The 144,179-nt window shown below is 44.3% G+C and overlaps 2 protein-coding genes across 2 annotated transcripts; both read right to left on the reverse strand.

Annotated features, from left to right (window-relative positions):
- Positions 1–3,328: 3,328 nt before the first annotated feature.
- Positions 3,329–109,641, reverse strand: LOC311134707 (transmembrane protein 150A-like). The gene is made up of 8 exons (XM_084168476.1): positions 109,466–109,641; positions 108,878–109,146; positions 79,619–79,666; positions 72,208–72,294; positions 55,175–55,242; positions 28,724–28,851; positions 5,399–5,576; positions 3,329–4,612 (listed from the first exon to the last, which is right to left on the reverse strand). Exons 2-8 carry the CDS (start codon positions 109,039–109,041, stop codon positions 4,368–4,370), a joined length of 918 nt encoding a protein of 305 aa, XP_084024602.1. The 5' UTR covers positions 109,042–109,146; positions 109,466–109,641; the 3' UTR covers positions 3,329–4,367.
- A 28,750-nt stretch (positions 109,642–138,391) lies between these two features.
- ftr14l (finTRIM family, member 14-like) lies at positions 138,392–143,181 on the reverse strand. The gene is made up of 8 exons (XM_084158818.1): positions 142,675–143,181; positions 142,075–142,332; positions 141,785–141,880; positions 141,324–141,557; positions 140,854–141,013; positions 140,563–140,670; positions 139,779–139,915; positions 138,392–139,602 (listed from the first exon to the last, which is right to left on the reverse strand). Exons 1-8 carry the CDS (start codon positions 142,837–142,839, stop codon positions 139,216–139,218), a joined length of 1,545 nt encoding a protein of 514 aa, XP_084014944.1. The 5' UTR covers positions 142,840–143,181; the 3' UTR covers positions 138,392–139,215.
- Positions 143,182–144,179: the final 998 nt, after the last annotated feature.

The following is a 144,179-nucleotide window of genomic DNA, read 5'->3' on the forward strand; positions in this document are numbered from 1 at the left end:
AGTAAATAGAGACAGAACATTGACAAGGGTCATGTTCATTAAGGCATGCAACGGAAAACGTTTTAGGTTTCGCAATTAACAGCGAAAATTCACGTTTTTCATTAAACAGGTAGTCCAGTTCGTCCATCCCGGTTTCTGTCCTTATACTTCCGTTTGCTGCCTAATGAATATGACCCATTTACTCAGCGTAGACAACCACCTCTGGTCTCTTGGCCGTCCCACCCATACGGGAGGTCAGCTCCCGTTCAGCCCAGTCAAAGCTCTTCTCTGTCCTGGCGGAACCATCTTCCCCCTGTCCATCTTCCGAAAACATCTGAAACCGTACCTCTTCAAATAGTATCTTAAATAAGACATCTGGCTCCCCCCACCAAAAAGAAATAAACATATTGCAATTGACTTTTCCTACTGGCACTGACTTTGCTGATAACTTATTTATTGAGGAAAAATGTACTTACTACGACTGTGATACATGGTTGTCTCACCTAGCTATCTTAGATGAATGCACTAACTGTAAGTGAGTCGCTCTGGATAAGAGCGTCTGCGAAATGTCTAAAATGTAAATGTAACCATAGATACAGATCTGGGATCAGCTTACCCTCGCCAAATCCTAACCATAACCATTAGGGAAGAAATATGCAAACTGATCATGGATCAGTGTCTAGGTGAAAACTTTATCCTACTTCTTGAAGCTTTGATATGATTTGATGTTTGGTACAGTAAGTCAATACTGGGTCAATTATATTTCTTAAGACAGTTTCAACAAAAGCACATTTAAAGGCCGCTTAAAAACTGAGGCAGGTATATGTAGTGATATTAGTGCCAACAGGAATTGAATCATTTTTCTTGACACAAATATCATTCCATACAGACATATGATTAGCTTTATGTTGTGGATTGGTTGGCACAGCGTTCTGTCAGAATACATAGGCCTTATATACCTACTTATCCAACAGATTGGTAAAACAGATAATAAACCCTTTTCCAGTACACCACATACTGACATCACGCACAGATGCGCGCGACTCTTGGCGGCAGTAAGAAAGCCATCGCCATCTGCACCCATTCAACATAGCCTAAATTCACGTTTCTATTACATCCAAACAAAATAACTTTTTGGGGTTCTCATACGCTTACAATGTTTTGATTCTTGCTTGAACAGTCGCTAAGATTATATTTGGTTGTGCAAAAGCTAGCCAAAGAGCCATTTTACTGGTTGAAGTTGAAGTGTTTTTTAAGTATAATGTAGTTGATTTGTGATAATGACACAAACATTATTTTAAGCAGGCCATTCATACAAGCCTTACAATCCAATTATAATCCAATAGTGTGACATGCACTCATAAGCAACATGTAAATAGAGGCTTTTTTTGATGGCGTTCTATAAGAACTCCCCCGTGTTCTGCCACCAACTTGCACGCAATGCCCTCATGTGGCAATGTTTGCAAACACAGAAAGGGGTAGAACAGCATAGAGCTCTGTGCAATAATCTGTGTCTCCACTAGGAGGGACTAATGGACCACTTTTTCCCTCCACAAACACCATTGTCTACTATTGGGTTTCTATTAGATTAACTTCATCAGTCAGTCATCAATCCAATTTGCTCAGATTCACGTTCAAGCCGTTGTGATGGCTGAGGGTGAATGTGAAACGCTTGTGAATGGAACTACAGTCTCTACATGTCTTTCTGCAATCCACAGACACTGAAGCTAATAAGGCAGCATTGAAACAGTGGAGACAATTGCATTATATGATCTCTTAGCACAGATCTGAAAGGCAGGTGGATGGTTTGACACAGTGCAGTTAGGTGGGAGAGTGGATACAGATGGTTTATGTCTACATTATTTGGAAGAAGACCAGCAGCAAGCAGCAGTTCCATCCTGTTCCCTTTAGGCCCCAATGCCAGGATAAGCTAAAGGGACAGAAAGCCAAAAGACCAAGAAGATAACCTGGGTACTGGACTGTTGTGTAGCCTAGTTTCACTACATTGTCGCCTTGCAAAACAACAACTGTTGTAACTGAAACAGAAACCGATTGAACCCCAGGCTGACAAAAAGAAAAGTTTGGGAAATCGAAAGCAGAGAAGGCATGTCCACTCCTTGTTTCTGTGATTATAAATTCAGTGCCTTCGGAAAGTATTCAGACTCCTTGACTTTTTCCACATTTTGTTACATTACAGCCTTAATCTAAAATTGATTAAATTAAAATATTCAGCAATCTACACACAATACCCCATAAGACAAAGCAAAAAACGTTTTTTAGAAATGTTTGCAAAAACAGAAATACCTTATTTACATAAGTATTCAGACCCTTTGCTATGAGACTTGAAATTGAGCTCAGGTGCATCAAGATTCTCTGGTCTGATGAAACCAAGATTGAACTCTTTGGCCTGAATTGCCAAGCATCAAGTCTGGAGGAAACCTGGCACCATCCCTACGGTGAAGCACAGTGGTGACAGCATCATGCTGTAGGGATGTTTTTCAGCAGCAGGGACTGGGAGACTAGTCAGGATCGAGGCAAAGATGAACGGAGCAAAATACAGAGAGATCCTTGATGAAAACCTGCTCCAAGGCACTCAGTACCTCAGACTGGGGCGAAGGTTCACCTTCCAACAGGACAACGACCCTAAGCACACAGCCAAGACAACGCAGGAGTGGCTTCGGGACAAGTCTCTGAATGTCCTTGAACGAGCCCGGACTTGAACCCGATCGAACATCTCTGGACAGACCTCAAAATAGCTGTGCAGCAACACTCCCCATCCAACCTGATAGAGCTTGAAAGGATCTGCAGAGAAGAATGGGAGAAACTCCCCAAATACAGGTGTGCCAAGCTTGTAGCGTCAAACCCAAGAAGACTCGAGGCTGTAATTGCTGACAAAGGTGCTTCAACAAAGTACTGAGTACAGGGTCTGAATACTTAAATAAATTAGCAAACATTTTGAAATACCTGTTTTTGCTTTGTCATTATGGGGTAGTGTGTAGACTGATGAGGGGGAAAAAACAATTAAATCAATTTTAGAATAAGGCTGTAACCTAAAAAAAAGTCAAGGGGTCTGAACACTTTTCGAAGACACTGTAGATTCTCGATTCTGGTCCTCTGTTTTTCAGGCTCTGAAACTTTTCTGATTCCTGTGATTTATCTTGATCAGCCCAGACAGAGCTCTGGCTTGTATTAGCTGATTTACAGGTGGGTTCTTCCAGTCCTCTTCTCCACTCTCAACATCCATACATTTTGGCTGAACAGTACAGTCAACATGTAGAAAATACAAGTGTTTTGGATATTATGTATAACATACTATTGGAGGTTTGGCTTTTTATATACTCAAGTGTCTCTAATAATCATAAGGAAAAATACATATTTTTACAGTCTGCAAAAGTCTGCATTCCAATGTACAGCTTTATAAGGCACAATGTTTAAGTAGCTTCAGTAAAAAAATAAGGTAACTCTGGTATCGTTATTCCCCGGTTTAAAACCAAGGTTCAATTACCAGTATACTGTTCATCAGTGAAGCATCCATGTCATCAACACATTCATGGTAGTGAGTCCTCAGTCTTTCGCTACATGTGAGGGGAGTCATTTCAACCATTCAAAATATTCAAAATATTCCATGTGGCATATTGGGAGCTGTGCGATGAGGCCCAACTCTCATGGTATTGTTGTTGTGTGTTTTAAAGGACAAATGATGGCAGGTCGTTGTCTTGTTTGGACTCTAGGACTGAGGGAAACATCAACGTCTGCCCGCTAACAGTCTCTGAAAATAAATGTGTATTTGGCCAATTCAAGAGCGTTTGATTATTGGATTAGGCTCTACGTTGCACAGGCCTAGCTCTCCAATGCAGGCAGTCTCTCTCTATTCTCTAATGCGTTCCTCTATTTTTCTCTCAACCTCTCGCTTTCTTTAATTTTTATATAGCCATCTGGTTGCATGCCCTCCTCCCTTAACCTGCGTCGAGATGACAGTGATGTCATCAGACAGCAGCAGGCTCAGACTCAGCGGCCCCAGGATCACTTCCTGTAATGAGTGATGGGGCTCCTTTGGCCGGAAAACAGGGGATGAAGGAAAAGGAAAATAAGATTTAGTTCATTAGTTATGTGCAAACACAAGCAGGGCCTTTGGAGGCTGGGACAGGGCTGGGGACATGGGAACAGTACGAACCCACATCTCCCCCATGGTGTCCACACCCCCGGGCCTGGTGGAAATGGTAGAGTCCACTCCACCAACGCTGAGCTTATATGTGGCAATGGCATAGTCCACTTCCCACCCTGGAATGGGGGTGTTTTGGTGTCTTAGCGATGGATACTCAAAAGTCCCTCCACCTCCCCCAGATTGATAATGGCACAGGCCAGCTTTCTGGCCTCTCTCCCAGGGACTACAGCATTGACATGCTCTCAGGGGGGTGTGGAATGGGACCTCCTAGGGACTCTACTTTGTGGTCTCTCCCGTTCGGCCCCAGGGCTCCCCCTCTGGCGAGCACCATCACAGTATCTCCTGTGACACCGGCGAACTCGAAGGCAAAGGTTCCGTAGAAGAGCATGATGATGACGCAGAACACCCACTCAAAGATGGCCGATGCGTGCTGCAGGACGAAGCTCTCCTGGACAAAGAACACGCCACCTAGAGGCAGAAAGGTCAAGGAGCACAACTACACAGACTGACCAACTAACAGACTGATTGATTGACATACATACAGACTGACTGGCATGAGAAGAGGATGGCCAAGTCCCAAATCAACCCCTAGCCCCTATGCACTAGTGGAGATATCCTATATTTGACTACAGCAGCAACATTCCTATCCTTTCCATCTTCAACTCCTTATGTCCTCCTCTCTCTCCATCTCTATTCCCCATTTCCCTGCTCTCCATCCCTCCTTTCCTTCCCTTCTCTCCCCCATTCCTCCTCGATTTCAACAACACCTCTCTTCCTCCATCTTCCCTTACTCCTCCCTCTCTCCTCTCTGATTGTGAAGATAGGTACAGATGTAGGATCTTAATTTGAGCCATTTTGCTACAGCAGGAAAATAATCCTGTCGCAACAGGAAATGTGAATTATTACATGGATTATAATTAATGGACATTTTTGTAGGGGTTGATACATTTTTCGTATGTGAAAAATCTGTCTGAATCAATTGTGAATCAAGTGGACATTTTGAACTTCAGAACAATTTAAACCTCAAATACACTATAAGTTAGACATTTTCTGCATTGCAGGAAAGGTCTCCTGCAACAGGGTGATTAAATTAAGATCCTACATCTGTAGTAGCCTTTGCTTGTGCGAGACCCAGAGCGGGTCATAAGAGTGGGGTCTATCTCCTGTTTCTGTAGTGTGAGACAGCTTGATGTACAAGTACACCCCCTTAACACAGATGTTATTGAGTATGGTTCAATATCTTTTGCAGGATACTAAGCACCAGCGTGATGAAGGCCAGTAGTGTCATGCCCAGTCGTAGGTGAGCCAGGCTGTATTCTCCCTGAGTCTTGGCCAGCCTGTAGGTTAGAGCCGACTGCAGACACACAAACAGCATACTTGTGGGGAATGCTACCCCTGCCCCCACATAGTGGAGGATCTTAGCATTGTCCACCTGGGGGAGGACAGACAGACAGACAGACAGACAGACAGACAGACAGACAGACAGACAGACAGACAGACAGACAGACAGACAGACAGACAGACAGACAGACAGACAGACAGACAGACAGACAGACAGAGAGAGAGAGAGATCGATACATTTATTAGTATAGTATGGATTTTCATTTGTCTCAATGGGCATTGAACAAGTCACATACTGAATACACTGAACAAGTCACATATTCATACATGATGCTAGACATCACTTGAAAAGCCCTCTCTCTGTTCTGGCCTCTAGTGTTGTTGTGTCTCAGTTTGGCCAGAAGGGCGCAGCAGTCAGTCATTGAAATAGTACTGAGTCAGGTAACCCATTGAGAGAGAGAGAGAGAGAGAGAGAGAGAGAGAGAGAGAGAGAGAGAGAGAGAGAGAGAGAGAGAGAGAGAGAGAGAGAGAGAGAGAAAACAGGGCAACCAGTGGAGCACAAACAACATTGTAAATACAACCAATATTTATCTGTTTACTTATCTTCCCCTACTATTCGTACTACAACTATCTGCACCTTCTTAAAAACACTATACATAGCTGAAATGTCTATCCATTTTAAACCTTTATGAGTGCAATGTTTACATGTTTTATTCGTTTTTTGTATCTTCTCAATTTTGGTTATTGTTTATTTTGCTTGCTTTGGCAATGCAAACATAATGTTTCCCATGCCAATAAAGCCCCTTTGAATTGAATTGAATTGAAAGAGGGAGAGTAGAGATAGTAGATAGAGAGAGAGGTGAGAAAGAGAGAGAGATGTGAAGAACATGGCCAGCGGTACAGTACAGTATAACGCCTCCTTCTCCCTCCTTATAACACACATCCAGCCGCAAACACACAATACACAAAGGAGCATGTGACCACACACACACACACACACACACACACACACACACACACACACACACACACACACACACACACACACACACACACACACACACACACACGCCTCAGTGGCACCAGACGGCCTGATGGGACCTGATGGGACCCGTTGCCTTACAACGTTGTCCTCTGTAGCTCAGCTGGTAGAGCACGGCGCTTGTAACGCCAAGGTAGTGGGTTCGATCCCCGGGACCACCCATACACAAAAAAATGTATGCACGCATGACTGTAAGTCGCTTTGGATAAAAGCGTCTGCTAAATGGCATATTATTATTATATTATACCTGATAACAGAAAAGCACATACACTCAAAGGAGCAATGCAGGGGAATGACCAGACCAAGGGGACCGACACACAATTAATGAATGAATTACATGTATTTACAGTGGCTTGCGAAAGTATTCACCCCCCTTGGCATTTTTCCTATTTTGTTGCCTTACAACGTTTAATTAAAATGGGTTTTTGGGGGTTTGTATCATTTGATTTACACAACATGCCTACGACTTTGAAGATGCAAAATATATTTTTATCGTGAAACAAACAAGAAATAAGACAAAAAAACTGAAAACTTGAGCGTGCATAATTTTTCATCCCTGTATTTAGCGCCATCCATCATTCCTTCATTCCTTCAACCAGTTTCCCAGTCCCTGCCGATGAAAAACATCCCCACAGCATGATGCTGCCACCACCATGCTTCACTGTGGGGATGGTGTTCTCGGGGTGATGAGAGGTGTTGGGTTTGCGCCAGACGTAGCGTTTTCAAAGGTTGGCCAAAAAGCTCAATTTTAGTCTCATCTGACCAGAGTACCTTCATCCATTTGTTTGGGGAGTCTCCCACATGCCTTTTGGCGAACACCAAACGTGTTTGTTTATTTTTTTCTTTAAGCAATGTCTTTTTTCTGGCCACTCTTCCGTAAAGCCCAGCTCTGTGGAGTATACGGCTTAAAGTGGTCCTATGGACAGATACTCTAATCTCCGCTTTGCAGCTCCTTCAGGGTTATCTTTGGTCTCTTTGTTGCCTCTCTGATTAATGCCCTCCTTGCCTGGTCCGTGAGTTTTGGTGGGCGGCCCTCTCTTGGCAGGTTTGTTGTGGTGCCATATTCTTTCCATTTTTTTATAATGCATTTAATGGTGCTCCGTGGGATGTTAAAAGTTTCCGATCTTTTTTTATAACCCAACCCTGATCTGTACTTCTCCACAACTTTGTCCCTGACCTGTTTGGAGAGCTCCTTGGTCTTCATGCTGCCGCTTGCTTGGTGGTGCCCCTTGCTTAGTGGTGTTGCAGACTCTGGGGCCTTTCAGAACAGGTGTATATATACTGAGATCATGTGACACTTAGATTGCACACAGGTGGACTTTATTTAACTAATTATGTGACTTCTGAAGGTAATTGGTTGCACCATATCTTATTTAAGGGCTTCATAGCAAAGGGGGTGAATACATATGCACGCACCACTTTTCCGTTATTTATTTTTTAGATTTTTTTTAAACAAGTTATTTTTGTCATTTCACTTCACCAATTTTCACTATTTTGTGTATGTTCATTACATGAAATCCAAATAAAAATCCATATAAATTACAGGTTGTAATGCAACAAAATATGAAAAACACCAAGGGGGACGAATACTTTTGCAAGGCACTGTATGTGTCAAGTCGCCTTTAGCAACTGATAGTTCTCCCAGAACTAATACATTCCATATGAAAATTACTATAATATCTATTTCTAAGTTAGCCTAGCTATTATTAACTAACACAGAGGACCAATTGATCAGACCAAGGGCTTGGGCTACAACAACACCTTTTCTTCGCCCTCATTAACGCAGTATGAAATGATTGTAGGTTTTCTAGGCTCTCCCTCAGATATTTGATTAATCTCTATGTCTCTTCCTATAACCAAGGTTCATACACATTTTGACAGATGGAATTTCATGACTTTTCACCAAATTTCCATGAACAACAATTGCCGGCATCTCTATGTACATATAAAAAAGTAAGCGTAGTGTGGTATCGACACTGGGAGGCTGCTCTCTGATCCCATGTAACATCTCCTGTCGTTGTGCAAGGCACTTAACCCCCACAAAGTAGAATACCTGTTAGACAACTGTATAAAACACATGTGGTCAACCCTCAGCCTGGAGAGCTACTGGGTGTGCAGGCTTTTGTTCAAGCCCTGCTGAAACACATCAGAGCCAGTTTATCAAGGTCCGATTGAGCAGCTCATTTCTAAAATGTGGTTTGTTAGAGGGGGACTGGAATAAAAGCCTGCACACCTAGTTAAATAAAGGTTCAATAAAAATAAAATAAATAAAAACATCCATTAGCGCTCCACCCATAGCAGTGTTAGAGATAAAGACAGCATGCAGTGCACTAACACCCCTCCCTTCCCTCCTCTCATCCCTCTCCTCTCCTCTCCCCAACAGCAGTGTCCATTAGGTCAATCCTATTGCTTCTGGCCCAACACCTTCACATTTAGCTGTCACACTCCACTAGAGCTGAAGAAAGGAAAGTACATGAAAGCACACACCAGTAGAGCTGAGGAAAGTACAGCCTTTCTGCCAGTCTTTCCAATGTAAACACCATTAGCTAGCCATATGTTCTAATGCGGCCTGCCCTGCCACACACACACACCCGGTACTCACTGTTCTCTCATGTCTCCCTCTCGTTCCCTGCCTGGGAACTATAATTAGCAAAATGTGTGTACTTATGTGTATCAGTGGCGATCGGTGACGTTTAAGATGAGGGAGGACGATAATTGTTTTTATGAGCCTTATTTCTATTACAGCATATTGGATGACTGTCATTAATATTCCATTCACCCAGCTCAATGTTACATGGATAGGTTTAGGCTACTACACGATACTCAAATTTTCCCTATACCCATCATGAGGTTGCTATAACCTAGCCTATGAATGAAAGTTTACAACGTAGGTGCACAGGTCGAGACAAATTTGAGTAATCAAGTTGACAGACATTGACACATTCAATAACGCCTTGCACACTCTTGCCTGCATCTAGCTCAGCCAACCCCAATAAGCGGCCCGCGGGCCAGATCCGGCCCGCAAGAGCCAAATGTCTGGCCCACACTGACAGCATTGGCATTCACTTGTTATAATAAACATGAATTTAATATCCGCGGCTCTGCTTTATTTTGAAATTATCCCACACCTTGACCTGTGGCCTTTACCGCGTGCATACGTAAGACGTGCTTTGCGCGCTTTGCGTACTAATCTCCACTCGACTAGCTACCTAGTGTAGTGTCACACACACACACAGTAGCCGCAGCCGCTCGCCAGTTAACCCTCTTTCATCAAAAGGACTGACCACTTCCTCACAAAAAATTATTAAATCCAGTCAAACCAACATGGCATTTGCCAAGATACGCAAGGTAGACCAGGAGAACCGTCAGTTCAAAACTGACTGGACTGAGAGGTATTGCTTTTTTTTACCGGACCACAACAGTGCTAAGCCCACATGCTTAATATGCATGCAGACTGTAGCTGTAATCAAAGCGGACAATCTGAAGCGGCATTTTAACTCTATTCATGCTGCCAGTTTTAATGCAAACTACCCAGAAAAATCTGACCAGTGCAAACAAAAAATTGCAAGCATGTTAACGTCATAGAACCACTCGGTTTTAACTATGTGTAAAACAACATCGGCACAAGAGAGCGCAACAGCTGCCTCATTACACGTTTCTTGGAAGCTTGCAAGAGCTAAGAAGCCATTCGCCGATGCAGAGTTAATTAAACAATGTGCAATCGACATGGCTGCCGAAGTTTTAAACCAAGAGGAACCAATAAAAAAAGAAGTTGTTGAGCTGTTGAAGCAAGTGCCGCCGTCGGCTAACACGGCAACCAGAAGAGTCGAAGTTTTGGCGGAGGAGTGTTTTTCCAGTCTACTCACAGATTTGAGGAAAACCGAAGCATTCTCACTGGCAATAGACTCGTCTTGTGACCGAACCGACATGGAACAGCTGTCTGTGTTCGCAAGATTTTTTGATGGGAAGACATTCCGGGAGGAGCTGCTGTGTTTGATTTCTCTACCCGGGCGTACAACCGGGGAAATAATATTCAACGAGCTGACAGAGTTCTTCGAAAGGAATGGCTTAGATGTGAGTAAAATTGTCTCTGTTGTTACCAACGGGGCTCCGTCAATGGTGGGACACCCCCAGGGCTTGGTAAGCAGGCTTTCTGCCGTTAACCCAGCACTCCTGGCATTTCACTGCATTATTCACAAGTCAGTTTTGTGCGCAAAACTGTGTGGAAAAATGAAAGAGACCATGGATACTGTGACTCGACTAGTTAACTTTGTCCGTGAGAGCTCTAGTCTGCAGCATTGCCTTTTTAGAGCATTAGTCGAGGAAATGTCAGCTGAACACAGGGATCTTTTGCTCCACAATGACGTTCACTGGCTGAGCAAAGGCCGTGTGTTGGAGAGGGTGTGTGACCTGCGTGATGAACTTGTGTCATTTTTATCCAGCCTGCAGAGCCTAAAAGATAGCGACTTTTTGAGCTTTTTAACTGACAACAAGGTGATATCAGATGTTACTTTTTTGTGTGACATCATGTCTCATCTAAATCACCTTAACCTGCGACTACAAGGCAAGAACCACACTGTTGCTGACATGTATGAGGCGATTGAAGCTTTCCGGTCAAAGCTGCACCTCCTGGAGAGAGACATTCATGGGAGAAAGTTGCACTTTCCACGTCTGCGTGATCATTGTGAGAAGAATAAAATGCAGGAAGATCCAGCAATGAAGGATTTTGTGTCCAGGCTGGCAGAAAACTTAATGGAAAGATTTGAAAGCTCCCCTAAACTCTCAGCGGACATCCTTCTCTTCGTAAGACAGCCGTTTTCTGTGTCAGCTGACGGCCAGTGGACTGCAGAGGCCAAAAAGCTGGTGCCTTCCATAGATGAGGCTGCTCTTCAGATGGAAATCTTGGAGATGGGAACATCTGATTTGCTCAAAGCTCAACACAAGGATGCACTGGTGAGTGACTTTTGGATCAACGTGGTTCCCCAAGCTCGTTTTAAAAACACCAGAGATATTGCAATGCTCCTACTCACGATGTTCCCCTCAACATACATCTGTGAATCAGCATTTTCTTCAATGAATGCTATCAAGAGCCAGGACAGAAACAGACTCTCAGATTCACATCTTGGACAGTGCCTCAGGATTGCCACAACAGAATACAAGCCTGACATCAGAAAGGTTGCCTCATCCCGTCGCTCTCACTTCTCTCACTGATTGGTGAGTGAACCAGATCCAATTATTTTTTTGCTATTTTTCAATCTTCTTGTGGTATAATAATTATTACAATGAAATAACCATTTCATATTTAATAGCATGTTTTCTACTAAATACAGTGGGGAAAAAAAGTATTTAGTCAGCCACCAATTGTGCATGTTCTCCCACTTAAAAAGATGAGAGAGGCCTGTAATTTTCATCATAGGTACATGTCAACTATGACAGACAAATTGAGGGAAAAAAATCCAGAAAATCACATTGTAGGATTTTTTATGAATTTATTTGCAAATGATGGTGGAAAATAAGTATTTGGTCACCTACAAACAAGCAAGATTTCTGGCTCTCACAGACCTGTAACTTCTTTTTTAAGAGGCTCCTCTGTCCTCCAATCGTTACCTGTATTAATGGCACCTGTTTGAACTTGTTATCAGTATAAAATACACCTGTCCACAACCTCAAACAGTCACACTCCAAACTCCACTATGGCCAAGACGAAAGAGCTGTCAAAGGACACCAGAAACTAAATTGTAGACCTGCACCAGGCTGGGAAGACTGAATCTGCAATAGGTAAGCAGCTTGGTTTGAAGAAATCAACTGTGGGAGCAATTATTAGGAAATGGAAGACATACAAGACCACTGATAATCTCCCTCGATCTGGGGCTCCACGCAAGATCTCACCCCGTGGGGTCAAAATGATCACAAGAACGGTGAGCAAAAATCCCAGAACCACACGGGGGGACCTAGTGAATGACCTGCAGAGAGCTGGGACCAAAGTAACAAAGCCTACCATCAGTAACACACTACGCCGCCAGGGACTCAAATCATGCAGTGCCAGACGTGTTCCCCTGCTTAAGCCAGTACATGTCCAGGCCCGTCTGAAGTTTGCTAGAGTGCATTTGGATGATCCAAAAGAGGATTGGGAGAATGTCATATGGTCAGATGAAACCAAAATATAACTTTTTGGTAAAAACTCAACTCGTCGTGTTTGGAGGACAAAGAATGCTGAGTTGCATCCAAAGAACACCATACCTACTGTGAAGCATGGGGGTGGAAACATCATGCTTTGGGACTGTTTTTCTGCAAAGGGACCAGGACGACTGATCCGTGTAAAGGAAAGAATGAATGGGGCCATGTATCGTGAGATTTTGAGTGAAAACCTCCTTCCATCAGCAAGGGCATTGAAGATGAAATGTGGCTGGGTCTTTCAGCATGACAATGATCCCAAACACACCGCCCGGGCAACGAAGGAGTGGCTTCGTAAGAAGCATTTCAAGGTCCTGGAGTGGCCTAGCCAGTCTCCAGATCTCAACCCATAGAAAATCATTGGAGGGACTTGAAAGTCCGTGTTGCCCAGCGACAGCCCCAAAACATCACTGCTCTAGAGGAGATCTGCATGGAGGAATGGGCCATAATACCAGCAACAGTGTGTGAAAACCTTGTGAAGACTTACAGAAAACGTTTGACCTGTGTCATTGCCAACAAAGGGTATATAACAAAGTATTGAGAAACTTTCGTTATTGACCAAATACTTATTTTCCACGATAATTTGCAAATAAATTCATAAAAAATCCTACAATGTGATTTTCTGGATTTTTTTTCCTCATTTTGTCTGTCATAGTTGACGTGTACCTATGATGAAAATTACAGGCCTCTCTCATCTTTTTAAGTGGGAGAACATGCAGAATTGGTGGCTGACTAAATACTTTTTTTCCCCACTGTATGCTACACAGCTTAAATAAAAGTAAATGGCATCCAACTAGTTAGTAAAATGTAAAACTTAATACACAGCAATAAAAAAATTATACACAAATAAAAGCTAATTAATTATATTGTCACATTAATATCAAACACTTTTGGTTGTTAACAGCTTGATATTATTTGGTTCACATATTTTAAAAGTTTAAAAACTAATGTGGCATATTCTGATAACACATTTGAAAAGTACCTAACTAAAATCTCTGTCTGTCTGTGTTTGTCCTTCTGTCTCTTCTCTTCTCTTAGAAAGACCACCTGAACGCAGATATCCAAAGCATGGATGTTCCAGACAGAAGTGGGCGCTGTGTGTGTGTGTGTGTGTGTGTGTGTGTGTGTGTGTGTGTGTGTGTGAATGTGTTTGCTGGACTTTTTGTTTGCTGACTGTTTGCACAGAATATGCTCCAGGGGCATTTCATAATTAAATAGTTGGTTTTGGACTCATTTAGTATTTTTCATTTTTCTCTTATGTGACTCCTAACACCACTACTAATAATTATAAAATCACAATAGAAGTGAAAACTGATCAAACATAAAACTGTGTCCAAAAAAACAAACATGTTGGCCCTCGGCTTGGCATGCCTGACCAAATTTGGCCCTTTTGGAAATCTAATTGGGGAACCCTGATCTAGCTGATCTAGGGTGTAATCATTAGTCCAACAGTTGCAAACGAGAGTTTCTATTGGACAAATTCAGGTATGTTTATCCCCGTTTCGTTCCGTTTGCTTCCGCTTAAGAAACTTATTTCAACAGAATCGGCGGAATGAATACACCCCTGATCACACACAAACACAGTTCACTTTCATAGCAGCCACATACAAACAGCATAATCCCTTTGTTGTATAATTACTTCTTACATCTACACGCTCTCCACCTCACACCTTTTCCCTTCGTTTGTTGACTTCATTGCACAACACATCAGCTGTCTGTGACCAGGTGAAAAAAACTTTCCAAGCCAAACCTTCATATCATAACCGCTAACTGCTACACACAGACTACATCGTTGTCACCATATTAGCTAACGTTATAGTCAACATAGCTACTAGAACTAACGCTTTAGTAAACCCGCTACAATCATGTAGTACAGTGTACAGTCAGCAGCAAGCAGATTAGCAGTTACACCAGCAGGCCCCGGTGGCAATAAATTAATAAAACCAAAAGCTTACCTCGACTTGGAAGAATTCCAGTGTTGGATAGCCATAGCCAGCTAACTAACATAGCATCTCTCTCTGTTTGAGAAGGCTAAACTAGCTAGCTGTGTTCGCTAGCTAAGTGAAAAAAAATATACAACTAAATATAGCTCTCTCTCTCATTCTCTTTCTCTTGTTTCTCCTTCATTTCAAAAATACATGTATTTGTTTAAAACTGTTCAACTATTGCCTTTCTCTCTTTGAGTCAACTACACACCACATTGTATGTACTGCAGTTCTAGCTAGCTGTAGCTTATGCTTTCAGTACTAGATTAATTCTCTGATCCTTTGATTGGGTGGACAACATATCAGTTCATGCTGCAAGAAGACGTCCTCTGGAAGTTGTCATAATTACTGTGTAAGTCTATGGAAGGGGGTGAGAACAATGAGCCTCCTAGGTTTTGTACTGATGTCAATGTACCCAGAGGATGGAAACTAGCTGTCCTCAGGCTAACACCATGGTGCTACCCTACAGAGTGCTGTTGAGGCTACTGTAGACCTTCAATGCAAAACAATTATTTGGTGACGTGAATATATTCAGTATAGTTTTATCTAAAAAGGATAACTTTAATGTTTTACTATTTATATTAAATTCACTGAGGAGGATGGTCCTTCCCTTACTCCTCTGAGGAGCATCCTATGTACATGTGTATGCCTGTGTGTGTGTGTGTGTGTGTGTGTGTGTGTGTGTGTGTGTGTGTGTGTGTGTGTATGTGTGTGTGTGTGTGTGTGGGTGTGTGTGTGACAGAGCGAGGAAGTTTGTTGATATAGAGACGCTCTAAATCAACAAAGAAGAGAAGGCCCATCTACTCTCAGCAATGAGTCGCTGTGTGTTCCCTCAAAAAGTTAAGAGATGGGGGAAAAGGCGAGGAGAGGGGGGAGATGTGGAGGAGAAGGGTAAGGGAGTAAGGAGAGATTAAGGGAGAGAAGTGGGTGTTGACAAAGGGATGGAAGAGGAATGGAGAGAATAGAGAGAGCAGTGGGTGAGAGATGGAGACGGGAGGACAGGGGTCTGGAGTGTTTACAGAGAAGCTAAAGGCGTCCGCATGCATCCGCAACAGTTCAGAAGAGTTTGTGCATATATTCTGACGACATTTTGTGACGTTTTTGTTTTCAGGCACACTAAACATTTTCTTGAGGCAAGCCGAAGTTGGTAGCCGAAGTCTACGCCCCTTCATCGGTGATTGGTCAACAGTAGGGCTTCTTCAATAAAGTTTTTCATTGTGAAAAACTGCACACAACATCATAGTTAAATGTAGAATTGCGCGGCTAAGATCTCCTCGGCAAAAACGTCAAAATTAATGACAGATTTCTTGAGTTATCTTATATTAATTCTGACTATTTTGAGGAAGTGTATACTGGCTACGGCGTCTCACAATAGATAAACAGTACTATTGGCGCTTTTTTCTCGTTTTTCAAGCAAAGGTCTCTGAAGGGAGTATGCGAGCACAGTCGTTCACCTAGGCGACAGCCGAACTGAAGCATACTGATGCCTTAAGGAGTAGGATCCACCTAGACCCCCCCCCCCCCCCCCCTCTCCTCTCACCCCCTCTCCTCCCTCCCCCTCTCCTCTCGCCCCCCTCTCCTCTCCTCCCCTCCCCTCTCACTCTCCTCTCCTCCCCCTCTCCTATCCTTTCATCCCCAGCTCTCCTTCCCTTCTTTCCTGTATTTTATACTCTCCACTCCTCTCTCCTTCCCTCTCCCAATCCTCTCTCACTCTCTCTCCCGCTAGAGGACTCTGGAGTTGACTTTGGTAGGCGGATAAAGCCAGGATGTCATCAATCTACCTGTCGGAGGCAGGGTGAAGAGTCTGACTAGCACACTGATACACACAAACATAACAACAACTCTTTGAAGTGTTTACTGGTGATATCCTGTATTTATTATGTTGCTAATGTGGCCTTTTTGAATGAAACAGCTGCAGACTGTAGATAGATGGAGGAGAGATTAGGTGAGAGGGACAGGCAGTTCAGACTGAATAGTGGACAAAGAAGAGGATGCAGAGCGTAGAGAAAAGAGGGTTAATTGTGAAAGAGTGAATAATAAGTTACAGGGGGGAAAAAAGTATTTAGTCAGCCACCAATTGTGCAAGTTCTCCCACTTAAAAAGATGAGAGAGGCCTGTAATTTTCATCATAGGTACACGTCAACTATGACAGACAAATTGAGAGAAAAAAATCCAGAAAATCACATTGTAGGATTTTTAATGAATTTATTTGCAAATTATGGTGGAAAATAAGTATTTGGTCACCTACAAACAAGCAAGATTTCTGGCTCTCACAGACCTGTAACTTCTTCTTTAAGAGGCTCCTCTGTGCTCCACTCGTTACCTGTATTAATGGCACCTGTTTGAACTTGTTATCAGTATAAAATACACCTGTCCACAACCTCAAACAGTCACACTCCAAACTCCACTATGGCCAAGACCAAAGAGCTGTCAAAGGACACCAGAAACAAAATTGTAGACCTGCACCAGGCTGGGAAGACTGAATCTGCAATAGGTAAGCAGCTTGGTTTGAAGAAATCAACTGTGGGAGCAATTATTAGGAAATGGAAGACATACAAGACCACTGATAATCTCCCTCGATCTGGGACTCCACGCAAGATCTCACCCCGTGGGGTCAAAATGATCACAAGAACGGTGAGCAAAAATCCCAGAACCACGCGGGGGGACCTAGTGAATGACCTGCAGAGAGCTGGAACCAAAGTAACAAAGCCTACCATCAGTAACACACTACGCCGCCAGGGACTCAAATCCTGCAGTGCCAGACGTGTCCCCCTGCTTAAGCCAGTACATGTCCAGGCCCGTCTGAAGTTTGCTAGAGTGCATTTGGATGATCCAGAAGAGGATTGGGAGAATGTCATATGGTCAGATGAAACCAAAATAGAACTTTTTGGTAAAAACTCAACTCGTCGTGTTTGGAGGACAAAGAATGCTGAGTTGCATCCAAAGAACACCATACCTACTGTGAAGCATGGGGGTGGAAACATCATGCTTTGGGGCTGTTTTTCTGCAAAGGGACCAGGACGACTGATCCGTGTAAAGGAAAGAATGAATGGGGCCACCTCCTTCCATCAGCAAGGGCATTGAAGATGAAACCTGGCTGGGTCTTTCACCATCACAATGATCCCAAACACACCACCCGGGCAACGAAGGAGTGGCTTCGTAAGAAGCATTTCAAGGTCCTGGAGTGGCCTAGCCAGTCTCCAGATCTCAACCCCATAGAAAATCTTTGGAGGGAGTTGAAAGTCTGTGTTGCCCAGCGACAGCCCCAAAACATCACTGCTCTAGAGGAGATCTGCATGGAGGAATGGGCCAAAATACCAGCAACAGTGTGTGAAAACCTTGTGAAGACTTACTTTGACCTGTGTCATTGCCAACAAAGGGTATATAACAAAGTATTCAGAAACTTTTGTTATTGACCAAATACTTATTTTCCACCATAATTTGCAAATAAATGCATTAAAAATCCTACAATATGATTTTCTGGATTTTTTTTTCTCAATTTGTCTGTCATAGTTGACGTGTACCTATGATGAAAATTACAGGCCTCCCTCATCTTTTTAAGTGGGAGAACTTGCACAATTGTTGGCTGACTAAATACTTTTTTTCCCCCACTGTATGAAAGAGGTAGGAAAGTAATTCAGAATTGGGAGAATTGGAATGGTGGAATACGTGTAAAGAGAGGGGGTGTAGAGAAACTAGGGATGGGGTTAGAAAACGGGAGGCCTATACTAGAGTCCTGTGTGTATGTGGCTGTGTGTGAGCGACGACTGTGTGTGTCTGGCGTGGCTGTGTGGGAACGTGTGTAGACAGGTCCAGAGAACCTTCAGTTGTCTCTAGGGGAGAGAAGGAGAGAGACAATCAAACTGACTACCAGTCATGCCTTTCACACCTCCGCCTGCTTGTCTGTGCACATCCCCTCGTCATTCCTCTTCTTTCCCTTTCCTTTGCTCTCAGAGAAGAAATGTGCAGGTCTCTTTTCTCCTTTCCCCTCTTTCTTTCCCCCTCTTTCTTTCCCTCTCCTGCTTTCCTGTGGCCAGCGTCCACAGAGGGCACACTCAGAGTAGTATACTATTCACATCCTCCCCTCGTGTGTGTGTGTGTGTTTTGGTTTTACTATACTTGTGGGGACCAGAAGTGAAACAAGCCAAATTCGGACAAGTGGGGACATTTCACCGGTCCCCACAAGAAAAAAAGGCTATTTTAGGGTTAGGAGTTAGTGTTAGTTTATGGTTAGGGGTTTGGGGTTAAGGTTAGGTTTAGGGTTAGGGGTTAAAGGAAATTAGGATTATGAATGGGAATTCATTGTTTGGTCCCCACAAGGATAGTAAAACAAACATTGTGTGTGTGTGTGTGTGTGTGTCTGGGGCCATCTATTCAGGTCCTCTCCTGTCAGTCTAAAAGTGTCTGATTCATAGACCCCTACCCTGTCATGTCTTACATAACACAACATAATATCCTAATGGTGTCATTATAGCCTAGTACTGATAGTGATTGTGTTGCTTTAGTGGTAATTGTGTTGTGAGCAGTGGTGTAAAGTACTTAAGTAAAAATACTTTAAAGTACTACTTAAGTAGTATCTGTACTTTGGTTTAATATTTATATTTTTGACAAATTTTACTCCACTACATTCCTAAAGAAAATAATGTTATTTTTACTCCATACATTCCTGACACCCAAAAGTACTCATTACATTTTGAACGCTTAGCAGAACAGGAAAATTGTCAAATTCACGCACTTATCAAGAGAACATCCCTGGTCATCCCTACTGCCTCTGATCTGGCAGACTCACTAAACACAAATGCTTAGTTTGTAAATTATTTCTTAGTAAGATTGTGCCGTCTGGTTTGCTTAACAAGGAATTTGAAATTATTCATACTTTTACTTTTGATACTTAAGTATATTTAAACCAAATAGTTTTAGACTTTTATTCAAGTAGTATTTTACTGGGTGACTTTCACTTGTACTTGAGTCATTTTCTATTAAGGTATCTTTACGTATGACAATTGGGTACTTTTTCCACCACTGTCTGTCAGAACTGCCTATTATATTTTCACTGCTTTAAAATTGTCTACTAATGTGTAGCCTATATGAATGTTAAATATTGTATGTCTATGAATCTAGATATGTATTTATGTCCATCCCATTTGTTGGATGAAGAAAGTTTTATAGAATTGAATTGAGTACAGAAAGTTCCAGACGGGCTCTGATTGGGTACAGATGGGGTCTGTGACACGTGTGCACACGGTCTGCTCCTGGCTGTTAGACACACACACACACACACACACACACACACACACACGCACACACACACACACACACACACACACACACACACACACACACACACACACAGGGGATGAGCCGTGATGACTCACTTCCCATAAAATTCCCCCTAGTTTTTCCACTTAACGCTCCGAGGGCAGAGAGGCCCCAGAGGGAAGCAGAAATGGAAGGATGGAGGGATGGATAGAGGGAGAAAGGTAAGGGAGGGAGTCACAGATGCAACTCCCTGTTCTTACTTTTGTTTTGGCACGCACACGCACACACATATACACACACACACAGACACACACCACAAAGAGACTAAGGAGAATCAGGGGAGTAGTGAAGGTGGCAGCTTTGCTCCTATCCTCTCCAGTTTTTTTATAAAGAATCCCTGTCTGGCATTCAGGGTAGAAACATCCTGTACACACACACACCACTTCCTTCCACAAACATACCACAGCACGGGGAGCCCAGAACGCCAAGAGCCCAGAACACCAGGAGCTAGAGAACGACCAATATGGATTTTTTAGGGCCGATGCCGACACTGATTTCTGGGGGTCAAGGAGGCCGATGGCCGATATTTTAGGCCGATATTCAATATCATTAAATTAGCCATGTATACATTATAATGCATACATTATAAAATCAAACAATTAATGTAACTGTTTTTAACAATCTAACTACATAACAACATAATGGTAATCATTTCATTTGAATGGTAAATGTCTTGATAAACTGGGTAAATTAAGATGGCATAGGCCTACTCACAATACAGGTGAATGCATATTCAATTGGAGTGTGTGCATGCATTGAGTTATTGAGCTTGTTTTGGCTGATCAGTGGAGTCTATGGTGCTACAGATGACAAACAATCTGTGTAGTGGCGATTCCCTATGAAAAGCCACTGGCACAGGAGAAAGCTGTCCATAACACGTCCACAAAAATCAGCTTTCCAAACGTTACTCTTTTTGGGTGAAGTTCCCATTTATTTGCACATATAAAATATAAATAGCTCCAAAACACATATTCCTATAGAAAAGGTGCAGAGAGATGCATTCTATAATCTGTATCTGGGATACGGTAAGAACTGTATGCGCTCTCCTGTTACCTGTGCTAACCCTACCTGGTCACCTGTGCTACCTACAGTGCATTCGGAAAGTATTCAGACCCCTTGACTATATCCACATTTTGTTACATTACAGCCTTATTCTAAAATGGAGTAAATTGTTTTTTCCCCTCATCAATCTACCTACACACAACACCTCATAATGACAAAGCAAAAACAGGTTTGTAGAAATCTTAACAAATGTATTAAAAATAAATAAATAAAATATAAAATGTACATATGTATTCAGACCCTTTACTCGGTACTTTGTTGAAGCACCTTTGGCAGCGATTACAGCCTCAAGTCTTTTTGGGTATGATGCTACAAGCTTGGCACACTTGTATTTGGGGAGTTTCTCCCATTCTTCTCTGCAGATCCTCTCAAGCTCTGTCAGGTTGGATAGGGAGCGTCGCTGCACAGCTATTTTCAGGTCTCTCCAGAGATGTTCGATCGGGTTCAACTCCGGGCTCTGGCTGGGCCACTCAAGGACATTCAGAGACTTGTCCTGAAGCCACTACAGCGTTGACTTGGCTGTGAGCTTAGGTGTCGTTGTCCTGTTGGAAGTGAACATTCGCCCCAGTCTGAGGTCCTGAGCGCTCTGGAGCAGGTTTTCATCAAGGATTTCTCTGTACTTTGCTCTGTTCATCTTTCCCTCGATCCTGACTGGTCTCCCAGTCCCTGCCGCTGAAAAACATCCCCACAGCATGATGCTGCCACCACCATGCTTCACCGTAGGGATGGTGCCAGGTTTCCTCCAGACGTGACGCTTGGCATTCAGGCCAAAGAGTTCAATTTTGGTTTCATCAGACCAGAGAATCGTGTTTCTCATGGTCTGAGAGTCCTTTAGGTGCCTTTAGGCAAACTCCAAGCGGGCTGTCATGTGCATTTTACTGAGGAGTGGCTTCCGTCTGGCCACTCTACCATAAAGGCCTGATTGGTAGAGTGCTGCAGAGAAGGTTGTCCTTCTGGAAGGTTCTCCCATCTCCACAGAGGAACTCTGGAGCACAGTCAGAGTGACCATCGGGTTCTTGGTCACCTCCCTGACTAAGGCCCTTCTCCCCCGATTGCTCAGTTTGGCCGGGCGGCCAGCTCTAGGAAGAGACTTGGTGGATCCAAACTTATTTCATTTAAGAATGATGGAGGCCACTGTGTTCTTGGGGACCTTCAATGCTTCAGAAAGTTTGGGGTACCCTTCCCCAGATCTGTGCCTCGACACAATCCTGTCTTGGAGCTCTACGGACAATTCCTTCGACCTCATGGCTTGGTTTTTGCTCTGACACGCACTGTCAACTGTGGGACCTTATATAGACAGATGTGTGCCTTTCCAAACCATGTCAAATCAATGTAATCTACCACAGGTGGACTCCAATCAAGTTGTAGAAACATCTCAAGGATGATCAATGGAAACAGGTTGCACCTGAGCTCAATTTCGAGTCTCATAGCAAAGGGTATGAATACTTAAGTAAATAAGGTATTTCTGCTATTTATTTGGCAAAAATTTGTAAAAACCTGTTTTCGCTTTGTCTTTATGGGGTATTGTGTGTAGATTGGTGAGAATAAATAAAATATCAATTTTAGAATATGGCTGTAACGTAACAAAACGTGGATAAAGTCAAGCGGTCTGAATACTTTCCGAATGCACTGTACATACACACGTGACTAGTGACCCATGACCCCAACAAGTGCCCTCTAGAGTACAAAACAAGTTAAAATAACCCTTGACAGACAACATATACACAACACATAAACAAGCTAAAATGGCTCCTACAATCTGTAGCCGTCCATTTGGGACATATTAGCCCATCAACTGATCAATAAAATGTGCATATACAGTAAGCATCACTCCATCTATTCATCTATTCAATGCAAATGGGTCCAACATAACGTCATGATTTGTGATCATGGATGCTTATGAAACTAGTATTATTAGTCATTTTCCGTGATCAGGAAAAGTTGCTTTTTCATATTTAAAATGGATTAAATTGAGATTTTGTCTCACTGGCCTACACACAATACCCCACAATGTCAAAGTGGAATTATGTTTTTAGAAATGTTTACAAATTAATACAAAAATGAAAAGCTGAAATGTCTTGAGTCAATAAGTATTCAACCCATTTGTTATGGCAAGCCTAAATAATGTGCTTATCAAGTCACATAATAACTTGCATGGACTCACTCTGTGTGCAATAATAGTGTTTAACATGATTTTTTAATGACTACCTCATCTCTGTACCCCACATATACAATTATCTGTAAGGTCTCTCAGTCGAACAGTACATTTCAAACACAGATTCAACCACAAAGACCAAGGAGGTTTTCCAATGCCTCACAAAGAACGGCACCTATTCGTAGATCTATTCTTTATTTTTAAAAGCAGACATTGAATTTCTCTTTGAGCATGGTGAATTTATTAATTACACTTTGGATGGTGTATCAATACACCCAGTCACGACAAAGATACAGGCATCCTTCCTAACTCAGTTGCCGGAGAGGAAGGAAACGGAACAGGCATTTCACCATGAGGCCAATGGTGACTATAAAACAGTTACAGAGTTTATTGGGCCCTAACCTATGGATTTCACATGACTGGGAATACAGATATACTGTATCGGGCCGATATCGGCCAATATTGGCCTTTGCCGAAAGTCCCTCTACATAGCAAAACTGTTGCTATGACTGCCGCCAAGGCCTAATGTACTGAACAACGTTTTTTTAAGACCCACACCCTAATCTCGCCGGCAACCCTCCTATAGTACCAAAAATGTATGTCCCAGCCTTGGCCCCAGTACCATGCATGCACGGAGACATGCACGCACTCACACACACAGTTTAAAGTCCAGGCACTGAGCCAAGGTTCTAAATATCTAAAATTGCAGAAACTCAGTCCTGAACAACCAAAGTGTGTGTGTTCCGGTATGTGAGTGGTCCATAACTACAACATGAAGCAGATCTGGAATGTAACAGTCAGAGGTGAGGTAGAGAGGAGAGGACAGGAGAAGAGAAAAGAGAAGGGTTGGGGCAACGGAGGAGAGGTGGAGAGGGGAGGACAGATGAGTGAAGGGTTGGGAGGAGCGGACGAGTGGAAGAATAGGGGGGGTGGGGGGATATTAGGTAAATTTTAGGTCTTTTAGGCACATTTTAGGTATTGTGAGCGGAAACTTGAACGTTGTGAGAATTTTGTGCAACTTCCGCGTTTACAGTGCACAATGAAGCTGTACCATTACAGTTTTAGACAGTAGCCAATAGGCAATTGTGGCTATTTGAGCATAATGTAGGCATACCAACAAAACCAACGGAGCAAATCCCATAACATTTTCACGTGGAAATAGCTTTTGATTTCTATGCTATATCCTACAGTAGCCTATATGTGGTGTTCAATGCAGGCCTACATTGCATGAGACTTTTACAAACGTTTTAATATTATGAATGACATAAATGTATGATTTTTTACTTGGTTTGTTACACCATGGGCCAAATAGGTTACTGTAAATTACATTGTATTGTTTTGTATGATGCAAGAAACGACTTTACAAAATACAATCGAAAAATCGTCTGTCCTCGGTTGCAACAGTCACTACTGAGTTCCAAACTGCCTCTGGAAGTAACGTCAGCACAAGAACTGCTTGTCGGGAGCTTAATGAAATGGGTTTCCATGGCTGAGCAGCCGCACACAAGCCTAAGATCACCATGCGCAATGCCAAATGTCGGCTGGAGTAGTGTAAAGCTTGCCGCCACTGTACTCTGGAGCAGTGGAAACGCGTTCTCTGGAGTGATGAATCATGCTTCACCATCTGGCATTCTGAAGGACGAATCTGGGTTTGGTGGAGAGAAAGCTACCTGCCCCAATGAATAGAGCCAACTGTAAAGTTTGGTGGAGGAGGAATAATGGAAATATTAACGCTTCAGAATAAAATGCCATTTTAGACAATTCTGTGCTTCCAACTTTGTGACAACAGTTTGGAGAAGGCTCTTTCCTGTTTCAGCATGACAAGGCCCCCCATGCACAAAGCTAGCTCCATACAGAAATGGTTTGTCGAGATTGGTGTGGAAGAACTTGACTGGCCTGCACAGATCCCTGATCTCAACCCCATCGAACACCTTAGGGATGAATTGGAACGCCGACTGTTAGCCAGGCCTAATCGATCAACATCAGTGCCCGACCTCACTAATGCTCTTGTGGATGAATGGAAGCAAGTCCCCGCAGCAATGTTCCGACATCTAGTGGAAAGCCTTCCCAGAAGAGTGGAGGCTGTTATAGCAGCAAAGGGGGGACTAACTCAATTTTAATGCCCATGATTTTGGAATGAAATGTTCGACGAGCAGATGTCTACATACTTTTACATACTCATGTAGTGTATATAGTGCAAACTAATGGGGTGAACTCAGTGAAGTTCAATCTCTTGCGTCTCTGCGTGGCCTAGCATTTCTTCTGTGCGGCAGCTTAGAGGGAACATTGGTGCCAAGCCAGGTTGTATCCATCACAGATTTCTCCTGATTGAGACCTACACAACAGATGTTGTGAAAAACTGGACTAAACTCAACTTGAGACCACCTTTGAGGAGTGAATCGGCTGTCAAACTATTGCGGATGAACTAGCATAGATCCTCTCATGATGTGGTGCTGTGACACCATTGTGCTATGTGAAACCGTTGTAAAACCTTTGTGAAATACAATACATTCGGAAAGTATTCAGACCCCTTCACATTTTGTTATGTTACAGCCTTATTCTAAAATGGATTGAGTAAAAAAAAAAAACATCTAATCAATCTACACACAACAACCCATAATGATGAAGCGAAAACTGGTTATTAGAAATGTTTGTCCGTAGAGCTCTGAGACAGGATTGGGTCAAGGCACAGATCTGGGGAAGGGTACCATTGAAGGTCCCCAAGAACACAGTGGCCTCCATCATTCTTAAATGGAAGAAGTTTGGAACCACCAAGACTCTTCCTAGAGCTGGCCGCACGGCCAAACTGAGCAATCGGGGGAGAAGGGCCTTAGTCAGAGAGGTGACCAAGAACCCGATGGTCACTGACAGAGCTCCAGAGTTCCTCTGAGGAGATGGGAGAACCCTCCAGAAGGACAACCATCTCTGCAGCACTCCACATATCAGGCCTTTATGGTACAGTGGCCAGACGGAAGCAACTCCTCAGTAAAAGGCACATGACAGCCTGCTTGGAGTTTGCCAAAAGGCACCTAAAGGACTCTCAGATCATGAGAAACAAGATTCTCTGGTCTGATGAAACCAAGATTGAAATATTTGGCCTGAATGCCAAACGTCACGTCTGAAGGAAACCTGGCACCATCTCTACGGTGAAGCATGGTGGTGGCAACATAATGCTGTGGGGATGTTTTTCAGCGGCAGGGACTGGGAGACCAGGGAAAGTTGAACGGAGCAAAGTACAGAGAGATCCTTGATGAAAACCTGCTCCAGAGCGCTCAGGACCTCAGAGTGGGGCAAAGGTTCACCTTCCAACAGGACAACGATCCTAAGCACACAGCCAAGACAATGCAGGCGTGGCTTCGGGACAAGTCTCTGAATGTCCTTGAGTGGCCCAGCCAGAGCCCAGACTTCTCTGGAGAGACCTGAAAATAGCTGTGCAGTGACGCTCCCCATCCAACTGACAGAGCTTGAGAGGATCTGCAGAGAAGAATGGGAGAAACTCCCCAAATACAGGTGTGCCAAGCTTGTAGTGTCATACCCAAGAAGACTCTAGGCTGTAATCGCTGCCAAAGGTGCTTCAACAAAGTACTGAGTAAAGGGTTTGAATACTTAAGTAAATGTGATATTACATTATTTTATTTTTTTATAAATTTGCAAAAATTTCTAAAAACCTGTTTTTGCTTTGTCATTATGGGGTATTGTGTGTAGATTGATGAGGGAAAAAAACGACTTAATCCATTTTAGAATAAGGCTGTAACCTAACAAAATGTGGAAAAAGTCAAGGGGTCTGAATACTTTCCGAATGCACTGTAGTTGTGGAACAGTGTTGCATTGCTGAACTACCTTGTGCTATGTCAAACAGCCATGTAGAGTTGTGAAACAGTTGTGGAACAATGTTGCGTTGCTGAACGTATGTACCTGGTGCTATGCAAAACAGTTGTAAAACGTGTGTGAATTAGTTGTCGAACAGTGTTGCGTTGCCGTCAGAAAGTATTCATACCCCTTGACTTCTTCCACATTTTGTTGTGTTACAGCCTGAATTTAAAATGGATTAAATTGATTATTCTCACCCATCTACACACAATACCTCATAATGACAAAAGTGAAAACATGTTGTTAGACATTTTTGCACATTTATTGTAAATGATATACAGAAATAACTCATTTACATAAGTATTCACACCCCTGAGTCAATACATGTTAGAGTCACTTTTGGCAGTGATTGCAGCTGCAAGTCTTTCTGGGTAAGTCTCTAAGAGATTTGCACACCTGGATTGTACAATATTTGCACATTATTATTTTTAAATTCTTCAAACTCTGTCAAGTTGGTTGTTGATCATTGCTAGACAGCCATTTTCAAGTCTTGCCATAGATTTTCAAGCCGATGTAAGTCAAAACTGTAACTAGGCCACTCAGGAACATTCAATGTAATATTGGTAAGCAACACCAGTGTATATTTGGCCTTGTGTTTTAGGTTATTGTCCTGCTGAAAGGTGAATTTGTCTCCCTGTGTCTGTTGGAAAGCAGGTTTTCCTCCAGGATTTTGCCTGTCCTTAGCTCTATTACGTTTCTTTTTATCCTAAAAAAACTCCCTAGTCCTTGCCGATGACAAGCATACCGATAACATGATGCAGCCACCACCATGCTTGAAAATATGAAGAGTGGTACTCAGTGATGTGTTGTGTTTGCCCCAAGCATAACGCTTTGTATCCAGGACATAAAGTTCATTTCTTTGCCACATTTGTAGCAGTTTTACTTTAGTGCCTTATTGCAAACAGGATGCATGTTTTGGAATATTTGTATTGTATTGTACAAGGCTTCCTTCTTTCACTCTGTCATTTAGGTTAGTATTGTGGAGTAAATACAATGTTGTTGATCCATCCTCAGTTTTCTCAGCCAATAAACTCTAACTGTAAAGTCACCATTGGCCTCATGGTGAAATCCCTGAGCGTTTTCCTTCCTCTCCGGCAACTGCATTAGGAAAGACGCCTGTATCTTTGTAGTGACTGGGTGTATTGATACACCATCCAAAGTGTAATTAATAACTTCGACATGCTCAAAGGGATATTCAATGTCTGCTTCTTTTATTTTTACCTACTTACCAATAGGTGCCCTTCTTTGTGAGGCATTGGAAAACCTCCCTGGTCTTTGAGGTTGAATCTGTGTTTGAAATTCACTGCTCAACTGAGGGACCTTACAGGTAATCGAATGTGTGGGGTACAGAGATGAGGTAGTGTTTCAAAAACATGTTAAACACTATTATTACACACAGAGTGAGTCCATGCAACTTATTATGTGACTTGTTAAGCACATTTTTACTCCTGAACTTATTTAGGCTTGCCATAACAAATGGGTTGAATACTTATTGACTCAAGACATATCAGCCTTTCATTTTATATTAATTTGAAAAAATATATATAAAAACATAATTCCACTTTGACATTATGAGGTAAATGTGGAAAAGGTTAAGGGGTATGAATACTTTCTGAAGGAACTGTACGTACCTGGAAGTTGCCGACCATGATGAGTCCTGCAGCACAGATCCAGCCAGTGGACAGGCCCGCTGTGTTCAACACACAGTTCTGATGCTTCTCTATCACATGGGCATAACGCAGGAGGACTATCACCATCACTATGGAAAGAGAGAAAGAGCGAGAGAGAGAGAGTGAGAGACAGAGGGAGGGGGAGAGAGAGAGAAATATTGTATTAATTGTGCAGCCCTACATTGTCTTGACCCTAAGCTGAGACGCTTGGGTCATGGTTATTAGAAAATGCCAAGGTAAACCCACCCCCCCAAACAAAAAAATGGCAGCGGAAAACAAACATTTTCACTCCGACAATTCCAGGTAGTGCCTCCCTGTTTCAAACCTTTTTTTTATGCCCAATGTCATGACTTGCCCTCATGGGCTGAGGATCAAAGATGCCGGCTAGGCAAAGATTTGAACACCCCTCTCCTGGGGGCCAGTTTGTTGACCGGTCGTAAATGCAGTATTGGGAGAGGGAATTTCCCTGTGAGACAAAGGAAGTCTTCCCGCCAAGACTCCAACATCCAAAAGTGGATAATGAAACAGTATTCCTACTTAAAATAATGTGGGAAATGGTCGGTGGCGACTTAAAGAACAATCATGTCAAATTCGTTACTATGTTGTGATGTCATTAAAGACGGTGGAACAACATAACTGTATCTCCGGGGGTGTACACTCCCCAGTTATGAGGTTTGCATCTAATTGTTGTATTAAACAAATGATTAAGTATAATAATACTTTTGTGAAGATAACAATGTGATTTTAGCATTCTAGATGAGATTATTGTTTCCATATTTTTTTGTTCTCAGTCAGTGGCCACTACCAGATGAGCACAAACATGATGGAACGCCCCTTTTACCCCTAGTGCATAAAAAGCCTTGAAAAACAAATTAACATTAGACCAGCAGACGTGAAGCGTGAGCTAAACGTTGCAAATGGTTGAATTTCTACAAGACCAGCAGACGTGAAGCCTGAGCTAAATGTTACAAAATGGTTTAAAACTACAATTACCAAAGGAAGACCAAGCATACTACAGTATAAGCCGGATGTTGCAAATTGTTGAATTTCTACAAGACCAAGAAGTGTGAAGCTGAAGCTACACGTTACAAAATGGTTAGACCAGAAAGACCAGAAAACGTGAGATGTTAGTCCAAACGTTTGAAATGGAGAAACTCTGAAACTGTCAACCTCTACACGAGGTGAAGAAGAAGACAATGCACTAGACCTTATCATTTCAGTCTGCAGCTGGCATGTGTAGTCGTCTAGAGAACTTTCACTAAAGACACGAGTTGGGAAGGACAATCCCTCTCAGACAACCGCTGGTACATCTGAAGTATCCATCTAACCCCCACTACGACCAGAAACTCTACCAAGGACAATGGGATCTCTGATTCCTCACCGTTCTCATTATCATTGCAACTCCACGAGGTGAGATCGTGCATGGAGCCCCAGGCCCGAGGGAGATTGACAGTTATTTTGTGTTTCTTCCATTTGCGAATAATCACACCAACTGTTGTCACCTTCTCACCAAGCTGCTTGGCGATGGTCTTGTAGCCCATTCCAGCCTTGTGTAGGTCTACAATCTTGTCCCTGACATCCTTGGAGAGCTCTTTGTTCTTGGCCATGGTGGAGAGTTTGGAATCTGATTGATTGATTGCTTCTGTGGACAGGTGTCTTTTATACAGGTAACAAACTGAGATTAGGAGCACTCCATTTAAGAGTGCGCTCCTAATCTCAGCTCGTTACCTGTATAAAAGACACCTGGGAGCCAGAAATCTTTCTGATTGAGAGGGGGTCAAATACTTATTTCCCTCATTAAAATGCAAATAAATGTTTAACATTTTTGACATGCGTTTTTCTGGATTTTTTTGTTGTTATTCTGTCTCTCACTGTTCAAATAAACCTACCATTAAAATTATAGACTGATCATTTCTTTGTCAGTGGGCAAACGTACAAAATCAGCAGGGGATCAAATACTTTTTTTCCCTCACTGTATATTTCATTTGTATAGAGCTTTCCATTACAGCAAGAATCTCAAAGACGCTCTTAAAACAACAAAACATTTCAGTTAGCCTATTGACGGCTCTGGATGGAATATCTTCCACGGTCATCCACAGAGGCAGGTGCAAGTCTAACAGGTCACATCCTGTGTCCGATCCTTTGTCCGATCCACTCTCATGCGCACCTTCCTAGGGCTGTTGCGGTGACCGTATTACCGCCACACCGGCAGTCAGGGGTCATGACCGCAGTAAAATTCCACGTAACCGTTGAGTCACGGTAATCTCCTCTTATGCACTCTGGACATGCTTTGGTATTACCCAATTTGCTAACGACCATCAGGACATAGAGGGCTCTATTGTCCCTCTAACCAATCTGACATCATGCAAATGCCTCAAAAATCACATCAAACACTTATCATCAAAACAGTATGCGCTTTTAAAACTCACATCTTGACTGTAAGTCGCTTTGGATAAAAGCGTCTGCTAAATGGCATATTATTATTATTATATTATTATCACTGTGATGATCAATTTGAAGAAAGTTCAACAGCAGGTTGAAACTGAGTGTAAAACATGGTAATTGTGGATGTTGTTTCAAAGACTAACACAACAAAATGGACAGCGCTTTCTAAGGTGATGATTAATTCAAAATCACCATACGCATATTAGAGCTTATGCATACGAATAGGCTTATGAGCCAAAGTCCGGAAAAAAAACTGAATTAAAATAATGATTGTGCCGTTATACAATACATAGCCTACCGCATATTACACATGGCAGAAAAACATAAAACATTAATTGGTCTAGCCTATACTCCAAAATTAAACAAATTTGAGTAATTAACTGTATTAATATGCATACTGTATGGACTGGTTACCTTAGGCTACGCGCCACCATTTCTATCCAGGAGTCTGGGAGAAAATGTACAGTATATGCAGGGTGGCTTGCAGGTAGCTTACAATTTTAGTGAATTTATATTTGATTTTGAATAGCCTAGTAATAGGGAATTTTTTATATTTTTATAATTAATTGGGTGACACATTACCTTTAACTATACAGAATATCTCACCACCATGCTTTACCATCTCCTCCTCTCTCTCCTTTATTCCTTTCTCGAGCGTGCAGAGGGGCTGTCAACAGTTTAGTAAAATATGTGTTGTTGCGAAAACATGTTACTGTTGTTGTTCCTGAACAGAGTTCACTTGGTTTGCCAACTTAAGCACTTGGTAGTTGCAGGAACAGGGTTGGAGAGCTCATGGCATACAGAGTTTGGGCGGAATATTACCTCAAATCAAATCAAATGTTATTTGTCACATGCGCCGAATACAACAGGTGTAGACCTTACAGTGAAATGCTTACTTACAAGCCCTTAACCAACAATGCAGTTTTAAGAAAGAATACACAAAAAAAAATCACTAAAATATACAATATAAAATAATACGAAATAAAAGTAACAAATCATTAAAGAGCAGCAGTAAAATGGAAATAGTCTGGGTAGCCATTTGATTAGATGTTCAGGAGTCTTATGGCTTGGGGGTAGAAGCTGTTTAGAAGCCTCTTGGACCTAGACTTGGCGCTCCGGTACCGCTTGCCGTGCAGTAGCGGAGAGAACAGTCTATGACTAGGGTGGCTGACAATTTTTAGGGCCTTCCTCTGACACCGCCTGGTATAGAGGTCCTGGATGGCAGGAAGCTTGGCCCCAGTGATGTACTGGGCCGTACGCACTACCCTCTGTAGTGCCTTGCGGTCTGAGGCCGAGCAGTTGCCATACCAGGCAGTGATGCAACCAGTCAGGATGCTCTCGATGGTGCAGCTGTAGAACCTTTTGAGGATCTGAGGACCCATGCCAACTCTTTTCAGTCTCCTTAGGGGGAATAGGTTTTGTCGTGCCCTCTTCACGACTGTCTTGGTGTGCTTGGACCATGTTAGTTTGTTGGTGATGTGGACACCAAGTTGCGTAACGAGAGCATGCTCCTCAGGGGTTGATGGGTGGAGTGAAATAAGTGTTCTTAAATTTATTTTTCTCAGCTGCTCATATTAAGAACATCCCCACTATAAAACCGAAGTAGCCTAACCAGGCATCATTTAAAAAATGGACCGGTGAGAAAGTGCACAGCCTTCATTCGCTATTCGAGTGCATATAGATTACATGTATTTTTCCCCTGCCCCTGTTCCTGCCAATTTGATAATGGGCCATTCTAAATCGAAACAAATTGTACATATTAGTAAAGACAAGATTAAAATGAGAATAGTCTGATGGGTGAAAATATGATCACTTGATGAGAGAACAGCTCTGCAGCCTGAGGCAAGGAACAGAGCGCAAGCTTTTTTTGCAACTTTCTCAAATCATCAACAGCCTATAGTCACATCATGCAACTTCTAAGACAATCTAAGGTGTGTATCATTCACAACTAAAGTTGCCAAATAACTCTAAATCTACCGTATAGGACCTGTTTCAAATTATCACTTTTACACGCAACATAGCCACTTCATATGCGCACTTGCTCCGGAATGGGAAAAATATCCTTTCTATTTTATTCAGCTAAGTTCAATTATATTCTTCTCACTATAAAATCCAATAAAAATAAATAATGGCATGAGAATTATAAGCATATCTCGTCAGCTAAATGAAAAAGCCTACAGCCTATGACGTGGAGCATAGCCAGTTAACATACAGCGCATTCGGAAAGTATTCAGACTCATTCCTTTTTCCACATGTTGTTACATTACAGCCTTAATCTAAAATAGATCAAATAAAAAAATGTCCTCATCAATCTACACACAATACCCCATAATGACAAAGCAAAAACCAGTTTTTAGAAATGTATGCAAATGTATTTTTAAAAACGGAAATAACTTTTTTACATAACTATTCAGAGACTTTGCGATGAGACTCGAAATTGAGCTCAGGTGCATCCTGTTTCCATTGACCATCTTTGAGATGTATCTACAACTTGATTGGAGTCCACCTGTGGTAAATTCAACTGATTGGACATGATTTGGAAAGGCACACACCTGTCTATATAAGGTCCCACAGTTGACAGTGCATGTCAGAGCAGAAACCAAGCCATGAGGTCGAAGGAATTGTATGTAGAGCTCCGAGACAGGATTGTTTTGAGGCACAGATCTGGGGAAGGGTACCAACAAATGTCTGAAGTATTGAAGGTCCCCAAGAAGACAGTGGCCTCCATCATTCTTAAATGGAAGCAGTTTGGAACCACCAAGACTCTTCCTAGAGCTGGCCGCCCGGCCAAACTGAGCAATCGGGGGGAGAAGGGCCTTGGTCAGGGAGGTGAACCAAGAACCCGATGGTCACTGACAGAGCTACCGAGTTCGTCTGTTGGGATGGGAGAACCTTCCAGAAGGACAACCATCTCTGCAGCACTCCACCAATCAGGCCTTTAAGGGAGTGGCGAGACGGAAGCCACTACTCAGTAAAAGGCACCTAAAGGACTCTCAGACCATGAGAAACAAGATTCTCTGGTCTGATGAAACCAAGATTGAACTCTTTGGCCTGAATGCTAAGCGTCACGTCTGGAGGAAACCTGACACCATCTCTACGGTGAAGCATGGTGGTGGCAGCATCATGCTGTGGGGATGTTTTTCAGCGGCAGGGACTGGGAGACCAGTCAGGATCGAGGGAAAGATGAACAGAGCAAAGTACAGAGAAATCCTTGATGAAAACCTGCTCCAGAGCGCTCAGGACCTCAGACTGGGGCGAATGTTCACTTCCAACAGGACAACGACACCCAAGCACACAGCCAAGTCAACGCTGGAGTGGCTTCAGGACAAGTCTCTGAATGTCCTTGAGTGGCCCAGCCAGAGCCCGGACTTCAACCCGATCTAAAATCTCTGGAGAGACCTGAAAATAGCTGTGCAGCGACTCTCCCCATCCAACCTGACAGAGCTTGAGAGGATCTGCAGAGAAGAATGGGAGAAACTCCCGAAATACAGGTGTTCCGTCAGATGTCGGATGTGGCAGGGCTTGCAAACTATTACGGACTACAAAGGGAAACCCAGCCGCGAGCTGCCCAGTGGTGCGAGCCGACCAGACGAGCTAAATGCCTTTTATGCTCGCTTCAAGGCAAGCAACACTGAAGCATGCATGAGAGCACCAGCTTTTCCGGACGACTGTGTGATCACGCTTTCCGTAGCCGATGTGAGCAAGACCTTTAAACAGGTCAACATTCACAAGGCCACGGGGCCAGACGGATTACCCCTACCTATATGTACAAATTACCTCGACTAACCTGTACCCCCGCACATTGATTCGGTACCGGTACCCCCTCGTAATTGTTATGTAATCTTATTGTGTTACTTTTAATTTAATTTTTTACTTTATTTTATTTAGCAAATACTTTCTTTACTCTATTTATTTAACTGCATTGTTGGTTAAGGGCTTGTAAGTAAGCATTTCACGGTAAGGTCTACACCCGTTGTATTCGGCGTATGTGACAAATACAATTTTATTTTATTTTCCAAGCTTGTAGCGTCATACCCAAGAAGACTCGAGGCTGTAATCGCTGCCAAAGGTATTCCAACAAAGTACTGAGTAAAAGGGTCTGAATACTTATGTAAATTTGATATTTCCTGGTATTTTTTTATAAATTCGCAAAAAAATCTAGAAACTTGTTTTTGCTTTGTCATTATGGGGTATGTTGTGTAGATTGATGAGGAAAATCCATTAATCCATTTCAGAATAATGCTGTAACTTAACAAAATGTGGAAAAAGTAAAGGAGTCTGAATACTTTCTGAATGCACTGTACAGTAGGCCAACTGTTCTTCTGAAAAATATTTTCTTCATATCATAATGTTTCTTTAGACCGGACTAAAATAAATCATGGATTTATTGTGATGGTATATTGATTTACTATACTTTTTTTAAATATACACTACCGTTCAAAAGTTTGGGGTCACTTAGAAATGTCCTTGTTTTCGAAAGAAAAGCAATTTTTTTGTCCTATAAAATAACATCAAATTGATCCGAAATACAGTGTAGACATGGTTAATGTTGTAAATGGCTATTGTAGCTGGAAACTGCTGATTTTTAATGGAATATCTACATAAGCGTACAGAGGCCAATTATCAGCAACCATCAGTCCTGTGTTCCAATGGCACGTTGTGTTTGCTAATCCAAGTTTATTATTTTAAAAGGCTAATTGATCATTAGAAAACCCTTTTGCAATTATGTTAGCACAGCTGAAAACTGTTGTGCTGATTAAAGAAGCAATTAAACTGGCATTCTTGAGACTAGTTGAGTATCTGGAGCATCAGCAATTGTGGGTTCGATTACAGGCTCAAAATGGCCAGAAACAAATAACTTTCTTCTGAAACCATTGGAACACAGGACTGATGGTTGCTGTTAATGGGCCTCTGTATACCTAATCAAATCAAATCAAATTTTATTGGTCACATGCGCCGAATACAACAGGTGCAGACTTACAGTGAAATGCTTACTTACAGCCCTTAACCAACAGTGCATTTATTTTCAACAAAAAAAGTAAGAATAAAACAACAAAAAAGTGTTGAGAAAAAAAGAGCAGAAGTAAAATAAAGTGACAGTAGGGAGGCTATATATACAGTAAAATAAAGTGACAGTAGGGAGGCTATATATACAGGGGGGTACCGTTGCATAGTCAATGTGCGGGGGCACCGGCTAGTTGAGGTAGTTGAGGTAATATGTACATGTGGGTAGAGTTAAAGTGACTATGCATAAATACTTAACAGAGTAGCAGCAGCGTAAAAAGGATGGGGTGGGGGGGCAGTGCAAATAGTCCGGGTAGCCATGATTAGCTGTTCAGGAGTCTTATGGCTTGGGGGTAGAAGCTGTTGAGAAGTCTTTTGGACCTAGACTTGGCACTCCGGTACCGCTTGCCGTGCGGTAGCAGAGAGAACAGTCTATGACTAGGGTGGCTGGAGTCTTTGACAATTTTGAGGGCCTTCCTCTGACACCGCCTGGTATAGAGGTCCTGGATGGCAGGGAGCTTTGCCCCAGTGATGTACTGGGCCGTACGCACTACCCTCTGTAGTGCCTTGCGGTCAGAGGCCAAGCAGTTGCCATACCAGGCGGTGATGCAACCAGTCAGGATGCTCTCGATGGTGCAGCTGTAGAATTTTTTGAGGATCTGAGGACCCATGCCAAATCTTTTTAGTCTCCTGAGGGGGAATAGGCTTTGTCGTGCCCTCTTCACGACTGTCTTGGTGTGTTTGGACCATGATAGTTCGTTGGTGATGTGGACACCAAGGAACTTGAAGCTCTCAACCTGTTCCACTACAGCCCCGTCGATGAGAATGGGGGCGTGCTCAGTCCTCTTTTTTTTCCTGTAGTCCACAATCATCTCCTTTGTCTTGGTCACGTTGAGGGAGAGGTTGTTGTCCTGGCACCACACGGCCAGATCTCTGACCTCCTCCCTATAGGCTGTCTCATCGTTGTCGGTGATCAGGCCTACCACTGTTGTGTCATCGGCAAACTTAATGATGGTGTTGGAGTCGTGCCTGGCCATGCAGTCATGGGTGAACAGAGAGTACAGGAGGGGACTGAGCACGCACCCCTGAGGGGCCCCCGTGTTGAGGATCAGTGTGGCAGATGTGTTGTTACCTACCCTTACCACCTGGGGGCGGCCCGTCAGGAAGTCCAGGATCCAGTTGCAGAGGGAGGTGTTTAGTCCCAGGATCCTTAGCTTAGTGATGAGCTTAGAGGGCACTATGGTGTTGAATGCTGAGCTGTAGTCAATGAATAGCATTCTCACGTAGGTGTTCCTCTTGTCCAGGTGGGAAAGGGCAGTGTGGAGTGCGATAGAGATTGCATCATCTGTGGATCTGTTGGGGCGGTATGCAAATTGGAGTGGGTCTAGGGTTTCTGGGATTATGCTGTTGATGTGAGCCATGACCAGTCTTTCAAAGCACTTCATGGCTACAGACGTCAGTGCTACGGGTGAAGACTTACCTATGTAGATATTCCATTAAAAATCAGCCGTTTCCAGCTACAATAGCCATTTAAAACATTAACAATGTCTACACTGTATTTCTGATAAATTTGATGTTATTTTAATGGACAAAAAAATTGCTTTTCTTTCGAAAACAAGGACATTTCTAAGTGACCCCAAACTTTTGAACGGTAGTGTACAGTGGGGAAAAAAAGTATTTAGTCAGCCACCAATTGTGCAAGTTCTCCCACTTAAAAAGATGAGAGAGGCCTGTAATTTTCATCATAGGTACACGTCAACTATGACAGACAAAATAAGGGAATAAAATCCAGAAAATCACATTGTAGGATTTTTAATGAATTTATTTTCAAATTATGGTGGAAAATAAGTATTTGGTCAATAACAAAAGTTTCTCAATACTTTGTTATATACCCTTTGTTGGTAATGACACAGGTCAAATGTTTTCTGTAAGTCTTCACAAGGTTTTCACACACTGTTGCTGGTATTTTGGCCCATTCCTCCATGCAGATCTCCTCTAGAGCAGTGATGTTTTGGGGCTGTCGCTGGGCAACACAGACTTTCAACTCCCTCCAAAGATTTTCTATGGGGTTGAGATCTGGAGACTGGCTAGGCCACTCCAGGACCTTGAAATGCTTCTTACGAAGCCACTCCTTCATTGCCCGGGCGGTGTGTTTGGGATCATTGTCATGCTGAAAGACCCAGCCACGTTTCATCTTCAATGCCCTTGCTGATGGAAGGAGGTTTTCACTCAAAATCTCACGATACATGGCCCCATTCATTCTTTCCTTTACACGGATCAGTCGTCCTGGTCCCTTTGCAGAAAAACAGCCCCAAAGCATGATGTTTCCACCCCCATGCTTCACAGTAGGTATGGTGTTCTTTGGATGCAACTCAGCATTCTTTGTCCTCCAAACCCGACGAGTTGAGTTTTTACCAAAAAGTTATATTTTGGTTTCATCTGACCATATGACATTCTCCCAATCCTCTTCTGGATAATCCAAATGCACTCTAGCAAACTTCAGACGGGCCTGGACATGTACTGGCTTGAGCAGGGGGACACGTCTTGCACTGCAGGATTTGAGTCCCTGGCGGCGTAGTGTGTTACTGATGGTAGGCTTTGTTACTTCGGTCCCAGCTCTCTGGGTCCCCCCGCGTGGTTCTGGGATTTTTGCTCACCGTTCTTGTGATCATTTTGACCCCACGGGGTGAGATCTTGCGTGGAGCCCCAGATCGAGGGCGATTATCAGTGGTCTTGTATGTCTTCCATTTCCTAATAATTGCTCCCACAGTTGATTTCTTCAAACCAAGCTGCTAACCTATTGCAGATTCAGTCTTCCCAGCCTGGTGCAGGTCTACAATTGTGTTTCTGGTGTCCTTTGACAGCTCTTTGGTCTTGGCCATAGTGGAGTTTGGAGTGTGACTGTTTGAGGTTGTGGACAGGTGTCTTTTATACTGATAACAAGTTCAAACAGGTGCCATTAATACAGGTAACGAGTGGAGGACAGAGGAGCCTCTTAAAGAAGAAGTTACAGGTCTGTGAGAGCCAGAAATCTTGCTTGTTTGTAGGTGACCAAATACTTATTTTCCACCATAATTTGCAAATAAATTCATTAAAAATCCTACAATGTGATTTTCTGGGAAAAAAAATCTCAATTTGTCTGTCATAGTTGACGTGTACATATGATGAAAATTACAGGCCTCTCTTATCTTTTTAAGTGGTAGAACTTGCACAATTGGTGGCTGACTAAATACTTTTTTTCCCCACTCTAGATGTTCCAAAGGCACGCATCAGCGGCTTGTATGCAGCTTGTATGAGCGGAGGCCTGGAGATGCTAAACGTATTTATGTTAATTAACGGTCAATTACCATGAGACCGGCAGTCTTTTCTATGACAACAACCGGCTGACAAAATGTCATGCCCGCCACCTTCCTCGTTATGATGATCAGATCCAGAGGGGAAACAAGTCAGAAGTCAGGTCACCTTTTACATCCCCAGTCGTAGACTCCTTGGTAAACTTCTACAAGAAACATGTAGTGCCTACCTGGGTGAAGCCATGCAGCCGCTAAGCTTAGGCCGCATGAAGCTGCAGTCAACAGGGATAGTCCACCTTGAAATAAACTTTTGTGATCCTCTGCCATCTTCAACAGTCTCCAAGCCACTGCCTAACTGTTTTTCAAATAAAAACAGTTAGCTAGCTAGCTATAATGTTAGTGCTTGACCCTACTGTAGGCTTTTAACGATGAAACATGTTGATGTTTGATAACAAAATACATTTCCCTCTAAAATGGCTGAACATCTCTGATAGTACATTTAGTGTTGTTTTCCAATAGCAACAGCATCCTTCTGAGAATACCTGTCATTCCTGTCATCCCATAATAGATTCAAATGCAGATTCAGGATGTGTACTAACTAAAGCAATTGATGAGTAAGCACCTGCAGTGACCTCCGTGTTACCATGGAAGGACACAGAATCTCTGAGCAAGGTTCACTAGCTGGAAGAAAAATTGACTGAAACAGGGAGGGTGTTATGTTTGCAATCAATACGACCCTGGCCTTGCAATGGGACATGGCCGTGGACATTTCCAACCGCTAATACCAAGTAAACGTGCCACTACCACAGAACATCATGTACCTGTTCCTCACACTGGTTCTCTCTGAACTCAGGAAGGAGAGGGGGAAACTGAGCCATGGCTTTGAGCCAGACCCAGATATTTTTGGCTCTGACACAGCATTATTTTCCACTGTAAGTCACACCACACCTCACACTTCAAATAAACACATATAGATTTGACACACAAACACACACACGTAAACACACACCAGAGCTGCACAATTAATTAAATCCCGATCTAAATTGCGATAATGACATCTGCAATACCCATATCGCAAGAGACTGATTTTCTCCTTTCTTTGACGGGAGAGGCTATACAGACAAGCCTGGTGCCCAAATTGATGACGTATGTCACACAGCTGCGAGTTGAGTGGAGACGGAAGGATTCAGTTCAGTCTGTCATCCTTCCCAGCTAGCTAGTTTATGCTTATTGCTGGAAACTTTAGTGAGAATTTGAAACTTGTCTGCCGTAATTTTACAAAAATGTAGACATGAATGCCGTAGGCCTAGTTGTATATTTTCGGTGAAAATCACTAGCTACAATACATTTGCTTTAGCTGTCACCCTTGCCTGATATTGGCTACAAGAGCTTTGCCTGGCTACCCAAACTCCTTGCTCTGGCAAAATGCTACACCACGCCCATGGACGTTAGCTTGTTCTCCGCAATGGGTCTCGATCTGAGTACCTCACAGACGATTTCTAGAATGGAAATCCATTCTAGACCGTCTGATTGGAGCTAGAAACCGATGGTTTGGACCAGAGCAAGAACACACGTGGGTAAAGCAGCGTTTTTACAATTCATTATTGGCTTTGATACTCTGTTTGGTTAGAGATGATCCAATCACTGATGACTTTGTTTTGGACACCTAATTTTGACGTCATCACAAACTTAAATGATGGCAGTCTCAGACTAAAATACATAGCGAACAACTATGAAATAACACATATGGATTCATATAGTAACCCAAAAAGTGTTAAACAAAACAAAATATATTTGAGATTTGAGATTCTTCAAATAGCTACCCTTTGCCTTGATGACAGCTTTGCACACTCTTGGCATTCTATCAACCAGCTTAACCTGGAATGCTTTTCCAACAGTCTTGAAGGACTTCCCACATATGCTGAGCACTTGTTGGCTGCTTTTCCTTCACTCTGCGGTCCGACTTATCCCAAACCATTTCAAATGGGTTGAGGTCGGGGGATTGTGGAGGCCAGGTCATCTGATACAGCACTCCATCACTCTCCTTCTTGGTCAAATAGCCCTTACACAGCCTGGAGGTGTGTTGGGTCATTGTCCTGTTGAAAAACAAATGATAGTCCCACTAAGCGCAAACCAGATGGGATGGCGTATCGCTGCAAAATGCTGTGGTAGCCATGCTGGTTAAGTGTGCCTTGAATTCTAAATAAATCACAGACAGTGTCATCATTAAAGCACACCCACACCATAACACCTCCTCCTTCTTCTATGCTATACGGTGGGAAATACACATGCAGAGACCATCCGTTCACCCACACCGCATCTCACAAAGACACAGTAGTTGGAACCAAAAATCTCAAATTTGGACTCCAGACCAAAGGACATATTTCCACCGGTCTAATGTCCATTGCTCGTGTTTCTTGGCCCAAGCAAGTCTCTTCTTATTATTGGTGTCCTTTAGTAGTGGTTTCTTTGCAGCAATTCGACAATGAAGGCCTGATTCACACAGTCTCCTCTGAACAGTTGATGTTGAGATGTGTCTGTTACTTGAACTCCGTGAAGCATTTATTTGGGCTGCAATTTCTGAGGCTGGTAACTCTAATGAACTTATCCTCTGCAGCAGAGGTAACTCTGGGTCTTCCATTCCTGTGGCGGTCCTCATGAGAGCCAGTTTCATCATAGCGCTTGATGTTTTTTGCGACTGCACTTGAAGAAACGTTCAAAGTTCTTGAAATGTTCTGTATTGACTGACCTTCATGTCTAAAAGTAATGATGGACTGTCATTTCTCTTTGCTTATTTGAGCTGTTCTTGCCATAATATGGACTTGGTATTTTACCAAATAGGGGCTATCTTCTGTATACCCTTTTTGGGTTACTACATGATTCCATATGTGTTATTTCATAGTTTTGATGTCTTCACTATTATTCTACAATGAAGAAAATAGTAAAAATAAAGAAAAACCCTTGAAATGAGTAGGTGTTCTAAAACGTTTGACCGGTAGTGCATGTGGACACCCCTTCAAATTAGTGGATTCTGCTTTTTCAACCACACCCATTGCTGACAGGTGTATAAAATCGAGCACACCGCAATTGCAATCTCCATAAACATACATTGGCAGTAGAATGGCCCGTTCTGAAGAACTCAGTGACTTTCAACGTGGCACTGTCATAGGACGCCACGTTTCCAACAAGTCAGTTCGTCACATTTCTGCCCTGCTAGAGCTGCCCCAGTCAACTGTAAGTGCTGTTATTGTGAAGTGGATACGTCTAGGAGCAACAGTGGCTCAGCCGCGAAGTGGTAGGCCACACAAGCTCAAAGAATGGGACCGCCGAGAGCTGAAGCATGTAGCGCGTAAAAATAATCTGTCCACGGTTGCAACACTCCCTACAAGTTCCAAACTGCCTCTGTAAAAAATGTCTGCACAAGAACTGTTCGTCAGGAGCATCATAAAATGGGTTTCCATAGCCGAGCAGCCACACACAAGCCTAAGATCACCATGCGCAATGCTAAGCGTCGGCTGGAGTGGTGTAAAGTTCGCCGCCATTGGACTCTGGAGCAGTGGAAACGCGTTCTCTGGAGTGATGAATCACGCTTCACTATCAGGCAGTCCGACGGACAAATCTCGATTTGGCGGATGCCAGGAGAATGCTACCTGCCCCAATGCATAATGTTTTTTTTGTTTTTTTTTCACCTTTATTTAACCAGGTAAGCCAGTTGAGAACAAGTTCTCATTTACAACTGCGACCTGGCCAAGATAAAGCAAAGCAGTGCGATAAAAACAACAACACAGAGTTACATATGGGGTAAAAAAACATAAAGTCAAAAAATACAACAGAAAATATATACAGTGGGGAGAACAAGTATTTGATACACTGCCGATTTTGCAGGTTTTCCTACTTACAAAGCATGTAGAGGTCTGTAATTTTTTATCATAGATACACGTCAACTCTGAGAGACGGAATCTAAAACAAAAATCCAGAAAATCACATTGTATGATTTTTAAGTAATTAATTTGCATTTTATTGCATGACATACGTATTTGATACATCAGAAAAGCAGAACTTAATATTTGGTACTGAAACCTTTGTTTGCAATTACAGAGATCATACGTTTCCTGTAGGTCTTGACCAGGTTTGCACACACTGCAGCAGGGATTTTGGCCCACTCCTCCATACAGATCCTTCAGGTTTCGGGGCTGTCGTTTGGCAATACGGACTTTCAGCTCCCTCCAAAGATTTTCTATTGGGTTCAGGTCTGGAGACTGGCTAGGTCACTCCAGGACCTTGAGATGCTTTTTACGGAGCCACTCCTTAGTTGCCCTGGCTGTGTGTTTCGGGTCGTTGTCATGCTGGAAGACCCAGCCACGACCCATCTTCAATGCTGTTACTGAGGGAAGGAGGTTGTTGGCCAAGATCTCGCGATACATGGCCCCATCCATCCTCCCCTCAATACGGTGCAGTCGTCCTGTCCCCTTTGCAGAAAAGCATCCCCAAAGAATGATGTTTCCACCTCCATGCTTCACGGTTGGGATGGTGTTCTTGGGGTTGTACTCATCCTTCTTCTTCCTCCAAACATGGCGAGTGGAGTTTAGACCAAAAAGCTATATTTTTGTCTCATCAGACCACATGACCTTCTCCCATTCCTCCTCTGGATCATCGAGATGGTCATTGGCAAACTTCAGACGTGCCTGGACATGTGCTGGCTTGAGCAGTGGGACATTGCTTGCGCTGCAGGATTTTAATCCATGACGGCGTAGTGTGTTACTAATGGTTTTCTTTGAGACTGTGGTCCCAGGTCTCTTCAGGTCATTGACCAGGTCCTGCCGAGTAGTTCTGGGCTGATCCCTCACCTTCCTCATGATCATTGATGCCCCACGAGGTGAGATCTTGCATGGAGCCCCAGACCGAGGGTGATTGACCGTCATCTTGAACTTCTTCCATTTTCTAACAATTGCGCCAACAGTTGTTGCCTTCTCACCAAGCTGCTTGCCTATTGTCCTGTAGCCCATCCCAGCCTTGTGCAGGTCTACAATTTTATCCCTGATGTCCTTACACAGCTCTCTGGTCTTGGCCATTGTGGAGAGGTTGGAGTCTGTTTGATTGAGTGTGTGGACAGGTGTCTTTTATACAGGTAACGAGTTCAAACAGGTGCAGTTAATACAGGTAATGAGTGGAGAACAGGAGGGCTTCTTAAAGAAAAACTAACAGGTCTGTGAGAGCCGGAAATCTTACTGGTTGGTAGGTGATCAAATACTTATGTCATGCAATAAAATGCAAATTAATTACTTAAAAATCATACAATGTGATTTTCTGGATTTTTGTTTTAGATTCAGTCTCTCACAGTTGAAGTATAATTATGATAAAAATTACAGACCTCTACATGCTTTGTAAGTAGGAAAACCTGCAAAATCGGCAGTGTATCAAATACTTGTTCTCCCCACTGTATACAGTGTGTGCAAATGTAGCAAGTTATGGAGGTAAGGCAATAAATAGGCTATTGTCACGCCCTGGCTCTGGGGACTCTCATATGTTGAGCCAGGGTGTGTAGAGTCATTGTTTTGTGTTCTATGTTTCAGTGTCTAGTTCATGTGTTTCTATGTTGGCCGGGGTGGTTCTCAATCAGAGGCAACGTGAATCAGCTGTTGCTTGTTGTCTCTGATTGGGAACCATACTTAGGCAGCCGTTTGGGCAGTTGTGTTTTGTGGGATCTTGTTCCGTGTTGGTTTGTGTTATTGACCGAGGACTTCACGTATCGTTTATTGTTTTTGTTCGTGGTGTACTTAATAAAAAGAGATGTACGCATATCACGCTGCGCCTTGGTCCACTCCTTTCGACGATCGTGACAGAAGATCCCACCAAAACAGGACCAAGCAGCGTGTCCAGGAGCAGACAGCCTGGACTTGGGAGGAGATATTGGACGGGCAAGGGTCCTGGACTTGGGAGGAAATCCAGGCCGGGATGGCCCGGCGCGCCGTAGAGAGGAGCAGCGGCGCCAACCGGGCCATCGTCGGACAGGCGAGAGGCACCCCCAAGACATTTTTAGGGGGGGGGGGGGGCACATGGCATGGACGACGGGGCTGCTGGAGGCAGATAAAGGGCGAGTTTGTGGACATGGAGAGAAGGCCACCAGGTTACGGGGGCCATTGGTCATTAGAGGGAAGGAAAGTGTAGAGGCACGGCGAGAGGTACTGAAGTGTGTTACCAGTCCGGTCCGGTCCGTTCCTGATCCCCGTATAAGGCCAATGGTGTGTGTTCCCAGTGCGGCCCGGCCTGTTCCTGTCCCTCGCACCAAGCCTGTGATGCACGTCGCCAGCCCGGCCCGGCCTGTTCCTGCCCCTCGAACCAAGCCAATGGTGCGCGTCGCCAGCCCGGCCCGGCCTGTTCCTGCCCCTCGCACCAAGCCAATGGTGCGCGTCGCCAGCCCGGCCCGGCCTGTTCCTGCCCCTCGCACCCAGCCAATGGTGCGCGTCGCCAGCCCGGCCCGGCCTGTTCCTGCTCCCCACACCAAGCCTATGGTGCGCGTCGCCAGCCCGGTCCGGCCTGTTCCTGCCCCTCGCACCAAGCCAATGGTGCGCGTCGCCAGCCCGGCCTGGCCTGTTCCTGCCCCTCGCACCCAGCCAATGGTGCGCGTCGCCAGCCCGGCCCGGCCTGTTCCTGCTCCCCGCACCAAGCCTATGGTGCGCGTCGACAGCCCGGTCCGGCCTGTTCCTGCCCCTCGCACCAAGCCAAAGGTGCGCGTCGCCAGCCCGGCCTGTTCCTGCCCCTCGCACCCAGCCAATGGTGCGCCTTGCCAGCCCGGCTCGGCCCGTTTCTGCTCCCCGCACCAAGCAAATGGTGCGCGTCGTCAGCCCGGTCCGGCCCGTTCCTGCTCCCCGCACCAAGCCAGTGGTGCGCTTCGTCAGCCCGGTCCGGCCCGTTCCTGCTCCTCGCACCAAGCCAGTGGTGCGCTTCGTCAGCCCGGTCCGGCCCATTCCTGCTCCCCGCACCAAGCCAATGGTGCACTTCGTCAGCCCGGTTCGGCCCGTCCCTGCTCCCCGCACCAAGCCAATGGTGCGCGTCGTCAGCCCGGTCCGGCCCGTCCCTGCTCCCCGCACCAAGCCTGTGGTGCGCGTCGTCAGTCCGGCACAGCCCGTGCCCGTTTCACCGGTGCCTGGTCAGGTACCGGTCAGCTGCTCCACACCGGAGCCTAAGCAATCCGCTCCACCGATGTCGTCCAGCTCCAGCCAGCGGGGCCAGACCAGACCAGGGGCGCTACGGGGGGGTTGTTAGAGGGTGGTGGTCACGCCCGGAGCCGGATCCGCCTCCGAGGAGGAATGCCCACCCGGCCCCTCCCCTGTTGGGTTTATGTTGGCGCGGTCGCAGTCCGCGCCTTTGGGGGGGGTGGAGGGGTACTGTCACGCCCTGGCTCTGGGGACTCTCATATGTTGAGCCAGGGTGTGTAGAGTCATTGTTTTGTGTTCTATGTTTCAGTGTCTAGTTCATGTGTTTCTATGTTGGCCGGGGTGGTTCTCAATCAGAGGCAACGTGAATCAGCTGTTGCTTACATTTACATTTACATTTTAGTCATTTAGCAGACGCTCTTATCCAGAGCGACTTACAGTTAGTGAATACATATTTTTTTTATACTGGCCCCCCGTGGGAATCGAACCCACAACCCTGGCGTTGCAAACGCCATGCTCTATCAACTGAGCTACATCCCTGCCGGCCATTCCCTCCCCTACCCTGGACGACGCTGGGCCAATTGTGCGCCGCCCATGAGTCTCCCGGTCGCGGCCGGCTGCGACAGAGCCTGGATTCGAACCAGGATCTCTAGTGGCACAGTTAGCTGCTTGTTGTCTCTGATTGGGAACCATACTTAGGCAGCCGTTTGGGCAGTTGTGTTTTGTGGATCTTGTTCCGTGTTGGTTTGTGTTATTGACCGAGGACTTCACGTATCGTTTATTGTTTTTGTTTGTGGTGTACTTAATAAAAAGAGATGTACGCATATCACGCTGCGCCTTGGTCCACTCCTTTCAACGATCGTGACAGCTATAGTGCAAAATAATTACAATTAGTATTAACACTGGAATGCTAGATGTGCAAGAGATTATGTGCAAATAGAGATACTGGGGTGCAAAAGAGCAAAATAAATAACAATATAGGGATGAGGTAGTTGGGTGGGCTAATTTCAGATGGGCTGTGTACAGGTGCAGTGATCGGTAAGGTGCTCTGACAACTGATGCTTAAAGTTAGTGAGGGAGATAAGAGTCTCCAGCTTCAGAGATTTTTGCAATTCGTTCCAGTCATTGGCAGCAGAGAACTGGAAGGAATGGCGGCCAAAGGAGGTGTTGGCTTTGGGGATGACCAGTGAGATATACCTGCTGGAGCGCAGACTACGGGTGGGTGCTGCTATGGTGACCAATGAGCTAAGATAAGGCGGGGATTTGCCTAGCAGTGATTTATAGATGGCCTGGAGCCAGTGGGTTTGACGACGAACATGTAGTGAGGACCAGCCAACAAGAGCGTACAGGTCACAGTGGTGGGTAGTGTATGGGGCTTTGGAGACAAAACGGATGGCACTGTGATAGACTACATCCATTTTGCTGAGTAGAGTGTTGGAGGCTATTTTGCCAACTGTAAAGTTTGGTGGAAGAGGAATAATGGTCTGGGGCTGTTTTTCATGGTTCGGGCTAGGCCCCTTAGTTCCAATGAAGGGAAATCTTAACGCTACAACATACAATTACATTCTAGACGATTCTGTGCTTCCAAATTTGTGGCAACAGTTTAGGGGCCACAAAAAATCTGAACCCATCTTGAGGGGCCACAGTGGCATTTTGCCATAGGGTGGAAATAAATGTTTTCAATTTTAATATGATATCCGACTGATAGTGATTAACTAAATCAATGGGCCCCCCACCCCACCAGCGGTCGGTAATTCGATCACTAATTTACCAATCTAAAAGATTTTCGATGACATAGGCTAATTGAGTGACTGACATAACTGCTGATGCACAACCACATTTCGAAATTGCACCTTTTGTATTCTACTATTCTAACTATCTACAGTAAGTGTGCATAACAACTGATAACGGTGCAAACATGGTAAAGGCCATCACATTGACCAGACACCAATGTTTTGGACACAGGCTGCACCTTGCAATCGGTAAATGACGTGTTGCATGTTAAGGATCTTTGACATATCATTTCAATTATAATAATGATTGAACCTACTTATAAATAATTACACAATCATAAGCTTCCTATTCCATCTGCAGCCTATGCCTGCCTGGATACATGATTAACTTAGGTTATTTAAGAACTCATAATAGTAAAATAGGAAATAGGAACTCATAATGTTATTCATTAATTAATGTTTAAGTGCTGTGCTTATAGCACACTATAATTTGATGATCATGTTAAAAATGAATGTTTGTTAATATAGGTGTAATAATCCTATCTATTATCATATGTATTTGGTCTTAATCATTGTGTCATATTTCTTTCAGAAAATGCAGTGTAAGATGATCACCGCATTAAACGTACGGCAGGCCTTTGCAAGAAGTTGGGGGGAGCCTTCTCTTACACATGGGGAAAAACAAGAGGGCACTGGGTGAAGCAAAGAAGGAGCTCAACCTTCCAGAGCATCTACTCATCACAGAATGCTAAACAAGATGGGGATCCTGACAGATAATGGAGAGTGTGCTGGAGCAGAACTTGGCCTTGGCTCAGGCCCTCTCCAAAGACAAAAAGTCAAATCACCTGATCCCAGCATGCCAAGACATAGGAGTTCTGGAATCAGTCAGCAAGTACTTGAGCCCACTTCTGGAGTTCACTGACACACTGTCAGGTGAAGAGTATGTCAGCGTGTTGTACCTGAAGACAGTTCTCCATTTGTTCAACACAACCCTGCTGGCACTGGGAGAAGACGAAGAGGAAGAGGAAAAATAACTCACAAAGTCCATAAAAACAAAGATCTTGGACCACTTGAACAACATGTATGAAGAACCTGGCACACAAGAGCTCATGGACAGGGCATCTTTCCTCGATCCACGGTTTATAATGGAATATGGTGGTGTGGTCAACATCCCAAGCATAAAGAAAACACTGACTTCAGATATGGAGAAGACAGCACGCAAGGTGAATATGGTGACCAGAGTGGGTGGGATATAAGATATTTCACACACTGTACTATGTTAACTTATTTATTTCTATGACCTAGATTGTGGGTAAAATGTAAAAATGTTCATGCAATTATTTATGAATGTTCTTTGTGATTTTATGATGATGATGCCCTGTGAAGCAAATTGCCTTGAGACATTTATATTCTAATTTGATCACCCTGTTGCATGAGAACTTTCCTGCTGGAAATGTTTAACTTGTAGTGTATTTGAGGTTTAGAAAGGCTTCTGAAGTTTGTAATTTCCACTTTGACATTTCAGACTTAATTTTCCCTTACGAAAAATCTATCAACCCCTACAAAAATGTCCATTAATTATATTCCACATTTCCTGTCGCTGCAGAATTATTTTCTTGCTGTAGCAAACTGGCTCAAATTAAGATCCTACCTACACTACCGGTCAAAAGTTTTAGAACACCTACACCTGTCCAAACTTTTGACTGGTAGTGTATATAATTTTTTTTTTTAAATGTCCTGATCTTTCTTATATCTCTCAGATATAGGACAGACACACATCAAAACAAACTTCCTTTTGATACATTTTTTGACTATCTGTTTTTCCATGTTTGAATCTGTTATTCAATGCGTTTCTATGGACTAAGAGCAGTAAGGCCAAATTCAATGTTTCATCAAATAATTGTTTTATATAAACACTTTTTTATACCTAAAGGGGTCCTACAATTCTAAATCAAATAGCTAAATGATCCTTGGTATGACCCCCACCCCCCTGCCTTATGGATTAAATAATAAAGGTGCAATATGCAGGAATCACTCTGCCATTTCCTAGTTGCTAAAATTAGAATAGTTCGCCTAATTTCAGGTTATGTGACAAAACATGCACTCAGAGTGTATCATCTAAACCACTGTGAAATGTGACCCATTTCAAGAAACTAGGCGTATGTCGCACGTCACTACTGTGGCATTTGAAAGTTTTTTATTTTATCAAAATGCATTTCTTGGCAGAAATGCCTTCTGGAACATATTAACTTTCATGTGCTTTAATAACAAATATCTCTATTTGCATATCTATCATTCCAGTGTTAATACTAATTGTAATTACCTCCATAACCTGCTACATTTGCACACACTGTATATATATTTTCTGTTGTATTTTTGACTTTATGTTTTGTTTTACCCCATATGTAACTCTGTGTTGTTGTTTTTATTGCACTGCTTTGCTTTATCTTGGCCAGGTCGCAGTTGTAAATGAGAACTTGTTCTCAACTGGCTTACCTGGTTAAATAAAGGTTAAATAAAAAATAAAAAAATAAAAAAATAAAAAATCTGTAAATACGAATAAAATGACGAGCCTAGTTAGTTTAGCCACGGAAGAATACAGGAACCTTCCCGCTAGCCATGATTGGCTGAGATAATGGATGGGCTGGACATGCCGAGAGATGAGTTCAGATTAGTCTGCCATTTAGCATGCTTCTGTCTATAACATGAGCTGCTCAGTATGTGTGTATAATCCTTTCTACCGTGGCTTTTTTTGAAAGATATCATGATGAACTGAAAAAGTGTTGCATTGCTGCCCTGAGGTTAATAGCACTATCGACAAAAATCAGTGGGGAAAAATTGTGATGGACTACTTTCTGGAGGACGATCGTGCCATGCTGACTCTCTCTGATTCTGAAAATGAATCAGACGATGAGGAAATAACTGATTTAGGTAAAAACATTTTAATTGAACTAGACATTGTAGAGTCTTCCCCAAACTAAGGGCAACCATGGCATCCATGACAGAGGGAGAAGCATTCATCCATATATACGGATAAGAGTCTAGCTACATTTCCAGATATTATACATTTCTAATTTTGTCTGAAAGTCATTTTCATTGCAAATTTAAGCGTACTGTTAGCTAGCTAACATTAGCTGGCTGGCTCGCTAGCTAACGTTACGTGTATGATCTGTGTAGTAATATTATTCATATCTAACATTGAACCTAGTTGGTTAGCTTTAGCTACCTGCAGATTCATGTATGGTGCATGATATTATAAATTGGGATTATGATTCATTATTTTGCTAGATAACTAGCTAGATACATGTCTAAACAAAAGACTCCACTATGCAAGTAACCATTTCACTGTACCGTTTACACCTTCTGTATCTTGTGCATGTGACAAATAAACTTAGATACAATTTGATATAGTGTATGTTTACCAAAGACGGTAATATGAAGAACAACATGACCTGCACCAAAGTCAGATTAAGGATATAGGCCAAGGACTAGATACAGTGTATTTTTACTACTACATTTTGCTACTTCTTTCACCACTTTTAGTCTTGAAATCTTCGGTTGTTTACTACATTAACATATTCACTCTGTTTAGCATACAGCCTCACATGTGAATCCTTGAAGAGATGGGTGTGAACGATGCTGAATGGGTGTAGACAAAGAAGCGCTCTCCAGTAGGCGTACCAAAACATTCACAGGCCATTTTCTCAAAAGTGGGGTTACAAGTTTATTAACTTTCAAAGCAGAATGACTTTCCCATTGTTCCTCAACTGCAGTGTTTGATATACAATTTTCAATGTTGCTGCATAGGACCGAATCCAGGTGGTGGGTCAAATATATTTTCAATAACCACAAATATTATATTTTCAGCAGTTTGAAGCTGGTGTACAAAACCGAAAGCAAAAGACGCAAAAACGAAACTTAAGAATGGGATGCATAGAAATAGCGCACATAGAACAGAGCTACCGCTTCTTAGACTTGCTTTCAATGAGAATGACAGATTTCTATGTGAATTTGGTTGGGTCGCCCAAGAAGTTACATATTACACATTTATGCTCCATTTCTCCATGTCAACCTCTTGCCCTTTATCCCTAGTTCCTACACCAGACAACTCCAATCCTCAAGGGCCACAATGCATGCTGGTTTTCATCCTGACCTTTTAACCAGCGACTGACTTCCACCAAAAAATCCCCAATCAGTAAGAGAGAACAGAAAAACCGCAGGACTGTGTGTAGCCTAACTCAAGGCCCTGAGGGGTGAGACAGTTTACTGACTGAACCAGAGGGTGTGATCCATCCCTGACCCCTTGTTCTATGCACCGTCTTACACGTCTTCACCTCACCGCTAGCCAACTATAATAACATCCTATTGTTTCAGCCAGACCTCAGGGACCCAGTGGAGCGTGTGTGTGTGTGTGTGTGTGTGTGTGTGTGTGTGTGTAGGACTGTTTGATGGCTGGATTATGTAACTTTAAGAAAGTTAAGAATAATTTATGTTAACTGTTACCTGTTAACTGTTAAAAGGCTAAGCTAAGTTATCTATACTTAACATTGTTTCAAAATGTCCCGGCAAATGCCAAAGTACACGTGCGCACACACACACACACACACACACACACACACACACACACACACACACACACACACACACACAGTGTAGAGCTCAGACAGAGCATGACCCTAGCTCAGGGGTCATGGTTGAGTAAGAGCTTCAGACCAACACAGAGACTTTCACTGCTGGGTGTCAGGGGGTTCACACTGGACTGCTATGGACAGAGAGCTGGCAGAAAATAATAGTGTACTCACAGTTGTCCTTATTATAGGTCCTGATGTGGCTATGCCAAATGGTTGTGGCCTACATTAGTTCATTTAGCAGACAAGATCTGCTTGTAATTCCGTGGCATTATATTATTTTATAGTATGAAGAATACAATTGAACAAAGCTTAATAAAATATAAATGGCTACTCCTATATGCTTAATTTAGAGATATGAATGTAACTTTAGTTGTTCTACAAACGTTGGGCTATATGTTTTGATTTTTAATACATTGTAAGGCTGCATGATGAGACTCTAATGATGATTTGAAAAAAGTCGCCTGAAAGGCATGAGCTCTGCTTTGTTTTTTTGCGCCGGCATTACACACTCCAATAGTCTCTCATTCACAATTTGACAAGCACTTGATAATGACTCGAATTTCAAGGTGGCATCCCTAAAAAAATCCATGCCTTTTGCGGCACGAAGTGTTGCGTTGTGCCCTTATCCCTGAGTGTGCTGCGCAATCCGAAACTTCTCTCACCAACACCGCTCTCCGTCACGTGATCGGGTCTTTCTCACAGGCTACAAATGAAGACAGACACATCCGGGACGCAACTGCGCGCGTCCTTATCCAATTCCGAGGTGCATATTGAAGATGTTGGAAAAACTGTCTACGTTAACTTTTCGTCAGCCAATAAGAGGAGTAGGCCTAACGAACAGCAAAAGTACTAGCCTATGTCAATCTACTATCCCTCATAGTACAAAAGTCGACCTATTCTATTCTGTGCGAGAAATAAATATTCCAAACATAGTCTGGGACAGTTGTGGGATGCAATAGATCCCAAATTAATACAACCACTAGCATCAAAAAACCTTTTTTATGCAATGTGGCTGACACAACAGATCAGAACGTTTAGCTTAAAATGTTGATAAACTATTAGGCTATTTCTACACATTATATGCGCAGCTATGCGCACATGGTAGTAGACTATAAACGCGAATGTTCCATTAGCGGAAAACACCACTATTAAAAGTGAAAGCAAATGCAATTATGCATGTAATGCTTTTATTATAAAAGGTGCATTTTTATGGTGAAAATGATCTTCCCAAAACATGAAATTCACGCGTTGCTTATATATGCCAGTTAGGCTCTACACCCCTTGTAAAGCGGATTAATGTGCTTCATTTTAAGAAGTTATTTGGCCACTTTAGTTGTGATACAAACCTTATTAAAACATATAGGCCTATGGGCTTGGCTACATGCGACTATGATTCGAAAAAGTCGCAAAACAAGGCTTTGTTTCTTATGCTGGGCATCATTATCAAGTGATAATATATATAATTGTCTTGATTTAATCTTGTATTTACTAAATAATATATGTGATATTTGTTTTGATTTAGAATGGACCATTATCATGCACCTGTATCGAAACAGGGGCAGCGAAAAAAAACATGTCATCTATGCACTTAAATAGCGAATGGCGGACGCTTTTTCCCGTGGTTTATTTTCATGCCAGCCAGGTAGGCTATACTCCTGTTGTAAATGTAAGCAATGTGCTTAATATTTGGAAAGTTGAGAAATAAATATAGTAGGCCTAGCCTATAGAAAGCTGATGGGATCCTCCTCGTTTTAATAGTGGCCATCACTCTGTTCTCGCACAATTGCATAGCCTATAGAAATGTTGCGCAACATCAGCTCATGGGCTCTCATTTTTGAAAACATTTGCATTGATGTCAGCGTGATTAGAGGGACAACAGAGTGCTGAGTACCAGGCAGTTATCAAGTTTGGTAGGCTATTAATGACCAGCAGCAGCATCAGAGCTTGGAGAAACACGATGACCATTACAGTGCTGGTCAGATTGTAGTAACCCTGAAGATGACATGCCAAAAGTGTTTCTCTAATCTCACCACAACCATACACTCATGAGCTAAGGCACCTGCTTCTGTTACTCAAACTGCCAACACACACAGGGCATGACACATGCATATGATGTATGAGTGCATGTGAGTGAAGAGTATATACTCACCCATGAAGGATCCAGTGCTGCAGATGAGGCTGAAGAAGCAGCTTTCTGGAGGAAGAGTCCCACATTTACTGTAGAAGAAGACAGTAGAACAACTGAGTTCAACACCAAAACACAAATCAGATCACGGCCAACCATCAACACACAAAGAGTGTCTCTCTCTCTGTGTGTGTGTGTGTGTGTGTCATCTGCCTTTTCTCAGTTGGATAAAAGTCTGTCCTCTCCTCGACTCCATTCTCCTTTCCTCTGTGACCCAGAAACCGATAAGTTGTCGCCATATGTAGGAGGGTGTCAATTTGTTAATAGGTGAACGAAGGAGTTTGCTCCTCTCCTCGATTGCCTCCTCAGGATTCTAAGGTGTATCCTACCGCAGAATATTTTTTTGAATTCCTTTGAAACAACTGTGGTTTCCTCTGAGGAGAAAAGCATGCACACACATTGAAAAATGATACGATACTTATAATTTTGTCTATAAAATGTCTAGCACAACTAGTTACATTTCTTTTATACATGTATTTTGGAATTCCATCTACGTAAACATAATTTGCCTGATGACATGCTAGTGGAGAAGGACAGTTTTTTATACAAGTGCATTTGATTCCATGTTTCCTCTCCTAGCCTCCTCTCCTTGATTACCTTAAAATTTTTTCAAAAGGAGGTGAGGAGAGGACAAAGGAAATATAATTGAGAAAAGGCCTGAGTGATCTCCTCTGGTATGCAATAGCATTTGACCTTTCACCTACTCTTCTAGCCGGTGTTCTAGGAAAATTAAGTGAAGGAACCAGCCATCATAGGGGGACGCAATCAGTCATAATACCGCCCTCCTGCCTGCCTGTCTGCTTGCAAATGTTTGTGTGTGTGTGTGTGTTCCTGTGTACGTGCGTGCGTGTGGCCTGTCTGCCTGGTCCTGTCTCCTGTAAACACCAAGCCCTCTCAGCTGACTAGACCTCACCACTCTTGTCACAAACACACACACACACACACACACACACACACTAAAAAGCACGCACACAAACACTTGAAGACAGACACTAAAAAGCAAGCACACACTCAACCCTTTCTCTCATTCATAGCCAGATTGGAGAACCATTAAAGAGTAATTGCAACTTCTAGAAGCAGGATATCCTGTAAGCTTTTTCAATACCATATATTTACATTCTCCAAGTCTTTTATAGAAACCATATATTTACATTCCCTAATGGTCCTTTGATGTTCAAAGCTCTGGGGATGGGGGAGGCTAAAGAAAGCACAAGTCTCTTTATTCTCTCACTCCCCCCATCTGAAAACGGACTCCTCTTTTCTGGGGAATTGACTGTGTGTGTGTGTGTTTCAAGTTTTAATACCACATGCACAAGTACAGTGAAATGCCTTTCTTGCAAGCTCCAAACCCAACAATGCAGTGATCAATATCAATGTAGGACAAAAAAACACAAGTTTGAACAAAAACACACATTAAATAAAAAATAAGAAAAACACAACATAGTAAGGCGCTATATACAGGGTCAGTTCCAATACCATATTTAAAATGTGCAGGGATACTGGAGTGATAGAAGTAGATTTGTATAGGGGTGACTAGGCATCAGGATGTATGGTGACTAGGCATCAGGATGTATGATGACTAGGCATCAGGATGTATGGTGACTAGGCATCAGGATGTATGATGACTAGGCATCAGGATGTATGGTGACTAGGCATCAGGATGTATGGTGACTAGGCATCAGGATGTATGGTGACTAGGCATCAGGATGTATGGTGACTAGGCATCAGGATGTATGGTGACTAGGCATCAGGATGTATGGTGACTAGGCATCAGGATGTATGGTGACTAGGCATCAGGATGTATGGTGACTAGGCATCAGGATGTATGGTGACTAGGCATCAGGATGCATGGTGACTAGGCATCAGGATGTATGGAGACTAGGCATCAGGATGTATGATAAACAGAGTAACAGCAGCGTTGATGATGATTGTATGTAAGTGTGTGTGTGTGTGCATGTGCGCATATCAGGCGTGTGCAGACCCGTACCTTCCCTCCCTTTCCTGCTTCCATGGAGGAAGGCAGGAAATCTCAGCAGTCAGTGATCTTCAGAAACAGGAATCACACACAGATACGCACACATATATGTATTGCGATTCAATACTGTGATTTTATTGCGATTCGATGTTCCGAACATATTGCTCACCATATGTCTGCTGCAGAGAAACATGAGAGAGCCATGAGAAAACAAGTTCTGATCAGTCATGGAAATAAAAGTGCTGCAAGAAAATTGGCTCCCTATTTAAAAAGAAGATGGAGAACAAGCTATGAAGGGAAAATACTGGAGTTTTGGTGCAGGTACAACTAGAGAAAACATTATATTGTCAAAAATAATATCCAAATATGTAACTGTATTGATTTTTCCCCCATCACTAGTATGCGGACATGTGCACGCATGTACTATAGACACGTTATTGTGCACACACATGCGCACACGCAAACAGATGTGTGTCACACCACACACACACACAATCACGCTCACACACACACACACACACACACACACAGTCCCCTTGAGCTTCAGTCAGTGAGTGTCGACAGGCTGGCGACTCAGGTCATGAGATACAACAGTACTTTGTTCCTATTATTAATCACCAGACAGACAGACAGAGAGAGAGCGAGAGAGAGAGAGAGAGAGAGAGAGAGAGAGAGAGAGAGAGAAACAAAGAGAGAGGAAAGGAGGAAACAAAAGGAGAAAGAAGGAAAGCGAAAGGAGAGAGAGGGAGAAAAAATAAAAACAGAGAAAGGCGGAGGGAGAGTACTGAAAGAACTGTAGTATTTATTAGGATCCCCAATTAGCCGCTGCAAACAGTTCCAAGCAGGAAACAAAACACAACAACATAAAATACATAATACAATACATAATACAACGCATAATACAATGCAAAATACAATGCAGAACACATAAAAATTTCTGTGTCTCTTCACAGTCCCCATCGTGCCATAAGGTATTCTTTTGTCAGTTTTTTTTATCTGGTTTTATTGCTAGCTTGAGTTACCTGGGGTGGCAGAGAGTTCCATGTAGGGATGGCTCTATTTAATACTGTGCGTTTCCCAGCTTCTGTTCTCGACCTGGGGACTGTGAAGAGACCTCTGGCTGCATGTCTTGTGTGGTACCAATGAGTGTCCGAACTGTGTGCCAACTGCTTGAATTGACAATTCGGTACCTTTAACCGAACAACACCAGGGCTGCCAACTTTTGATGAAAGCTTGGAGTGAGATTTGCTATGTGAATTTCATTGCCCCCTGACACAACACCAGGGCTGCCAACTTTTGATGAAAGCTTGGAGTGAGGTTTGCTATGTGAATTTCATTGCCCCCTGACACAACCTAGATGGAAAATGTTACTGTTTTAAAGCAAATTCACATAATTCTAAATATTTTGACATGGCTTAGGCGTATGACAAGGGTAAAAAATTAATACATAAATAAACATAGGTCAGGTGTATTCAGGATGCTTTGAACATTAAATTAACATAAACAATTTGACGACTTTGTTACTCTGCGATTTTTGGGGGATGAAATTCCAAGTAGAAAAATTATATTAATAATGGTTGATGGCAGTGGGTAACCAAATCATAGATTGCAGTCTCCTTGTCCATAGACTGCTTTCAAGGTAAGGACACAAACATTTTGTAATTTGGGTGAACTATCGCTTCAAAATAAGGCTGGAAGAAAATCCTGCTTGCTCTCCATGTGCACAATACTAAAATGTAAAAAAAAATATTTGATTCCTGGAGCATTTAATATCCAATACTTATTAGTATGACTTAATGAAAACGGTCTATGAATGGCTGCAAAAATACATAGCCTCAAATAATTCATTTTCAAAGACACAAGTAGCCATATCAGATTTCAAATATGTGATTACACTGGCAAAATTGGGAAGAAGTGGAATAATAAAATAAATGTGGGGAATATCAGTCGTGTTCTTGCTGACAAGCACAGTAATTACCCTATATACCCATTGTTAAGAATGAGAATTATTCCACTGATCAGACTAAATTAAGTAAATAAATCAAATCTCCTGAAGACAAGATTACATAAATGTGCCCCTACACCCTAACCAAATATTTTTTATATTTATTGTCGCCCCTCTAGAATAAAACATACACTTTTGGGTTCACAATCTGTTTGAAAAAATTATTTCACAGTTATATAATCAGGTCACCCTACCTAACTTCCCTGCTAAAACATACTGTAGGTCTGTCTGCTGCCTTTTCGTTGTCACAGCCTAAACGCCAATCGCTAACCGAGGGGACTAATGCAAGTGTGGATTAAATTGACTTTAGTACATGCTGTCAAAAGGCTGCATTCTGCAATAGGGACTGGAGTAAGAGCAACCTAATTTGTTGACAACATTGTACATAAAACAGCCCTACCAGCAGAAAACATTCTCTCTCTCCATTCAGCGCCACTAATTTTGAGGGGCGTTTCTTTCAAACATTCATCCAATCCCCTTGATCCCTTACATAACTAGACCAATCATATGCTTCAAGGTGGCAAAACAGGACAATGATAGAGGTTCAGCTCCTGATGTTAAATTGCAGGCGCAGATGATCCGATTTCAAAACGATTTGGAGTTGAAAAGTTAACGCGCTGACTATACAATGGACTAATTAAAAATAAAAGCAGTACTTTTCAAGGAGTGCGATATACAGTGGGGAAAAAAAGTATTTAGTCAGCCACCAATTGTGCAAGTTCTCCCACTTAAAAAGATGAGAGAGGCCTGTAATTTTCATCATAGGTACACGTCAACTATGACACACAAAATGAGAAAACATTTTCCAGAAAATCACATTGTAGGATTTTTTATGAATTTATTTGCAAATTATGGTGGAAAATAATGATTTGGTCAATAACAAAAGTTTCTCAATACTTTGTTATATACCCTTTGTTGGCAATGACACAGGTCAAACGTTTTCTGTAAGTCTTCACAAGGTTTTCACACACTGTTGCTGGTATTTTGGCCCATTCCTCCATGCAGATCTCCTCTAGAGCAGTAATGTTTTGGGGCTGTCACTGGGCAACACAGACTTTCAACTCCCTCCAAAGATTTTCTATGGGGTTGGGATCTGGAGACTGGCTAGGCCACTCCAGGACCTTGAAATGCTTCTTACGAAGCCACTCTTTCGTTGCCCGGGCAGTGTGTTTGGGATCATTGTCATGCTGAAAGACCCAGCCACGTTTCATCTTCAATGCCCTTGCTGATGGAAGGAGGTTTTCACTCAAAATCTCACGATACATGGCCCCATTCATTCTTTCCTTTACACGGATCAGTCGTCCTGGTCCCTTTGCAGAAAAACAGCCCCAAAGCATGATGTTTCCACCCCCCTGCTTCACAGTAGGTATGGTGTTCTTTGGATGCAACTCAGCATTCTTTGTCCTCCAAACACGACGAGTTGAGTTTTTACCAAAAAGTTCTATTTTGGTTTCATCTGACCATATGACATTCTCCCAATCCTCTTCTGGATAATCCAAATGCACTCTAGCAAACTTCAGACGGGCCTGGACATGTACTGGCTTAAGCAGGGGGACACGTCTGGCACTGCAGGATTTGAGTCCCTGGCGGCGTAGTGTGTCACTGATGGTAGGCTTTGTTACTTCGGTCCCAGCTCTCTGCAGGTCATTCACTAGGTCCCCCCGTGTGGTTCTGGGATTTTTGCTCACCGTTCTTGTGATCATTTTGACCCCACGGGGTCTTGCGTGGAGCCCCAGATTGAGGGAGATTATCAGTGTCTTCCATTTCCATTTTTTATTTTTTTTTATTTTTTTAATAATTGCTCCCACAGTTGATTTCTTCAAACCAAGCTGCTTACCTATTGCAGATTCAGTCTTCCCAGCCTGGTGCAGGTCTACAATTTTGTTTCTGGTGTCCTTTGACAGCTCTTTGGTCTTGGCCATAGTGGAGTTTGGAGTGTGACTGTTTGAGGTTGTGGACAGGTGTCTTTTATACTGATAACAAGTTCAAACAGGTGCCATTAATACAGGTAACGAGTGGAGGACAGAGGAGCCTCTTAAAGAAGAAGTTACAGGTCTGTGAGAGCCAGAAATCTTGCTTGTTTGTAGGTGACCAAACACTTATTTTCCACCATAATTTGCAAATAAATTCATTAAAAATCCTACAATGTGATTTTCTGGATTTTTTCCCCTCAATTTGTCTGTCATAGTTGACGTGTACCTATGATGAAATATTACAGGCCTCTCTCATCTTTTTAAGTGGGAGAACTTGCACAATTGGTGGCTGACTAAATACTTTTTTTCCCCACTGTAAGAGGTGTGCCGTGAGAGTGTGAGAAGAGGGTCAAATGCGTGTCTCACGGCCAATGCTTGTGAGTTGGCAGCTCTGCAAGACCTCGCACAAAGACCAATAGTGATGCAGTCAATCTCTCCTCAACTTTGCGCCAGGAGAGATTGACATGCATACCACTGACATTCGTCCTCTGTGTACATCTAAGTACAATACGGGCTGTTCTGTTCTGGACCAACTGCAATTTTCCTATGTCCTTATTTGCTGCACATGACCACACAACTGGGCAGTAGTCCAGGTGTGACAAAACCAGGTCCTGTAGAACTGGTAGATGTATATGTCAAGAAAGCAGAGCAACACCTTATAATGGACAGACCTCTTCCCATTTTAGCAACTATTGTTTTGACCATGACAGCTTTCTATCTAGGGTTACACCCAGCAGTTTAGTCTCCTCACCTTGCTCAATCGCCACATTATTCAGTAATAGATCTAGATGTTTAATGTTGAGTGAGTGTTTTGTCTCAAAAACGATGCTTTTAGTTTCAGAGATATTTAGCACCAGCCTATTGCTAGTTAGCTATTCTAAAACTGACTGGAGCTCTATGTTAAGGGTGTCAGTTATTTATTTTACTGTCGTAGCCGACGTGTATACTGTTGAGTCATCAGCGTACATAGACACACAGGCTTTATTTAAGGTCAGTGGAAGGTCATTAGTAAAAACAATAATGGCCCAAGCTGGCTTCCCTGCGCTATGCAACACTCAACCAAATTTGCATTAGAGAGGCTTCCATTAAAGAAAACCCTCTGTGTTCTATTAGATAGGTAACTCTCAATCCATGATAAGGCATAGGATGCAAAACCATAACATCTACTTTTTTCAGCAATTTGTAATGATCAATGATCTCAAAAGCTGCACTGAAATATAACAAAACAGCTCCCACAATCTTCTTACATGTTGACCACACCGCTCGCGAAACAAACTCTGTTTACCCTTTTATCTGTGGATTAATTGTCGGAGTAGAGGACCTTGTGCATTTCAGGTAAAATAACAACCCAATGTTTATATCCCAGGACAAATTAGCTAGCAACAGCAAGCTAGCTAGCTAAATTGCCATAAATGTTTAATGCTTTTCGACCTGTCCCAAAATTAATATAGTTGGTTCAGAGTTCGATTTGATATTTCAACCTGCGTGTCTTTATAGCGTCTGGTGTGGGTGGACAAAATCAACATGCGCGTGATGGCGGACGTCTGGTCAGCATGTTATTATTAATTTCTGTCAGCCAATTATCAGTCATTTGTGTCAGTGCCGGGCATGTTGAGTGTCCTTCCCTATAAGCATGCTGAAAGTCTGTTGTTAATTTATTTTCTGTAAAATAACATTGTATTTTGTCAAAGTTTGCGAAGCACCGGTAACAGGCTGATTAGTCGGCTGTTTGAACCATTAAAGGGTGCTTTGCTATTCTTGGGCAGCGGAATGACCTCTGCCTCCCTCCAGGCCTGAGGGCACTGTCTTCTAGGGTTAAATTGAAGATGTGGCAAACAAGAGTCGCAATGTATTCCTCTACCAACTTCAGCAATTTACCATTGAGGTTGTCGGTACAAGGTGGCTTGTCCTTATTTATAGATAGCAAAATAAATGTCACCTCTTCCACACCAACATTGCGGAACTCAAAACTGCAGTGCTTGTCTTTTATTATTTGGTCCGTTATGCATGAATATGAAGGCTCAGCGGTTGTTGTTTGCATGTCATGCCTAAATTCGCTAATCTTGTCGACAAAAAAGTTATTTAAGTGGTTGGCAATATCAAAGGGTTTTGTTATGAACAAGCCATCTGCCTCTATGAAGGATGGAGCCGAGTTCACTTTTTTGGCTAGAATTTCATTTAAGGTACTTTTTATCATCCATACTATAGTTTCTTCTTCTTTTTGTTTAGTTTATGTCAAGGCTGAGGTGTATGTGGTGTGGGAGTCAGGCGCAGGACACCGAAGCTTAGTCCAACAAAGTTTACTTGTGACACCACAAGGCAAATATACAGTAAACGGCCTCAAGAAAACCAGAGGCGAGCAATACGCAAACTATGCGTAAAACAATAAACAACGAAACAGATACAAAACACGCAGCACTACGGACAGGCGAAAAACAACACACAACCTAACCAATACAAAACAGGCAACTTATAGAACACGTAATCAGACACAAACGGACACAGGTGTAAAAGACGGACAAAAGCAATCAAACATTCAACGGTGGCAGCTAGTACTCCGGGGACGACGAACGCCGAAGCCTGCCTGAACTAGGAGGAGGAGCAGCCTCGGCAGAATCCGTGACAGTACCCCCCCCCTTGACGCGCGGCTCCAGCAGTGCGCCGACCCCGGCCTCGAGGACGGCCAGGAGGACGCGGACCCGGGCGCGTGGGATGCCCACGGTGGAACTCCGTCAGGAGGGATGGATCTAGGATGTCCCTCCTAGGCACCCAGCACAGTTCCTCCGGACTGTACCCCTCCCACTCCACGAGATACTGGAGACCACTCATCCGGCGCCTCGAGTCCAAGATGGTCCGGACCCTGTACGCCGGGGCCCCCTCGATGTCCAAAGGGGGCGGAGGGGTCTCTCCTATCTCATTTTCTTGGAGTGGGCCAGCTACCACCGGCCTGAGAAGAGACACATGGAACGAGGGGTTAATATTCTTGTACTCAATAGGCAGTTGTAACCTGTAACACACCTCGTTCAATCTTCTCAGGACTTTAAAGGGCCCCACAAACCGCCGACCCAGCTTCCGGCAGGGCAGGCGGAGGGGCAGGTTTCGAGTCGAGAGCCAGACTCGATCTCCCGGTGCATATACCGGCCCCTCACTGCGGTGACGATCGGCGCTCGCCTTTTGTTGACGGATGGCCCGCTGCAGATGGACATGGGCAGCGTCCCACGTCTCCTCCGAGCGCCGAATCCACTCATCCACCGCAGGGGCCTCGATCTGGCTCTCGTGCCATGGTGCCAGGACCGGCTGATACCCTAAAACACACTGGAAAGATGTTAAATTGGTGGAGGAGTGGCGGAGAGAGTTCTGGGCCATCTCTGCCCAGGGGATATACCTAGACCACTCCTCCGGCCGGCCCTGGCAATAGGACCTCAGAAACCTACCCACATCCTGGTTGACTCGTTCAACCTGCCCATTGCTCTCTGGGTGGTACCCCGAGGTAAGGCTCACCGAGACCCCCAAGCGTTCCATGAACGCCCCCCAGACTCTGGAGGTGAACTGGGGACCTCGGTCAGACACAATATCCTCGGGGACCCCATAGTGCCGGAACACGTGGGTAAATAGGGCCTCAGCGGTCTGTAGGGCAGTAGGGAGACCCGGCATTGGGAGGAGACGACAGGCCTTGGAAAACCAATCCACAACGACCAAAATGGTGGTATTCCCCTGGGAGGGGGGTAGGTCGGTCACAAAATCCACCGAGAGGTGGGACCATGGTCGTTGTGGAACGGGCAGGGGATGTAACTTTCCCCTGGGCAAATGTCTAGGCGCCTTACACTGGGCGCACACCGAGCAGGAGGAGACATAAACCCTCACATCCTTAGCTAACGTTGGCCACCAGTATTTCATGCTAAGGCAGTGCACTGTCCGGCCAATACCTGGATGTCCAGAGGAGGGTGATGTATGAGCCCAATAAATAAGGCGATCACGAACATCGAGCGGAACGTACGTCCGCCCCACAGGGCACTCGGGGGGAGTAGGGTCGGTACGCAGTGCCCGCTCGATCTCCGCATCGACCTCCCACACCACCGGAGCCACCAGACAAGACTCCGGCAGTATGGGAGTAGGCTCAATGGACCTCTCCTTTGTGTCATACCGCCGGGACAGGGCGTCTGCCTTACCGTTAAGGGACCCTGGGATGTATGTGATCTTAAAAACAAACCGGGTCAGGAACATGTTCCACCTAGCCTGACGAGGGTTCAATCTCCTAGCTGCCCGGATGTACTCCAGGTTACGGTGATCAGTCAGAATGAGGAAAGGGTGTTGAGCCCCCTCAAGCCAATGCCTCCACACCTTTAGGGACTACAGCTAACAGCTCCCTGTCCCCTACGTCATAATTACGCTCCGCCGAGCTGAGCTTCTTAGAATAGAACGCACAGGGGCGGAGCTTAGGTGGCGTGCCGGACCGTTGCGACAGGACTGCCCCAATGCCGGCCTCGGACGCGTCTACCTCTACTTGGAATGGTAAAGAGGGATCCGGATGCGCCAGCACCGGAGCCGAGGTGAACAGGTTCTTCAGTTTGACAAATGCCCTGTCCGCCTCAGCTGACCACTGCAAACGAACCGAACCCCCCTTTAGCAGGGACGTAATGGGAGCTGCAACCTGTCCAAAGCCCCGGATAAACCTCCGGTAGTAATTAGCAAAACCCAAAAACTGCTGCACCTCTTTTACAGTGGTTGGAGTTTGCCAATTACGCACGGCCGACACACGGTCAACCTCTATCTCCACACCAGACACGAACAACCGATAACCCAAAAAGGAGACGGACTCCTGGAAGAACAAGCATTTCTCTGCCTTGACATACAAGTCATGCTCCAACAGTCTCCTCAACACTCGGCGCACCAGGGCTACATGCTCGGCTCGTGTAGTAGAGTACACTAGGATGTCGTCGATGTATACTACCACACCCTGCCCATGCATGTCCCGGAAAATCTCGTCAACAAAAGATTGGAAGACTGAAGGAGCATTCATTAACCCGTATGGCATGACGAGATACTCGTAATGACCCGAGGTGGTGCTAAATGCTGTTTTCCATTCATCCCCCTCCCTAATGCGCACCAGATTGTACGCGCTCCTGAGATCCAACTTTGTGAAGAACCGCGCTCCGCGTAATGATTCTGTCATAGTCGCAAACAGTGGAAGAGGGTAACTGTACTGAACCGTGATCTGATTGAGACTACGGTAATCAATACACGGGCGCAAACCCCCGTCCTTCTTCTTCACAAAGAAGAAACTCGAGGAAACCGGGAAAGTGGAGGACCGTATGTATCCCTGTGCCAAGGACTCGGCTATGTATCCTCTTGAGACAGGGGATACACACGGCTCCGTGGAAGTGCCGCTCCTGTTTGGAGATCTATCGCACAATCCCCCTGTCTATGAGGTGGTAGCCGTGTTGCCCTCGTTTTGCTGAACACAAGTGCTAAATCCTCATATTCAGGTGGAATGCGCATTGCGGGCACTTGGTTCGGACTCTCTACCGAGGTCGCCCCTAAGGAAACACCTAGACATCTCCCTACACACTGAGCAGACCACTCCATAAGAGCCCTCTGTTGCCACGCAATGGTAGGATCATGAGTGCTTAACCAGGGAAGCCCCAGCACCACGGGATACGCAGGAGAGTCAATCAGATAAACCTGAATGATCTCCTCATGACCCCCCTGCGTCGTCATCTTAAGTGGTGCTGTGACTTCTCTGATCAACCCCGACCCCAACGGCCGGCTGTCTAGGGCATGAACCGGAAAGGGGGCTTCTACCGGCCGAAGGGGAATTCCTAACCTATAACAAAATGCACGATCAACAAAATTCCCAGCTGCGCCTGAATCTACTAGCGCCTTATGCTGGGAATGAGGTACCACCTGTGGAAATCTCACAGGTATACTCAGGGTAACTGGGGCGCCTACTCACCTGAAATGACTCCCCAGTGCGTGACCTGTTGTCCCCTCTCCCAGGAGACCCTCCCCAGCACCTGGCCGCGGTGTGTCCTCCACGGCCACAGTTGGTGCAGGGGATGGCCCCCCTCGGGTTCTCTCTCCTCCTCTCTCTAGAGCCAGCACCTCCGAGCTCCATGGGAATCGGCTCGGAGGTGCTGGAGGGTGGAATGGACGACCCCCACTCGGGACGTCCGCGGGTAGCCAGCAGGGTGTCGAGACGGATGGAGATGTCCACCAACTGGTCGAAGGATAGGTTGGTGTCCCTGCAGGCCAGCTCACGACGAACGTCCTCTCGTAGGCTACACCGGTAATGGTCGATGAGGGCCCTCTCATTCCACCCCGCATCCGCCGCTAGAGTCCGGAACTCCAGGGCGAACTCCTGTGCGCTCCTCTTCTCCTGTCGGAGGTGGAACAGACGCTCCCCCGCCGCCTTCCCCTCAGGTGGATGATCGAAGACAGCCCTGAAGCGGCGGGAGAACTCCGCGTAGGTGATGGTAGCGGCGTCTATTCCCCTCCATTCAGCATTGGCCCATTCCAACGCCTTGCCGGATAGACAGGAGATGAGGGCGGAGACGCTCTCGTATCCCGAGGGCGCTGGGTGTATGGTGGCCAGGTAGAGTTCCACCTGCAGGAGGAACCCCTGACACCCGGCTGCAGAACCATCATATGCCCTCGGGAGCGAGAGCCGAATGCCACTGGGTTCCGGTGCTGAGAGAGGAGGACTGGCCGTTGGTGATGGTATGGTGTGAGAAGGCGTGGGCACCTCTCCCGTAACCAACTGGCGCAGAGTGTTGGACACCTCGTTCATGGCGGCCCCAAGTTGCCGGATCATGGTGTCTTGGTCGCTGATCCGATCCTCCAGCGACTTGGGTGCCGCCACTGCTCCTGCTGACTCCATACTGGTGTGTTGTTCTGTCAAGGCTGAGGTGTATTTGGTGTGGGAGTCAGGCGCAGGACACCGAAGCTTAGTCCAACAAAGTTTACTTGTGACACCACAAGGCAAATATACAGTAAACGGCCTCAAGAAAACCAGAGGCGAGCAATACGCAAACTATGCGTAAAACAATAAACAACGAAACAGATACAAAACACGCAGCACTACGGACAGGCGAAAAACAACACACAACCTAACCAATACAAAACAGGCAACTTATAGAACACGTAATCAGACACAAACGGACACAGGTGTAAAAGACAGACAAAAGCAATCAAACATAGAAACATTCAACGGTGGTAGCTAGTACTCCGGGGACGACGAACGCCGAAGCCTGCCCGAACTAGGAGGAGGAGCAGCCTTGGCAGAATCCGTGACAGTTTAGTTACGTGATTTCTCAATTTACTGTATGTTTGCCAATCTGCTGTGTTGTCAGATTTATTTGCTATTCCCTTTCCCTCATCCCTCTCAGCCATACAGTTTTTCAATTAATAATAATATAATATAATATGCCATTTAGCAGACGCTTTTATCCAAAGCGACTTACAGTCATGTGTGCATACATTTTTACGTATGTGTGGTCCCGGGGATCAAACCCACTACCCTGGCATTACAAGCGCCATGCTCTACCAATTGAGCTACAGAGGACCACCAATTAATCATCTATCCATGGGGATTTGACAGTTCTTGGCAGGCCTATCAGTAACCGGAAGAGGTCATTTAATAAATGAATCAAGTGCGTCGTCAGGTTTTCCTCATTACACACATCAGACCAACAAATATTTTTCACATCTTCGACAAAGGAATCATTGCAAAACCTATTGTATGATCGTTTATACACAATTTTAGGTAAAGTCTATGGAACTTTGTTTTTTCTAGATATGCCTATTATATTATGATCACTACATCCGATGGGTGTGGATACCGCTTTAGAGCAGATTTCTGCTGCATTAGTAAAGTTGTGGTCAATACACGTGGATGATTTAGTTCCTGTTCTGTTTGTAAATACCCTGGTAGATTGGCTGATAACCTAAACCAGATTGCAGGCATCGGGTACAGTGGCTTGCGAAAGTATTCTCCCCCCTTGGCATTTTTCCTATTTTGTTGCCTTACAACCTGGAATTAAAATTGATTTTTGGGAGGTTTGTATCATTTGATTTACACAACATGCCTACCACTTTGAAGATGCAAAATATTTTTTATTGTTAAACAAACAAGAAATAAGACAAAAAAACAGAAAACTTGAGCGTGCATAACTATTCACCCCCCCAAAGTCAATACTTTGTAGAGCCACCTTTTGCAGCAATTACAGCTGCAAGTCTCTTGGGGTATGTCTCTATAAGCTTGGCACATCTAGCCACTGGGATTTTTGCCCATTCTTCAAGGCAAACATGCTCCAGCTCCTTCAAGTAGGATGGGTTCCGCTGGTGTACAGCAATCTTTAAATCATATCACAGATTCTCAATTGGATTGAGGTCTGGGCTTTGACTAGGCCATTCCAAGACATTTAAATGTTTCCCATCACTCAAGTGTTGCTTTAGCAGTATGCTTAGGGTCATTGTCCTGCTGGAAGGTGAACCTCCGTGCCAGTCTCAAATCTCTGGAAGACTGAAACAGGTTTCCCTCAATAATTTCCCTGTATTTAGCGCCATCCATCATTCCTTCAATTCTGACCAGTTTCCCAGTCCCTGCCGATGAAAAACATGGTGTTCTCGGGGTGATGGTATATAACAGGTATATATATACTGAGATCATGTGACAGATCATGTGACACTTAGATTGCACACAGGTGGACTTTATTTAACTAATTATGTGACTTCTGAAGGTAATTGGTTGCACCAGATCTTATTTAGGGGCTTAATAGCAAAGCGGGTGAATATTTATGCACGCACCACTTTTCCGTTATTATTATTTGAAATTTTTTTTGGAAACAAGTTATTTTTTAATTCCACTTCAGCAATTTGAACTATTTTGTGTCTGTCCATTACATGGAATCCAAATAAAAATCAATTTCAATTACAGGTTGTAATGCAACAAAATAGGAAGGCACTGTACTGCTTGAAGTTTTTTAGTGGACAGCTTGATGACAACCAGTCAATATTTAGGTCACCCAGAAAATATACCCCTCTGTTTATATCACAGACATTATCGAGCATTTCACACATATAGTCCAAATACTGACTTTTAGCACTCGGTGGTCTATAGCAACTTCCTACGAGAATAGGCTTTAGGTGAGGCAAATTAACCTGTAGCCATAATAAACAATGAACCATAATCCCAACTCATGACGTTACTACCCTGCATGAATCTGCAGGTAGCTAACCAACCAGGTTCAATGTTAGCTAGCTAACATTAGGCTATAACTAGCCAAGCAAATGGCTCTGAGATACGAATAAGAAGATCATACACATAACGTTAGCTAGCGAGGCAGCCAGCTAACGTTGACTAGCTAGTTAAACAATGAACCATAATCCCAACTCATGACGTTACTACCCTGCATGAATCTGCAGGTAGCTAACCAACCAGGTTCAACGTTAGCTAGCCAACATTAGGCTATAACTAGCCAAGCAAATGGCTCTGAGATACAAATAATAAGATCATACACGTAACGTCAGCTTGCGAGCCAGCCAGCTAACGTTAGCTAGCTAGCTAACAGTACACTTTAACTTGAAATGAAACCACTCTGTCAAAATTAGAAACGTGTATTATCTGAAAATGTAGCTAGCTAGACTATCTTACCTGTATACATTGTGCATGGATGGACGCGTCTCCCTGTCACGGATGCCATGGTTGCCCTTAGTTTGAAGATGTAATCCGGAGACAGGTGTTTTCTCCATCTCTTTAGCTATCATACTCTAATTCCACTGATTTCAAAACTCGATCCTCCTGAAAGTGGAGCAACACTTATGCAGCTCCACTACATGATACATTCAAAAAAGCTGCGTTAGACAGGATTACCTACACATACTGACCAGCTCAAATAGACAGAAGCGTGCTATATGGCAGACCAATCTGAACTCCTCTCTCGGCATGTCCAGCCCACTCATTATCTCAGCCAATCATGGCTAGTGGGAAGGTTGCTGTCTTTTTCTGTGGCATAACCAAAGGCTCGTAATTCAACAATTTTATACAAGGCATGGCATACAAGTTTGTTATTAAGGCACATGAAAGTTCACATGTTCCAGAAGGCATTTCTGCCAAAAAACGCATTTTGATTTTTTAAAAAAGTTTACGTTCAAATGGCTCTCCTGTGAAGTAGTGACCCGCGATTTTAGTACTATTCTGAGAGGCGGATCTGAGGTAGACATTTCAGTGACATTTACATTTGAGCCAACGGTACTGAGTGAGCTGCCCACAGTGGGCTTCTTCCTAAGGCAGACAGTTTCAGTGCAAACAGTGGAATTAAATTCTATGGGCATATTATTATTGCTGACAATACTAACAGTTAACAGTTAAAGGAACATAGATTAGGTTACTTACATTGACTGCACTTCTATTTCTCTGGGATATAATACAATTTCCATGTCCTCTGTTGCTTATTATGACGGGGAGGACTGGAGACGGAGGACTGGAGACCAGACGGTTAGTCTCTTAAGCAGTTTGCTATGTTGATGGAGATAATCTGGGAACCTCTGCGGTTAGGGTGAATCCCTTCTCTTTTAAAGAGTGTTGGTTGCTCCCACAGCAAGTCAAAATTGTCACAAAAAGAGACTTTGCAAAATTTCTTCAGGAATTCGTTTAAGGCAGCGAGGCGGCTATATCTTCTATAGCACGGCAGGGGGCCAGAGATGATTATTCTCTTCCCAACAAGTGTGTTCAAGAGAATGTTGTAGGTGAAGTAGAGCTTAGTGTTTGTGTGCTGGTTCCATCCCAAATGGCAACCTATTTACTATTTAGTGCACTACGTTTGACCAAAGGTAGTGCATTATATAGGGAATAGGGTGCCATTTGGTATGAGCACTCGTTTAAATTTTCCTAAATTAACTGAGCGATGACGACAGGTAACAAGACATGATTTATGTATTTCCGCCATGAAGTCATTCTTAGTCTGCAGGGACATTGTGAGTGAGTGAGTGAGTGAGTGAGTGAGTGAGTGAGTGAGTGAGTGAGTGAGTGAGTGATTAGACTAACCTGATGAGAGGAACATTGTCCAGAGTACAGCACAAAGTTGGTCCACTCTGTAGATAAAGCTCCTCCTCACACGACTGGTTATACAGCCTACACAAACAAAACGCATGCACACCCACGCGTGCACACACACACACACACACACACACACACACACACACACACACACACACACACACACACACAGGAGGGGGAATGCTTTGATGAGTACAAGGTTTTAAAAGTAATGTCAGGCCTTGTAATTTGAAACAACACTGTGAAACAGTCTAGTGCGTAATAGCAGACTATATTTCACTATTGCAACAGTCCTGTTATAGAAATACTAGTCTGGAAGTGACGTTACATGGAATATTGTTTTGACAAATCCACACACAGCCAGTATGGTGTAAGACTTAAACAGTTAAACATCATCACTAAGGACAGTATGTCTCAGTGCACACACACTGTCTCACACACACACACGTTACACACGTGTGATTTTTTCATAACCCAGAAATACTCTGGTGAACCACTGCTACTCCCACACCATATAAACACACACACAGGAATGCACCTCCCTCTGTGTGGTACAGTTAGAATCTTCACAAGACCAGCAACATTATATCAGTGTTTGACCTGAGGTAAATATTAGCATCAATGTTGTACAGTGGGGAAAAAAAGTATTTAGTCAGCACCAATTGTGCAAGTACTCCCACTTAAAAAGATGAGAGAGGCCTGTAATTTTCATCATAGGTACACGTCAACTATGACAGACAAATTGAGAAAAAAAATCCAGAAAATCACATTGTAGGATTTTTTATGAATTTATTTGCAAATTATGGTGGAAAATAAGTATTTGGTCACCTACAAACAAGCAAGATTTCTGGCTCTCACAGACCTGTAACTTCTTCTTTAAGAGGCTGCTCTGTCCTCCACTCGTTACCTGTATTAATGGCACCTGTTTGAACTTGTTATCAGTATAAAAGACACCTGTCCACAACCTCAAACAGTCACACTCCAAACTCCACTATGGCCAAGACCAAAGAGCTGTCAAAGGACACCAGAAACAAAATTGTAGACCTGCACCAGGCTGGGAAGACTGAATCTGCAATAGGTAAGCAGCTTGGTTTGAAGAAATCAACTGTGGGAGCAATTATTAGGAAATGGAAGACATACTTCCCAGAACCACACGGGGGGACCTAGTGAATGACCTGCAGAGAGCTGGGACCAAAGTAACAAAGCCTACCATCAGTAACACACTACGCCGCCAAGGACTCAAATCCTGCAGTGCCAGACGTGTCCCCCTGCTTAAGCCAGTACATGTCCAGGCCCGTCTGAAGTTTGCTAGAGTGCATTTGGATTATCCAGAAGAGGATTGGGAGAATGTCATATGGTCAGATGAAACCAAAATATAACTTTTTGATAAAAACTCAACTCGTCGTGTTTGGAGGACAAAGAATGCTGAGTTGCATCCAAAGAACACTATACCTACTGTGAAGCATGGGGGTGGAAACATCATGCTTTGGGGCTGTTTTTCTGCAAAGGGACCAGGACGACTGATCCGTGTAAAGGAAAGAATGAATGGGGCCATGTATCAGGAGATTTTGAGTGAAAACCTCCTTCCATCAGCAAGGGCATTGAAGATGAAACGTGTCTGGGTCTTTCAGCATGACAATGATCCCAAACACACCGCCCGGGCAACGAAGGAGTGGCTTCGTAAGAAGCATTTCAAGGTCCTGGAGTGGCCTAGCCAGTCTCCAGATCTCAACCCCATAGAAAATCTTTGGAGGGAGTTGAAAGTTCGTGTTGCCCAGCGACAGCCCCAAAACATCACTGCTCTAGAGGAGATCTGCATGGAGGAATGGGCCAAAATACCAGCAACAGTGTGTGAAAACCTTGTGAAGACTTACAGAAAACGTTTGACCTGTGTCATTGCCAACAAAGGGTATATAACAAAGTATTGAGAAACTTTTGTTATTGACCAAATACTTATTTTCCACCATAATTTGCAAATAAATTCATAAAAAATCCTACAATGTGATTTTCTGGAAAATGTTTTCTCATTTTGTGTGTCATAGTTGACGTGTACCTATGATGAAAATTACAGGCCTCTCTCATCTTTTTAAGTGGGAGAACTTGCACAATTGGTGGCTGACTAAATACTTTTTTCCCCCACTGTATATTATTGGTTCTTCCATCACAGAGGGAGACAATACAATGGTACTTTGAGTGTTATTTCACCTGCTCTCAATAAAGTTGTATTTCATGTTTTTGTAGCATTCCCTTTAGACATACTGAATGCTGTAGGTCAGTGTCTGCACCTACTAGCCCCAGAAACAGGTGTTGTGTCACATTGTAGGGACAGTGGCCGTGAGTGCTAGAGTTTCTACTTGTAGCCTAAACATTAACTAGCCTAAACAGGTTTTTTTCTGGATCAAAAAGGGGCTTAGGTGGTGGCGTGGCAGGGGGCGTGGCATGGGGTGTGGTCGGCCCGTCGGCGCGGCTGAATTTTAGAAGCCCCCATCTTGGCGGTGTAAAGAAACTTTCACCAATTTCCTACAATTCTACACATTTTGCCATGCAGCTGAGAGAAAAGGTTGCAGTTTTAAAGCACATTTTCTGCAATTCTATGCATTTTGGCATGGCTAACGCTGTGTTCTTTTGCTCAAACATAATAACAAAATCTATACTGCTAAATGGTTTTGGAATTTTTCAATTATCCCTGACTGTCTAGCTTTTATTTTGGTGATTGTTAGTATTTTGGTGATCGTTATAATGAAACATATACTGTAGCTCCATTATCTTTTCTACATAATTTATATCTGGTTTTAGTCGTTTACGTTTACACGTTTAAGTTTTCCACCCCAACATTTATTTTATAAAATTAAATACAAAAATATATATTTCTTTTTTTACACTGTTTGGACTTAGGCGGCCTGAAAAAAAACGCTTAGTCGGCCCACTCAAGGATTTCAATGGCAGTTATAACCTGTTATTAAAGTGGAACTGACAGCATTTGAGCAACATGGAAACTTTTTTTTTTACATTCTCTGACAAACAAACGCTTACAGTGGCTTGCGAAAGTACTCACCCCCCTTGGCATTTTTCCTATTTTGTTGCCTTACAACCTGGAATTAAAATGAACATTTAAATGTTTCCCATCACTCAAGTGTTGCTTTAGCAGTATGCTTAGGGTCATTGTCCTGCTGGAAGGTGAACCTCCGTCCCAGTCTCAAATATCTGGAAGACTGAAACAGGTTTCCCTCAAGATTTTCCCTGTATCTAGCGCCATCCATCATTTCTTCAATTCTGACCAGTTTCCCAGTCCCTGCCGATGAAAAACATCCCCACAGCACGATGCTGCCACCACCATGCTTCACTGTGGGGATGGTGTTCTCGGGGTGATGAGAGGTGTTGGGTTTGTGCCAGACATAGCGTTTTCCTTGATGGCCAAAAAGCTCTATTTCAGTCTCATCTGACCAGAGTACCTTCTTCCATGTGCTTGGGGAGTCTCCCACGTGCCGTTTGGCGAACACCAAAGCGTTTGCTTATTTCTTTCTTTAAGCAATGGCTTTTTTCTGGCAACTCTTCAGTAAAGCCCAGCTCTGTGGAGTGTACGGCTTAAAGTGGTCCTCTGGACAGATACTCCAATCACCGCTGTGGAGCTTTGCAGCTCCTTCAGGGTTATCTTTGGTTCTTTGTTGCCTATCTGATGAATGCCCTCCTTGCCTGGTCCGTGAGTTTTGGTGGGCGGCCCTCTCTTCGCAGGTTTGTTGTGGTGCCATATTCTTTCAATTTTTTAATAATGCATTTAATGGTGCTCCGTGGGATGTTCAAAGTTTCTGATATTTTTTTATAACCCAACCCTGATCTGTACTTCTCCACAACTTTGTCCCTGACGTGTTTGGAGAGCTCCTTGGTCTTCATGGTGCCGCTTGCTTGGTGGTACCCCTTGCTTAGTGGTATTGCAGACTCGGAAGTTTACATATACCTTAGCCAAATACATTTAAACTCCTTTTTTCACAATTCCTGACATTTAACCCTAGTAAAAATTCCCTGTTTTAGGTCAGTTAGGATCACCACTTTATTTTAAGAAAGTGTAATGTCAGAATAATAGTAGAAAGAATGATTTATTTCACCTTTTATTTATTTCTTGGTCCTCTGTAGCTCAATTGGTAGAGCATGGCGCTTGTAATGCCAGGGTAGTGGGTTCGATCCCAGGGACCACCCATATGTAAAAATGTATGCACACGACTAAGTCGCTTTGGATAAAAGCGTCTGCTAAATGGCATATTATTATTATTATTATTATTATTATTATTATTATTATTATTATTATCACATTCCCAGTGGGTCAGAAGTTTACATACACTCAACTAGTATTTGACAGTATTTGACAGAGCTGGTGTAACTGAGTCAGGTTTGTAGGCCTCCTTGCTCGCACATGCTTTTTCAGTTCTGCCCACAAATGTTCTGTAGGATTGAGGTCAGGGCTTTGTGATGGCCACTCCAATACCTTGACTTTGTTGTCCTTAAGCCATTTTGCCACAACTTTGGAAGTATGCTTGGGGTCATTGTCCATTTGGAAGACCCATTTGCGACCACGCTTTAACTTCCTGACTGATGTCTTGAGATGTTGCTTCAACATATCCACATAATTTTCCTTCCTCATGATGCCATCTATTTTGTGAAGTGCACCAGTCCCTCCTGCAGCAAAGCACCCCCACAGCATGATGCTGCCACCCCCATGCTTCACAGTTGGGATGGTGTTCTTCGGCTTGCAAGCAACCCCCTTTTTCCTCCAAACATAACTATGGTCATTATGGCCAAACAGTTCTATTTTTGTTTCATCAGACCAGAGGACATTTCTCCAAAAAGTATTATCTTTTTTTTTTGTCCCCTTGTGCAGTTGCAAACCGTAGTCTGTCTTTTTTATGGCGGTTTTGGAGCAGTGGCTTCTTCCTTGCTGAGCAGCCTTTCAGGTTATGTCGATATTGGACTTGTTTTACTGTGGATATAGATACTGGAGGAAACAGGTACAAAAGTATCTTCAGGTCCTTTGCTGTTATTCTGGGATTGATTAGCACTATTCGCACCAAAGTACGTTCATCTCTAGGAGACAGAACGCATCTCCTTCCTGAGCGGTATGACAGCTGCGTGGTCCCATGGTGTTTATACTTGCGTACTATTGTTTGTAGAGATAAACGTGGTACCTTCAGGTGTTTGGAAATTTCTCCCAAGGATGAACCAGACTTGTGGAGGTGTACACATTATTTTCTGAGGTCTTGGCTGATTTCTTTTGATTTTCCCATGAAGCAAAGAGGCCTTGAAGGTAGGCCTTGAAATACATCCACAGGTACACCTCCAATTGACTCAAATGATGTCAATTAGCCTATCAGAAGCTTCTAAAGCCATGACATCATTTTCTGGAATTTTCCAAGCTGTTTAAAGGCACAGTCAACTTAGTGTACGTAAACTTCTGACCCACTGGAATTGTGATACAGTGAATTATAAGTGAAATAATCTGTCTGTAAACAATTGTTGGAAAAATTACTTGTGTCATGCACAAAGTAGATGTCCTAACCGACTTGCCAAAACTATATTTTGTTAACAAGAAATTTGTGGAGTGGTTGAAAAACGAATTTTTAATGACTCCAACCTAAGTGTATGTAAACCTCAGACTTCAACTGTATATATACTGAGATCATGTGACAGATCATGTGACACAGATTGCACACAGGTGGACTTTATTTAACTATTTATGTGACTTCTGAAGGTAATTGGTTGCACCAGATCTTATTTAGGGGCTTCATAGCAAAGGGGGTGAATACATATGCATGCACCACTTTTCCGTTATCAATTTTTTTGATATCAAGTTATTTTTTTCATTTCACTTCACCAATTTGGACTATTTTGTGTCTGTCCATTACATGAAATCCAAATAAAAATCCATTTAAATTACAGGTTGTAATGCAACAAAATAGGAAAAAAGCCACGGGGGATGAATACTTTTGCAAGGCACTGTAGATATGATCATTTTCACGTTCTCATAAATTCTTAGAATGTTTGGGAATTATGTATACTAAGGCATGTGTGAAAATTCTATAGCAATATATAGTGGGAAAGCGGCCGTTCATTAATAAAACAAATCTGTCTCGTCCAGGTCCAGGACCAGACTCTACGCAGACCGACGCGCCATAGTCAATCAGAGCTACAGTAGGCCTTTATGCAAACAAGCCATTTTCCACAAAGGCCTGCCATCATTCACTTTGAACTTGACTGTGTGTTTATAGTCAGTTGCAAAAGCGCAAACTTCGATTATTAGAACGCATTTGGCAAAAGCCACAAAATACACCTGAATGGATTTCTGCAAATATGTAAATACCACGGGAGTCCTCTTACATTTGGGAACTTTACAGTCCTATTGATCAAACAACCATAAAAAGGTAGGCTATTTTTCTCTATACACACATCAACAAGATCAACAACTAACGCTAGCCAGAGCAAGATGAGCTAAAATCTAACGAAGCAACATTAGATAAACCCTCTCAAACTTTTTCAACTAGTTGGCCATCAAAATTGCCCTGATAAAAGATGGGGAATAAGCCTGCTGGCTAGGCTGTTTACATGTTATCTAGAGCGTTTGTGACAAACTATTACTTTTTTTGCCTACGTTTACTGACACCGGTCATATTCAGCGGGTGTTACGCGTTCGTAAATTCATCAGTAATTCTGCGCTCTGGCACACTCAGTCGATAGCCAGAGTGAATTTGCGAACGCAAGACATAACTGGATAACAGTCGTTCAAGTTCAGCATAGCTAGCTAGCTAGCTACATTTCTTACTAGCTAACCGAATGACACCTACATCTCTAGCTGTGTAGCCACCGAAAAACAATTTGAGGGAAAAAGTCAGTCACTCACCCACTCCTCCAATGACATGACATCCTTCTAGCTAGCTATCTTGCTAACGTTAGGTTCTGTGTATTTAGCTTGCTACATAAATAGATACACTAGCCTATTAGCCACGTTATAACTTACTTGTGATCATTGCCCTTGCTAGTTTGATTGTATTGACATTCCCAGCCTTAGTTACATTCGTCCGTTTTTGTCCAAAATATTGAGTCATTGAAACTTGATTTACAACCTGATAGCAATATGGTTTAGACTACCAAGAAATGTATTGGTGAATTATATTAATCATGCATTGAACTGCATCTATCAATTCTGCCAACAATCCCTTACTGTATGTCATGGAATGTTGAGTCAAATATAACCTATTTTTAAAACCTCTTATAAAGTTGGTTTTGTAGCATAAACTGGGAATTTGTTATTTCTGACTGATATTATGATTGTCTGTTTGTTTCATATCTGCAAAGTAGTTCAAACGTTATCAGTTATACTTTAACATGAATGAGGTATGATTTAGCTACGTACCAGTTATCCACAGGGCAGACGTGCTGGTTGTACAGGGCCATGGCGTACCTGTGACAGGTAAAGAACGGTTAGCCTACACATCAGATAGACAACATGGAGCAGGTAAAGGGCAATGGTTAGGGTTAAACATCAGGCAGGATGCAACACACCTGACTCAACTCTTCAACTAACCATGGTCTTCAATCTGGACCACACAACTGCAACTTGAACATTTGATTACTTGAAGCAGTACGCTTATGAATACACAGTCATTCATATTCAAATATGCAATCTAATTTTGTAGGGGTGTACGGTCCGCACTGTGAACCTGAATGAACCTGAATGAATACATACAAAATACAAAATAAATACAAAATAAAAACACTAGGCCTATAGGCTATGCCTACGCTGCATTGTAGGCCTATGCCTCTTGAGTAAATCTGAGCTGAAAACAACTTTTCAGGCAATTTCGTTAAAACAACTAGAGCCTATGTGCACATTGTAATCAAAATTAAAATCTTAATTGCCGCATTTCAAACTGTCCTTTTGTGAGGCGTAGCCGGGAACTAATTCTGTACAATTGCGAGTGGTGGGGGTCGATCAACCAGAATAGGAGGATCTTCCATCATTGTTTAAATCTCCAGTTTGGGAACATTTTGGCTTCCCAGTAGATTACAATGGTGATGGACAGAGAGTTGTGGATAAAACGTTAACAGTATGTTGTTACGCTCAACAAGAATAGCCTATGCAGCTGCCAACACCTCAAATATGTTGACACATTTACGCCAACATCACCCCAGTATACCGGAGCAAGCCGAAACAACATTATCACCCCTCTGCATTCAAGCAGCCCTTGGCAGCTGATTCTGACCGGGCCAAAGAAATTACAAGCGCGATAGGTAGGCTGTGTTCATATTTTTTTTTACACTTTGGTTTATAGATGGATATGCACCCATTCTCTGTGGTTGAGAATAGGGGGTTTCAGCACTTTGTGAAAGTGCTCGAGCCACATTAGGAACTTCCCTCTTGCACCCATTTCAGCAAACAGGTAGTACCCACTCTATATAAGCAAACCAAAGCCATAACGTTCAATGAATTGGCCAATGCACCCTGTGTTGCACTTACTTAACAGTGACTGACAGCACATCACATTACCCCGGAGTGGGAGATGTACCGTGCTACAGACATGCCCAATTTATGTCATGGTGCATTCGTAACCAAGTGGAAATTTACCACATACGACTGGGAAAAATCCACTTGAACGGCCCTCAAACTGGTAATCACTAGTGGTAAACTTGACCGACCAATAACTCACGAGGCTTCTTCTCTCCAAGCTGAGACCTTGAAACTGAGCTATCCCTTCTGTTCTCAAAACAAGGTTCTGGTCGTACTGCCAAATTGCTTATACTGATAGTGAGGATTCCTCCCAGGCACGATCAATCAGTCACTTGCATGAACCCAGTCAAATTGGTTATTAGAAAAGCACAAACACAACATTTTCCATCACACACTGTCTCAGGAGCTATTCTAGAATCTCCCATAAGTGTTCAATTGGATTGAGATCCGGTGACTGAGACAGCCATGGTATATGGTTTACATAGTTTTCATGCTCATCAAACCATTCAATGACCACTCATGCCCTGTGGATGGGGGCATTGTCATCCTATGGGGGCATTGCCATGGTAGCCCAAACAATTGCCACAATAATGGCCTGTCCAGCATTTTTACACATGACCCTAAGCATGATGGGATGTTAATTATTTAATTTACTCAGGAACAACACCTGTGTGGAAGCACCTGCTTTCAATATACTTTATATTCTGTAAGTCGCTTTGGATAAAAGCGTCTGCTAAATGGCATATTATTATTATTATTATTATATCCCTAATTTACTCAAGTGTTTCCATTATTTTGGCAGATACCTGTAGTTTCAAGGCTATCACTGGTTGTTTGCTCTCTCAATGTAGACTATGCTCTCCCTATCTAGGCCAGTGGCGTGTATTCATGGATGCCAAGGGAAGCCAGGCTTCTGAAAAAAGTTTAGCAAGAAAAAAATAAAAAAATAAAAATGTACGAAACAAAGTAATTTATCTTTCATCTCCCTGTGTTTCATCATTTTCCTTCAATTCACAAGAGGCTAAATGTATCTCACAGGAGAAAGCATCCGAGAGAGCGAAACAGCACCCCTCTTTCTCTCTACGTGTAGGCCATCTATCTGATGCTGTCTGGTCCAAACAAGTATGACATTGTTGCCGCACATAACATTGAAGGCAAGGGAAGACAGTGAGCATCTTGCCTCCCTTGACAAAAAAGTATACAAAATTAGCCAATCAGTGTTGAGCTAAACTGAGCGAGCTCAACTGTGAATGGTCCTGGCACACCATAGAAAAGTGTCAAGGGAAGTCAGCTTGGATTTAGCGTGACCCCTTTCAAATCCCACTGAGAACATACAGTACCAGTCAAAAGTTTGGACACGCCTACTCATTCCAGGTGTTTTCTTTATTTGTACTATTTTCTACATTGTAGAATAATAGTGAAGTCATCAAAACTATGAAATAACACATGGAATCAAAACATTATTAAATAAATATATTTTATATTTGAGATTCTTCAAATAGCCACCCTTTGTCAAGATGACAGCTTTGCACACTCTTGGCATTCTCTAAACCAGCTTCATGAGATAGTCACCTGGAATGCATTTCAATTAACAGGTGTGCCTTCTTAAAAGTTAATTTGTGGAATTTATTTCCTTCTTAATGTGTTTGAGCCAATCAGTTATGTTGTGACAAGGTATGGGGGGTATACAGAAGATAGCCCTATTTGGCAAAAGACCAAGTCCATATTATGGCAAGAACAAATAAGCAAAGAGAAACGACAGTCGCAAAAACCATCATGCGCTATGATGAAACTGGCTCTCATGAGGACCGCCACAGGAATGGAAGACCCAGAGTTACCTCTGCTGCAGAGGATAAGTTCATTAGAGTAACAGACACATCTCAACATCAACTGTCCAGAGGGCTGTGTGAATCAGGCCTTCATGGTCGAATTGCTGCAAAGAAACCACTACTAAAGGACACCAATAACAAGAAGAGACCTGCTTGGGCCAAGAAACACGAGCAATGGACATTAGACCGGTGGAAATGTGTCCTTTGGTCTGGAGTCCAAATTTGAGATTTTTGGTTCCAACCGCCATGTCTTTGTGAGACGCAGTGTGGGTGAACAGATGATCTCTGCATGTGTAGCTCCCACCGTAAAGCATGGAGGAGGTGGTGTTATGGTGTGGGGGTGATTTGCTGGTGACACTGTCTGTGATTTATTCAGAATTCACACTTAACCAGCATGGCTACCACAGCATTCTACAGCGATACGCCATCCCATCTGGTTTGGGCTTTTTTTAAACCTTTATTTAACCAGGTAAGCCAGTTGAGAACAAGTTCTCATTTACAACTGCGACCTGGCCAAGATAAAGCAAAGCAGTGCGATAAAAACAACAACAACACAGAGTTACATATGGAATAAACAAAACGTACAGTCAAAAACACAATAGAAAATCTATATACAGTGTGTGCAAATGTAGTAAGTTATGGAGGTAAGGCAATAAATAGGCCATAATGCAAAATAATTACAATTTAGTATTAACACTGGAGTGATAGATGTGCAGAAGATGATGTGCAAATAGAGATACTGAGGTGCAAATGAGCAAAATAAATAACAATATTGGGATGAGGTAGTTGGGTGGGCTAATTACATTTTTTACATTTTAGTCATTTAGCAGACGCTCTTATCCAGAGCGACTTACAGTTAGTGAGCGCATACATTTTCATACTGGTCCCCTGTGGGAATCGAACCCACAACCCTGGCGTTGCAAGCACCATGCTCTACCAACTGAGCTACACAATTACAGATGGGCTGTGTACAGGTGCAGTGATCGGTAAGCTGCTCTGACAACTGATGCTTAAAGTTAGTGAGGGAGATAAGATTCTCCAGCTTCAGAGATTTTTGCAGTTCGTTCCAATCATTGGCAGCAGAGAACAGGAAGGAATGGCGGCCAAAGGGGGTGTTGGCTTTGGGGATGACCAGTGAGATATACCTGCTGGAGCGGATACTACGGGTGAGTGTTGCTATGGTGACCAATGAGCTAAGATAAGGCAGGGATTTGCCTAGCAGTGATTTATAGATGACCTGGAGCCAGTGGGTTTGGCGACGAATATGTAGTGAGGGCCAGCCACAGAGAGTGTTCAGGTCACAATGGTGGGTAGTACAGTGGGGGAAAAAAGTATTTAGTCAGCCACCAATTGTGCAAGTTCTCCCACTTAAAAAGATGAGAGAGGCCTGTAATTTTCATCATAGGTACACGTCAACTATGACAGACAAAATGAGAAAAATAAATCCAGAAAATCACATTGTAGGATTTTTTATGAATTTATTTGCAAATTATGGTGGAAAATAAGTATTTGGTCAATAACAAAAGTTTCTCAATACTTTGTTATATACCCTTTGTTGGCAATGACACAGGTCAAACATTTTCTGTAAGTCTTCACAAGGTTTTCACACACTGTTGCTGGTATTTTGGCCCATTCCTCCATGCAGATATCCTCTAGAGCAGTGATGTTTTGGGGCTGTCGCTGGGCAACACGGATTTTCAACTCCCTCCAAAGATTTTCTATGGGGTTGAGATCTGGAGACTGGCTAGGCCACTCCAGGACCATGAAATGCTTCTTACGAAGCCACTCCTTCGTTGCCCGGGCGGTGTGTTTGGGATCATTGTCATGCTGAAAGACCCAGCCACGTTTCATCTTCAATGCCCTTGCTGATGGAAGGAGGTTTTCACTCAAAATCTCCTGATACATGGCCCCATTCATTCTTTCCTTTACACGGATCAGTCGTCCTGGTCCCTTTGCAGAAAAACAGCCCCAAAGCATGATGTTTCCACCCCCATGCTTCACAGTAGGTATGGTGTTCTTTGGATGCAACTCAGCATTCTTTGTCCTCCAAACACGACGAGTTGAGTTTTTACCAAAAAGTTCTATTTTGGTTTCATCTGACCATATGACATTCTCCCAATCCTCTTCTGGATCATCCAAATGCACTCTAGCAAACTTCAGACGGGCCTGGACATGTACTGGCTTAAGCAGGGGGACACGTCTCGCACTGCAGGATTTTAGTCCCTGGCGGCGTAGTGTGTTACTGATGGTAGGCTTTGTTACTTTGGTCCCAGCTCTCTGCAGGTCATTCACTAGGTCCCCCCGTGTGGTTCTGGGATTTCTGCTCACCGTTCTTGTGATCATTTTGACCCCACGGGGTGAGATCTTGCGTGGAGCCCCAGATCGAGGGAGATTATCAGTGGTCTTGTATGTCTTCCATTTCCTAATAATTGCTCCCAGAGTTGATTTCTTCAAACCAAGCTGCTTACCTATTGCAGATTCGGTCTTCCCAGCCTGGTGCAGGTCTACAATTTTGTTTCTGGTGTCCTTTGACAGCTCTTTGGTCTTGGCCATAGTGGAGTTTGGAGTGTGACTGTTTGAGGTTGTGGACAGGTGTCTTTTATACTGATAACAAGTTCAAACAGGTGCCATTAATACAGGTAACGAGTGGAGGACAGAGGAGCCTCTTAAAGAAGAAGTTACAGGTCTGTGAGAGCCAGAAATCTTGCTTGTTTGTAGGTGACCAAATACTTCTTTTCCACCATAATTTGCAAATAAATTCATTAAAAATCCTACAATGTGATTTTCTGGAAAAAAAATTCTCAATTTGTCTGTCATAGTTGACGTGTACCTATGATGAAAATTACAGGCCTCTCTCATCTCTTTAAGTGGGAGAACTTGCACAATTGGTGGCTGACTAAATACTTTTTTCCCCCACTGTATATGGGGCTTTGGTGACAATACGGATGGCACTGTGATAGACTACATCCAATTTGCTGAGTAGAGTGTTGGAGGCTATTTAGTGGGACTATCATTTGTTTTTTGACAGGACAATGACCCAACACACCTCCAGGCTGTGTGAGGGCAATTTGACCAAGAAGGAGAGTGATGGAGTGCTGCATCAGATGACCTGGCCTCCACAATCCGACCTCAACCCAATTGAGATGCTTTGGGATGAGTCGGACGGCAGAGTGAAGGAAAAGAAGCCAACAAGTGCTCAGCATATGTGGGAACTCCTTCAAGACTGTTGGAAAAGCATTCCAGGTGAAGCTGGTTGAGAGAATGCCAAGAGCGTGCAAAGCTGTCATCAAGGCAAAGGGTGGCTATTTGAAGAATCTGAAATATAAAATATTTTGTTTTGTTTAACAATTTTTTGTTTACTACATGATTTTACAAGTAGGGTGAGTGAACATGTTTTTCTACTTGCACGAACACTCACACAGAAATCAGAACCATGGACAGCCACATGATATTTAGTGTTACGCAGAGTGGAACAGGGGAACCCAAGAGCAGACTCAGACGAGGAGACTGGGATGAAGTAACCAAGGTATTTATTGAAACACAGGGGGGAGATGGAGTGCAGGTCAGGGAAAACAGCTGGAAACCAGGTGCGGAGGCTGCGGCTGGAGCGAGGGGGGTTGAGACAGGGTGAGCAGGTCTGGAGGGGAATCCAAGGGAGTAGTAGAGTGGGGAATCCAGGACAGAGTAGCAGGATGACGAGACGTGGGACTGGAGACAGGGACCAGAGTCAGAGCGGGCAGAATGAGCAGAGATTACAATCTGGCAGTGTGGAAGTGGCAGGACTGAGTATTTGTAGAGGTCTTGATTATGGAACAGGTTGCAGCTGGAGGGGATCTGCTCGGCCTCCAGCACACCTGTCTCCGCCCACACAATCACACACACACACACACAGAGAGAGAGGGAGAAGGAGAGAGTACTGGGGGAGTGGCGGCAGGTCAAGGAGACACAGGATGAGCAGTAGAGGGCGTTGCAGGAGCAGATGTGACATTTAGCTTACGTTGATTGGACTAAATTGTTTTTGGTATCTTTTAGTTGTAACTGTTTTAGACTTAGCAGAGGTGGTTTGATGATGTTGAAATGTTGAAGTTGAAATGGTGCTGGAATAGTGGGGGCAGCTCCTGTTTTCTTTGAGACTTCCGGTAACTCTCTGTGGTTCTAAATCAATAGTTGTTTAGTGGTCCGAAAATGTCGGAAACAATACTTGTTCAACTTGCTTGACCATGCTGTAGGTCATGTAAGTGTCTGTGACTGTACATGCAATATGCTTTGTGGACTTCACTGGACAGAGGACAAAGGTGTGGTTGAATTTATTCTGCCACTGTGTCTTCTTATTGTCTCAGCCTTTAGGCCTATATATCACAGTCGCAAGGCATATGAATTAACAGGTTATAGAGCAAACAACGCAATTATCACTAGGCTGTGTCATTGCACTCTCCAGCCTTCCGATACATAAACAAATAAAACCACACAACGACCTGTCACTAAGATAGTCCTGTTTACTTGCCCTGCTAAACCAGGGCACCTATCAGTTAGCTATCAATTCTGACAAATCAAAATCACTCAGATGTGTATTTTCCTAATTCCAATCGATATTCCTGTTTCCTTGAACTGGACTAATGTGGGGAAATCTGGGTGGAGGACCATTCTGGTCAGTGTGTTCTAACCCAGAAACAGGTTGGAGATTGTGGGAAGAGGGGAGAGAGAGAGGGTAGAGAGAGGGGTGAAAGAGAGCGCAGAGAGAAAAGAGTGGGTGCACCAGAATACAATGCACACAACATACTGTAGGCCTAAGCTATTTAGACTTAGTACAAAATCAAACTCAGATCATTGAATTATGACCTCAAAATCGACAAAGCACAAGCCCATGCAGTAGATCAGACAGACATCTGTGTGCATTACAAACTCACAGACAGTTTGTCCACACACACACAGTTTGTAGTCCTCTGTGCGTAAATCTGACAGTGCTCAGGGGTCAGTGACAGGCTAAACAGCAATTAATGTACGGAAGCTACTGCTAGGGCTGGGCAATATATCGTATTTTAAGGTATAGTGGTATGGCTCCACATACCGGTAAACTTTCAACGTTGTACAAACGTAGTTTTGTGGTGTTGGTCGTTTTTTGTCGTTTTACTACGATTTGCTTACTTTAAATGTCAGGTTTTTGGCTAAGAGCCTTGATACATTTTATTTACTTTCTCTCTCAATACCTGTTATAAGACTGGGGATACAATTTTATACATCTACAAGTGGTGTTTTTCTAATTTCGTTTGCACATTTGATTCACTTTTTATTTTTTCTATTTTTTTGCTGCTTGATTATCTAACACAGAACACTACATTAAAGGGCGGTACTGTGGGTTTGGGTTTAACAACGCACTTTCACAGACATACTGTGCGAAGAACAGGGTTTTTGGGTATTCATTGCTTTTTCACTCTATGTTCTAATGACAGGGTTGTACAACGGGAGTGCTCAGGGTGGCCATAATAATACCATCAAGTACATTTTGTGGAACATCAAAGGGGCTAACAAGCTTGTGAAACGTAAGAGTGTGCTGACACATTTAAAAGGGTTTTTAACGCACATTTTGCGTTTCTACAAGAAACTCACTTGAGGACATGTGAGCACTTTAGGATTCGCAAGGACTGGGTTGGTAAATTGTTCCACTCAAACTTTCATAGTAAATCAAGAGGTGCAGCCATTTTGGTTGATAAATCTACTCCCTTTGTAGCTTCTGAGGTTATTGCTGATCCTAAGGGACGATACGTCGATACGTCATAGTAACTGGTAAACAGTTTTCTACCCCTCTTGTTTTGGCTAGTGTTTATGCTCCCAATTGGGATGACAAGTTTCATTTCTACCTTTTTATCTGCTATACCCAATTTAGATTCCCATTCGCTGATTTTAAGGGGTGATTTCAACTGTACAATGTCCCCAGTTTTTGACAAGTCCTCACGAAGAACTACTGGCCCATCTAAATGTGCCCTACTTATTCAATCTTTTCTTCAGAAATATGCTATGTGTGAGGCTTGGCGTTTCCTACACCTTACAGATACACATTATTCCTTTTTTTCTCATGTTCATCAAACATACACCTGCACTCGTCCCCGAGTGGCGCAGTGGTCTAAGGCACTGCATCGCAGTGCTAGCTGTGCCACTAGAGATCCTGGTTCGAATCCAGGCTCTGTCGTAGCCGGCCGCGACCGGGAGACCCATGGGGCGGCGCACAATTGGCCCAGCGTCGTCCAGGGTAGGGGAGGGAATGGCCGGCAGGGATGTAGCTCAGTTGGTAGAGAATGGCGTTTGCAACGCCAGGATTGTGGGTTCAATTCCCACGGGGGGCCAGTATGAAAAAATATATATAAAAGAATAATGTATGCACTCACTAACTGTAAGTCGCTCTGGATAAGAGCGTCTGCTAAATGACTAAAATGTAAATGTAATTGATTACCTCTTTTTGGACAAAAAACTTCTGCCTAACCTTCAGAGGTGTACTTATGAGAGTATTGTTATATCTGACCATTCACCATTAGTGCTTGAGCTAGGGTTTCACCAGCAACCTCCTATGTGTTATCAATGGCGTCTAAACTCCATTTTACTCTCAGATAAGGAGTTTGGCAATTTCATTTATTCTGAAATCACCTTGTTTCTAGAAATGTATTCAACCCCAGGAAAGTCCTGCTCTTCCATATGGGAGTCCCTCAAAGCATACCTATGTGGCCAAATAATTTCTTATACAGCCAACAAAAACAAAGCTTGCTCTTAGCGGCTTCGAGAACTGAGCAAAGCCATAGCTACATTAGATGAAAAGTATGCTACAGATCCTTCCTCGTATCTATATAAAGAACGCCAGCTAATCCAATCTGAATTTGACAAGCTCTCTACCAGACAAGCTGAACAATTACTCTTACGAGCCCGATACAGAGTGTATGAGCAAGGCGACAAGGCCAGTAAACTCCTTGCAAATCAGATCCATAAATCTGAGGCCTCATGTTTAATCCCACCAATAAGGACCCTGTCTGGTGCTACCACAGTTATACATAAAGAGGTCAATGATCAATTCAAACAATTTTACTCTGCGCTATTCACCTCTGAATCTCCTCAATACCCTTTGTTGATTGATTCTTCGAAGGTCTGAATATGCCTTCAATTCATACAGACTCTCATGACGATTTAGAAGAAGAATTTACACCTGAGGAGATTGCAACTGCAGTGTCCGCAATGAAAAGCGGTAAATCACCAGGTCCGGACGGCTTTCCAAACAAATTTTCCAAGGCGTATTCCGGTCTGCTTTGCCCATTCCGGTCTCGATTATTTGCAGAGTGCCTTGATACATCAAAGCTACCGCCTAGTCTTTATCAGGCTTCAATTTCATTACTATTAAAGAAAAACAAGGACCCCTGGAATGTGGATCTTATCGCCCAATCTCGCTTTAAAATTGCGATTACAAGATCCTAGCCAAGCTCTTAGCCAAGTAATATACTCTGACACGACTGCCTTTATGAGAAATACACATTTGTTTTTCAATATTAGACGCCTTATGAATGTACTGTACTCTCCAGCGTCGGGAGACCCGCAGGTGGTGGTCTCGCTCGATGCGGAAAAAGCTTTTGACGGCGTCGAGGGGGACTACCTAACAGCCGCCCTTCATAGATTTGGCTTCGGTCCCAAATTTATTGCGTGGATAAATATTATTTATTTCTCTCCCATGGCTTCGGTACAGACTAACAACTTGTCCAGACAGGGTTGTCCACTCTCCCACTTGTTGTTTGCTTTGGCAATTGAGCCATCGTACTGCGCTCTAATGATGCTATTCGAGGTATCCTCAAGATGGGCTTAGAGCAGAAAGTCTCGCTATATGTGGACGACCTCCTTTGTTTATCTCCAACCCTGATACCTCATTACCACATACATGCCTTATCTATTCTTAAACAGTTTGGAGCAATCTCAGGGTACAAGCTGAATCTAGGCAAGAGTGAGCTTTTTCTGTAAACAATTGTTGGAAAAATTACTTGTGTCATGCACAAAGTAGATGTCCTAACTGACTTGCCAAAATGATAGTTTGTTAACAAGACATTTTTGGAATGGTTGAAAAACGAGTTTTAATGACTCCAACCTAAGTGTATGTAAACTTCCGACTTCAACTGTACTTGGGAGTTAAAGTGACAAGGAAATATTCCAATTTGTTTAAGGAAAACATTGTTGCTCTAGCAGATTGTTTCAAACTATCTTTTCCTTTTTGGACGTCTCTACCTCTTTCTCTTCTTGAAAGGGTTAATGTCATTAAAATGAATGTGTTGCCCAGATTTGTATATTTATTTCAATGTTTAACCATTTTTACTCAAATATTTTTTTAATTCACTGGATCAAACATTCATGTATTTTATTTGGGATGGGAAGGTACCACAGATTGGTAGAAAACATTTACAGAAGCCTAAGGCATTGGGTGGTTTAGCTCTACCAAATTTTCAGACATACTTTTGGGCTGCAAATTTCAGAGCCCTTTTGTACTGGCTACAGAATGATCCTATTGGCCCAAGACCACTCTGGGTCCAGATGGAGTCTGAATCATGTAAACCTGCTGCACTTTCCTCTGTGTTGTGCTTGTCTTTCCCAGTGTCCCTAGGCAAAAGATGTGTCAACCCAATTGTAAAGCAGTCTCTTAAAATTTGGAATCAGTTCCGTTTAGCCTTAGAGGCTTTTCTCTATCAGAACATTTTATTTCCTCCATCTTTAAATGATGGGGCTTTTGGCATCTGGCACTCACTAGGCTTCTCCTCACTAGCCCAATTATTATTTGATGATACATTTGCCTCTTTTGTTCAGCTACAGGAAAAGTTCAACCTCCCCCAATCCCACTTCCTCCTCTATCTCCAGACTAGGAACTTTGTTCGATCTAACACATCTGAATTTCCCAATAGGTCCGTGACTACAGCTATAGAGAGCATTTTATTTAGCTAAACAAGCTTCCTAAGGGTGCAATGTCAGATATATATGCAATCATTAATGACTTACAGAACCCTTCTTTGTTGCTTTTAAAGACTCAATGGGAAAAGGATTTGGGGGAGGAACTTGGGGATGACACCGGGGAATCTGTGCTGCACAGGGTGCATTCTTCCTCTTTTAGCACTAGACACAGCCTCATTCAATTCAAGGCGGTTCACCATATCCACCGGTCCGGGGCTAAACTCAGAAGAATATTCTCTGATTTTGATCCTACTTGTGTTCGATGTAAAACGGAACCAGCCACACTGTTTCATATGTTTTGGGACTGTCATAAACTGTCTGTATTCTGAGAATTAATATTTTCTCTGATATACACTAACGGTCAGAAGTTTTAGAACATCTACTCATTCAAGGGTTTTTCTTTATTTTTACTATTTTCTACATTGTAGAATAATAGTGAAGACATCAACACTGTGAAATAACACATATGGAATCATGTAGTAACCAAAAAAGTTGTATAAGCAACTTGACTCCATGACTCCATATGTGTTATTTCATAGTTTTGATGTCTTCACTATTATTCTACAAATGTAGAAAATAGTAAAAAATTAAGATAAACCCTTGAATGAGTAGATGTTCTAAAACTTTTGACCGGTAGTGTATATGACACTCTTATAGGTCTGTCTCCCCTTACAGCCCTTTTCGGAGTACTGCCCATAAGCACCCCCCTGTCAAGAATTCAGTCGGACACTATTGCTTATACAACTCTTTTAGCTAGACGGCTAATACTCCAGAACTGGAAAATGGCGCTTCAACCATCTTATAAATATTGGGTGGGAGATGTGTTGGGGTCTCTGAAATGAGAATAAATTAAATTGTGGGAACTCCAAACATGCTTGGGCTCCATTCCGGTCTTACTTTGAACAGTCCACCCTCTGATTGCATTTTTATTGAAACAAAACTTAAATCTGTATTTGACACCACTTTGATTTATTGGTTGGAGGAGCATTTATTTGTAGTGTTTATTTGGGAGGTCATTCAGATTAGTGATGTGCCCATTGATTCTTATTGAATGTGACTTGTGGATGCCTTATTACTATTGCCATTTCAGAGCCTAAAATGTGAGCTTGTTTTGCTCCATTTGTAAACAATGTCATTGTAAAAAACAAGCATTGTAAACTTTAATTTTGGTCCGGTGGATGGTCAGTCTGTGGCCGTGACTGTCTGTGAATGTGTGAGTGGTTGCATTTCTCCACCCCTATCCCTCGACTGTTAACAGGAACAATGGCGAAGTGACTGCTCTGTTCCTGTATTAACTACAGATTGCCCTTTAACCTCTGTACCCTTCTGCCCAGTGTGTTTAACTTTTCTAAAGTACGGTATCTTTATTGTTATTTTTTTATTTTTTTTCTAGTTGAATATATCATTATTTATATTGTTTATATTATGTTGTCTTATTATGTGTGATATGTGTAAAACTGAATAAACTGAGTTTTCAAGGATCCACATACCGGTGTGGATTTTTACAATACCGTCTATAAAGATGTTTATAAAGTGCAAAATAAATGAAAAGTTCTACAACTTGAACTACTTCACTCAGGACTCCAGACTAACATTTTCTCCTGATGGCACTGGTGCCACTAACTTGTTCAGTAGATGGCACCTGCCCATGATTTGGTCCCACCCCCCCCCAGAAATGTGGCATCACACATTATACATTTTTTTTATCTTATAAAGTCATTCACAGTGCTTTATTTAGAGGTGTAATAGATTACTGAGATGGTACATAATTAATACGTTGTTTCATCTAACATGTCCATGCAGGTATGCATGATTCAAGATATTTTGATGTGCAACATAATCCAGTGATTGTCATACATTTTGGGTTGACAATTAGGCTCTTGTTGTTTACTTTACTGTTAAAATAGGGAACAAAGTTGTGTTTTGTTCAATAGAGATGAATTTGCCTACATCTTTATGTGCACTTATATCATAGTCTAATTTATTTACAGCTAATTCACCACCTGAGTAAATGGAAACTCAAAACACGACCTAGATCCTAACTCTAAACATAATACTCACTGCTGGTAGCCATGTATTAATCTAACAGTAAATTCAATGTCCTAAAAAACCTTTGCAGTTGTAGCCTACTACCCAATGGCCGATGCGCTCCGTATCTCAAAGCCATATCAAATACACTATATATACAAAAGTATATGGACACCCCTTCAAATGAGTGGATTTGGCTATTTTAGCCACACCCGTTGTTGACAGGTATATAAAAATTGAGCACACAGCCACGCAATCTCCATAGACAAACATTGGCAGTAGAATGGCTTTACTGAAGATGCCACCTTTCCAACAAGTCAGTTCGTCAAATTTCTGCCCTGCTAGAGCTGCCCAGGTCAACTGTAAGTGCTGTTATTGTGAAGTGGAAACGTCTAGGAGCAACAACGGCTCAGCCGCGAAGTGGTAGGCTTCACAAGTTCACAGAACGGGACCGCGAGTGCTCAAGCATGTAGTGCGTAAAAATCATCTGTCCTCGGTTGCAACACTCACTACCAAGTTCCAAACCGCCTCTGGAAGCAACGTCAGCACAATAACTGTTAGTCGGGAGCTTCATGAAATGGGTTTCCATGGCCGAGTAGCCGCACACAAGCCTAAGTTCACCATGTGCAATGCCAAGCGTCGGTTGGAGTGGTGTAAAGCTTGCCACCATTGGACTCTGGAGCAGTGGAAACGCAGTCTCTGGAGTGATGAATCACGCTTCACCATCTGGCAGTCTGATGGATGAATCTGGGTTTGGTGGATGCCAGGAGAACGCTACCTGCCCCAATGCATAGTGCCAACTGTAAAGTTTGGTGGAGGAGGAATAATGTTCTGGGGCTGTTTTTCATATTTCGGGCTAGGCCCCTTAGTTCCAATAAAGGGAAATCTTAACGCTACAGAATACAATGACATTCTAGACGATTCTGTGCTTCCAACTTTGTGGCAACAGTTTGGGGAAGGCCCTTTCCCATTTCAGCATGACAATGCCCCTGTGCACAAAGCGAGGTCCATACAGAAATGTTTTGTCAAGATCGGTGTGGAAGAACTTGACTGGCCTGCACAGAGCTCTGACCTCAACCCCATCGAACACCTTTGGGATGAATTGGAACGCCGACTGCGAGCCATGCCTAATCACCCAACATCAGTGCCCGGCCTCACTAATGCTCGTGGCTGAATGGAAGCAAGTCCCCATAGCAATGTTCCAACATCTAGTGGAAAGCCTTCCCAGAAGAGTGGAGGCTGTTATAGCAGCAAAGGGGGGACCAACTTCATATTAATGCCCATGATTTTGGAATGAGATGTTTGACGAGCAGGTGTCCACATACTTTTGGTCATGTAGTGTAACATGGGCATATAAGCAGACAATGAAAGCTCTTACAATATTCGATGATGACATTTCTCTAAAACAGTCTATAGGCTACATGTGCACCCCCAAGTCAGAACAGTAGGCTAAGTTCGGAGGGGGTGAGGGACCAAATTCTTAGGGTGAGACACATGGGCTACTAACAGCTTACTACACAACATACACTTAGTATTAATTTCTTAGCTACAGTATACATATCCTGGCATATTACATAATTTATGCAGCAGCATACAAGACATATTTTTGGACTTTTTTGGGTGCTCACTTGAACAGGAAGGTGGTGCGGTGGTCCTTCTTGTGCGCAAACTTTGTCATCAAACTTTGTCATCAGTCTGGCATTCTCTGGATTTATGGTGCTTTCAAGACAACTGGGAACTTGGAAAAAACAAAAGAGGTCGAATCATGATGTCAGTGATCTTCAGGTCGGAATGTCGGAGCTCTAGAAAGAGGCCCAAGTTCCCGACTTGGAATTCCGAGTTGGATGACCGTTCAAAACATATTTTCCCAGTAGGAGCTCATTTTTTTCAGAGTTCCCAGTTGTCTTGAACGCACTGAAGTCGGAAGTCGGCGATTTCCCAGTTCCGAGTTCCGAGTTGTTTTGAACGCGGAAGAAGTCATACTGGATTGACAGCATGGCCAATGTATTCAACCTTTTCTGGCCCATGGTGTTGCGTGTGAATGTTTATCCTTTTAAGTTTGGAAAAGATACCCTCTCAGACAGATGTTTTAAATGCTTAAACCCAGACTTGGACCACACACCCTCTCCACCGAATAGCAGGCTGGGGAAGCAAAATAGTAATTGCTTCGCAACGCTTGCAGTTAGCCACTGATTCCTTCCAAACCACTCATTGTTGAATTTGCGATTTCCAACTTGTTGTGTAATGTTTATGTCCAATGGCTGATGAGCACTTATACGTTTTATCTATAATTTCTCCAGTGGTGTGTATTCATGGATGCCAAGGGAAGCCAGGCTTCCCAAAAAAAATTACCAAGAAAAAAAAGTATAAAATAATAGCCAATCAGCGTTGAGCTAAACTGAGTGCGTTCAACTGTAAATGGTCCTGAAGCACCACCAAAAAAAAAAAAAAAGTGTCAAGGGAAGCCAGTTGCATTGAGAGAAATAAATAATTGACAGAAACAACTTGAATTGATGCATCTCGTTGTGTTGTTGTCCTCCAGTGGCTAGCTAGGTAGCTAGCAAAAATTGGCCCTTTCCTAAATTAGCCATGGATAGAGATAGGGATTTGGACTTGTGGTTTTACTTAATTCTCCGTATTGGCGAATGATTATAACGGCGATTCTGATCCAACCATAAATTCATACATTGTGCCCCTGGACTGAGAGGATGGAAGTGCAATATGCAGCTAGATGTAGAAGGCTAATGTTAACTAACTTACGTTGCCCATGACAGGAAGTTAGGCTAGCGAGCAAGCATTTTAGCCAGGTAGCCTAAGACAACAAAAAATAAAAGCATGTACTGTATGACAGAGTAATAGACTGTTTTGTCAACATGAAAGAGAGGAGGATGGATTTGGCGTTTCTCTGCAAGTAGAGTGAGTCAACATGTTTTTTCTACTTGCTCGATCGCACACACACACACACACACACACACACACACACACACACACAAATCAGAACCATGGACAGCCACATTATATTTAGCTTACGTTGATTGGACTAAATTGTTTTTGGTATCTTTTAGTTGTCACTGTATTAGACTAAGCATAGGTGATTTGATGAAGAAATTTTGAAGTTGAAATGGTGCTGGAATAGTGGAGGCAGCTCCTGTTTTCTTTGTGACTTGCATTAACTCTCCGTGGTTCTAAATCAATAGTTGTTTTGTAGTCCGAAAATGTCGGAAACATTAACTTGCTTGACCATGCTGTAGGTCATGTAACTGTTTGTTACATGCAATATGCTTTGTGGACTTCACCGGACAGAGGCTGCTCTCCAGTGTGATGAAACAAAGGTGTGGTTGAATTTATTCTGCCCACCGTGTCTCCTTATTGACTCTTCCTTAGGCCTATATATCGCACGGCATATGATCTAACAGGTTATAGAGCAAACAACGCAATTATCACAACACATAGGTTGTAATATGGCTTTTTTTTCTGGCTTGGCTTCCCCAGTGATTTTACCCACACACCGCTACTGAATTTCTCTTCATATGACAAGGATTTAAAAGGATTTGCCAGTAGACTGTCGACATGATTCATGATGATGACTGCTTGTCTAGCTAGCTAGCTTGCTATCTAGCTAAGATTTTGAAAGTATGATGTTGACATGATCAGTCCAATCAAAGCTACAGTAGATATAACGTGATTTGATGTCATTTTATCTGTGGCCTATGACCTTGAGCCTTCTTGGACGGGCACTTCTAATGTAAATCTATGGCAGCACCCAGGGGGGCTTGAACTGCCTAGCTCTCCCTGTAGACTCTGAGGTGATGTAATGTCCCCATGAGTGACAGAACACTGAGCCAAACACGGCGCAACTAGAGAATATTACCAACGCCTACGCTCTGTGCTTTCGCTGGCTGCCCCTCCACCACAGAAAGCACTGAGCTAGGCTGAAACACCTGCATTTTGGAGCCGCTTTACTCAAGAAAGAGACCATGTTTGTATGCGGCTCAAGGATTTTTTTATTTTTTTTACATTGTTTGCAACCTACAACCTACAAAAATGTATGCCAAAATAACATGCAAAACATGCCAGTTATAACAGGTGGGGTTAAAAACAGGTGGAGCTCTGCCCCACCTGTCCTGAGGGACGGGTCGCCATCGCATGAGGATAACGCACATTACTGTTTGACGAAATAGGCCTAATGGTTTTAGCCTAGTAAAGAAAATAGGATGTTTAGAGTGAGGTGACCATGTAGAACAGGGATCACCTCACTAGGAACTAAGTCGGGGTCTCAACTTACTGTAGAATACACAAGGTGGAATTTCGAAATTTGGTTGTGCATCAGCAGTTTTTCTCTTGTTATGTCAGTCACTGACAGCTAACATTTGATTGGTAAGCTAGTCTAGCGGCCAGCTATTTAAACTTGTAGCAGTGGCGGTTGGTGCTGTTCAAGATTAGGGATGACGATAATTTTTTTTTGAGTATGGCCTTATTTCTATTACAGCATTGTCACGTTCGTTGAATGACGGGACAGACCAAGGCGCAGCGTGATATACGTACATGTTTATTTAACTTAATAAACACTCAACAAAACAATAAACGAAACGTGAAGTCCAAGGTAGCACACACAACATACCTTACACGAAACAAGATCCCACAACTACACAGTGCCAATAGGCTGCCTAAGTATGATCCCCAATCAGAGACAACGAGCGACAGCTGCCTCTGATTGGGAACCACACCGGCCAACATAGAAATACACATACTAGATAGAAAACATAGAACTACACAACATAGAATATACACACCCTAACTCAACATATAAGCGTCCCCTGAGTCAGGGCGTGACAGTACCCCCCCCCCCCCCCCCCAAAAGGTGCAGACTCCGACCGCACAACATAAACATAACAGGGTAGGGGCCGGGTGGGCATTCCGCCTCGGAGGCGGATCCGGCTCGGGGCGTGACGACCTCTCACTCTCCGCCTCCCTGTTGCGCCCCTGGTCTGGTCTAGACCTCGGCGCGTTGCTTCCCCTCTCCTTCCTCCCACGATACGCCAGGCCCAGTCTGGACCCTGGTGTGCGAGACCCTGAACCTGGAGAGGGGCTGACGTCATGGTCTGGACTGGAGCCGCTGACCGGAGCTGGACTAGGCACCGGTGGAGCGGACTGCTCTGGCTCCGGAGTGGAGCCGCTGACCGGAGCTGGATCAGGCACCGGTGGAGCGGACTGCTCTGGCTCCGGAGTGGAGCCGCTGACCGGAGCTGGATCAGGCACCGGTGGAGCGGACTGCTCTGGCTCCGGAGTGGAACGGCTGACCGGAACTGGATTAGGCACCGGTGGAGCGGACTGCTCTGGCTCCGGAGTGGACTAGTCCGGGCACAGGCCGTGCCGGACTGGACAAACGCACCACTGGTCTGGTGCTAGGAGCAGGCCCGGGCCGGACTGGACTGGAACACGCACCACTGGCTTGGTGCGAGGGGCAGGAACGGGCCGGGCCGGACTGGCGACACGCACCACTGGCTTGGTGCGAGGAGCAGGAACAGGCCGGGCCGGGCTGGCGACGCGCACCGCTGGCTTGGTGCGAGGAGCAGGAACAGGCCGGGCCGGGCTGACGACGCGCACCGCTGGCTTGGTGCGAGGAGCAGGAACAGGCCGGGCCGGGCCGGCGATGCGCACCGCTGGCTTGGTGCGAGGAGCAGGAACAGGCCGGGCCGGACTGGCGACGCGCACCACTGGCTTGGTGCGAGGAGCAGGAACAGGCCGGGCCGGGCTGGCGACGCGCACCACTGGCTTGGTGCGAGGAGCAGGAACGGGCCGGGCTGGGAACACGCACCACTGGCTTAGTGTGGGGAGCAGGAACGGGCCGGACCGGACTGGCGACACGCACCACTTGCTTGGTGCGAGGAGCAGGACTGGGTTCCTTTATTAACCCCCGCTCCTTCTGCTGCCTAACCAGCTCCTCTCGCCGTGCCTCTACACTTTCCTTCTCCCTTTTAGCCTCCTGTAGCGCCTCCCTCTGACCGAATAACTCCTGCTCCCTCTGAACCAATAGCCCCCGTAACATGGTGGCCTCCTCTCCTAACCTGCAGACCCGCCCTTCAACGGCCTCCTGCTGCCTCGTCGTCCACACCGTGTGCCCCCCCCAACATTTTCTTGGGGTTGCCTCTCGGGTCTCCGTTTCACCTCTCCTGCCTGGGCTTCCTCCTTCGCCCAGGGTCCGCTATCGGCTAATCTCTCTTCCTTCTCCCTCATTCCTTTCAGGGCTTCCATATGCTTGGCCAGATCCTCTCTTATCTCTCCCCAAGTCCATGATCTCTGCTCCACTACCTGTGTCCAGGGTGTCTGCTGCTCCTGGGCACGCTGCTTGGTCCGTGTTTGGTGGGATCTTCTGTCACGTTCGTTGAATGACGGGACAGACCAAGGCGCAGCGTGATATACGTACATGTTTATTTAACTTAATAAACACTCGACAAAACAATAAACGAAACGTGAAGTCCAAGGTAGCACACACAACATACCTTACACGAAATAAGATCCCACAACTACACAGTGCTAATAGGCTGCCTAAGTATGATCCCCAATCAGAGACAACGAGCGACAGCTGCCTCTGATTGGGAACCACACCGGCCAACATAGAAATACACATACTAGATAGAAAACATAGAACTACACAACATAGAATATACACACCCTGACTCAACAAATAAGCGTCCCCTGAGTCTGGGCATGACAAGCATATTGGATGACTCCCATTCATATTCCATTCACCCAGCTCAATGTAACATCGATAGGTTTAGGCTACTAGATGATCCTAGAATTTCCCCTATACCCATCATGAGGTCGCTACAACCTAGCCACAGGTCGAGATACAAATTGGAGTAATCAAGGAAGCACAAAATAAGTCTGATGCCGAGCAGAAATTACAATAAGAAGCATTTTACAAAACACAGCAAGATATTTGTTATGCGTTTTATATTTGTTTCCTGCGTGAAAAACGCAGAATTCTGCATTAACGCGACCCCTAAATTGAACTTGCTAGTTAATGACTGAATTAATAAGGTGACGGGGCATCAAATTGTGTTAGCTTTCTGGTAACAGACGCCCAATGGGCTTATGTACTAAGCCGGCAATACTGTATATCCCGGTATGAGAGAAGGACGGTATGAAAATCTGGATACCGCCCAACCCGCCCCCCATTGATTTGTTAGTAACTCACTCAGATGTCATATTACAAACTGCATAAATGTCTCTCCATCCTATGGCAAAATGTGTAGAATTGCAGGAAATTAGCTGCACATTTTCTCTCCGCCACTGTGGCCCCTCATGATTTCAGATTTTTAGTGGCCCCCACCCCCATCAAAGTTGCCCATCCCTGATGCAGAATGTGCAGCTCGCACCGATGTAACCAATTCAAAATGTAACTGCACAGCCAAGTCAAAGGGTCGCAAAATGTGACTAAATGGTCGCAGCCTGGAGCCCTGTTCACTGTCCGTTTCATCCTAGTTTGGTTTAGTATAAAACAATCAGAATAGAGAAAGCCCATTAACAACACTTTATTAATTTGTTGCCATCCTAGGGTCATGCACTACTCATAAAACATGTTTAGAACTTTATTATTCAGAAACATACCGACATACTGTCAAAAATGAGAAAGATATTGTGATTTTATATTTTTAGCCATATCACCCAGCCCTACTAGGAGCATCATGACACACACAGTCTCTCTCACACACACACAGATCACCTGAGCCCAAAAAGGAAATTACATTTGGTAAACAAACACTCCACCATCTGCCTCTGAAGCCACAGCAACAGTGAATAATCATCATCACTACCATCACTAGTCCAGAGAGAGAGTGAGGGAGAGAGAGGGGGAGAGATAAAGAGAGAGATAGAAGGAGAGGGAGGGAGAAAGAGGCGAGAAGGTTGGGAGGGAGGGAGAAAGAGGCGAGAACGTTGGGAGGGAGGGAGAGAGAGAGAGAGAAGGAGAGGGAGGGATAGAGAGAGAAGGTTGGGAGAGAGAGAGAGAGGAAGAGATGGGAGAGAGAGAGAGGGAGAGCACGAGAGAGAGAGAGAGAGAGAGAGAGAGAGAGAGAGAGAGAGAGAGAGAGAGAGGGGAAGAGATGGGGGGAGATAAAAGGAAAGGAAGAGAGACAGATGGAGGGAGAGGGAGAGCACGAGAGAGAGAGAGAGAGCACGAGAGAGAGAGAGAGAGAGAGAGAGAGACACTGTATATATACATAATATGACATTTGAAATGTCTTTATTCTTTTGAAACTTCTGAGTGTAATGTTTACTGTTAATATTTATTGTTTATTTCACTTTTGTTTACTATCTACTTCACTTGCTTTGGCAATGTTAACACACGTTTCCCATGCCAATAAAGCCCTTAAATTGAATTGAATTGAGAGAGAGAGAAAAGGGAGAGAGACAGATGGAGGGAGAGGGAGAGAGAGAGAGAAAGAGAGATAGACACTAGCTAGTCTACGAGCATCCAAACACCCAGTAAGTCACTGCTCCACAATACAAGAGTCAGCTAGTGTACGCCACACACACACACATACACACCAAGTGAAAGTAGGACAGGTAGGTGTGAATTGCAAACAAGACAAAGGAGGCACACACACCTATATGTGAGTCTAGCTGGCAGAAAGACAGGGGGAACATGGTTTGTCAGGTAGGAGCCAGACTGCAGTTACAAAACTCAAACCCTCAGGATACCACAGTGCTCTTCCACAACTTTCTCTCTCCCTCTCACACACACAATCACACAGGTAGTAATAGATTACTGAAAGTGTCCTCACCCTGCATGGGCCTCTCAGGGATAATAAAACATGGAGAGGACAGAGATCGAAAAAAAAAGAGCAAGAGAGTTCTCCTGCAGAAACACAATCATCACATTCACTCAACCTGAACAGTCATGCCTCACTGAGCTCGGCTGGCTAACTGTTTTCAACCAGTCTTTCCCTTTCCTCAAACCTGTTTTTGTGAACTCATGGAGTTCTTGAAGTTAAAAAAACACTAAGTGTGGTTTGGTTAAAGGCAATTTCTCTAAATAAAGTGCTCTTTCTTTGCCTTGATACTAGCTATATGGGCTGTACATGGTGGCACAATAATAATAGATGTGTTTACATATGTGTGCTGAGTTGCGGTGGTGTGTGTGTGTGTGTGTGTGTGTGGTAGTTTGCCTATAATTGCATGACTGGGAGGCAGCAGAAGTGAAGGCCATGTTTTCCTATTTAAGATTCCTCAGCTAGAATGTTTACAGAACATTACCATGGAAACTTCTAGAATCTGTACATTCTGGAACTCTACAAAATAACACAATGTCAGCAGAGACTGCAGCTTAGGTTTTGGACACATGAATAAGCTAGTACTGTAGTCCAAGTCACGTGTGGATTTTGGTAGCAGTTTTTGAACAATAATATCCAGTACTATAGGACAGCAATCCATCTCTGTGTATTAGCCTACTTTTGAGCTCAAGATTATTTCTAACATTTTCATGGACAACTATAAACTGAACAGAAATGTAGAGAGACTGTTGAATCAAAAGAATTATCCAAGTCTTACTGCAGAAATGTCTCATGATAAATTAAATGGAGATGAAATATCAGAGAGTGCTGCTATCATTTGTTGTTCTGTAATCAAATCAGCATGTAAAATTTCATTCACTGAAACAAAACAGAGTTGAATGTCTGACTATCAGTACACATTAACTTTCCTCAGGCTACATCTAAAAAGGTCAATATAATATTTGCAAGTTGTTTTCGGCATTTTGAAGAGCATGGAAAAAAGGCCACTGTACTGAATTGACACACAGCTTTTCAATAAATAAATAAATAAATAATAACATTAGCAAACTGAAAGGTCAATGGAAGAATTTATGTAAGAAGCTGGCTAGCTATGGGTGGACCATAAAGTCAAGTCATCGTCTAGCTCTGAGTGGCTCTTTCATGGCGCAGGGCTGAGAAGGGCTTACCGTGTGTGTGTGTGTGTGTGTGTGTGTGTGTGTGTGTGTGTGTGTGTGTGTGTGTGTGTGTGTGTAAGCCCTGAATAAGCACTCTGACTCTGACAACCCCAGCAGCCCAGTATTTACCCTACTTCCACCCAGCCACGGCAGTGGGAGGGCTTTTACAAAGCGTGCCTTTTCACATTCCGCTGTGTGGCCCACTGGACAAGAAGGAAATAGGTAGGGTTGGGCGGTATCCAGATGTTCATATCGTCATGCCATCCTTCTCTCATCCCGGGATTTATGGTATTACCGGCTTAGTATACTAGGGGGCGCCAAAGAATGCAAAAAAAGACCATTACTAGCCAAATATGCTAACAAGCGCAAACAAATAAATTAATTGCAAAGACAGACAAACCAGCTCATGAGGTTAGACAGTGGCTTGCGAAAGTATTCACCCCCCTTGGCATTTTTCCTATTTTGTTGCCTTACAACCTGGAATTAAAATGGATTTTTGGGGGGTTTGTATCATTTCATTTACACAACATGCCTACCACTATGAAGATGCAAAATATATTTTCTTGTGAAACAAACAAGAAATAAGACAAAAAAACAGAAAACTTGAGCGTGCATAACTATTCGAATTTGCCCATTCTGTGTTGGGTTTGCGCCAGACATAGCGTTTTCCTTCATGGCCAAAAAAGCTCAATTTTAGTATCATCTGACCAGAGTACCTTCTTCCATATGTTTGGGGAGTCTCCCACATGCATTTTAGCGAACACCAAACGTGTTATTATTTTTTCTTTAAGCAATGGCTTTTTTCTGGCCACGCTTCCGTAAAGCCCAGCTCTGTGGAGTGTACGGCTTAAAGTGGTCCTATGGACATATACTCCAATCTCCACTGTGGAACTTTGCAGCTCCTTCACGGTTATCTTTGGTCTCTTTGTTGCCTCTCTGATTAATGCCCACCTTGCCTGGTCCATGAGTTTTGGTGGGAGGCCCTCTCTTGGCAGGTTTGTTGTGGTGCCATATTCTTTCAATTTTTTAATAATGGATTTAATGGTGCTCCGTGGGATGTTCAAAGTTTCTGATATTTTTTTATAACCCAACCCTGATCTGTACTTCTCCACAACTTTGTCCCTGACCTGTTTGGAGAGCTCCTTGGTCTTCATGGTACCACTTGCTTGGTAGTGCCCCTTGCTTAGTGGTGTTGCAGACTCTGGGGCCTTTCAGAACAGGTGTATACAGTGGGGAAAAAAAGTATTTAGTCAGCCACCAATTGTGCAAGTTCTCCCACTTAAAAAGATGAGAGAGGCCTGTAATTTTCATCATAGGTACACGTCAACTATGACAGACAAATTGAGAAAAAAATTCCAGAAAATCACATTGTAGGATTTTTAATGAAATTATTTGCAAATTATGGTGGAAAATAAGTATTTGGTCACCTACAAACAAGCAAGATTTCTGGCTCTCACAGACCTGTAACTTCTTCTTTAAGAGGCTCCTCTGTCCTCCACTCGTTACCTGTATTAATGGCACCTGTTTGAACTTGTTATCAGTATAAAAGACACCTGTCCACAACCTCAAACAGTCACACTCCAAACTCCACTATGGCCAAGACCAAAGAGCTGTCAAAGGACACCAGAAACAAAATTGTAGACCTGCACCAGGCTGGGAAGACTGAATCTGCAATAGGTAAGCAGCTTGGTTTGAAGAAATCAACTGTGGGAGCAATTATTAGGAAATGGAAGACATACAAGACCACTGATAATCTTCCTCGATCTGGGGCTCCACGCAAGATCTCACCCCGTGGGGTCAAAATGATCACAAGAACGGTGAGCAAAAATCCCAGAACCACACGGGGGGACCTAGTGAATGACCTGCAGAGAGCTGGGACCAAAGTAACAAAGCCTACCATCAGTAACACACTACGCCGCCAAGGACTCAAATCCTGCAGTGCCAGACGTGTCCCCCTGCTTAAGCCAGTACATGTCCAGGCCCGTCTGAAGTGTGCATTTGGATGATCCAGAAGAGGATTGGGAGAATGTCATATGGTCAGATGAAACCAAAATATAACTTTTTGATAAAAACTCAACTCGTCGTGTTTGGAGGACAAAGAATGCTGAGTTGCATCCAAAGAACACTATACCTACTGTGAAGCATGGGGGTGGAAACATCATGCTTTGGGGCTGTTTTTCTGCAAAGGGACCAGGACGACTGATCCGTGTAAAGAAAGAATGAATGGGGCCATGTATCAGGAGATTTTGAGTGAAAACCTCCTTCCATCAGCAAGGGCATTGAAGATGAAACGTGGCTGGGTCTTTCAGCATGACAATGATCCCAAACACACCGCCCGGGCAACGAAGGAGTGGCTTCGTAAGAAGCATTTCAAGGTCCTGGAGTGGCCTAGCCAGTCTCCAGATCTCAACCCCATAGAAAATCTTTGGAGGGAGTTGAAAGTTCGTGTTGCCCAGCGACAGCCCCAAAACATCACTGCTCTAGAGGAGATCTGCATGGAGGAATGGGCCAAAATACCAGCAACAGTGTGTGAAAACCTTGTGAAGACTTACAGAAAACGTTTGACCTGTGTCATTGCCAACAAAGGGTATATAACAAAGTATTGAGAAACTTTTGTTATTGACCAAATACTTATTTTCCACCATAATTTGCAAATAAATTCATTAAAAATCCTACAATGTGATTTTCTGGAAAATGTTTTCTCATTTTGTGTGTCATAGTTGACGTGTACCTATGATGAAAATTACAGGCCTCTCTCATCTTTTTAAGTGGGAGAACTTGCACAATTGGTGGCTGACTAAATACTTTTTTCCCCCACTGTATATACTGAGATCATGTGACACTTAGATTGCACACATGTGGACTTTATTTAACTAATTATGTGACTTCTGAAGGTAATTGGTTGCACCAGATCTTATTTAGGGGCTTCATAGCAAAGGGGGTGAATACATATGCACGCACCACTTTTCTGTTATTTAGTTATTTTTTTCATTTCAATTCACCAATTTTGACTATTTTGTGTATGTCCATTACATGAAATCCAAATAAAAATCCATTTAAATTGCAGGTTGTAATGCAACAAAATAGGAAAAATGCCAAGGGGGATGAATACTTTTGCATTCAAAAAGTATTCAGACCCCTTGACTTTTTCCATATTTTGTTACGTTACAGCCTTATTCTAAAATGTATTAAATTGTTGTTGTTTTGTCATCAATCTACACATAATACCCCATAATGACAAAGCAAAAACATGTTGTTAGAAATGTTTGCAAATTTATTTAAAAGAAGGTTGGCAACAGATAAGCAATATCTTGCTGCATTTTGCAAACGCAGATCTAAAATGCTTCTTATTATAATTTCTGCTCGGCATCAGACTAATTTTGTGCTTCAGTTGGAATTCTCCACTCACGAATGGGCATTCTATCAGCAGACAGCATTCTGACTGATGTGTAGCCACTTTTCTCCAGTACTTTTCTTTTCTCTTCGTAGCCAGCCTACTTTTCTTGGTAGAATGCAAGATTAACTTTAAGCAAAACATTAGGAAATGTAGCTGGCTATATTCTTTCTACGATGAACATTAGAAATATGATGGCCATGCAAAAAATACCTTGCTTCTTCATTGTTAGCTCATTTACCAAATAGCGTTGCACTTCTGTTGTCATCTAATGAAAATGAAGATATTTTATGCCGAATGTGTTGCACCAATTTATTTTCTGTGAAGGAAAACTATAGTTGCACGTCCCTGATCACTCTATTGAAATAAAAAAAATACTTGACTTTCAATATAAAACATGACCCCTCGCAATACACAGCTGGACTCACCTGCTCCCCCTTTCTCCCGTTGTGCCATTTACAAACAAACACGTGACTGGCTCAACTATTCTAGGGATATATGGTAAGCTTCATAATGTTAAATAATGTGACAGGTGAAATGAAGAACGCAATCTGTTTTATCTCCTAAGGTATTGCACAAGTTGACTGCAGGTATTTACTTAAAAAGTAGCTACAAATGTATTGAACAATTTCAAATAAATCGTTTCAACGGTATTGAAAAACCATCCAAGCCTAGAAATAGGTTAGAGGAATCTGGCAGCAATATAGCAGCCAATACCCCCTCCATCTTTCCTTCTCTCAGTCTCTGTCCGTCCTCCCTCACTATTTTTCTCTACTTCTGTCTTTCCATCCCACCTCATTCTCTCTTCTCTTTCTATTGTCTCTACCTCCTCCTTGATCTTTCTTCATCCTCTCTCGTTCCCTCAAAGCGGTAGTGGAGCAGGATGAATGTCGCCACTAGATGGTAATCTAAGGAGTCAACCCCAAGCCACCAACCTTAAGTGACTTCACATAGGCCTAGATCTGATAAAGGTCTGGATAGGAAGGCCTATAGCAATACAATATAGATCTGAGTTGACGACGGACTGAATATTTGAGATGCTGTTTGAGAGACATGTTGTGCCTTTTCCATAAGATGGGGAAATCCTTGTTGCATGAGTAACAGAGTTAAGATGTCAGTTTCACATGCACACCAGTGTGTGCCTAATTAGCCCAAAGACTGGCAGATGGCGATATTGAGTCGTTTAATCTTACCATCCAACGGAAATGTACACAGCCGGCTATACACTCCACAGGAGGTTGGTGGCACCTTAATTGGGGAGGACAAGCTCATAGTAATGGCTGGAACGGAATAAATGGAATGGTAATCTAACTCATCAAACACATGGTTTCCATGTGTTTCATATGTTTGATACCATTCCACTGACTCCATTCCAGACATTATTATGAGCCATCGTCCTCTCAGCAGCCTCCTGTGATACACTTGTATCCCTGTGGACCGGTTCGTACATAAAACATTCTTCATTCAGGCTGCAAAGGCATTGATTTTCTCCTTAACTCGATTTAATGGCGAGAAGGCTGGAAAAAACAGGGAAAATATGTGTACTTTCTTTATGAAACACCATTTTACACCACCATGGCTAATGCTACTTCCTGACAATGTTTACAGAGTTAAGACCAAGGGTAAACAACAGACTGCTGCAACCTGATTGTCTGAACGCAATACGCAACATCCGGAACTAGCATTTAGCCACTCTTGCATGGTGGTGGAAAATGGTTCCATAAAGAAAGTATGCATATTTTCCTATTTTTTCCACCATCTCAAAATTAAATCAAGTTAAGGAGGAAATCGACGCATTTGTAGCCTAAAAATATAATATTTTATGTACATACCAGTCCACAGGGTATAGGAGTGTATAGCCGGCTGCATACATTCCCTTTGGATAGTAAAATGAAACTGCTCAATATCGCCATCTGCCGGCCTTTTGGTTAATAGGACCAAACAAAATGTTTTTGTTCAAGCCTAGACTAAAACAAAAACAAAGAATAGACACTCACACAACCCAAATGCCAGTGATGGTCAAGGCAGGTAGACTGACAGGTAGTATCGCCCAAAAAGACATGTCCTCTCCCCGTTCTGTCCTTCCGCTCCGGGAAACCGTCTTCTTCTTCTTTCTCCTCGTCCTTGGCCAAACTTGCACTCTCCTCTCATGAACTACCATTTAACTCCAGGTGACTGGCAGCTGCATCTCAGCGGATGTGTTCGGTACTTGGGACCCAAGTTGGGGGCGAGGAAAGGGAGAGAGTAGAGCGGCGACGTGTCCCGTCTAGAAAGAGGACAAATTAATAAATACTCAACATCATCGTGTTGTCACTATTGGCTATCATGATCACGTCAGATAAATTAGCTATTTTAGTCGCCTGTTTTACAGTTTAAAAACACACCAGATGATATCAACTTTTGGACACTTTCGCAGCACAATGGCAGAATTTTATGTGCAACATTGGCATAACTTCAGTTAGCGGTTTGATGCTGAATTCCCTAGATCTCAACTCTAGCTAATTGCTACAGGAAATAAAGATAATATACATTGTCAGTATATCAACTTTTCCCTTTTGGATTAGAATCAAGTTTTTCGCTCCCACCTTTTGTTTCTTCTCGCTAGTCTGAGCGCCTACAGCTAACGTTAGCTGCAACACCTCTGTTAAAAGACACTCCAATGATGGTCAACTTTTAACGAGGCAAATCTCTCCGGTGTTTATCACAAATCTTTGGGCAGTTTTAAATCCTCCTAGTCCGTTTTCTTCTTTGAATGAGACAATTTGTGTTTTTTTCGAAGGGCACAGTCGGTGTATCGCGGTGCGGAGGGGTGAAAAAGCATCAAAGCGAGCCAGCCAGCTGTTGAGTTCGACTCCTCCCACAGACGCGAGATGGAGTGGGTTTAATTTAACCCGCCAGGTGGCCGGCTGGGCTAGATGTGCAGAAAATGACTGGAAATCCAACAGCCAGTTCACACGAACTCCGGTCGCGTGAACTAAGTCAAGGGCAACTATGACTTTTCTCGCGTTGACGTTCCAGCCTGCATTTTATCTCTTGGGAAAAGTAATTAGGCCTATATGCTTTGTTCGTTTGTTGTTCCTAATGTTTTGTTTGTTTGTTGTTCCTAATATTTTACTAAATCCTATTATTCTGCTCAGCGCTGCCACTTGTACACAAAACAATTTGAACAAACGTAGTTATTTGTCTGTTGAAACAGTAGGCTATTGCAAACATAAGCACGACACAAACAGGTTGTCTAGCAATTTCATGTAATTTTTTTCAGGACGGGAGTTACATGCAGTTATTTAGGCAAGCTACTGTATATCAAACAAGCAAGACATAGATAGAAAAAATGCTCATTGTTTTTGCTCCAATGCAATTTGTAGACTGTTTCTTGCTTGTACTACAGCAATATCCGTTACAACCACTGGCGACCCGTCACCGCGTGGTTCCCCAGAGCCACGGACTGTATTACCCGTTCCCGCTTCCTTGTCCCCCATGTCCTTGCCTTCATCCCCTGGTTCCCAGAGGGGCACTCTGCGGCCATCACAGCCACGCAGGCAAAGGAGACCTCCGGGTCGCTTCAGAGACTTTGTTTGTTCCCTCGGGGACGAGGGACTTTGTGGTGGGGGGTCTGTGTAGCGACCCGCACAGACAGCTGTGTGTTATGTGTTAGGCTAGTAGATGGTTGTGTTGTACCTACCAGTACCCAGTGTTCGCGGGGTCCGACATGTCAATCAACCTGCTATCTGCCAATCACGGGAATGCCTGGAATGTTCTGATGCCGGGCATCCTGGCGGTTGGCGGAGTGTCGTGGAGGGGGGTTGGGCAGGGGGATGGAGCATTGGAAGTTAAGACCAGGTTTAGCCATTGTTCTCTCTCTTTTTACGTCTTGGCTTCACAAGAGAAGGTCGCGATTGGCTTGTGGGTTATCTTTCATTTATTTGGCGTGGGCTACGGCCAAACAGTAGCCTGTGTAAAGTTGGTTTAATAAACCGTCCATTCGTAAACTCAATCCTCTGTCTGGACAGTTGTTATTTTATGATATAGTCAGGTCATTACAGTAGTTATTTGTCTGTTGAAACAGTAGGCTATTGCAAACATAAGCACGACACAAACAGGTTGTCTAGCAATTTCATGTAATTTTTTTCAGGACGGGAGTTACATGCAGTTATTTAGGCAAGCTACTGTATATCAAACAAGCAAGACATAGATAGAAAAAATGCTCATTGTTTTTGCTCCAATGCAATTTTTTCGGGGGGGGGGGGGCATCATACCAGTTTTGCATGTTATTTTGGCATTAATACGTGTCACATACCAGTTTTCAATAAAAAAAAATAAAAAGTAAAAAAAATAATCATTTAGTTAATAAGGCCGCATACAAACATGGTTTCTTTTTTGCTTTCTTGAGTAAGGCAGCTCCAAAATGCAGGTGTTTCAGCCTAGCTCAGTGCTTTCTGTGGTGGTGGGGCAGCCAGCGGAAAATATGGAGTGTAGGTGTTGGTAATGTTCTCTAGTTGCGCCATGATTAGCTCAGTGTTCTGTCACTGCGGACACTACCTCACCACCAAGTCTAAGGGTAGACCTCGAAAATTCAAACCCCTTGGGTGCTGCCATAGTTACATTAGAAGTACTCATCCAAGAAGGCTCAAGGTCATTGGCCACAGATAAAATAATGTCAAATTACGTTATATCTACAGTAGCCTAGATTGGACTGATCATGTCAACATCATACTTTCAAAATCTTAGCTAGCAGTCATCATCATGAATCTAGTCAACAATCTACTGGCAAATTATTTTTAATCCTTGTCATATGAAGAGAAATAATGAAGATAAATTATAGATAAAAATGTATCGTTGCTCATCGGCCATTGGACATAAACATTACACATCAAGTTGGAAGTCGCAAATTCAACAATGAATGGTTTGGAAGGAATCAGTGACAGCGGCTAACTGCAAGCATTGCAAAGTAATCACTAGCCTGCTATTCCGTGGAGTGGCTGTGTGGTTCCAAATCTGGGATTAAGGGTCTCTTTTCCTAGTTTAAAATGATCAACATTCAACATTGGCCATGCTGTCAATCAAGCATGATTTGTGCCGCGCTCAAAACAGCTGTTAACTCGGAACTGCGAAAACTTGACCTCAGTGAGTTCAAGACAACTTGGAAGTCGGGAAAAAACAAGCTCAGACTGGGAAATACGTTTTGAACGGTCATCCAACTCGGAATTGTAAATTGGGTGTTCTGGCCTCTTTCTAGAGCTACGACCTGAAGATCAATGACGGCATCATGATTCGACCTTGTTTTTTTCAGAGTTCCCAGTTGTCTTGAAAGCACCATGAATCCAGAAAATGCCAGACTTTGATGACAAAATTTGCCCACGAAGGACCGCCGCGTCACCTTCATGGTCAAGTGAGCACAGTACAACAAGGTGAGTCCAAAAATGTATTGTAGGCTGCTACATAAATGATGTAATATGCCAGGGAGATATATATATACTGTAGCTAAGAAAGTAATACTAAGTGTATGTTGTGTAGTAAGCTGTTAGTAGCCCATGTGCTTCACCCTAATAATTTGGTCTATTCACCCCTCTTAATGTTGCCTACTGTTCTGACTTGGTGGTGCACATGTAGCCTTTAACCTGTTTTAGAGAAATTTAATAATCACATTTTGTAAGAGCTTTCATTGTCTGCTTATATGCCCCCTTTATTTATCCTATGGCAGTAAGATTCTGTATTTATTTTCTTAGTTCACCTTGTGTTCTTGAACGTAGCCCTGTTTCTTTGTGTTCTTGAACGTAGCCCTGTCTTTCATTTTTGTTCATTGATTTCACCTGTGTTAGTTACTCACCTGGTCTCATCAGCTCCTTATTTAGTTCAGTTCATTCTGTTTGTGCCTTGTGAGGTATTGTTCGCATACTTAGATTTGAGAAATACGTTGCGGGGCGGTGGCGAAGATTCTGTATTCGTAACTGGTTGTCTGCGTGGATGGTCCTAATAGCTCGCCAGCTTGTAGTCCTAAAACCTGGAAATGAGTTATCTCTGGTTCGTTCAGCCATTCCTATTTGGAAAATGAATAGGGAAAGAATAGGGTTTTGGGATAAACTCCTAAAGTAAGGTCACAGGTTAACACAGGCTTAGGAGATATAGTAAAATACAGGACGCGATGGGGTGAGGTTGTGTTTCTCTAAGCGTGAGGTAAGCTTAGCTTCTTATATGGTGTCGAGTAAAGCTTAAACCATGTATTTAGATTGTAGGTAAGTATTGTATTCGGCTGAGCCCGGTGAAGCACGAGGCTAGCTAACCCACTACCTGGACCAATAAAGCTAGCTAGCTAGCGGGTAGCTACTCGTAACTATTAGCAACTGTGGATAGTTGTTTCCAATGTTATTTCACGCTTAAGAGTACCTGTAATTATGCCAGCTAGCTACCTACCATTCAGCTGTTTTTCTAACCTCATTATCTGAAGCGTTAACATTAGGTAGTTAGTAGCTACTGTACTCGAAATGTAGCTAGCTTATTGCTACCTGGATAGCTAACTAAACAATAGCTGGAACAACCTAGCTGTAATGTTTGGAGACGCTTTCTCTCCGTTGGGACAGACGTGAACTGGCTGAATCGATTCAGTGGCTAGCTTTGCACTTAACTGGCTAACAGTAGCTACTAAGGGTAAGTTATAACCTACCTTTTTGTTTTTACATACTGGTAACCAGAGTCGTTCAAGGGGCATTCGGGACATGGGTGACTAGTTAATGTTAGCTTGGATCTCTCTGTGTGTTTCGTGCCGTGGGAGGAGGGGTTGGTTCGTTGGCAGAGAGCAATGGCTAGCTAGTATGCTAACTATTCTAGCTAGCTAACTAACTGGCTGAATAAGTTGACAACGTACTCACTCAAACTGTCAAAACTAACCCAAAACTTCTGTTTGGCGTGTTAACACACTGTTGGTGGTTTGTTGTAACCGAGTATTGGTACTAAACCATGTTATTGGAGGCTGGCATGCTAGTTGGCTATGGCTTCATAGGATTCGGTGCCCTGGGCGGTTTTTACAGAAGAATACTGTACCAAGTTAGCTAGCTGAATAAACTAAGTTGGAGTCTGTTCCTAGAAAACATTGAACCGCTGTATTTTACATGGAAGTTGGGAGAGTTATATTTGAGTGTTTCAGTGAAACGTAAGTGAAGGAGGCCCCGCTCTCTCGCTTTCCCAGATGTTTAGTTAATTTCATTCCGATCTCCTTTGCATTATTTTAGCCTTTTCTGTAGCCTGTCAACTATGTGTCTGTCTATCCCTGTTCTCTCCTCTCTGCACAGGCCATACAAACGCTTCACACCGCGTGGCTGCATCCACTCTAATCTGGTGGTCTCTGCACGCACGACCCATGTGGAGTTCCAGGTCTCTGGCAGCCTCTGGAACTGCCGTTCTGCTGCCAACAAGGCAGAGTTCATCTCAGCCTATGCTACCCTCCAGTCCCTCGACTTCTTGGCGCTGAAGGAAACATGGATTACCACAGAAAACACTGCTACTCCTACTGCTCTTTCCTCGTCTGATCATGTGTTCTCGCATACCCCGAGAGCATCTGGTCAGCGCGGCGGTGGCACAGGAATCCTCATCTCTCCCAAGTGGACATTCTCTCTTTTTCCCCTGACCCATCTGTCTATCTCCTCATTTGAATTCCATGCTGTCACAGTCACTAGCCCATTCAAGCTTAACATCCACATCGCCCTCCAGGTTCCCTTGGAGAGTTCATCAATGAGCTTGACGCCTTGATAAGTTCCTTTCCTGAGGATGGCTCACCCCTCACAGTTCTGGGTGACTTTAACCTCCCTACGTCTGCCTTTGACTAATTTCTCTCTGCCTTCTTCTTTCCACTCCTTTCCTATTTTGACCTCACCGTCCCCCCCTACTCACAAGGCAGGCAATACGCTTGACCTCATTGTTACGTTCCCCAGTTTCTGTGTTGTGGTTTGTGTATTTTCATGTATGTATTTCAGGAAATGGGTTCCTGAAATTCCCCAACCAGCAGCTGATTGATTGGATGAACATTGATGATTGGAGAGCTGACCCCGCGCCCTCGTCAGGACGCAGCTGTCTCCAATTACCAACTCCTTCTGAAGCTATATAAGCCCCAGTTGCTCAGAAGGGGGGGGGGGGAACCAGAATGGCTGAGAGTTATAGCATGTTGGTTGTTGCTAAAACATTTGGTATGTACTGTGTAGTTGTTGCTGTGAGAACCAATTGTAATGTTTTGTGTTAGTTTGTTGCTCAGAGTTTCTTTAATGTCCTGAGTTTTTTTCTCAGGTTTTGTTGTGAACCAGTTTGTGCAAATGTTGTTTCATTTGTTCCCAAGGGGGGAAGGGGAAGGCACCTAGGGAGTGCTTAGGCAAGAGGCCCGCGGGCATACATTACCCGTAGAAGTTGACTGTCTATGCACACTAGGAAAGACCTGGGCGGACCATCCCTTTTATTTTGGTTAGTGCACCAGGTGGTGCTAGTTAAGTAAGTAGTGGGTAGGCAGGTAAGGTAGGAGATGGGGCTTTGATATTTACTTTCTTTGCTTTGGTTCCGTCCAGCCCCTTTTCCCCAAACTTACCGTGCGAAGGAATACATTCCCTGTTAACGGTATTCTCTGCCTTTTGTCATCCTTACTCACACCTACAGTCCCATACCTCTTTCACAGCACGGAGAGTTGAGCTGTAGCAGGGTGTTGCGTTCCCTCTTCCGAGAGTAACACTCATCTTTACTAGATGCTGTACTTCTACTAATCTCACTGCAACTCCCCTCCAAGTCTCCGACCACTACTTTGTATCCTTTCCTCTCTCGGTCTCCTCCAACACTACTCACTCTGCCCCTACTCAGATGGTAATGTGCCGTTGCAACCTTCGCTCTCTCTCTCCCGCTACTCTCTCCTCTTCCATCCTATCATCTCTTCCCTCTGCTAAATCCTTCTCCCTCCGATCTCCTGATTCTGCCTCCTCTCCTCCCTTTCTGCATCTTTTGACTCTCTATGTCCCCTATCCTCCCGGCCGGCTCGGTCCTCCCCTCCTGCTCCATGGCTTGATGACTCATTGCGAGATCACAGAAGAGGGCTCCGGGCAACCGAGCGGAAATGGAGGAAAACTAGACTCCCTGCGGACCTGTCATCTTTTCACTCCCTCCTCTCTACATTCTCTTCCTCTGTTTCCGTTGCTAAAGCCACTTTCTACCACTTTAAATGTCAAGCCTCTGCCTCTAACCCTAGGAAGCTCTGCCACCTTCTCCTCCCTGCTGAATCCTCCTCCTCCCCCTCCCTACTCCCTCTCTGTGGATGACTTCGTCAACCATTTTGAGAAGAAGGTTGACGACATCCGATCCTCATTTATTAAGTCAAATGACACCGCTGGTCCTGCTCACACTGCCCTACCTTATGCTTTGACTTCTTTCTCTCCAGATGAAATCTTATGACTTGTGACGGCCGGCCGCCCAACAACCTGCCCGCTTGACACTATCCCCTCCTCTCTTCTCCAGACCATTTCCGGAGACCTTCTCCCTTACCTCACCTCGCTCATCAACTCATCCTTGACCACTGGCCATGTCCCTTCCGTCTTCAAGAGAGCAAGAGTTGCACCCCTCCTCAAAAAACCTACACTCGATCCCTCCGATGTCAACAACTACAGACCAGTATCCCTTCTTTCTTTTCTCTCCAAAACTCTTGAGTGTGCCGTCTCTAGCCAACTCTCCTGCTATCTCTCTCAGAATGATCTTCTTGATCCAAACTAGTCAGGTTTTAAGACTGGACATGCAATTGAGACTGCTCTTCTCTGTGTCACAGAGGCTCTCCGCACTGCTAAAGCTAACTCTCTCCTCTGCTCTTATCCTTCTAGACCTATCCGCTGCCTTTGCTACTGTGAACCATCAGATTCCCCTCTCCACCCTCTCCGAGTTGGGCATCTCCGGCGCTGCTCACTCTTGGATTGCGTCCTACCTGACAGGTCGCTCCTACCAGGTGGCGTGGTGAGAATCTGTCTCCGCACCACGTGCTCTCACCACTGGTGTCCCTCAGGGCTCAGTTCTAGGCCCTCTCCTATTCTCTCTATACACCAAGTCACTTGGCTCTGTCATATCCTCAGATGGTCTCTCCTATCGTTGCTACACGGAGACACACAATTAAATTTCTCCTTTCCCCCTTCTGATAACCAGGTGGCGAATCGCATCTCTGCATGTCTGGCAGACATATCAGTGTGGATGTCGGATCACCACCTCAAGCTGAACCTCAGCAAGACGGAGCTGCTCTTCCTCCCGGGGAAGGACTGCCCGCTCCATGATCTCGCCATCACGGTTGACAACTCCGTTGTGTCCTCCTCCCAGAGTGCAAAGAACCTTGGCGTGACCCTGGACAACACCCTGTCATTCTCCGCTAACATCAAAGCGGTGACCCGATCCTGCAGGTTCATGCTCTACCACATTCGCAGAGTACGACCCTACCTTACACAGAATGCGGCACAGGTCCTAATCCAGGCACTTGTCATCTCCCGTCTGGATTACTGCAACTCGCTGTTGGCTGGGCTCCCTGCCTGTGCCATTAAACCCCTACAACTTATCCAGAACGCTGCAGCCCGTCTGGTGTTCAACCTTCCCAAGTTCTCTCAAGTCACCCCGCTCCTCCGCACACTCCACTGGCTTCCAGTTGAGGCTCGCATCTACTACAAGACCATGGTGCTTGCCTACGGAGCTGTGAGGGGAACGGCACCTCCTTACCTTCAGGCTCTGATCCTACACCCAAACGAGGGCACTACGTTCATCCACCTCTGGCCTGCTAGCCCCCCTACCTCTACGGAAGCACAGTTCCCGCTCAGCCCAGTCAAAGCTATTCGCTGCTCTGGCACCCCAATGGTGGAAAAAGCTCCCCCACGACGCCAGGACAGCGGAGTCAGTGACCACCTTCCGGAGACACTTGAAACCCTACCTCTTTAAGGAATACCTGGAATAGTATAAAAGTAATCCTTCTACCCACCCCCCCCCCCCATTAAAAAAAAAAAAAAAAAAAAAAAGTGGTTGTCCCACTGGCTATCAGAGGTTGAATGCACCAATTTGTAAGTAGCTCTGGATAAGAGCGTCTGCTAAATGATGTAAATGAGATCTTATATGTTTTGCTCTGAGATATTAGCAATCAGTTAACATTACCTTTATGAATTATGAAGCCTTTGTGCTTTTTCTTATTACATAAATGCTTCAAAATTCACAAAAAGTAACGTTAGCTGATGAAGATTCTCAAAGAACGAAACGTATAAGATCTCCTAAACATGTGTTTACCATAGACCTTATTTTCTGTGTTTATCCAAAAACTCCATTAATTTTCCCGTCGGCTTTGGCCTACAAAAAGAGCAGAGTTAGTGCCTACTTGTCACGCCCTGGCTCTAGGGACTCTTTTATGTTGAGCCAGGGTGTGTAGAGTCTGTTTTGTGCTCTTTGTTTTCCATTCTAGGTCTTGTATTTCTATGTTGGCCAGAGTGGTTCCCAATCAGAGGCAACGAGTGTCAGCTGTTGCTGGTTGTCTCTGATTGGGAACCATATTTAAACAGTCTGTTTTCCCTCAGTGTTTGTGGGATCTTGTTCCGTGTTCCTAGTAGGTTGTGTTTGAGCTAAGGACGTCACGTTATCGTTTTGTTGTTTTGTTCGTGTTATCTTTCAGATTAAATAAATATGTTTGCATTCAACGCTGCGCATTGGTCCTCTGTTCCCGACGATCGTGACAGAAGATCCCACTAAAACTGGACCAAGCAGCGTGTCCAGGAGCCATCGCCAGGGGAATCGCTAGCGGATCTCCGTGGCAACCTCGACTGGGTCAAGCCTAGTGAAGAGCAGAGAGGGTGGACTTGGGAGCAGTGGAGGAAGAGTCTCGACTGGGTCAAGCCATGTGAGGAGGAGAGAGGCTGGAGTTGGAAGCAGAAGAGCGAGAGTTGGGCAAGAACTATAGAGGCCTGGCCCACGGGGAGGAGAGACCCCCAGATTTTTTTTAGGGGGGGGGCTCACGCCGTGGACGACGGGGCAGCAGGAGGCCGCGATAGAGCGGTCCAGCGGGTTTGCAGAGGAGGCCGCCAGGTTAAGGGGGCCACTGGTCACAGAGGAGAGGGAAAGTGTGGAGGCACGGCGAGAGGTACTGGGGTGTGTTACCAGTCCGGTCCGGCCCGTTCCTGATCCCTGCATAGGGCCAGTGGTGTGTGTCCCCAGTACGGTCCGGCCTGTTCCTGTTCCTCGCATCGAGCCTGTGGTGCATGTCGTCAGCCCGGCCCGGCCTGTTCCTGCTCCCCGCACCGAGCCTATGGTGCGCGTCGCCAGCCCGGCCCGGCCAGTTCCTGCTCCCCGCACCAAGCCTATGGTGCGCGTCACCAGCCCGGCCCGGCCTGTTCCTGCTCCCCGCACCAAGCCTATGGTGCGCTTCGTCAGCCCGGCTCGGCCTGTTCCTGCTCCCCACACCAAGCCAGTGGTGTGCGTCGTCAGTCCGACACGGCCTGTGCCTGTTCCACCGGTGCCTGGTCCGGTACCGGTCAGCTGCTCCACGTCGGAGCTAGAGCAATCCGCTCCACCAGTGTTCAGTCCAGCTCCGGCCAGCAGGGCCAGACCGGACCAGGGGTACTGTGGGGGGTTAGAGAGGGAGTGGGGATCATGCCCAGAGCCGGATCCGCCGCCAAGGCGGAGTGCCCACCCGGTCCCTCCCCTGTGGTGTTCTGTTGGCGCGGTCGGAGTCCGCGCCTTTGGGGGGGGGTACTGTCTATGTTTTGTGCTCTTTGTTTTCCATTCTAGGTCTTGTATTTCTATGTTGGCCAGAGTGGTTCCCAACCAGAGGCAACGAGTGTCAGCTGTTGCTGGTTGTCTCTGATTGGGAACCATATTTAAACAGTCTGTTTTCCCTCAGTGTTTGTGGGATCTTGTTCCGTGTTCCTAGTAGGTTGTGTTTGAGCTAAGGACGTCACGTTATCGTTTTGTTGTTTTGTTCGTGTTATCTTTCAGATTAAATAAATATGTTTGCATTCAACGCTGCGCATTGGTCCTCTGTTCCCGACGATCGTGACACTACTATTTCTCTATGTAGGCAGGAATTTGAGACAATATATCCACAGGAAAGCAGCACCCCCTGAAAAATCGGAATAAAAAAATACATTATACACATTTCAAACACGTTTGCCTCATGTGATAGTTGGTTTAATTAATATTTTCCTGTGGATATATTGTCTCAAATTCCTGCCCATATAAGGACCAACCATGCAGACAACCCATAGAGTAAGTTCAAATGTAATTTTATTCAACATTCCGGCTTGTAGAGGACCTGAGAGGGCCATTTCAAAAATCAAACACTGTAATGTCCGAGACATTGGTGGATTTAGAAATTGAGCCGTCTGGTCCCCACTCCGCAGGCAAGGCCAACGTGTCCAACGGTCCTGGCCAATGTTGCCTCTAAGCTGTGCACGTGCGCCGCGCACCTCTTCCAGGTCTGCAGTGCAGAAGAAATGCATGCTACGCAGAAACGCAGAAACCCATTAGTTTGCACTATATAGATCAACGTTTTTTGCTGTGATCGAATCAACATTATATCAGCCCCTTTTCAACGCAACAAAACAAATCCAACTTTGCAAGATTGCGTCTATGAATTTGTTGGAGGCAGAGCCAGAGCGCAATGGAGTAAAATTATATTGGCGGGGGTAGCCCACCATCTTTCAATCGCCTGCTAGTGAATGCGCTTTTCAGATCAAAGCACAGAGCCGCCAGTGTGCACATTTGTTGCTATTCTTTGTTAGTTAGCGAGTTATTAGCCCAGCTATAGATAAGTATAGGCCAGTAATGGGGAGTTACTGCTTCATACAAGAGCACAAAACGTGTAGGCTACATTTCAAGCTGTCTTTGAAAAGCCAGTCAGGTAAACAAACGTTTCTTAATTAAAGGGGCAGTGTTGTATTTTGAGACAGGCTTGAATATGCAAATAAGCCAATAGGCAGAGTATGGTAATAGGATGGTAATAATAGTTCATTGTATTTTGTAAAGTGGTTTCTTGCATCATACAACACAATGCAATTTACAGTCACCTATTTGGCCCATGGTGTTACAGACCAATACAATATGAATGTCAAACCCTAAAAGTCTCATGCAATGTAGGCCTGCATTGAACACCACATATAGGCTATGGGAGGCTATATCATAGAAATCAAAAGCTATTTCCATGTGAAAATGTTATGGGATTTGCTCCATTGGTTTTGTTGGTACACTCTAAAAAATTAGGGGTTCAACAAGGGTTCTCCTAAGATCCTATAAGTTCTTAAAAGAACCTTAGGGTTCTTGGCACTGAAAATTGCCCCCAAAAGGTTATTCCAAGAACCCCATAGGAGGTGGGGTTCATCAAGGAACCTCCTTAGTTGGTGGGGGTTCTTGCAAGAACCTAACTGCCACACTGAAACATTTGGATTTGAATTTGAAAGGACAGCAGATGGGAGGAGGCATACAAAGGTATGTCAATTGGTATTGGTATGTTATGCAGATCACATGTACCATCCTCCTCCCTTACCTCTTCAATGAAAGTCCCATAGGCCGCTACATTATGGACAAGATACAGTGGGGGAAAAAAAGTATTTAGTCAGCCACCAATTGTGCAAGTTCTCCCACTTAAAAAATGAGAGAGGCCTGTAATTTTCATCATAGGTACACGTCAACTATGACAGACAAAATTAGGAAAAGAAATCTAGAAAATCACATTGTAGGATTTTTTATGAATTTATTTGCAAATTATGGTGGAAAATAAGTATTTGGTCAATAACAAAAGTTTCTCAATACTTTGTTGTATACCCTTTGTTGGCAATGACACCGGTCAAATGTTTTCTGTAAGTCTTCACAAGGTTTTCACACACTGTTGCTGGTATTTTGGCCCATTCCTCCATGCAGATCTCCTCTAGAGCAGTGATGTTTTGGGGCTGTCACTGGGCAACACAGACTTTCAACTCCCTCCAAAGATGTTCTATGGGGTTGAGATCTGGAGACTGGCTAGGCCACTCCAGGACCTTGAAATGCTTCTTACGAAGCCACTCCTTCGTTGCCCGGGCGGTGTGTTTGGGATCATTGTCATGCTGAAAGACCCAGCCACGTTTCATCTTCAATGCCCTTGCTGATGGAAGGAGGTTTTCACTCAAAATCTCACGATATATGGCCCCATTCATTCTTTCCTTTACACGGATCAGTCGTCCTGGTCCCTTTGCAGAAAAACAGCCCCAAAGCATGATGTTTCCACCCCCATGCTTCACAGTAGGTATGGTGTTCTTTGGATGCAACTCAGCATTCTTTGTCCTCCAAACACGACAAGTTGAGTTTTTACCAAAAAGTTCTATTTTGGTTTCATCTGACCATATGACATTCTCCCAATCCTCTTCTAGATCATCCAAATGCATTCTAGCAAACTTCAGGCGGGCCTGGACATGTACTGGCTTAAGCAGGGGGACACGTCTGGCACTGCAGGATTTGAGTCCCTGGCGGCGTAGTGTGTTACTGATGGTAGGCTTTGTTACTTTGGTCCCAGCTCTCTGCAGGTCATTCACTAGGTCCCCCCGTGTGGTTCTGGGATTTTTGCTCACCGTTCTTGTGATCATTTTGACCCCACGGGGTGAGATCTTGCGTGGAGCCCCAGATCGAGGGAGATTATCAGTGGTCTTGTATGTCTTCCATTTCCTAATAATTGCTCCCACAGTTGATTTCTTCAAACCAAGCTGCTTACCTATTGCAGATTCAGTCTTCCCAGCCTGGTGCAGGTCTACAATTTTGTTTCTGGTGTCCTTTGACAGCTCTTTGGTCTTGGCCATAGTGGAGTTTGGAGTGTGACTGTTTGAGGTTGTGGACAGGTGTCTTTTATACTGATAACAAGTTCAAACAGGTGCCATTAATACAGGTAACGAGTGGAGGACAGAGGAGCCTCTTAAAGAAGAAGTTACAGGTCTGTGAGAGCCAGAAATCTTGCTTGTTTGTAGGTGACCAAATACTTATTTTCCACCATAATTTGAAATCCTACAATGTGATTTTCTGGATTTTTTTCTCAATTTGTCTGTCATAGTTGACATGTACCTATGATGAAAATTACAGGCCTCTCTCATCTTTTTAAGTGGGAGAACTTGCACAATTGGTGGCTGACTAAATACTTTTTTCCCCCACTGTACAGTGTGTGCGAATGTAGTAAGTTATGGAGGTAAGGCAATAAATAGGCCATAGTGCAAAATGGTGACAATTTCGTATTAACACTGGAATGATAGATGTGCAAAAGATGATGTGCAAATAGAGATACTGGGGTGCAAATTAGCAAAATAAATAACAATATGGGGATGAGGTAGTTGGGTGGGCTAATTTCAGAATGGCTGTGTACAGGTGCAGTGATCGGTAAGCTGCTCTGACAACTGACGCTTAAAGTTAGTGAGGGAGATAAGAGTCTCCAGCTTCAGAGATTTTTGCAGTTCGTTCCAGTCATTGGCAGCCAGTGGGTTTGGCAACGAATATGTAGTGAGGGCCAGCCAACAAGAGCGTACAGGTCACAATGGTGGGTAGAATATGGGGCTTTGGAGACAAAACGGATGGCACTGTGATAGACTACATCCAATTTGCTGAGAAGAGTGTTGGAGGCTATTTTGTAAATGACATTGCCGAAGTCCAGAATCGGTAGGATAGTCAGTTTTACGAGGGTATGTTTGGCAGCATGAGTGAAGGAGGCTTTGTTGCGAAATAGGAAGCCGATTCTAGATTTAACTTTTGATTGGAGATGCTTAATGTGAGTCTGGAGGAAGAGTTTACAGTCTAACCAGACACCTAGGTATTTGTAGTTGTCCACATACTCTAGGTCAGACCCGCCGAGAGTAGTGATTCTAGTCGGGTGGGTGCCAGCAGCGTTCGGTTGAAGAGCATGCATTTAGTTTTACTATTGTTTAAGAGCAGTTGGAGGCTACGGAAGGAGTGTTGTATGGCGTTGAAGCTCGTTTGGAGGTTTGTTAACACAGTGTCCAATGAAGAGCCAGATGTATACAAAATGGTGTCGTCCGCATAGAGGTGGATCCGAGTGTCACCAGCAGCAAGAGCGACATAATTGATATACACAGAGAATAGAGTTGGCCCGAGAATTGAACCCTGTGGCACCCCAATAGAAATGGCTAGAGGTCCAGACAACAGGCCCTCCGATTTGACACATTGAACTCTATCTGAGAAGTAGTTGGTGAACCAGGCTAGGCAGTCATTAGAGAAACCAAGGCTATTTAGTCTGCCAATAAGAATGCGGTGGTTGACAGAGTCGAAAGCCTTGGCCAGGTCGATGAAGACAGCTGCGCAGTACTGTCTTTTATCGATTATGGTTATAATATCGTTTAGGAGCTTGAGCGTGGCTGAGGTGCACCCATGACCAGCTCGGAAACCGGATTGCATAGCGGAGAAGGTACGGTGGGATTCGAAATGGTCGGTGATCTGTTTCACTTGGCTTTCAAATACCTTCGAAAGTCAGGGCAGGATGGATATAGGTCTGTAACAGTTTGGATCTAGTGTCACCCCCTTTGAAGAGGGGGATGACCGTGCCAGCTGTCACGAACGTCGTATGAAGGAGTGGACCAAAGCGCAGCGTTAGTTGCGAACATACTTGCTTTATTTAATTAAAGCATACACACGAAATAACAAAACAATAAACGACTCGTGAAGTCCACGGTGACAAAGACCGACAAGGAACAAAAACCCACAAACACAAAGTGAAACACAGACAGTTAAATATGGCTCCCAATCAGAGACAACCAGCACACAGCTGACACTCGTTGCCTCTGATTGGGAGTCACCCAGTCAAACATAGAAATAAACAACCTAGAACACCCAACATAGAAACAGAACACATAGAAACAAACACACTCTGGCTCAATAACTAGAGTCCATTAGCCAGGGTGAGACAGTACCCCCCCCTAAAGGCACGGACTGCGACCGCGCCTCAACAAAACCCCAAACAGGGGAGGGCTGGGTGGGCATTCATCCTCGGAGGCGGCTCCGGCTCCGGGCTTGACCACCACCCTTCCATAATCCCCCCGTAGCGCCCCTGGTCCGGTCTGACCCCGCTGACTGGATCAGGACTGGACATCGACGGAGCGGATTGCTTAAGCTCCGTTGTGGAGCAGCTGACCGGTACCTGATCAGGCACCGGACTGACGACGCGCACCCCTGGCTTGGCGCGTGAGGCAGGAACGGACCGGACCTGGCTGACGATGCACACCCCTGGCTTGGTGCGTGGAGCAGCAACGGACCGGACCGGGCTGACGATACGCACCCCTGGCTTGGTGCGTGGAGCCGGAACGGGCCTCACCGGACTGACGACTCGCACCCCTGGCTTGGTGCGTGGAGCAGCGACGGGCCGGACCGGGCTGACGATGCGCACCCCAGGCTTGGTGCGTGGAGCCGGAACGGGCCTCACCGGACTGACGACTCGCACCCTAGGCTTGGTGCGTGGAGCAGCGACGGGCCTTACCAGGCTGACGACTCGCACCCCGGGCTTGGTGCGAGTAGCAGGAACGGGCTGAACCAGGCTGACGACTCGCACCCCTGGCTTGGTGCGAGTGGCAGGAACGGGCTGGACCAGGCTGACGACTCGCACCCCTGGCTTGGTGCGAGTGGCAGGAACGGGCTGGACCAGGCTGACGACGCACACCGTAGGCTTGGTGCGTGGAGCAGGGACAGGCCGGGCTGGGCTGGCGACGCACACCGTAGGCTTGGTGCGTGGAGCAGGGACAGGCCGGGCTGGGCTGGCGACGCACACCGTAGGCTTGGTGCGTGGAGCAGGGACAGGCCGGGCTGGCGACGCACACCGTAGGCTTGGTGCGTGGAGCAGGAACAGGCCGGGCTGGGCTGGCGATGCACACCGTAGGCTTGGTGCGTGGAGCAGGAACAGGCCGGGCTGGGCTGTCGACGCACACCATAGGCTTGGTGCGTGGAGCAGGGACAGGCCGGGCTGGGCTGGCGACGCACACAGTAGGCTTGGTGCGTGGAGCAGGGACAGGCCGGACTGGGCTGGCGACGCAAACCGTAGGCTTGGTGCGTGGAGCAGGAACAGGCCGGGCTGGGCTGTCGACGCACACCGTAGGCTTGGTGCGTGGAGCAGGAACAGGCCGGACCGTACTGGGAACACACACCACTGGCCTTAAACGGGGATCAGGAACGGGCCGGACCGGACTGGCAATACACCTCAGTACCTCTCGCCGTGCCTCTACAACTTCCTTCCCTCCTCTCGCCAATGGCTCCCGTAACCCGGTGGCCTTCTCTCCTCGTCTCCCATTTCGCCCTGTGGCAGCCTCCTGCTGCCCAGTCGCCCATGCCGTGTGCCCCCCCCAAAAAATTATTGGGGGTGCCTCTCGTCCGTCCGACGATGGCACTGCTGACGCCGCTGCTCCTCTCTCGCCAGGGCCTTAATCCTACCCCAAGGTCCCTTGCCCCCGAGCATGTCCTCCCAGGACCACGATTTGCCCACCTGGGCCATCGCCAGCCTCTCCATCTCCTTTCCTGGCGCTTCCTCCCATGTCCAGTCTGCCTGCTCCTGGACACGCTGCTTGGTCCTTTTATGGTGGGTTTTTCTGTCACGAACGTTGTATGAAGGAGTGGACCAAAGCGCAGCGTTAGTTGCGAACATACTTGCTTTATTTAATTAAAGCATACACACTAAATAACAAAACAATAAACGACTCGTGAAGTCCACGGTGACAAAGACCGACAAGGAACAAAAACCCACAAACACAAAGTGAAACACAGACAGTTAAATATGGCTCCCAATCAGAGACAACCAGCACACAGCTGACACTCGTTGCCTCTGATTGGGAGTCACCCAGTCAAACATAGAAATAAACAACCTAGAACAACCAACATAGAAACAGAACACATAGAAACAAACACACTCTGGCTCAATAACTAGAGTCCATTAGCCAGGGTGTGACAGTACCCCCCCCTAAAGGCGCGGACTGCGACCGCGCCTCAACAAAACCCCAAACAGGGGAGGGCTGGGTGGGCATTCCTCCTCGGAGGCGGCTCCGGCTCCGGGCTTGACCACCACCCTTCCATAATCCCCCCGTAGCGCCCCTGGTCCGGTCTGACCCCGCTGACTGGATCAGGACTGGACATCGACGGAGCGGATTGCTTAAGCTCCGTTGTGGAGCAGCTGACCGGTACCTGATCAGGCACCGGACTGACGACGCGCACCCCTGGCTTGGCGCGTGAGGCAGGAACGGACCGGACCTGGCTGACGATGCGCACCCCTGGCTTGGTGCGTGGAGCAGCAACGGACCGGACCGGGCTGACGATACGCACCCCTGGCTTGGTGCGTGGAGCCGGAAAGGGCCTCACCGGACTGACGACTCGCACCCCTGGCTTGGTGCGTGGAGCAGCGACGGTCCGGACCGGGCTGACGATGCGCACCCCAGGCTTGGTGCGTGGAGCCGGAACGGGCCTCACCGGACTGACGACTCGCACCCTAGGCTTGGTGCGTGGAGCAGCAACGGGCCTTACCAGGCTGACGACTCGTACCCCGGGCTTGGTGCGAGTTGCAGGAATGGGCTGAACCAGGCTGACGACTCGCACCCCTGGCTTGGTGCGAGTGGCAGGAACGGGCTGGACCAGGCTGACGACTCGCACCCCTGGCTTGGTGCGAGTGGCAGGAACGGGCTGGACCAGGCTGACGACGCACACCGTAGGCTTGGTGCGTGGAGCAGGGACAGGCCGGGCTGGGCTGGCGACGCACACCGTAGGCTTGGTGCGTGGAGCAGGGACAGGCCGGGCTGGGCTGGCGACGCACACCGTAGGCTTGGTGCGTGGAGCAGGGACAGGCCGGGCTGGCGACGCACACCGTAGGCTTGGTGCGTGGAGCAGGAACAGGCCGGGCTGGGCTGGCGACGCACACCGTAGGCTTGGTGCGTGGAGCAGGAACAGGCCGGGCTGGGCTGTCAACGCACACCGTAGGCTTGGTGCGTGGAGCAGGGACAGGCCGGGCTGGGCTGTCGACGCACACCGTAGGCTTGGTGCGTGGAGCAGGGACAGGCCGGGCTGGGCTGTCGACGCACACCGTAGGCTTGGTGCGTGGAGCAGGAACAGGCCGGGCTGGGCTGGCGACGCACACCGTAGGCTTGGTGCGTGGAGCAGGGACAGGCCGGACCGGGCTGGCGACGCACACCATAGGCTTGGTGCGTGGAGCAGGGACAGGCCGGACTGGGCTGGCGACGCACACCGTAGGCTTGGTGCGTGGAGCAGGGACAGGCCGAACCGGGCTGTGGAGACGGATAGGAGGCCTGGAGTGAATAGCGGCCACCACCCGTCCTGGCTGAATGCCTACCCTCACACACTCTGTGTGAGGCATCCGCACAGGACGTACAGGGCGGTGTACCCCTGGCCTGGTGGCCTTCTGGATCCGCCCCCTTTTCTCCTCCGTCAGCCCCGTCGTCCATGCCGTGTGCCCCCCCCTAAAAAATTTTCTGGAGTTGCCTCACGACCGTCCGACGACGACCCTGATCACGCCGTAGCTCCTCTCTACGGCGCGCCTCCACCGTCTCACTCCATGGCCGGCGATCCATCCCGGCCAGGATTTCCTCCCAGGTCCAGGACCCCTGCCCGTCCAAGATCTGCTCCCACGTCCAGGCTGCCTTTTTTAAATTTTTTTTTATTTCACCTTTATTTAACCAGGTAAACCAGTTGAGAACAAATTCTCATTTACAACTGCGACCTGGCCAAGATAAAGCAAAGCAGTGCGATAAAAACAACAACACAGAGTTACATATGGGGTAAAACAAAACAAAAATCAAAAATACAACAGAAATACAATTAATATACAGTGTGCAAATTTAGCAAGTTATGGAGGTAAGGCAATAAAATAGGCTATAGTGCAAAATAATTACAATTTAGTATTAACACTGGAATGATGTGCAAGAGATGATGTGCAAATAGAGATACTGGGGTACAGATGAGCAAAATAAATAACAATATAGGGATGAGGTAGTTGGGCGGGCTAATTTCAGATGGGCTGTGTACAGGTGCAGTGATCGGTAAGGTGCTCTGACAACTGATGCTTAAAGTTAGTGAGGGAGATAAGTGTCTCCAGCTTCAGAGATTTTTGCAATTTGTTCCAGTCATTGGCAGCAGAGAACTGGAAGGAATTGCGGCCAAAGGAGGTGTTGGCTTTGGGGATGACCAGTGAGATATACCCGCTGGAGCGCAGACTACGGGTGGGTGTTGCTATGGTGACCAATGAGCTAAGATAAGGCGGGGATTTGCCTAGCAGTGATTTATAGATGGCCTGGAGCCAGTGGGTTTGGCGACGAATATGTAGTGAGGACCAGCCAACAAGAGCGTACAGGTCACAGTGGTGGGTATTATATGGGGCTTTGGAGACAAAACGGATGGCACTGTGATAGACAACATCCAATTTGCTGAGTAGAATGTTGGAGGCTATTTTGTAAATGACATCGCCGAAGTCAAGGATCGGTAGGATAGTCAGTTTTACGAGGGCATGTTTGGCAGCATGAGTGAAGGAGGCTTTGTTGCGAAATAGGAAACCGATTCTAGATTTAACTTTGGATTGGAGATTCTTAATGTGAGTCTGGAAGGAGAGTTTACAGTCTAACCAGACACCTAGATATTTGTAGTTGTCCACGTACTCTAGGTCAGACCCGTCTAGAGTAGTGATTCTAGTCGGGTGGGCGGGTGCAAGCAGCGTTCGGTTGAAGAGCATGCATTTAGTTTTACTAGTGTTTAAGAGCAGTTGGACGCTACTGAAGGAGTGTTGTATGGAATTGAAGCTCGTTTGGAGGTTTGTTAACACAGTGTCCAATGAAGGGCCAGATGTATACAAAATGGTGTCGTCTGCGTAGAGGTGGATCTGAGAGTCACCAGCAGCAAGAGCGACGTCATTGATATACACAGAGAAAAGAGTTGGCCCAAGAATTGAACCCTGTGGCACCCCCATAGAGACTGCCATAGGTCCAGACAACAGGCCCTCCGATTTGACACATTGAACTCTATCTGAGAAGTAGTTGGTGAACCAGGCGAGGCAGTCATTTGAGAAACCAAGGCTATTTAGTCTGCCAATAAGAATGCGGTGGTTGACAGAGTCGAAAGCCTTGGCCAGGTCAATGAAAACGGCTGCACAGTACTGTCTATTATCGATCGCGGTTATAATATCATTTAGGACCTTGAGCGTGGCTGAAGTGCACCCATGACCAGCTCGGAAACCGGATTGCATAGCGGAGAAGGTACGGTGGGATTCGAAATGGTTGGTGATCTGTTTGTTGACTTGGCTTTCAAAAACTTTTGAAAGGCAGGGCAGGATGGATATGGGTGTGTAACAGTTTGGATCTAGAGTGTCACCCCCTTTGAAGAGGGGGATGACCGCGGCAGCTTTCCAATCTCTGGGGATCTCAGACGTTACGAAAGAGAGGTTGAACAGGCTAGTAATAGGGGTTGCGACAATTTCGGCGGCTAGTTTTAGAAAGAAAGGGTCCAGATTGTCTAGTCCAGATGATTTCTATGGGTCCAGATTTTGCAGCTCTTTTAGAACATCAGCTGTCTGGATTTGTGTGAAGGAGAAGCGGGGGGGGCATGGGCAAGTTGCAGCGGAGGGTGCAGAGCTGGTGGCCGGGGTAGTGGTAGCCAGGTGGAAAGCATGGCCAGCCGTAGCAAAATGCTTGTTGAAATTCTCGATTATTGTAGATTTATCGGTGGTGATAGTGTTTCCTAGCCTCAGTGCAGTGGGCAGCTGGGAGGAAGTGCTCTTATTTTCCATGGACTTTACAGTGTCCCAAAACTTTTTGGAGTTAGTGCTACAGGATGCAAATTTCTGTTTGAAAAAGTTAGCCTTTGCTTTCCTAACTGCTTGTGTATATTGGTTCCTAACTTCCCTGAAAAGTTGCATATCACGGGGGCTATTTGATGCTAATGCAGTACGCCACAGGATGTTTTTGTGCTGGTCAAGGGCAGTCAAGTCTGAGGAGAACCAGGGGCTATATCTGTTCTTAGTTCTGTATTTTTTGAATGGGGCATGTCTATTTAAGATTGAGAGGAAATTACTTTTAAAGAACAACCAGGCATCCTCTACTGACGGAATGAGATCTATATCCATCCAGGATACCTGGGCCAGGTCAATTAGGAAGGCCTGCTCGCTGAAGTGTTTTTGGGAGCGTTTGACAGTGATGAGGGGTGGTCGTTTGACCGCGGACCCGTTACGGACGCAGGCAATAAGGCAGTGATCGCTGAGATCCTGGTTGAAGACAGCGGAGGTGTATTTAGAGGGTAAGTTAGTCAGGATGATATCTATGAGGGTACCCATGTTTACGGATTTAGGGTTGTACCTGGTAGGTTCGTTGATAATTTGTGTGAGATTGAGGGCATCTAGTTTAGATTGTAGGATGGCCGGGGTGTTAAGCATATCCCAATTTAGGTCACCAAGCAGTACGAACTCTGAGGATAGATGGGGGGCAATCAATTCACATATGGTGTCCAGGGCACAGCTGGGGGCTGAGGGGGGTCTGTAGCAAGCGGCAACAGTGAGAGATTTATTTCTGGAAAGGTGGATTTTTAGAAGTAAAAGCTCAAACTGTTTGGGCACAGACCTGGATAGTATGATGGAGCTCTGCAGGCTATCTCTACAGTAGATTGCAACTCCACCCCCTTTGGCAGTTCTATCTAGACGGAAAATGTTATAGTTGGGGATGGAAATTTCAGAATTTTTGGTGGCCTTCCTAAGCCAGGATTCAGACACTGCTAGAACATCAGGGTTGGCGGAGTGTGCTAACGCAGTGAATAACTCAAACTTAGGAAGGAGGCTTCTGATATTTATGTGCAGAAAACCAAGACTTTTACGGTTACAGAAGTCAACAAATGATAGCTCCTGGGGAGTAGGAGTGATACTGGGGGCTGCAGGGCCTGGGTTAGCCTCTACATCACCAGAGGAACAGAGGAGGACTAGAATAAGGATACGACTAAAGGCTTTAAGAACTGGTCTTCTAGTGCGTTGGGTACATAGAATAAAGGGGCCTGCTCCTGGACACGCTGCTTGGTCTTGGTATGGTGGGTTTTTCTGTCACGATCGTCGTAGTAATGAGTAGACCAAGGCGCAGCGTGAGAAACAAACATGACTTTAATTAGTTAAAGTTTCTAAACAAAACAAAACACGACTCGTGAAGTCCACGGTGACAATGACCGAACACGGAACAAAAACCCACAAACCCAAAGTGAAACACAGACAGTTAAATATGGCTCCCAATCAGAGACAACCAGCACACAGCTGACACTCGTTGCCTCTGATTGGGAGTCACCCAGTCAAACATAGAAATAAACAACCTAGAACACCCAACATAGAAACAGAACACATAGAAACAAACACACTCTGGCTCAATAACTAGAGTCCATTAGCCAGGGTGTGACAGCAGCTTTCCAATCTCTGGGGATCTCAGACGTTACGAAAGAGAGGTTGAACCGGCTAGTAATAGGGGTTGCGTAAATTTCGGCGGTTAATTTTAGAAAGAAAGGGTCCAGATTGTGTAGCCCAGCTGATTTGTAGGGGTCCAGATTTTTCAGCTCTTTCAGAACATCAGCTATCTGAATTTGGAGAAGCGGGGGGGGGGGGGGGGGGGCATGGGCAAGTTGCAGCGGAGGGTGCAGAGCTGGTGGCCGGGGTAGTGGTAGCCAGGTGGAAAGCATGGCCAGCCGTAGCAAAATGCTTGTTGAAATTCTCGATTATTGTAGATTTATCGGTGGTGACAGTGTTTCCTAGCCTCAGTGCAGTGGACAGTTGGGAGGAGGTGTTCTTATTTTACATACACTTTACAGTGTCCCAAAACTTTTTGGAGTTAGTGCTACAGGATGCAAATTTATGTTTGAAAAAGCTAGCCTTTGCTTTCCTAACTGATTGTGTATATTGGTTCCTGACTTCCCTGAAAAGTTGCATATCGCGGGGGCTGTTCGATGCTAATGCAGTATGCCACAGGATGTTTTTGTGCTGGTCAAGGGCAGTCAAGTCTGAGGAGAACCAGGGGCTATATCTGTTCTTAGTTCTGAATTTTTTGAATGGGGCATGCTTATTTAAGATTGAGAGGAAAGCACTTTTAAAGAACAACCAGGCATCCTCTACTGACGGAATGAGGTCAATATCCATCCAGGATACCCACGCCAGGTCAATTAGAAAGGCCTGCTCGCTATCAGGGTTTTCTATTGGGGCTAAACATAAACAGGATGCGGTACCGTATAAAGGAACAGTCCAGCAGGCATCAGCTGTATAGCTGAGTTATCATAAGGTCTGGTGAACAGCAATAGGAGAGTTCGGAGGTAATTCGGGGGCTGCTACAGCACTGGCGAGCAAGAGGCCACGGCTTGCGTGTGCTAGCGGGCCGGGGCTAGCAGATGGATCTTCGTTGTTTGAGATACTGTAGCATGCATAGGTCGTTGCAGGTCTGTGGAGATCTTCACAATTGCTCTAATAATCTATGCAGAATCTCAAACGGTTTTGGTCACATGCAGTGGCGACACGTCATTCAGGGCAGGTGGGGCAGAGCCTGTGTTCTGTCACTCATGGGGACACTACGTCACCACAAAATCTACGGGTAGAGCTTGAAAATTCAAGCCCCTTGGGTGCTGCCATAGACTTACATTAGAAGTGCCCATCCAAGAAGGCTCAAGGTCATTGGCCACAGATAAAATGACATCAAATCACAGTATGTCTACCTTAGCTTTGATTGGACATTATACTTTCAAAATAAATAATATGCCATTTAGCAGACGCTTTTATCCAAAGCGACTTACAGTCATGCGTGCATACATTATTTTTTTTTGTGTATGGGTGATCCCGGGGATCGAACCCACTACCTTAGCGTTACAAGCACTGTGCTCTACCAGCTGAGCTACAGAGGACCACAATCATCATCAAGCATCAAGTCGAGCAATCTACTGGCAAATCCTTTTCAATCCTTGTCGTATGAAGATAAATTATAGATAAAACGTATCGGTGCTCATTGGCCATTGGACATAAACATTACAGAACAATTTGGAAATCGCAAATTCATCAATTAGTGGTTTGGAAGGAATCAGTGGCTGACTGCAAGCGTTGCAAAGCAATCACTAACCTGCTATTCGATGGAGAGGGTGTGTGGTTCAAGTCAGGGTTTAAGGGTCTCTTTTCCAAGCTTAAAAGGATAAACATTCACATGCAACACCATGGGCCAGAAAAGTTTGCTGTCAATCCAGCAAGACTTCTGCCGTGTTCAAAACAACTGGAAACTTGAAATTGGGAAATATCAGACTTCAGTGAGCTCAAGACAACTGGGAACTCGGATAAAACTAGCTCAGACTGGGAAAATACGGAAAATAATTTTGAACGGTCAACCAACTCTGAATTTCAAGCCTCTTTCTAGAGCCCACAAGAAGGACCGCCGCGCCACCTTCCTGTTCAAGTGAGCACAACAAGGTAAGTCCAAAAATGTCTTGATTTCTGCTGCATACAGTGCCTTCGGAAAGTATTCAGACCCCTTGACATTTAAAAATTGATTTAAAAATCTACACACAATACCCCATAATGACAAAGCAAAAACAGGCTTTTATAAATTTTTGCTAATGTATAAAAAGAAAAATCACATTTACATAAGTATTCAGACCCCTTACTCAGTACTTTGTTGAAGCACGTTTGGCAGTGATTACAGCATCGAGTCTTCTTGGATATGACACTATAAGCTTGGCATACCTGTACTTGGGGAGTTTCTCCCATTCTTCTCTGCAGATCCTCTCAAGCACTGTCAGGTTGGATGGGGAGCGTTGCTGCACAGCTATTTTCAGGTCTCTCCTGAGATGTTCGATCGGGTTCATGTCCGGGCTCTGGCTGGGCCACTCAAGGACATTCAGAGACTTGTCCCGAAGCCACTCCTACGTTGTCTTGGCTGTGTGCTTAGGCTCATTGTCCTGTTGGAAGGTGAACCTTCGCCCCAGTCTGAGGTCCTGAGCGCACTGGAACAGGTTTTCATCAAGGATTTCTCTGTACTTTGCTCCGTTCATCTTTGCCTCGATCCTGACTAGTCTCCCAGTCAATGGAAACAGGATGCACCTGAGCTCAATTTCGAGTCTCATAGGGTCTGAATACTTATGTAAATAAGGTATTTCTGTTTTCACTTTATCTTTATGGGGTATTGTGTGTAGATAGCTGGGGATTTTATTTATTTAATCCATTTTAGAATAAGGCTGTAACGTAACAAAATGTGAAGGGGTCTGAATACTTTCCGAAGGCACTGTAAATGATATAATATGCCAGGGAGATATGTATACTGTAGCTAAGAAAGTAATACTAAGTGTATGTTGTGTAGTAAGCTGTTAGTAGCCCATGTGCCTCATCCTAATAATTTGCTCCCTTTTCACCTCATAACTTAGCCTACTGTTCTGACTTGGTGGTGCACATTTAGCGTACAGCCTGTTTTAGAGAAATGTCGTCATCGAATATTGTAAGAGCTTTCATTGTCTGCTCATATGCCCCCTTTATTTATCCTACGGTTCTGACTTGGTGTACAGGGAGAATACTGCTGTTGGGACAGCTTTATGTAGGCCCTAACAGTTTTCCGGCACATTTTGTCACCGTTATAGTGCAATTAATGTTGTCAGAGCACCTTACCGATCACTGCACCTGTACACAGCCCATCTGAAATTAGCCCACTCAACAACCTCATCCCCATATTGTTATTTATTTTGCTCATTTGCACCCCAGTATCTCTATTTGCACATAATCTCTTAACAATCTCTAGTGTTAATACTAATTTTAATTATTTTGCACTATGGCCTATTTATTGCCTTACCTCCATAACTTGCTACATTTGCACACACTGTATATATATATTTTCTGTTGTAATTTTGACTTTATGTTTTGTTTTACCCCATATGTAACTCTGTGTTGTTGTTTTTATTGCACTGCTTTGCTTTATCTTGGCCAGGTCGCAGTTGTAAATGAGAACTTGTTCTCAACTGGCTTACCTGGTTAAATAAAGGTGAAATAAAATAAAAAATAAATAAAATGTATTGTTTAGTGTTGTGTAGTGGCTTTGCTGGCATGCATCCCAAAAAATGTGGGGGAGTTTGCCCCACCAAGATTTACATGCTAAAATCGCCACTGGTCACATGCACCTACTTTTAATGTAATCTCAACTGCAATCCAGGTCCCCCTTTCCCAAAAGCATTTAATGGATAAATTCATAGTTAGAACCTTCGTAGGAGCATCGTTAAATCTCCCAGCTGTTTCCCAAAACCACCATTACTAAAGTTTCATTGAAAAACGCCAGTCATTTACCGACTGCCTCAGACCACTCATGGAACATCTAAGTGCATCGTTAGATGCGTATTTGCCCTTCCGCATCACTTTATACACAGAAGATATCCTCTAAACATAGAATCAAGATGTTTATCTGTCAGTCTGTGACCACCGATAACTTCACAATGAAGTTGACTAGACAAATACAAAGTTGCCAATGTCGATGCAATTGTTACAAACAAGGGGAAGATGAAAAAATGCTTCAACTGAAAACCGAGATGACTGCATTAAAAGATGAATAGCCTCTAGTATAGGCTACATAGGTCTATATACATGGAGTGTACAAAACATGAGGAACACCTGCTCTTTCCATGACATAGACTGACCAAGTGAATCCAGGTGGAAGCTATGATCCCTAATTGTTGTCACCTGTTTAATCCACTTCAATCAGTGTAGATGAATGGAGGAGACAGGTTAATGAAGGATTTTTTATCCTTGAGACAATTGAGACATGGATTGTGTATGTGTGCCATTCAGAGGGTGAATGGGCAAGACAGAATATTTAAGTGCCTTTGAACAGGGTATGGTAGAAGGTGCCAGGCGCACTGGTTTCAGTGTGTCAAGAACTCCAATGCTGCTGGGTTTTTCACGCTCAACAGTTTCACATGTGTACAGTGAGGGGAAAAAGTATTTGATCCCCTGCTGATTTTGTACGTTTGCCCACTGACAAAGACATGATCAGTCTATAATTTTAATGGTAGGTTTATTTGAACAGTGAGAGACAGAATAACAACAACAAAAATCTAGAAAAAAGCATGTCAAAATTGTTATGAATTGATTTTCATTTTAATGAGGGAAATAAATATTTGACCCCTCTGCAAAACATGACTTAGTACTTGGTGGCAAAACCCTTGTTGGCAATCACAGAGGTCAGACATTTCTTGTAGTTGGCCACCAGGTTTGCACACATCTCAGGAGGGATTTTGTCCCACTCCTCTTTGCAGATCTTCTCCAAGTCATTAAGGTTTCGAGGCTGACGTTTGGCAACTCGAACCTTCAGCTCCCTCCACAGATTTTCTATGGGATTAAGGTCTGGAGACTGGCTAGGCCACTCCAGGACCTTAATGTGCTTCTTCTTGAGCCACTCCTTTGTTGCCTTGGCCGTGTGTTTTGGGTCATTGTCATGCTGGAATACCCATCCACAACCCATTTTCAATGCCCTGGCTGAGGGAAGGACGTTCTCACCCAAGATTTGACGGTACATGGCCCCATCCATCGTCCCTTTGATGCGGTGAAGTTGTCCTGTCCCCTTAGCAGAAAAACACCCCCAAAGCATAATGTTTCCACCTCCATGTTTGACAGTGGGGATGGTGTTCTTGGGGTCATAGGCAGCATTCCTCCTCCTCCAAACACGGCGAGTTGAGTTGATGCCAAAGAGCTCGATTTTGGTCTCATCTGACCACAACACTTTCACCCAGTTCTCCTGAATCATTCAGATGTTCATTGGCAAACTTCAGACGTCCCTGTATATGTGCTTTCTTGAGCAGGGGGACCTTGCGGGTGCTGCAGGATTTCAGTCCTTCACGGCGTAGTGTGTTACCAATTGTTTTCTTGGTGACTATGGTCCCAGCTGCCTTGAGATCATTGACAAGATCCTCCTGTGTAGTTCTGGCCTGATTCGTCACCGTTCTCATGATCATTGCAACTCCACGAGGTGAGATCTTGCATGGAGCCCCAGGCCGAGGGAGATTGACAGTTATTTTGTGTTTCTTCCATTTGCGAATAATCGCACCAACTGTTGTCACCTTCTCACCAAGGTGCTTGGCGATGGTCTTGTAGCCCATTCCAGCCTTGTGTAGGTCTACAATCTTGTCCCTGACATCCTTGGAGAGCTCTTTGGTCTTGGCCATGGTGGAGAGTTTGGAATCTGATTGATTGATTGCTTCTGTGGACAGGTGTCTTTTATACAGGTAACAAACTGAGATTAGGAGCACTCCCTTTAAGAGTGTGCTCCTAATCATAGCTCGTTACCTGTATAAAAGACACCTGGGAGCCAGAAATATTTCTGATTGAGAGGGGGTCAAATACTTATTTCCCTCATTAAAATGCAAATCAGTTTATAACATTTTTGACATTCGTTTTTCTGGATTTTTGTTGTTGTTATTCTGTCTCTCACTGTTCAAATAAACCTACCATTAAAATTATAGACTGATCATTTCTTTGTCAGTGGGCAAACGTACAAAATCAGCAGGGGATCAAATACTTTTTTCCCTCACTGTATTAGATGAAGAACATTGATAACACATTAATCTGTTGTATAAATAAAGAAAATATCTGACATTGTATTCCCATTTGAACTTTGCTGTGCTTTTAAATGGTTGAAAGCGCCGAGATAGACATTTGGGTGAGAACTAAACTAAAAATCAGATTGTTTTTCTATTGGAATTTTGTTTTGCTTTTAGATGGTTGAAAGCATAGTGATAACACAATGGAAATTCAACTAACTTTTGGCTGTCTTTTTGAGTGAGTGGATATAGGTTGTTAATTAATTTATCAACATCATAACCAAATATGACCCAATTCTCCCAGTGGGAATACCATGGGGTAGGGTCCACTTTTCTTACACAGACAGTGTTTTAATCAGAATACATTCATTATGATTATACAAGATCTGATTATTATGAAAGGGAAAGAAAGGTCCGATAACATCCAACAGTAATGGTCTCACCGAACTGTCAAAGCAGATTCCGCCCTATCACTCATCTTAAAACTTTCTAAACATTTGCTTACTCTTTTCCAGTAATTATAATTTTTTCTTCTCAGAAAATATGAAACAACATTGTATCTATCTGTAATTACATACTTATTACAAGGTAATTCATCCATTGCATTGACACAATTATACACACATTATAATGAGCATCAATCTATTTACAGGTACATTTCATTTAATATGCTTGTATAGCCTCCCTGTATGTAAGCATACAACAACTTCAAGAGGTCTGGACCTTTATGGCACAGATTTAGTGAGATTTCTCTGTAACCATAGGGTTGCTGGTTCAAGACCCCCCTTCAGCTTTTCCCACTCAATCATTACACTAGTTTCACACTGGAACCAAAGCCCCACACACTGAAGGCAGGGTAGAGAGGCTCCATGAAGGCGGTCTGTACTTTGTGAAGGAGGTTCATGCTATCAGACACACTGTAAAATGCCAGAGTCCCCTTTATCTGGTCCACATACACACCTACCCTTGAGGACCTGGGCTTGGCTATATCTGTGCTCTGGTTCTTGTGCACAAAGGAATATTTGTCCTCAGAGCAGTACAGGCTCCAGGACTTGTCGTTCCACCCCAGGCTGCATTCATTGTTGTTGCCCTTGCGGTTGATGCTCTGGTAGGTGACGGCGATGTCTATTTCCGTTCCTCTCCAGTCCACCTCCCAGTAGCAGCGACTCCCTGACAGACCCTCCTTACACAGCAGCTGGGATGGAAGAGAGTTGAGTTGAATTGAATTAATTTAGTTAATTGGATATGAATCTGACCATCCGCCCACCCACCATGCAATGAAAAATATTATATGAAACTATGAGAAAGCCCTATCCTTTCCTAGTCTGAGTCATGTGACGTCACACAAGAGCAAAAAACATTTCCTCTTACCTGCTGCCAGTGGTCGAACCTGTCTGGATGGTCTGGGTAGTTCTTGGGTTCGCTCATCATCTTGGCTACAGTGTTGCCCTCAGACAGGTACAGGTTGGGGTGGGCACTGTTGACATCCAGGGTTGGTTGGACCAGGTCTGGAACAGAGGGATAAAAGCTTTAGAATAGAAAGATAGACCAAACAATAAATACTGTGGCAATTTCAGGGGGGTAGCCCCAACCAGGACTTGATCGCAGGACCCTGAAACTGTCAATCCAACACTTAACATTTACACCAGGGGGTTTGAACAAGATAGACCAAACAATGACCAAACAAGGCCCTACATCAGAAGAACTACCAGTGTAATATGCTGTTTAATTATGCTGTTGTTTTCCTTATAGTTGCCTAGGAGTAACGACTTATAGAGTTGAAGTTCCAGTTGCAGTTCTCTCTTATTAAAAGAGAAGGAACTCTGTCCTGTGACACATGATTAGGTGTCAATATTGCGTAACTGTCTGTTTAATCATATATCTTCAGTGTTTTTCCACCGCTGGGAGCGACACCTTTATGGATGGTTTTCACCTAACCTGTTCTGCAGATACAAAGACTATCTCTGTCACTGTGGCACACTGGTTTCCATGCCAGTTTCATCCATCATGCTCATGTGACCATACAACAGGAAATTCGTGTTACATTTACTTCCTTCCTTCAAATGAATATGAGTGTCTGCCGTTACAGGACACAGGGCACAAATTAGAATAGACACACTGTTATTAAATAAAAAAACGGGTTAAAATGACTCACATTTCTTGAAATCTTCTCTTGTCTTAGGTTCTGTATATTCTCTTCTCTTGGTTTCTAGTTCTTCCCGTGCCATAGGTTCTAGTGGTTGGATAATATGGACCTCTTTGACTGTGGAGACAGACAGACAGACAGACCGCTGTAATAAATATTAAATAGGGAATAAATAGGCTACTGTGAAAACGGAATGAATCTAAACACTAATTTGCCAACATAGCATGACATACATTGTAAAGAATAACAAGAGCAAAGTCAACCAAAAAGAAGAAATCACTGTGTGTTGAGGTAACTAACCTGCAGAGGCGATTTTGCTGATTTCCGTCTTGTTGATTTCCTCCACTTGCACCTTCAACGCAGCGATGGCTCTCTTGGCTCCATCGAAGGAGTAGTATGGCGCGACAGTGACATTGTTTAGATCCTCATACCCAGAGGGACCAGACAGAGACTGCCAGCTCTAGAGGAACGATGGAGAACAGGTGGGAAAAGAGGAGCATGATGATGACTTTGAGCAATTCAGTCAAATATCCACATTGATGATGCAACATAATACTCTAATTAATTAAGCTGAAATTAAGTTCGAATTAAGTTGAAAGGACAGGTGAAACAATGTTATTTCAATCCACTTTTGCCCAGTATACATTCAGTGCCTGGTGGGAAGTCTGATACTCCAGCTTTATCACGTTCCTGTGCCTGTTCCAGTAGCCAAGTGAATACAAGACTATGAAGTCTGGCAGTGTGAGACTGTAACTGTACATTATACCAACCTGTAGAAAGTGTATGTGGTCGTCAGTGTGGGAGAGTTTCTCCAGGTCGGTGTGTTTCTTCCTCAGCAGAGTTATCTCTTCCTCCAGGCGGGCCAGTAGTCCCTCAGCTTGGATCACCGTGGTCTTCTCCTGGGCTCGCACCAGCTCCCTCACCTCTATGTACCTTCTCTCTATGGAGCGCAGCAGCTCTGTGAAGATACGCTCGTTCTCATCCAACACCGCCTGGGCAGAGTCCTGTATGGGGGTAAATAGAGGGAGAGATAAAAGAGCAGGAGTAAATGAAAGAGGGGACATGTAAGCGAGAAAGAGGAAGGGGAAAAAGGGGAGGTTAAAGAGAGAGGGACATTCCCAGTTTGTTAGGAGTCTCTTGCAAGTTTTGGGGGGGTTTATTGAAGTGATTTAAAATAATAAGTTCTCCCACCCACTGCTTGCATGCAAAGGTTCATAATTTTTTTACACACCTTGACTGACTCCACAGCCTGGCGAAGGTCTGTCCACTTCTTCACTCTCTGATCAATCCTCTGCTGAGACTTCATTAGAGTGAATCCCAGCTGTTTCTGTAAGGGACAACATTTACACAACGTTATAGGAGCATCAACATATGAACCAGGCCTATGATGGATGTCATAATGTCTTATGTAGCTGTTATAAAGGCTTTACGAATGCATAGGGGGTGTAAAAAAGGCCAGCTGTCTGAGGCTGGACTTTTTTTTTAAAAGGGGGACTTGAGTATAGTGTTACCAAAACTAACTTGTTTCTCAATCCTCTCAGTGCCAGCTGGCACAGTGTCGTGGCGCTTGTGTTCGTCCATCATGCAGAGGACACAGACTGAGGTCTGGTCGGTGCGGCAGAACACCTCCAGCAGCTTGTCGTGCTGGGCACAGATCTTCTCCCTCATCTGGCCTGTGGCCTTCACCAGCTTGTGTTTCATCAAGGCTGGGTATTCATAGTGGGACTGGAGGTGGGTCTCACAGTAGGAGGCCAGGCACAGTAGGCAGGACTTCACAGCCTTAAGAAGAAGACGACACGACAGGTTTTATATGACACTTTTACAGGGCCCAAAGACACTTTACAATATAGAACAAAAAGATAAACAAAATAATTTCAAACAATGTTATGGAGGTGGCAGGTAGCCTATAGCAGTTAAGCGTGTTGGGCCAGTAACCAAAAGGTCGCTGGTACGAATCCCCGAGCTGACTAGGTGAAACATCTGTTGTTGTGCCCTTGAGCAAGGCATTTAATCCTAATTGCTCCCGTAAATCGCTCTGGATAAGAGCGTCTGCTAAATGACCAAAAATATGTCAAAAATAAACATTTAAAAAAGAAAAGAAAACAGATTTCTAAACCAAACCTTCTGTTTCCGCGTGGTGCAGAAGTCACACAGGACGTCACCTGGCTTGGAGGTTTTGGGCTGAGCCTGGGAACTCAGGCTAGTGGAGCGCCGTTGGGCGTTCCCTCCCAAAGTGCTGTACTTGCTGGTAATGTCCAGGTCCAAGGTGCTGGCACGATGAGACATCTCTCCTGAGACAAGTAGTAGTCAGATCCTCAGGTAGACGTGAGATCCCTAAAAGTGAGGTCCTCAGGTGAAATCCACAGGTAAATGAGCAGTACAGATTTAAAGGTGGTGTCAGAAGGTAAACGTGAGGTCCAAAGATTAAATCCACAGGTAAAAGTGAGACCCACAAGTAAAAAGTTCAAGTTGAGTTTCCACATTTAAATTAGGTAAGATCCACTGGTAAATTAGGTGAAGAATGTTCACATATGTAGGAGATGGGATCCGTAGGTAAATGAGAAATCCACAGAGATAGATGTTGACAAGTGGTTGGTTTCAGTGAAACTGTGTGACTGGAATGTATGTGCTTGAGAGAGCAAGATTGTCAGTAATGAAGCCTGGTCACTGGGCTAAACCAGTCCTCCTGGTTGGATATTTAAAGGCTGGAGAGGTGTGGCTCTTCACTGCACACAGGTGCTGCCTTTCACAAAAAGTTTCAAAAACAAGGAAAACACTAAAACAAGGTGGTATTTCACAAAGAAGGATCAATGAGTTGGCTAGCAAACTTGTTTAAACACCTATAAATAACTTCCTTTTATGGTTTGTAAAAGAAGAAGCCAAAGTTCAATATACTGAGAGAATCTGTCAATTATACTATGCCCAACTAAAATGTATACAGTGGGGGAAAAAACTATTTAGTCAGCCACCAATTGTGCAAGTTCTCCCACTTAAAAAGATGAGAGAGGCCTGTAATTTTCATCATAGGTACACGTCAACTATGACAGACGAATTGAGAAAAGAAAATCCAGAAAATCACATTGTAGGATTTGTAATGAATTTATTTGCAAATTATGGTGGAAAATAAGTATTTGGTCACCTACAAACAAGCAAGATTTCTGGCTCTCACAGACCAGTAACTTCTTCTTTAAGAGGCTCCTCTGTCCTCCACTCGTTACCTGTATTAATGGCACCTGTTTGAACTTGTTATCAGTATAAAAGACACCTGTCCACAACCTCAAACAGTCACACTCCAAACTCCACTATGGCCAAGACCAAAGAGCTGTCAAAGGACACCAGAAACAAAATTGTAGACCTGCACCAGGCTGGGAAGACTGAATCTGCAATAGGTAAGCAGCTTGGTTTGAAGAAATCAACTGTGGGAGCAATTATTAGGAAATGGAAGACATACAAGACCACTGATAATCTCCCTCGATCTGGGGCTCCACGCAAGATCTCACCCCGTGGGGTCAAAATGATCACAAGAACGGTGAGCAAAAATCCCAGAACCACACGGGGGGACCTAGTGAATGACCTGCAGAGAGCTGGGACCAAAGTAACAAAGCCTACCATCAGTAACACACTAC

The sequence above is a fragment of the Coregonus lavaretus genome (assembly GCF_964263955.1).
Source record: "Coregonus lavaretus genome assembly, chromosome: 1".
In the NCBI taxonomy this organism is placed as follows: domain Eukaryota; kingdom Metazoa; phylum Chordata; class Actinopteri; order Salmoniformes; family Salmonidae; genus Coregonus; species Coregonus lavaretus.

Bases quoted from the DNA above. Each gene is read 5' to 3' on its own strand.
- ftr14l (XM_084158818.1), bottom strand. From the start codon at position 142,839: ATGTCTCATCGTGCCAGCACCTTGGACCTGGACATTACCAGCAAGTAC. The intron at 141,881-142,074 runs GTTAGTTTTGGT...TGTCCCTTACAG, and splicing joins CTGAGAGGATTGAGAAACAA to AAACAGCTGGGATTCACTCT. The intron at 141,014-141,323 runs GTTGGTATAATG...TCGTTCCTCTAG, and splicing joins ACCACATACACTTTCTACAG to AGCTGGCAGTCTCTGTCTGG.
- LOC311134707 (XM_084168476.1), bottom strand. From the start codon at position 109,041: ATGGTAGTTCATGAGAGGAGAGTGCAAGTTTGGCCAAGGACGAGGAGA. The intron at 72,295-79,618 runs GTACGTAGCTAA...TTGTTTGTGTAG, and splicing joins GTCTGCCCTGTGGATAACTG to GCTGTATAACCAGTCGTGTG. The intron at 28,852-55,174 runs GTGAGTATATAC...CTCTTTCCATAG, and splicing joins CAGCACTGGATCCTTCATGG to TGATGGTGATAGTCCTCCTG.